This window comes from Squalius cephalus (genome assembly GCF_949319135.1).
Source record: "Squalius cephalus genome assembly, chromosome: 20".
Lineage (NCBI taxonomy): Eukaryota > Metazoa > Chordata > Actinopteri > Cypriniformes > Leuciscidae > Squalius > Squalius cephalus.
This window is the reverse complement of record NC_137141.1, coordinates 7,875,882-8,020,060: the sequence shown is the minus strand read 5'-3', so window position 1 is coordinate 8,020,060 and position 144,179 is coordinate 7,875,882. Positions and strand designations below refer to the sequence as shown.

Genomic DNA, 144,179 nt, shown 5'->3' with positions numbered 1-144,179 from the left:
CCTTCGGGCAGGATGTGGCTCCGCAGCGTCCTTTCCCAAGAGTTCAAGAGTTCCACTGTGTGGGGTATAATGGAACAGCAGTTGAGTTGGAGTTACTCCAGCAGCCATATCACCCTGTAGCCCAAGACTGGTTGCCCACTGAAGCTAAGCAGGGCTGAGCCTGGTTAGTACCTGGATGGGAGACCTCCTGAGAAAAACCAGGTTGCTGCTGGAGGAGGTGTTACTGAGGCCAGCAGGGGGTGCTCACCCTGTGGTCTGTGTGGGTCCTAATGCCCCAGTGTAGTGACGGGGACACTATACTGCCAAAAGAGCACCGTCCTTCGGATGAGACGTTAAACCGAGGTCCTGACTCTCTGTGGTCATTAAAAATCCCAGGATGTCCTTCGAAAAAGAGTAGGGGTGTAACCCCGGCATCCTGGCCAAATTTGCCCCTTGGCCTCTGTCCATCATGGCCTCCTAATCATCCCCATATACTGATTGGCTTCATCACTGTCTCCTCTCCACCAGTAAGCTGGTGTGTGGTGGGCGTTCTGGCGCAATATGGCTGCCGTCGCATCATCCAAGTGGATGCTGCACATTGGTGGTGGTTGAGGAGATTCCCCCATCTATGTAAAGCGCTTTGAGGTCTCAGAAAAAGCGCTATATAAAAAAAAAAAGAAAAAAAAAAAAACTCCCTCTACGCAGGTCTTCCGCCCCAGCAGTTGGGGGTCTGAGAGTCTTGCGTAGGGCGCTGGATGTGGCAGCAACCGTGGCGTTTTCCATGGGATCCCAATTACGTCGCCACGTCGACGTTACGTCGAACGTGAGCGACTGAAAGGGAACGTCTCGGTTACTAATGTAACCCTCGTTCCCTGAAGGAGGGAACGGGAGACGTAACGTACTCTTTTTTTAATTTAATAAACAAACAAATTATATTGACTCGTATTTAATTGGACTGCAATAGCCTATCTGCAGTAATGTCTGGCAACTAATATATTTAACAAACAAATGACGTTAATTAACGTTATGGCACAAATGCTGTGAACTGAGTTCAAATTTCATGAAGCGAGCATATTTGAAAAAAAAAATAAAAAAAAAAAGCTGCAGTTCGGGAAGTGTGTCAATGCAGTCCATCATGTGCAGAGGTGGGTAGTAACGAATTACATTTACTTTGTAACGAAGTACAGAAGTACATGACATTTACTTCGTTACATTTACTTGAGTACTTTTTTGGAAAAATTTTACTTTTAAGAGTAGATTTAAATGTGGGTACTTTTACTTTAACTCGAGTACATTTCTAATGAAAAAACTGTACTTTTACTTTGTTACGTTGGGCGACGTTCCTCTCGTTACTTTATTTTAATGCAATGTGTTGTTAAATGCGTAGTTTATTCCAGGGGCGTTTCTATGTTTTAAAAACATCAGGGGCTGAGCCCGAAACATCAGGGGCTGGGGTGGGTAATAAGATAACATGATTCGATACAGAGAATAATGTATATTGTAGGCCTATATACACTCACCTAAAGGATTATTAGGAACACCTGTTCAATTTCTCATTAATGCAATTATCTAATCAACCAATCACATGGCAGTTGCTTCAATGCATTTAGGGGTGTGGTCCTGGTCAAGACAATCTCCTGAACTCCAAACTGAATGTCAGAATGGGAAAGAAGGGTGATTTAAGCAATTTTGAGCGTGGCATGGTTGTTGGTGCCAGACGGGTCGGTCTGAGTATTTCACAATCTGCTCAGTTACTGGGATTTTCACGCACAACCATTTCTAGGGTTTACAAAGAATGGTGTGAAAAGGGAAAAACATCCAGTATGTTCTGTAGGCGAAAATGCCTTGTTGATGCTAGAGGTCAGAGGAGAATGGGCCGACTGATTCAAGCTGATAGAAGAGCAACTTTGACTGAAATAACCACTTGTTACAACCGAGGTATGCAGCAAAGCATTTGTGAAGCCACAACACGCACAACCTTGAGGCGGATAGGCTACAACAGCAGAAGACCCCACCGGGTACCACTCATCTCCACTACAAATAGGAAAAAGAGGCTATAATTTGCACGAGCTCACCAAAATTGGACAGTTGAAGACTGGAAAAATGTTGCCTGGTCTGATGAGTCTCGATTTCTGTTGAGACATTCAGATGGTAGAGTCAGAATTTGGCGTAAACAGAATGAGAACATGGATCCATCATGCCTTGTGGTAACTGTGCAGGCTGGTGGTGGTGGTGTAATGGTGTGGGGGATGTTTTCTTGGCACACTTTAGGCCCCTTAGTGCCAATTGGGCATCGTTTAAATGCCACGGCCTACCTGAGCATTGTTTCTGACCATGTCCATCCCTTTATGACCACCATGTGCCCATCCTCTGATGGCTACTTCCAGCAGGATAATGCACCATGTCACAAAGCTCGAATCATTTCAAATTGGTTTCTTGAACATGACAATGAGTTCACTGTACTAAAATGGCCCCCACAGTCACCAGATCTCAACCCAATAGAGCATCTTTGGGATGTAGTGGAACGGGAGCTTTGTGCCCTGGATGTGCATCCCACAAATCTCCATCAACTGCAAGATGCTATCCTATCAATATGGGCCAACATTTCTAAAGAATGCTTTCAGCACCTTGTTGAATCAATGCCACGTAGAATTAAGGCAGTTCTGAAGGCAAAAGGGGGTCAAACACAGTATTAGTATGGTGTTCCTAATAATCCTTTAGGTGAGTGTACAGGGGGCAGACTGGTTAAAAAATTCAGTCCTGGCACTGTTGCCACACCAGCCCATATTACCACACAGACACACACATTCAAATGTGAGGTAGTTAAGGGGGTTCGGGGGCATTCACCCCCGAGAAAATTTGGATTTCTCGGACCTACATATGTGCATTTTAAGGTGTTTGAAGGCCAAATTTTTTTGATAACAATAGCTTGAAAAGCATGTCAGTGGGCAGTAGCATAAATTATTTGTCAAACAGATAACAGATTCTTAAACATGAGAATGAGGATAAATGTTGAAATGAATGATCCACACTAGAAAATGGAAATGCAAAATGTTTCTGCTTATTGTTGACAATACACAATCACATATTCCAAACAGGAATGGCCTTAAATGAAAAATCTTTCAAGGATTATTTTGCATAGATGTAAACTTTTTAGCATTAAAGATTGGTTTCAGCAACTTGTTTCTTTCTTGAGTTAATCAATGTTTTTGGCACTATTAAATCAGTTCAATTAAATTTCAATTGTTCACTCATAAAGACAGTCACTTGTCAACACCTACTGGCTTAATGATGCAAGTTGCGCAAACACAGACAAGCGGAGTGATACAAACTGTGAAAAGGCTGATGCTGGTGAAATATTCGAACACATTCGAGGACCTTATATATAGGCTATAGGCTACATATCAGAGTCAAATAGGAATACATTGTAATAATGTTAATCAAGCTGACTAAATCACACGACTGCGCAGCAATATTTAAGCTCATTATACAAAGGAAATAATACAGATCAAGACAAATTGGGTTGCTTATAGTTAAAAGAATGTCATGAATGATCATTTAGGCTAGATCTAGGCCTATTTTTCACATTTTTGGTCACAAAATATTTAGTCAGTTTTGATGACTTTGCAATATTGATAAAATGTTAGAATGTTAATAATGAAAAATGAGTAGGGCTACGCCAAAATGTGTAACATTTATGTAGCCTACAAAGGAATACAAAAGCCCCGACATAGAGTTTTGACACAGCTTTAATCTCCCTTTTGGTTATTTCAATACTTAATTGACAGAACACGACGTTACATGCTAGTAGTTTATTTTGCGTGATACAGGGCGCGCCGCATTTGCGCGTGATTGAAGAGTGCGCGCCGCGAGCAAATGGCTGACACGACAGTAAGTTAGTTTTTCTGAGTTTTACTGACATATAGCCTGACAACATCTGGTCTGACAGAAGACTGTGCAACGGTGCTGACTGCATTATTATAATTGTTTTTTTTTTAATTGCTGTGAGATTGTTTGCTGTTGCGCGCAAATCCTGGAGATGAACTTGGATAGGCTTAAATCGCTCACGTGGTGCGTCTCTGTGTGAGAGACAGATTTCAACAATCACCAGTCAGAGACAGCAGCAAAGCCATAGCACAATGAAATTAGGCAACATATGATTTCGGGGGTTTACTATTGTCCGGTTTCATATTTGTGACCCCGCCTGTGCAACCGCAATAAAGTCGCAGAATCGAATTATGAGTTAACGAGCGTCAAAGTAGTCATAGCCATAAAAATGACTAAAATAGTCCATGTGTGTTTATTGCTGTAAATTATAGATTATACCATTGGTTTTGAGATGCAATACTTACATTTTCATTTATAACATGATAAATACTGAAATTAATGATTTTATTGACACTACGTTATACTTTTGCGCAAAAAAAACCCGGACGTGGCCTTCCTAAACATTGATTTAAGTCGTCTCTGGGTTTATTTCGCGCAACAACACTGCTGATTCGTATATCAATCGGTTCAGGAACTTCTTTTCTGTGTATTTTCTATTAGAAAGAGTAAAAACAGACTTTAATATCAATCCGCGAGCGCCGGTAATCAGGTCAACACAATGCAAAAAAGAGAGAGATTTAAGCCGCGGGTTTAGATGTCTGTGGTGATTTTTTCTTGTCATAGCCAATATTTTAAGAACTGCTTATTTGTTTTGTTGCTTAGTATTCTGCCAATAATATTAAACTTATTTTAAGGACTTTTTGGCCTGCTACGTGTTATTTGCTGGATGATGGTAACGTAATGCGTTGTTTTGACATCTGACATGGCCATGGCTTTGCCGGCGACACCGAAGTATGAGCAGGAACGGAAAATAGCTGCTTGCTTAAACAGCTTGCTTGATATTAATCTCGGTGGAATTGAACCCAAATTATAATTTAACCGGTTTTATTGCGGATTATTTTCTGGAGGATGATTGTGATGATGAACAGGACTCTTCTTTGACGAAACTGACGAGGAATTTGACGGTAAGTTTTTGTTATTATTTTTTTATGCTAAATATGTATACTGTCAGTGTCCAGCCAATGTAATGCTAACACATATCTGTGATGCAAAAATAGTGGATTTAAATGTTTATTACATTTGTTGATTGGGATTTAGTCAGTTTAAATTAATTACGTTTATGGCATGATGTTTATTTGTTTCATTACACTCTGAATTGAAGTCTGCTTGTTCCTATGCCCTCCCCTCAATTAATCAGATCCAGTCTGACTAAACTGAAAAAATATTTTCTGATATTTTTATATAAAATGCTTCATTATCCATTTTAAATGTGGAATTAAACCCACTTCCCATTCTTGCATGTTACACAATCATGTTTTTAGGTATCTTGCTTTGAATTGAAAAAAAATGATCTGTGCTTTTTCAGGCAGTGACCAACATGATGAGGAGGACAAGCCAGTTTTGGTGATTGAACCCCAAGCTATTTGTCTGGCGAACATGAAGAGGGAACACCAGCAAGAAGAATTTGCTTCGAATGCTGGAAGTCCAGATGTGAAACTGAAAATCAGTTTCTCTTGCAACTGCAAGTATTTCAATGGGGAAAAGTGTTCTTTATTTTTCAAGGAGGGAGAGTTGCTGTCACTCAGGATTTTATTTTGCATCTAGACAATTTTAGAATGTGTACAAAGTTTGAGACTGACCTGTTAAAGGGATAGTTCACCCAAAAATGATTTACTCATACTCATCCTCACCCTCATGTTATTCCAATCCTGTATAAGTTTATTGCTTCTGTTTAACAAAAAAATAAGATATTTTAAAGAATGTTGGTAACCAGACAGTTGGCGGCACCTATGGAAGTCAATGGGTGCCGTCAACTGTCTGGTTACAAACATTCTTTAAAATATCTTATTTTTTGTTCAGCAGAAGAAAGAAACTCATACAGGTTTGGAACAACATCAGAGTGAGTAAATTATGACAGAATTGTAGTTTTTGGGTAAACTATCCCTTGAAATTTTATTTATTTATTTATTTATTTTTTACTCCAGATTTACTCAATGTTACACCGTGGGCCAGTAAGAGAATGATAATTTCAGAGAATGAGAAATGGTATGTTATTTAATTGATATATTATTGAAATTTCACTGATATTTCATTTTACTAATAAAGTTATACAAATCATTCCACTGAATTGACATGGTAATTGTTGCTATGATCAAGCTCTTGTGGTACCCCCATTCATTTTCAATGTTTTTATGCTTTTAGCTTTTTGGACATGTACATCATAATAAATAGACGTGTTTTACAAAACTTTAAGAATTTTTCCACTGATGTGTCATATATCACTAAAAAGGGGAGAATCTCAGCTTTAATGTGTTATAAGGCACATATGCAGGATAACTATGGATCAAATGTGTTGCAGTTTTAAAAAATAACTTATCTTTAAATTGGAATTTCTCAAAAATATGATTTTCTGAGGCCGAATTTTAGCAAATCTTTGACATGGCCTTACTCAGTCAATTTTAAAGATATCAAGGTTATATTTTCACAGAATGTTCTTTACATTGTGTAGGATGATTTTATGTAAAAAACACTGAATCACAAAAAAATGACTTTAGCTGGGTTTTCACAGGCAAGGTCACATTTGTCAGTCAACTTTTCAAAACACATTTGGGGCTACACTCAAAACATTCGGGGCTGAAGCCCCGGCAAAATCGACTGACGCCGCCTCTGGTCATGTGTAGGGGTGCTGCTGCTGCTGCTGCTGGTGTCCTTTAAATATCTCTCAGTGCCGAAGTAATGACGTCACTTTGTAGGCCAACCCGGAAGTTAGCGGCGCATGGGTTCCCTCGATCAAAAAGCAATGCATTTTCCCCATAGACTTTTGGAAAATCGCAAAAAATAAGATCTGTGTTCAACAAAGAGTTGTGACCCTTACACGTTTTGTCTATCAAGATAATCTTTACAAGTTAATCCAAAATGTATACATTTTGAAGCCTAAATAAAGCCGTCGGATATAAAATGCTAACGGTAGGCTATCAACGGACTACAGCACACCATGGTCGCGGATCAACGTCATCATCAAGCTTCCTCAAACTCACTCGCTCGCTCATTATGATCTGCGCTGTGTATGAACCTATTTTTTACAGTCTATGGTATGAACCTATTTTTACAGTCTATGGTATGAACACTTATCCAATTTTTCATGAGAAATATTGCCCATTCTGTTTTTCAAAAAATGTTAGAAACTAATTTTGTTTATGCGTGCCTTTCTGAGATTTTTTTAATCTTTTGTTAATGTTTTATTTATTCGTTTATTATTTTGTTAGTTTATATAAACCTTAATATTATTTTCTTTGTGATTAAGATTATTATGCCTGATCATTGTGCCCCAAATAAACTTTAAAGATTATCTTTCACTGTATTATGTTTGATTGTATGTTTGCATACCATTTGCTAATTCGCCAGGAAAAAAAACGCGCTTTAACCATCTCAGAAGCACTAACGTTAGCTATGGCCGTATCAATTTCCATGTCCTTTTTCTTAGACGATAGAAAAACCATAGATCGAAGAGAGAACAACTATAAATCTGGACATGAACAGTGCAGCTTAGATGCTGGTTTACTTGCCGGTATTGTAAGGGCCAGCATGAGCTACAAGGTTAATCGAGTAAGTAAAACTAGGGAGAGATAGAGAAGTTATAATAGTGTTCTATGTATTTAAGATAACTATACAAATAATCTCTGAACAAGCATAACACAGTTCAATTCCAAACATTTAATATAATAGTTGTATATAATTATATATGTTGAATTTAAAGAGAATTGTCAATAGCAAATGCTTATTATAATATATTATAATTAAACCATATATATGTTCCCTAAATAACACATATATACTCATTTTGTTAACATTTTCTATTTTTACCTGGTAATCCACAAGCCCCAATGTGAGAGCCTGTGTAGTAAATTTTATCTCACATTCACATTACTGTGAGCTGACTGGAGTGTAGTTACAATAGTATACAAGTAGTATGCAATAGTTTAACATTTAATTTGTGTATTTGTCAGACAGGCAACTTACAGTGCATTAAGGCTATACATATCAGCGTGTTCTCTGGGAATTGTCCACGTTTATATAGCACATTAAATATAGTTAACATTTACTACTAAAATAACAAAGATTAATATCATTGCCTGCTTTAACTACCGGCAATGCTGTTTACAAATACAATCATATTATTATAGGTGGGTAAAAGCCAAGTTCACAAGGTGCAGGACCCACCCTTTCTATAATTATATCCAAACAAGTTACAATAAAAGTCAATAAACCAGGTATTATTTTGAATATTTTAATTAAACACATTTCTCAACGTAACGTTAGCCTTTAATAAAACTGCAGCGGATCTAATCTATTAAACAGTGGCAAAGTAAACAAGCTTTTAGATATTTTAAGAGAAAGACAAAAGGTATTTTAGCTGTTGATTTGGTTATGAAAAACGTTTATTCTTGCTACTGCTAGCCTTTTTTACTCCATCTGGCACGAACCCAGAGTCTCCGCTGGATAACATCGGACGGAAAACAAACGAGATTTCATTCGATGACTTGTGGTTGCATCTCGGGACAAAACAAAAATAACGTTATGTTTATTAACTGAAAGGTAAACTTCTAAGAACGTGAGGCTGAAATGCGGGCTAGTGAGAGCTTTCATGTTTGTCATGATGACGTCTAAAGTCCCCGCCAAAGGATGTAGTCCCTTTTAGCAACTTGTTAGCAACCACCATTTTTAAGACACAATAAAGTTTTAAAAAATCACAAGCAGGTTATAACTGGTGTGTTTTATGTCATAGATCAAAACGTGAAAATATTTAGAGGCTTTGTTAACCACAGACCTTATTTCAGGCGATTTAGCAAAAACCCATTCAAAAAACCCATAGACTTTAGGGCGAGGGAACCCGTAGTGCTAAAATGCTAACTCACTTCCGCGTTTTGGCCTACAAAGTGACGTCATAACTTCGGCACTCTATTGCCTGAGACTCTCGCTTACGGCCATACCACCCTGAACAGCGCTATTGAGCTAAACAGGAAGTGAGTGAATTCAGTGCGGAAAACAGACGGAAAGTTTGGTTGAAGGAATATTTTGTTTATTTCTTTTGTTTCTGGTTTTAAATCTGGGAGATAAACCGAGAAGTCTATAAGTTGGTGTAAGTCTTCTCCCCAAACAGCGCTCTGCTGTTTGGGGTGCTACTGGGAGTGGGGTTACTCACGGCGAGCTACGAGCAGGATGGAGACTAACAAGGATAAAGACAAGGAGTCGTTGAGGAGAATGGGAGATGGAAATGCAGCAAAGGATGGAGTTATGAGAAGAAACAAACAGTGTTGGTAGAAATTGTTGGAAATGAAAGAATTACGATGATGGAATTATTGCGGAAAGTAAAAGAAGAGTGCGGTGAGGTCTTTGGCTGTAGATACAAGAATCCAAGGGAATACGAACTGACCATGCATGAGGAGAAAGGGAAAAAGAAGATATTAGACAGAATAAAAATCAGAAACGGGAGCATATTGGCGAAGGAGATCAATAACAGTGAGACTGTGGTCTCTTTCCTGAACCTGCCAACCTATATAACTGATGAGGAAATAATAAAGAAACTAACAGACAGGGGAGTGGCAGCGGCTTCTACAGTGAAAAGGAGAATGTGGCCAGGGACTGGAATCGCTGACGGGACGAGGTTCCTAAAGGTCAAGTTTACTGAAAAGGTGAAATCCCTCCCATACTCAACGAAGTTTGAGATTGTGGGGGGAACTGAGCACTTTCGGGTGTTGCACGACAGACAAGTGAAGGTATGTCGCCTGTGCATACAGCCAGGACATATTGTTAAAGACTGCCCGAACTTCACATGTTTTAAGTGTGGCGGGCAAGGACATTATGCACGGGAGTGCAGCGAAGGGAGCTGCACCGTGCTGGAAGAGAAATGAACTGTATGTATGTAACGTAGCAGAAAAGGACGACGACAAAGAGGAGATGGGGGACTCCGTAGACCTGTATGGTGAGGTGGAAGAGACCCAACTATTGAATGGCGAAGAAGGAGGTGAGGAATGGAGCGAGCTGGAAAGCATAATGGAGGCAGGAGGGTCTGGGAAAAGCAGTAGAAGGCAGAATAATGCGAGCGGAGGGATGGACAATGAAGTGACAACCAACGGTGATGGGAGAAATAAGAGGGATGATAACAAAAACCAACAAGAAATGGGAGTGGGAAAAGTAGGAGAACCGACGAGAATACAAGAAGGAAAAGGAGAAGAGGAAGAAGAAGAGGGGATGGTTGTACAAGAGACTAATGTTACCTTGATAAACTTTATGGACGAAACTGGGAAAAATGAAGCTGTCTCAAAGCAACTTAAGAGGAAAATGAAAAAGGGTGGAGAAGGCAGCGCCAAAAAGTAAGATGCAAAATCTACTAATGAGATACATTAATGTTTATGTTATTTTATTTTTTTTTTTTAATTTTCATTATGGATGAGGTATTGAGCATTGCTTGTTTGAATTGTAATGGCCTGAGGGACATGGACAAATTTAAACAGGTGATAAGTGGGCTTAATGCTCAAGTAATATGTCTGCAAGAGACAAATTGGACAGATGACTTAATGGAAGGAATAAAAAATGTTTGGGATGAGGAGATATATGTAAACCACGGCACCCAAAAAGCTTGTGGAGTAGCAATTTTGTTTAGAGAGTGGAGGATGTATAATATAAAACAAATACAAAATGATGGTAAGGGGAGGGTATTATGGATAGATTTTACACTTCAAAAAGATAATTAGTTAATATGTATGCTCCAAACGTGGAAACTGAAAGAAAAGAGGTTTTTATGATGCTGAAATCTTTATGTATTGAGAATTGTATAGTGGTGGGAGATTTTAATGTGAAATGCACAAGACTAGACATAGCTAAAAATATGGTGTATAAAGAGGACACTTCTAGAAAATGTTTAAAAATGTTAATGCAGAGTAAGGATATGGCAGATGCCTGGAGGGAGGAAAACCCTTACAAGAGAGAATTTTCAAGGAGGCAAATGGTGATGGGTGACCTTAAACAAAGTAGAATAGATCTATGTCTGGTTAAAAGAGATATTTTACAACATATACAGAATGTGAGCTATAACTTCACAAGTATAAGTGATCATGCTGTAATGACAGTGAAATTAGGGGGAAACACTAAAGAGAAAGGTGGTGGTACGTGGTGTCTAAATTCTGCTTTATTAAAGGAAGATGCGTATAGAAGAAGTATAGAGAAGTGTATTAAATACGAAATGGAAAACTCCTTATATGAAGAAAATATATGTAAATGGTGGGGTATATTAAAAAAGAAAATTAAAAGGTTGAGTATTAGATACTCGAAACAGAGAAATCATATGGAAAAATGCAAATTAGATACTATGCACAGGTTATTGGAAGAAGAAGTCGGGAAAATTGAAAATAACCCTGAATACACGAAAGAACCGTATTGTCAGATAAAAGCAGCCAAAACGTGTGCGAAAAAGAAAAATGTGAAGGTGCAAAAATAAGGAGCAGGGCACAATATGTTTTAGAAGGGGAAAGATGTAAGAGAGAGAGAGTATAGAGGGACCCAATGTGTCACTTTTGAGTGATTTATGGCCCTCTAAGCCCCGCCCCTTTTGACCATGGGGAATATTCCCATGTTAGCTCCTCCCACTTATGGGCTGTACAGTACAGCGTGGGAAAATCGGACTTGTGCCATGCCTTCTTATGGGTTGAACATTTGAAGCGTGGGAAAATTTCCCACGCGCAGAAGTTCTAAACGATGTATATTAAAACTTTTTAAGAAATGTACAATAAAGACATAGTCAGAGTGTGAGATCAGTGTTTTTATTTATTAAAGAAGACATATGTACATTCATCACTTTTAAAACAACAGTGAAATAAGTTAAAATTGCATTTTTCTCTAAAAAGAGTTATTAAAAAAATGAGTTAGTGTTATTTTAAGATGTTAAAACATTAAAAATGTCAATGTTCAGTCATTTACAGAAAAGTAAAACAAGTTAAGAGAGTTTTTTCATTTACAAAAAGATCATTTTTTAAAAAATGTTGATTTGTAAGCATTTGTAAAAACTGTTACATAAAACACAAACTGGTTTAAAAAGCCTTGCGTTTTTACATACCCAATTGTTAAAGACTCGGAGTTTAAAAGATATATAAGTGTTTCCTTGTGCTGGAGCAGTGTAAAAGAATGTCCACTCACTCCGGAGATTTGTCAGGATTGACACTCTGTGAAGCCAGTACAGAGACCCATGCAAACCCCGCCCCTACCCCCTCCCACAACAGGTGTTCCGTGGGAAACCCCAGCAGCTCCTTTTCACTTCCCAGATAGAAAAACCCGACCGGTCAGTTCGCTGTCCGAACTTAAATTACTACTGAATCAGTGTGTAATGGGTCAAAGAGACCACACCCCCTAACACACCCCTCTCAAAGCTGAGAGGCCAATTTTGATTTAAGGGAGTCCCTAAAATGACATCACTCACGGGGGAACCCCCTCCATAACTTCCCCCTCCCTTCCTTCCTCCCTTCCTTCGGGGTGAGAGTCAGATGGGTTGTTTTAAAAAGGAGCGCAAAACGTTAAATAATACTCGTGATTTTTTGTACATCTTTTTGTAAAGCACTTTGAACATCCATATGAAATGTGTTAAATAGTCTTGCTTTTTCCAATGTCTAAATGTCACAAAGTTATCCTATATTTTAAAGTTTAGACCATAAAGTTTTTAAGGTTATACAGCACACACACACACACACACACACACACACAAACGTTTGGCTCCATAAGGTCTGCAGTTGTGCGGACATCATGTTGTTTTATTACAGGTTGTATCTTGTATCTACAGGAAAGACTATCCGACTATGTCAACAAAACACACGTTTTTCTAGTTGTAGGCTAGAAACCACGACACTGATTTCACGTTGTGATATTGTGCTTTTCTTTTTTTTTTTTTTTAAATAAGCGGGTTTATTTAAGCGGGAAAGATGTGTTTTTTATATCTCTCGAACAATCTTTAAAAGGAAGCAAACTAAACCAATCATTCGCGCACCAAACCGTTGAGGGAGTCAGAACATCGAATCGCGAATCCTACATTATGTCTGCAAATCATCATGGAGCAGAAGAAGCAGCTTTACCTGACCAATTTTTTGATGCTGAATTAGCGGAAATTTTGAACGAGATATGTGAGTATTTTCATCATAAATTATAAATTTATACAAAATTGAAAAGATATTTCAATAAATGCTTTTATTCGCAGATGATGTATCATTTCCAGAAGGGGTATCGCCAGATGATTTTTTACAAGGTACGGATACTGCTACGGATACAAGGTACATATATTTTGTTATGTCTTCTAATTATTTAATATTTTTAAAGAAAAAACCAACTCATATGTGTATATTTCAACAGAAATAACTGGGGACGTGCTGACTCATAGCACCGCCCATCAGGCAGAGCCATCAACACAACCATTGGTTTTTGTTTCAAGTCCGTCCATCCAGATGTACGAAGACGTCACTCCACACTCTACACCTCGGCTTCAAGCCCCCAGAGAGGCAGAGAGCATCGAACGCCAAGTTTCACCAGCAGCCGAAGAGAATTCTCCTACCCGTTTGATCAACAGAGGAGCTGCTAACATCATTGGTGGTTCACGAGGGGTGAAATGTCTTAGGGAGGTTTATGGAGAAGAATTAATCTATCCGGACAACGGTAAGGGAAAAACTATTTTTGTCTAATCATAATATTTTTATTCGTTGATTTTTTAAACAATATAATGTTGTTTTTTAGAAGAAAACACTGAATCTGTTTCATCCACAACTGGAGGGAAGAAGCGATTCGAGAAATATTCTCACGAGAGTCCGACTTCTTCGCAAGACGGTAAGATTTCTTGTTTCATTATATTTTATCTATATTAAATAACTCATATAGTCCAATATATATATATATATATATATATATATATTTTTTTTTTTTTTTTTTTTTTTTCTCTATTAGAAATCTCAGACGAAAGAGGCGCAGGCCTCTTTTTTGAATCTCAAGATGCCGTTCTGAACACCATCAATTCTGAACGGGAAGTGATGATGAAGGTGATGAAGGAGCCTTCACACCAGTATTCAACGCGCGCGACCTTCGAGGTTTGAGTTATGCCACTTTACGCACGGCAAACAGAAGCTTCCAGCGTGTTCTGGAAATCGCCACATTACCTCTAACTTACCACCAGACAGCGGATATAGTTTCAGGAGCCCAGAGCAGTATTGTGGACCTTCTACATAGACTCATTGATGGACAGAATCAGCAGACCACCGATTTAAGAAGCGCGGTGGAATTTTTCGGCGTTTGCCAAGACCGCGTCTTGGAAGAAAACAGACAATTACGCAATCTGGTTGTACGTAATGAATCATCATTTCTCACCTCCGCAAGCTCTTGTTGGAGTGATAACACTGTGCTATCTTTGATTTCTGAAAGATTGAACATTATTCAAAGACAGTGGGTCGGTTCACAAAATCTAAGAAGATGACTTTTACAAAATATTATCATGTGTGTGATTTTATATTTCATTATATACATCTGTGTTTAGTTTTAACCCTCTGAGGTCTAAGGTGTTTTTGGGGTCCTTGAGATGTTCTGACATGCCCTGACATTTTTGCTTTTTTCAGTTGCTTACAGGTGCTGGTCATAAAATTAGAATATCATCAAAAAGTTGATTTATTTCAGTAATTCCGTTAAAAATGTGAAACTTGTATATTATATAGACTCATTACATGCAAAGTGAGATATCTCAAGCCTTTATTTGTTATAATTTTGATGATTATGGCTTACAGCTTGTGAAAACCACAAAATCAAAATCTCAGAAAATTAGAATATTACATGAAATCACACAGTAATTACACAGTGATACCATGGTCATTGAACCAGGTTTTGGTTATTTTGGCAGTGTGGGCAGGTGCAAATCCTGCTGGAAAATGAAGGAAGAATCTCCATAAAGCTTGTCTGCTGAAGGAAGCATGAAGTGCTCTGGAAATGTCCTGGTAGACGGCTGCGTTGAGTGGACAGCACAGTGGACCAACACCAGCCGATGACATGGCTCCCCAAACCAACACAGACTGTGGAAACTTCACACTGGACTTCAAGCATCTTGTATTGTGTGCCTCTCCATTCTTCCTCCAGACTCTGGGACCTTGGTTTCCAAATGAGATGCAAAATTTGCTCTCATTAGAAAAGAGGACTTTGGTCCACTGTGCTTTATTAAATCCAGAGTCAACGCAGCCGTCTGCCAGGACATTTTGAGAGCACTTCATGCTTCCTTCATTTTTCAGCAGGATTTGCACCGGCCCACACTGCCAAAATAACCAAAACCTGGTTCAACGACCATGGTATCACTGTGTAATTACTGTGTGATTTCATGTAATATTCTAATTTCCTGAGATTTTGATTTTGTGGTTTTCACAAGCTGTAAGCCATAATCATCAAAATTATAACAAATAAAGGCTTGAGATATCTCACTTTGCATGTAATGAGTCTATATAATATACAAGTTTCACTTTTTTAACGGAATTACTGAAATAAATCAACTTTTTGATGATATTCTAATTTTATGACCAGCACCTGTATAAACATATTAATGGCAAAGGTGTAAATTCACTCTATATAGCACAAACAGGGCTACCATCATATGTGAGCACCATGCATGTACATGTTTGTATTTTTGAGAGAATAATGTTTATGCATGGTTATTGAAAAAACTAAAAACTAAAGTTTCTGAAATAAGGCCATAAAACACATTCTAAATATGTGTCAATAAGACTTTTGACTAATGGATGTCATCGCCTAGAGTTTTTTCTTCAAAATGGTAACATTTGATCATACATTGGTTGCCAGGATGTATAAACATAGACAAAATTGTCAAACTTTACAGAACACATTTTCTCTGAATTATACATTAGAGTCTTCACAAAAAAAGTTTTCCCACTATTACTTGGACCGGCGACAACAGCCGAGAAAGGATGGTGCATTGTTTCACACATTTTTAAACCCATTGACCCATTACACACTGATTCAGTTGTCATTTAAGTTCGGACAGCGAACTGACCGGTCGGGTTTTTCTATCTGGGAAGTGAAAAGGAGCTGCTGGGGTTTCCCACGGAACACCTGTTGTGGGAGGGGGTAGGGGCGGGGTTTGCGTGGGTCTCTGTACTGGTTTCACAGAGTGTCAATCCTGACAAATCTCCGGAGTGAGTGGACATTCTTTTACACTGCTCCAGCACAAGGAAACACTTATATATCTTTTAAACTCAGAGTCTTTAACAATTGGGTATGTAAAAACGTAAGGCTTTTTAAATCAGAGTGTTTTATGTAACAGTTTTTACAAAACGCTGTGTGAAAGTTAAATGCTTACAAATCAACATTTTTTAAAAAATGATCTTTTTGTAAATGAAAAAACTCTCTTAACTTGTTTTACTTTTCTGTAAATGACTGAACATTGAATTTTTAATGTTTTAACATCTTAAAATAACACTAACTCATTTTTTAATAACTCTTTTTAGAGAAAAAATGCAATTTTAACTTATTTCACTGTTGTTTTAAAAGTGATGAATGTACATATGTCTTCTTTAATAAATAAAAACACTGATCTCACACTCTGACTATGTCTTTATTGTACATTTCTTTATCAAGAACATTTCTTCTCAAGTTTTAATATACATCGTTTAGAACTTCTGCGCGTGGGAAATTTTCCCACGCTTCAAATGTTCAACCCATAAGAAGGCATGGCACAAGTCCGATTTTCCCATGCTGTACTGTACAGCCCATAAGTGGGAGGAGCTAACGTGGGAATATACCCATGGTCAAAAGGGGCGGGGCTTAGAGGGCCATAAATCACTCAAAAGTGACACATTGGGTCCCTCTATACTCTCTCTGATGTACAAAATATTTTTTGAATTTAGAGAAGAAAAAACAGGGAAAGAAATGTATTACGGAGTTGGAAAACGAAGATGGGGGGAAAGTTACAGACTATGTAGAAATAATAGAAAGGGTAGATACGTTCTATAGGAATTTATATAAGAAAGGGAATATAAAACAAGAAGATGTACACTGTAAAAACTAAAGGAGCCTTAAATATCCTGTTGGATACTCAAGGAACTTCAAAATGTAATTGAAGTGCCTCAAAGCTCTTTCTCCTATAGTAGGGTTACTGGAGGAGCATTGACAATCTTTGAGGTTCTTGCTGGAACTTATGGGATCCTTTAAGCACTTTGTATTTAGTTCAGAGGTTCTGGAGTCACCTTTTCATTACCATGAGACCTCGAAGTGCTTTGGGGGAAAATAGAGGAACTTGAATGCGATAAAAGGGTTATTGGAAGATCTTTGAACATTTAAGTGGTTCCTGGAAGATCTCTTATGTTAAAGCCAGCATCTGGAGGAACCCAATGGTTCAGTGAGGCCAGAATAAGATTATTATTATCCTATTATTATTATTATAAGCTACTTAAGTTTGATTCAGTATACATACCCAGGTGAAAAAGACGTACTATTAAATGTATTAAAAATGTACTTGAGTGTGTTTTTAGTAGGCCTATAATACAAATATACTTTAATGCATTTTTAATACATCTAACAGTAGCCTACGTCTTTTTCACCTGGGTAGCTTACATTTATTTAGTATAGTATATACTAAATATAGTATATATTTAGTATATATTTAGTATATTTAGTATATATATTTAGTATATTTTATTGATTAATTTAAACCTTAAACAACAACACTAAATAATAATAATATTAATAATATGAAGAAGAAGAACCAGGAGGGGAAAAGTTTTATTCTGTCACGAAACTGCTGCTATTCCTCTGCTGTCGTCACCAGTGATGCTCGCGCTGCTCGCGCGCATCAAAGCTCAGCTGATCGTCATCGGGTTTGAAAGTAACGGCTCCTCTCATCAAAGCTTCCGCCGTTTGTTCGGCTCTCCGTTACAAGGTTTGTAAACTCGCCAAATAAATATAAATACAGAGTCTACTCACTATATATTCAAAGGCACATATATATAAACTAAATTTATTATACATTACTACGTTTTTACAGTGTTTACCACTCGTTTATTGCACAGTATCTGTTATGAAGGTTTTAGCCGCATGCTAACTTGATATAATGAACAAATGGAAATTATTGACTTATTGTCTTAGATTGATTTAGTCATTCAATTCAACATATACTGTACAACTGTGTCTTCAAATTGCTGATATAGCCTAACTAATTTATTTTGTCATTGGCGTTTGTTATGAATAACAAAAGCAGCTTAATATAGGCTAGTTTGGTCTGTTTTTGTTTACCCTAACTTTACTTACTACAGGTACCCTCATTCTCTCAAATACCATTTTAAAGCCATTTACTGGTCAATAAATATTATGTTGTGAATAATCAGCTTTGTTCTTTTGTTTCCCCAGAACTACCAGTACATTTCTTAAATAATCTGAACATTTCAGTGGCAACATTGAATTACAGTAAGTTACCTGCATCACATGCAAGTACTTTATTACTATGAACTTTCTCTGTGTATTGTTTGACTTGTGTTTTTTAATCAGTTATTCTCTGAAAATCTTCCCTCATGCTCTCAAATCTATGGAAGCCCGTTTCTATGGAAGCCCGTTTCCGCCACGTTGAGTAAAAAAAAAAAAGATTCTTTAAGTCATAATAATGAGAAACTTTCTCATAATAATGACTTAACATCTCGTAATAATGAGAAACTTTCTCATAATAATGACTTAACATCTCGTAATAATGAGAAACTTTCTCATAATAATGACTTAACATCTCATAATAATGAGAAACTTTCTCGTAATTATGACTTAAACATCTCGTAATAATGAGAAACTTTCTCATAATAATGACTTAACATCTCGTAATAATGAGAAACTTTCTCATAATAATGACTTAACATCTCGTAATAATGAGAAACTTTCTCGAAATAATGACTTAACATCTCGTAATAATGAGAAACTTTCTCATAATAATGACTTAACATCTCGTAATAATGAGAAACTTTCTCGAAATAATGACTTAACATCTCGTAATAATGAGAAACTTTCTCGTAATAATGAGAAACTTTCTCGTAATAATGACTTAAAGGGGGGGTACAATGGTGTTTCATGTATTCAGAGTTGTTTACAGTGTTAAAGAGATAGATTCTCATGCTAAACATGGGCAAAGTTTTAAAAAAATATTTTGGACGAATAATGGAGAATTTCTATGCTGAAAATCTTACTTCCGGGTTGGTACAAGTTTCGGCTGGTTTTTTTTAGATCGTGGATCTAATGACGTAGATCAGAGTGCAACTCCTTATATGAGCATTTCTCCCGGAAAAGCTCGCCCGCGAGCACGTCGACCAGAGGAGAGCGAGACCGCGCACATCAACGCGCTTCAACAGGAAATCATCGGCAGCGCTGCATAGGATTTGTTCAAGAATGTCTCCAAAAAAGTGTGTATTTGGATGTGAGGGAAAGCTTACCGTGTTCAGTTTTCCAAAGAACCCAGTGTTACAGGAACAGTGGATGCCGTTTGTTTTTCCGGGGCAGCAACGGAGTGTAGGAAGTGCGGTTGTGTGTTCTGGTCGTTTCAGTGACGAATGTTTTATTAACAAGGCTCAGGTCGACGCTGGATTTGCAAATCGTTTGCTATTAAAACGTGGAGCGGTCCCAGTGATAAAAGCCCCCATTCATGTAAGTACAAATTGATCAGATTTCTGTCTTTTGCTGGAAATCAAGGCAGTGTTCGAATTGTGTCAAAGCTCTTGGGGGGTCCCTCTAGGGGGGTCCGGGGGCATGCCCCCCCGGAAGAAAATTTTGTACATTTTAAAGATAAATTCATTAATCTGGTGCACTTTGAGTCCCCCGAATCTGCTGTTAAAAATAAATAATCCACCCGCCAACCTCCCGAACCTATATGATATTCTCTGATTTAGATATTTGCATCTGATCATCACATTTCAATTATTCAAATTCTCAGTGTTAAGCATGATAATATGATAAAATATCACACTGAAGTAGGCTGATTTAAAATTAAGATTTATTTAAAATAAAAGTTCTTCTTTTGTCAAAATTACATTTCCAGCCTAAACAGAGGCTTTACTCCCATCAAACTTAAATTGTCAATGTTTCATTACATCACTGTTGGAAAACACTCCTATCAGAATATTTTTTTTAGCTTTATAAAGGGCATTTCTTTCCCTAATTTGTACTCTCTATACTCTTTCCCTACTCTCAGGGAACTGAGGTTACGTTAGTAACCGAGTAGGCTACGTTATTTCTTATTTTATTTTTTTGATATTGAAAATTGTTTTAATCAGGGCATTTGTCCGGTTGGGAAAGTGCAATTCTCTTTCACTTGTCCCTTAAAAAACACACGCACGTGTCCCGGACAAGCGTTAATGTCGATTCTATTCAGATCAGTAAATTACCAAACAATCATAAAAGAAAGAAATATTATCTTACCGTCATTGTGAGGTGAAAATGAGGATCCACTCTGCCAGACTCTCGTGAAAGTGCTTATCTATAGCACGAAATGTATTTCTCGTACACATTTATTCGCCAAAAATAGTTTTTGCGTGCATATGATACGCACTTTATGGCGTGTAATACACACATACTCCACACCCCTAATCCTACCCAAGGGGTTTGCAGTGCGTATCACGGAAAAAAAAAAAAAAAAAAAACTATTTTTGGCGTATAAATGGCACGATACATAAAATGTGTCTGTTTATAAATTCAACAGTCTGTAAATTCCTTCAGAAAACAGCGTGTGGCGCACTTGAGCGACGCAAATCTAATTTGAATTACTTTCTATGGGAGCGGCAGCGCAATACTTTGATTAATATATATATATATAGGTAATATATATTACCTAATAAATTATGTTTCTATAGTTTTAATGAAAAACCAGGGGACCCCCCAAGGTAATTGTTTTGGGCCTTATGGGGGTCCCTTGATGCTTATGGTCCCGGACCCCCCCAGCCCCCCCTCAATTCGAACACTGAATCAAGGACTACCGCTTGACTCTATAGCTCCGCCTCCAGGACCTCGGCTTTTTCCGGAGAGAATCGGAAAGCTGTATTTTTCTTTTCGAAATATAATAAAACTAAACACTTTTTTGAGATATTAAGGATGCACTACTACTCTATAGGTACTCAAGATTAACATGAGATTAGGTGAAACTGTGCATGTTATGTACCCTTTAACATCTCGTAATAATGAGAAACTTTCTCATAATAATGACTTAACATCTCGTAATAATGAGAAACTTTCTCGAAATAATGACTTAACATCTCGTAATAATGAGAAACTTTCTCGTAATAATGACTTAACATCTCGTAATAATGAGAAACTTTCTCGTAATAATGACTTATTTTCTCGCACTTCTACGCATGCGCAAAGCAGCGGAGCAGAAGGGCGTGCCACACTAGCGACATCCGCTGGTCAAAGCCGTGTAAATGCATCACAGCAAACTTGGCACGCTCTGCAAAACAGTTGTTTTCATTAAGGTCAGTTTGATCTACTAAGTGCAATCTGTAGTATCATTAAATAACATCATCAGTAGGCCTATATCTTCCATACTTTTCCATGCGCACGATAAGGTGTGAAAGTGGAATGCAGAAGGAGGACGGTTACCATGGTAACGAAGGACGCCTGCTTGTGCACACCGATGGAAATTGTTACATGAATTTACAAAACTATCAGATTAAAGTTGGAATATTACATTTATTCGTCAAGTTTAAGTGTAACACATATGTGTGTTAATATAACACGTATTTTGCAGATGCTTCTAGGATATTTGATGTGCAGGTTCATCTGGAAGATATCAATACAGAAATCACCTTTAAGATGTTTATGACTTTGGGGACATTTAAACATAAGTGGGCAGTGGAATGGTGGAAAACGCAAGGTCGAGACGTGTTTTTAAAAGCTGAACTTATTTTCAATTTAGAACGCCGTGTCATGCGCAAGACGCTGCAGAAGAGCGAGCGCAACGTCCGTCTAGTGCGCGTTTGCCTAGAAAAGCAATGCAAAAGCGCGTTCTGTATGAACGGACCCTTACACAGATTTCCAGATGAAGTGTTCTTAAACAGATTTGGAAAGGTGTGCTGTCTTATCATTCCTCCGTCTATTTGAAATCCATGGATCACCCTTGTGTTGCTGCTTGTTCATACACAAAAATACAAATGAATATTACAAATGAATAAAAGACTATCTAGTATGGAAGCCTGTCTCATATACTGATCATTTATCTTTAATGTTATTCACTGCAGAGCGTTCCAAGTTTGCTGTGATGCATTTACACGGCTTTGACCAGCGGATGTCGCTAGTGTGGCACGCCCTTCTGCTCCGCTGCTTTGCGCATGCGTAGAAGTGCGAGAAAATAAGTCATTATTATGAGAAAGTTTCTCATTATTACGAGAAAGTTTCTCATTATTATGAGAAAGTTTCTCATTATTACGAGAAAGTTTCTCATTATTACGAGATGTTAAGTCATTATTATGAGAAAGTTTCTCATTATTACGAGATGTTAAGTCATTATTACGAGAAAGTTTCTCATTATTACGAGATGTTAAGTCATAATTATGAGAAAGTTTCTCATTATTACGAGATGTTAAGTCATTATTACGAGAAAGTTTCTCATTATTACGAGAAAGTTTCTCATTATTACGAGAAAGTTTCTCATTATTACGAGATGTTAAGTCATTATTATGAGAAAGTTTCTCATTATTATGACTTAAAGAATCTTTATTTTTTTACTCAATGTGGCGGAAACGGGCTTCCATACAAATCTCATTCATGTTACTCAGAAAAATAATATCACAGGTTCGGCGCCAATAATGCTATGCATTTTTTCTTATATGTTTATCATTTGCATTTGAATATATAAGACATTTTAACTCTGAATTATAACTTCAAGTTTAGTCTTTTTCGACAAAAAAAAAAAAGGAAAAAGCTATTATATGGCTTCAGAAGACTTACAACACAACCCATAACACATGAGTTGTGAACTCATTGATTATTTTTAGGATATTTTCTAGGACATTTTTGGAGCTTAACCATTTTTACATAAATTGTTGCATTGAATTGAACTAGACAAGAGTACATAAGAATAGTTTCATGAATGATTTACACAATTTTTTTCTGCTGGTGTTTCATGCAGTGAAAGCGAACAGTGACTGGGGTTGCATTATGCCTGAGATCTGCTTTTGGGTTCCACAGACAGAAAGTCAAACAGGTTTGGAACGTCACAAGGCTGAGGAAATTATTTAAATTTCACAACTATCAACCTTACTAACAGTAAATTTTGTACTTTGCAGGGATCTTGGTAAGCTGAAATACAAGTTTGAACAAGAATAAAAATCCTCCTGTAGACCTGAAAATCACTGAAGTGCCTGGACCATCCACAAGAAAAGAGGAAAAACAAACGGAAAACGAATCTGCTGTACCTTTTCACTTTTCTAACTCGTTAAGTACCTCACATGTCCCTTGTGAAGATTTTATTATTGATTGCATTTTATGTTGCAGCGAGTAAATGTGCGGTCACATTTTTGAATTTCGTGAAATTACACAGGCAAAAAAGTCCATTGACCATTGTCAGCAGTGTAGCAATGTAATGTATGAAGCACAGCTCACACTGGAGTCACTTTCACACAGCTTTCTGTTGGTCAAATCCAGCGAATTCCAGTGACCAACTTGGTCCCATAGTGACATTTTTATTAACAATTATTTTTTGTGTACAACATTCCCAAGAACCGCCCAAGATAACAAATATACATATATTTTAAAAGATAAAGGTATGTTCATGTAAGAGAAAAAAAAAAAAACACTCTGGAAAACAATAAATCAAAATCCTTAATATAGCTGTTTTAGTTGTCTGATAGATTAGCAATGAAGTCCATCCAAAACTGTATCGTTTTCCCAGGGGCACCAAGAATCCTTGCAGTAGTACATTCCAGACGAGTAATGTCCAACAGATAAGATCTCCATATGCACCTAACCGGTATGGATGGTTCCATCCATAACTTTAGGATTACTTTTTTAGCCGCAGTAAGGGCAGCGGTCAAAATCCTCCTCTGACTGAGAGACAATGACAACCTCGAATCGTCCAGCAACAGGAAAAGCAATGGTTCCTTCTGAATCTCAGTGTTCATTAAGACCGACAGCTCTGTCTGCACCAGTGACCAAAACGATGTAACCCGAGGACAAAACCAAAACATATGTATATACGTGCCATGATTAGAACTCTCACATGGGTGGCAAAATGGATTTTGCCTTCTTTTCATTTTAAACAATAGGCATGGAGTCGTATATGCCTTATGAATGAGTTTGAAATGAATCATTTGGTGAGCTGGATTTTTAGAGCAGGCAAAACAATTTTTCCAAACAGTGTCCCAATCAATTGTCATGTTGAGTTCCTTTTCCCAGAAGTTCTCAATCGGCATTTTTGAATATTGGTGTACCACAATCTGTTCAATAATCCTACTAACACTTCCTTTAGAGCCCATACTGGAGTCTATCCATTTTAACATAGGATGAGGAGACAATTTAGCCGACCAAGGCACACCAAAGGTTTTCAATGCAGATCTTAAACCTAAGTATAATGAGAATGAGGATCTTGGAACAGAAAACTCATCTTGTAGGACCTGAAAGGACTTAAGCCCATCAGCATTGTATAAATCCTTAAGGGTGAATATGCCGGAATCCGTCCAGGGCTTAAAGATAAATGTCTTTTTTGCCATACAAAGATTAGTATTATGCCAAATAGGGGTGGATTTGCAATATTTAACTGAAGCTCCCATACTCTTTTCTGCTGCTTTCCAAATTTTGATAGATTGCCTAATAATTGGGCCAAATCGTGACATCATTGACCTAGATAATCCTGTAAAGGGTAAATCCTGTAGGCGCAGTGGATATATGATATTATTTTCTATTGCTCGCCAAGGTACATGTGATTCTGTATCCACCCATGTCCTAAGTGGTCTCATCTGATATGCTAAATAATAGGATTGAAAATCTGGTAAAGATAGTCCACCATGTGGTTTTAATCGGTGCATAAATTTCAGTCGAATTCTAGGACGTTTGTTATTCCATATAAATTTTGTCACTATCGAATTAAGTACTTTAAAATAGTCAGTAGGAGGCGCCAGAGGCAAGGTTGAAAATAAAAAGCCTAGTCTTGGGAGTATATTCATTTTAACTGTAGCAATACGGCCATGGACAGCCAAACAAAGAGGGGTCCAACATTGAAGATCCTTTTTTATGTTATCCAGAAGGGACTGATAATTCCATTTAGCAATGCGAGGTAACGATGGAAAGATTTTAATTCCAAGATATGTAAACTGGTCAGCAATTGGAATTAAGGTATCAAGAGTCTGAATCTCTAATTTAGCTGTTGTATTAAGGGGCATAAAGACAGACTTATTCCAATTAATTTTATAGCCGGATAATTTTCCAAAAGTATTGAATAGATGTAGGCATTCCTTGATTGACTCTTTAATATTTGACATATATAGTAAACTATCATCTGCATAAAGTGAAATTTTATGAGAGGTGTTCACACAGGTAATTGGAGATATTAAAGCACATTGTCTGATTGCTTGAGCCAGAGGCTCTAATGATAAATTAAAAAGCAGAGGTGATAATGGACAACCTTGTCGAGTACCTCTACCAAGATAAAACGGAGCGGAGATAAGAGAACCGGTGAGAATTTTAGCTGAACATTCCGAATAGATGGTTTTAACGGCTCGTAGAAAGAAAGGGCCAAAACCGAAATGCTCCAAAACTGACCATAGAAAATTCCACTCAATTCGATCGAAGGCTTTCTCTGCATCCAGAGAAAGGATTGCAGAGGAAGTCGGGTAATTGTCAGATTGTTCAATGACATGAAGCAGTCTACGTATGTTATCTGCTGCAAATCTCCCCATCATAAAACCGGTTTGATCACCCCAATCAAATCTCCAACACACCTGTTTAATCTTAGAGCTAGTACTTTTGCCATCAATTTCGAGTCGGTGGATAGAAGACTAATTGGTCTATAACTGGAACATTCTAGTGGGTCCTTCTCCTTCTTCAGTATTAAAGTTATTAAAGCTGTGGTTTGGTCTCTGTGCAAAGCTCCCTTCTCTAAGGCAAAATTGAATGAGTCAAGAATTAAGGGTGCAACTAAATCCCAAATTGATTTCAATAATTCCGGGGGAATTCCATCTAGTCCCGGAGCCTTATTATTGTTTAAAGAATCTAGAGCGGATTTTAATTCCTCAATTGTCAGAGGACTGTCTAATATTTCCCGCTGAGTGTCATTTAGTTTGGGGAGAGTTATTGAATTAAGGAATGAGTTTATATGTATTGGTGTGGATCTGGATTCTGAAGTATATAGCTGTTTGTAGTATTGTTCAAATACACTGTTCACCTTTTCAGGTTGGGTGTATACCGAGCCTTCTTGTCTAATAGCTGATATGTTGGCCTTAGCTTCGTTCCCTTTCAACCTCCAGGCCAACAATTTTGACGAACGTTCTCCGTGGAAATAATAAGATTGTCTGGTACGGTGTAAGATAAATTCAGCTCTGTGAGAATAAATAGATTGTAATTCCGTTTTGTAAGCTTTAAGTTCTTTAGCTCTAGACTCACAAAACCTTTCCTTTAATTCTTTAATTCTAAATCAGATCAATTTGTTTTTCCAGTTCAGTTTTGCGATTCTCTCTACATTTTTTTATATAGGCAGAAAAGCTTATACATCTACCCCTTATAAAACATTTAGTGGTTTCCCACAGTATTTGAGGATTTGAGGCTGAATCTCTATTTATTTGTAGGAAATTCACCAGGGAGTTACGTAGATCAGTCACAAATGCATCATTTTGTAACAGAGAAGTGTTAAATCTCCATCGATTGTTTGTGGCTCTCAGTGAAATTGGGGTTAGTGATGTCACTAAAGGAGAATGATCTGATATGATAATAGGGAGAATATCAACTTTCGCTATATGAGGTGTAAGAGATGGAGATGTAAGGATATAATCGATTCTAGAATAACTTTTGTGACGTGCTGAGAAAAATGTATAATCCTTGGTGCCATCATTTTGTAGCCGCCAGACATCATTTAAATTAGCCTGAAGCAAAAAGTCCTTAAAGTATTGAGAGATCGGTGCATCGTATTTAGAAAAGTGGGATCTATCCAATTGAGTATCTAGCACAGTATTGAAGTCTCCTCCAATCACCAATTGACATTCTTCCAAACTCATTACCAAACTTAATAGTTCCTGAAAGAAAGAGGTATCCCATTCTGTAGGAGCGTATACAGACATAAAGGCATATTTAACATTGTTTAGGGTCCCAACTGCATAAGCAATTCGGCCTGCAGAGTCTCCTCCCGAGCTTAAAATTTTAAAAGTCGTATTGCGCCTGGAAACAATCAATACCCCTTTAGTTTTATTAGCAGCAGAAGAAGAGGAGATCAGTTTAAAATACTTATTTTGAAAGCGATGTACATCTACTGCTTTTAAATGAGATTCTTGTATTAAAGCGATGGTTATCTTTTTGCCTCTAAGATAGTCTAAACATTTAGTTCGTTTAATGGGGCTATTTAATCCGTTAACATTCCAAGATATAATGTTTATAGCCATATATTTTTTAAAAGATAAATTCCAAATCTAAACTGAGAAGGGATGGGAAGATCATAATATAATCCCCCGGAAAAAATAAAGCAGAAGTTAAAGAAGTTAGCATACATACCTAACTTAAACGGGCATTCTTGGGTATAGAACATAGTAACAAAAACAAGAACATGAACAAAAGTAACATGGGCAGCAAGCAAAGAGTTAGAACATACTCTTCTATCTACCCTCAAGGTCTTTATACTGGGGTATATGACCACCATTGCAAGGACGGTTCGTTCCTCCATGCCCAACCCGAACTAGAAACGGATGTGAAAGAATCAAATATTCCGGATAGGGATCTCCATGAGGTTTGCAGGGACATCCTCCTCAGACTCAGATTCTGGAAGTAAGATTGCTGTAGTTTTCAGAGAAACTCTTTCAGCGGAATACAGTTCAGTGATGAATTTCTCAATCTCCTCTGGCGTCTGAAAGAGGGATGACTTTCCTCCGTGATTAACTTTAACCGTCGCAGGGTAAAGCAGGAAGGATGATATCCCTTTTTGGGTCAGTTTCTTTCTCGCCGAGGTCATTTCTCTTCTTTTAGTCGCCGTGTGTGTACTGTAGTCCGGAAAAAAAAGCAGTGGTGTTCCTTGATGAAGAATTTGACCAACTCCCCGAGCTCCGTTAAGAATAGCATTTCGATCTTGATAACGAAGCATCTTGAAGATGATCGTGCGATGAGATGACTTTGTATGTGTTCCGTTGTAAATACGATGAGCTCTCTCAATCTCCAATTCCTTACCAGCAAGAGAAGGGATCCATTTTGGTAGATGGTTTTGAATGAATCTTACAGGGTCATCTCCTTCCATGCCTTCTTTTAGACCCACCAAGCGGATGTTTGACTGACGATTTTTGTCCTCCAGTTTAGCCAATTTCTCTTGTAAATCGCCGACTGCCATCTTAACCTCACTCGTCTCTTTTTTCGCGTGACGGAGAGCGGTTTGCATGTGGTCAAATTGATTCCTTATTCGACGAACGTCCTCTTCCAAAGTGCCGAGTCTGTCGATAATAGGCGCGAGTTCTTCCTTAAACAACTCTCTGATAAGTCCGAATTGTGTCTTCAATTCCTCGACAACAATGGCGCGGATATCTTCCCCCTGCTCGTCCCTGAGGTCCTTAATTCGCTTTTTCTCAGGAGAAAACTTCGTCATTTGACGTTTTGACATGTTGTATCACTTCAACGTTGATGATTCGGTTAAAATGCGATCAGATATGGAGAATATCTCTGAGAAATTGTTAAATAACGGATGTCGAGTCGGAGAGCAGACGAACTACACCGCCATTACCTTCAGTGGGTCACGTGCCTCTCATCATAGTGACATTTTTGACCACAAACGAAATTGCTGATCGTGTGGATTCTTATTGAAATGACTGGAATTCACCAGTGAACATTCACAGAACAACAGATAATTTTACTGCACCTTAATACTGTTTCCGGGTCGAAGCCTCTACTTCCTCTATCTTGTTTCATGAGAATACTCAACAACCATTTATGAACACTGTTGATTCAAGTCACACATTTAAGCTTTTCAAAAGCCATAGTGTACATTACAGTCTCCAGTCTCACGGCATCCCAGACTTCAACATTTTATGATTCAAAATAGCTGAATAACTAACCATCAGAGATTTCAGTATAGAGATAAAGGTTAGGATCATAATTTTCAGGAATATTACAGCATAATGAGTGCATATTAGCACTGTTTGTTTGTTTTTGGCATCTGATTGAGCTTTTGGACTTGGAAACAGTGATTTCAGACTTACCATCGGACTGAAACACAAATGTTTTAAAGTTAAGTGAAGATGGACATTTTTAATTAGTCAATTTAATTTTTCTACATTGATTTATTTCGTGGAACATATGTTTCCATGCATTTTGTTGAGATGTCTTTTCTTGTGTAACCTATTGTATATACATGGTTGATTATTCATGTTGCTTATGTATTATACTATTTTTTTTGTGTGTATTCATTGATATTAATATATAGTTAGCTTTTTTTCCCATGTGCATGGAAGTGTATGTATAAAAATGAATATAAAATATGTAATAAACAATTCTTATTTTGTATTTGGTTCAATTTGTTTATTATAATAGAAGTCAAAGGTAACCATAGTAACAACATGAAATTAAATATTTAAAAAAAGGAAATTTGGTCATGGCGGCACCCAAAGTGGTTCCACACAGTGCCTAATATAAGAGTTCCTCAGGAAACTTGTGTGGTTCTTCAGAGAACCACCCCTTTTTAAAGGGTGCCTAGAGGATCTACAGACAGTTCCGCAGGTGTGGCAAAGTGAAGAACCCCTTTAATTTTTACAGTGTAGATAGGGTTTTAAACAATGTAAATATAAGCCTTACCGAAGAAGATAGGTGTGTGAAGGAGACATAACGCTAGGAGAAGTAGAAGAAGCAATTAAACAGACAAAGCCAAATAAAAGCCCAGGAGCAGATGGATTAATACATGAATTTTATAAGAGTTTTGTTAAAATTTTGTCACCGATATTGTTAAAAATGTATAGGAAGATGGAGGAAAAAAAGGAAGTACCAAAATCTATGTGTACGGGGATGATAACGATTCTTTTCAAAAATAAGGGCAGTCCACTCAAATTAGAAAACTACAGACCTCTAAGCTTATTAAATACAGAGTATAAAATTTTAACCAAAATTTTAGCGAATAGACTCAAAAAGGTCATAGGGATGCGTAATTGCGCCAAACCAAGCTTATAGTATCCCAGGAAGAGATATAACGGACACAATTTGCACAATAAGAGATGTTGTGGGCAGTATGGGGGAGGACCGAGAAGGTGGAATAATTTTATGTATAGATTTAAATAAGGCTTTTGATAGAGTAGAACATGATTACTTGGAGCAAACAATGAGGAAATTTGGTTTCGGGAATAGAATGCTGGAATGGATACATCTGCTATACAGTAAAGCGGAAAGTTGTGTTAAAGTAAATGGGGTTTTGACAGACCCTTTTCCTCTTGAAAGGTCAGTGAAACAAGGGTGTCCGATGTCTGCCTTATTATATTCAATCTCGGTTGAACCACTAGCCATAATGGTTAGAGCAGACAAAAGGATAAAGGGTATCCAAATACCAAATAGTGTTGAGAGTATAATACATCAATATGCGGACGATACAACATTCACGATTAAGGATGCAGAAAGCATAAAAAAGGTAATGAAGCACATAGAAATATAGTAAAGAATCGGGGGCAAAAATAAACATTGAAAAATCTGAAATAATGAGTATAGGAGGTGTGGATTTGAGAGGGTGCGATATACCTTTTAAAACTGTGAAAGACTATGTTAATATTTTAGGAGTTCAAATTGGAGAAAATGCGAAGGATGCAAGGGATGGCACATGGACGGGGATTCTAAATAAAATAAAACAAGTACTCCAATTCTGGAAATTAAGAGAACTAATGTTAAGAGGGAAAGTTATGGTTGTGAACTCTCTGTTGCTCTCCAAGTGCAATTATATTTTAGGTGCAGTCGATTTACCACAATGGGTAATTAATGAGATGACTGAGATAACAAATGATTTTATGTGGGGAGGGAAAGGAGTTAAAATAGCAAGGAAAACATTAATTGCAAGTTATAAAGAAGGAGGATTAGGATTGATCGACTTAGAGGTTAAAAAGAAGGCCATAAGGGTAAAAACGATGAAAAAGTATTTATGTGATAAAGTGGAGTATGGATGGAAAGGTTATATGAAGAATGTGCTGGACAAATGTAGTGGATGTGGGGAAGAGGGGCTTTTTATGGGATTGAAAAAGCCGATGTATGACAAAATGCCGCTGTTTTATCAGGAAGTGCTTAGTGTGTGGGCAGAGGTCATAGGAAATGTACAGTATGAGTGTGAAAATATAAATCAAGTTTTAAAACAACCGATATTTTTAAATCCAAAAATTAGAATGAAAGAGAGAGTGTTTTATGACAAATTGTATATGAAAGCAGGAGTGAGACAAGTTAAAGATATAGCATATGAATATGTAAGAGGGTTCTTACCTAACAGAGCCATATATGATTGTGTTTCGGAGTGGGATGATGAAATCGAAATGTCAAAAGTGGACTCGATGTGTGAAAATATTAAGACGAGTCTGCCCAGAGCCTGGGTAGAGAGTATTGAAAATGAAACTGTTAAACCTGGGGAATGGGGATTGCCAGATTTGTATTTTGACGGAGGTGATGGGAAAAGATTACTAGAAGGAGTATCCACTAGTATGATGTACAAATTTATTTTGAAAAAAGAGATCAAATTACCGGCATCAGAAAATGTGTGGCCTAAGGTGCTCCCTGGCTTAAAGGTTAAGGAAATTTGGAAAAACCTATGTGTAAAGTACAATGGAATAGAATGTGAAAACCTGGATTTTAAATTAAGACACAACAGAATCTACACGAAAGTGGTACTTCACCAGATAAACAAGAACATAAATAGGGATTGTGATGTGTGTAGATCTGCTCCAGAAACGTTGATGCATGTTTTTTTAGAGTGCAGAGAACTTGAGGGTTTTCATGAAAAGCTTAAAGAGCTAATCAAAGAAAACTGGGGGAAAAATGTTAAACAAGATGAATGGAAGAAACTGTTTTTATTTGGAGATTGTGTAGACTATAAAGATAAGAAAGTAAATCTCTGCAATTATGTACATGAGTCATGCAAGATACGCAGTATGGGCAAGGAGGAACTTAGCGTTTTATGAAGGGAAAAATGTAGAAATCTGTACAATGTTCAAAAAAGTACTGAGAAAAAATGCTTGTCTTATGTGGAAATATTTGGATAAAGATGTGTTTGAAAAAGCTTTTTTAACGGATTGCAATCTTATAAATGTAGATGATGGAAAGAAAATGTATTTAAACTTTTGAGCAGTTATCTATGTACTTAATATAACATGCTTGTAATGATATAGTTTGTTTGTGAAATGTAAAATTTTTATATTTTTGATAATAAAAAAAATAAAAAAATAAAAAAACGCGTCCGATCTCGGAAGCTAAGCAGGGTCGGGCCTGGTTAGTACTTGGATGGGAGACCGCCTGGGAATACCAGGTGCTGTAAGCTTTTGCTTCATCTTCACTACTCAGATAATTCACTTCAACAAGGCTTTTTCCTTTATCCTTTCAAATTTGATTTATTTTCTTACATTTTGCTTTCTCTCTGGCTTTTGTCAGCTATTAGTGCGGCAAAGGAAAAGCACAGATCAGCCTCGTCATTCTTCCTTTCTCCTCCAGGAGGCGATCGAGTTTCTTTCTTTCTCTCTCTCAGCAACACTAAGCGCTACACTTTCTTCTTTTGGAACCATAAAATAGATGAAATATAGATTTTTTCATTAAGTGTTTTATTTTAATTGTTTTTATTTTTAAATTACTTATATACAATATAATTAGTTTCAACTCACAAACCACCAGTTCCCCAACATTTGGAAAACCTGTGAAGAAAATCTTACAGGAAATGGCTAATATGAGCTAATATGACCCATGATTACATCATTAAATGTCAGGGCCGGTTCTAGACATTTGGAGGCCCTAGGCAAAATGTATGTTGGAGGCCCCCCTGCCACACCCTCCACCCCCTCCACCTTTTAGAATTCACGAGTTCACACTTACTCATCAAATTAAATAGAGTAAAGATTATGCGTATTTGGCGAGCTGTCAGGGGGAGGGCTCCGGGCTCTGAATTTTGGCCCGAACCAAGAGTATTACCCCGTGTTTGTGATAGAAATAATCTAGAACTAGATTGCATTGTATTTTGGATTGTGTTGTTTACATCCAATAAGAGATTATTAAAATCAAAGTGAGGAGATGGGGTGGTGGAGGGATGCTGATAAACTGTCAGTGAGCAGAGGTAAGTCTGCAGTATATGTATATAAGTCTGCAGTATATACCTCTTATCTCGTTGACTGGGTTGATTAACTGAATGTGCTCCACTCGCATTTAATAAGGTTTAATTATCTGAACGTGCTCCTCCCGAACTTTATTAATAAAACATCATTAAATAAAAAGCACTTGAAACAAATATGATTCCTAACCATTTTATTTATACAAAACCTATTTTTATATTTTTTGGATTTAAAAATATCGGTTGTTTTAAAACTTGATTTATATTTTCACACTCATACTGTACATTTCCTATGACCTCTGCCCACACACTAAATATGTCATATTATGTTTTCTAGAGAAATACATTTAATATGAATAGAGCCTACACAAATCTAAAATAAACTACTAAATAAAAAGTCTAGTTCATTTATTCAACTGTAATCATGTGCTTATTCATATGCTTAATATTTTCAATAAATATTGCATCAGTATTTATGACTGGAAAACGAAAAAAATGGAGTAGGCCCTAGGTATATTATGATCGAGCAGTAAATGTAGGCTAAACATCTGCGTTTTAGAAGATATACAGACAGTTGAGGTAGCCTACTGTTTTGAAACATAATAAACAATGCTCTAGTATAGTGTGCTTGCTCTTTGACTGACAAACTTCTTTACTTTTTCTTTAGTATTTTGACAGTAAGCTCCTAACTAGGGCTGGAAATCGATTCCAAAGGAAAGGAATCGATTCCTTGATTCAGAGGCGTAAGGAATCAAGATTCGATTCCACAGATTGTAATCCGATTCCATCGAGGAGAATCGACTCCTTTGTAAGATTCAGATCAACAGTTCATCATGAATTCTCCTCAGTGAAACAGTGACTGTGGAATTACGATTCATTTCCGCGAAAAGATTCTTTCGGACGGTTCGTTTAGAATGTATTTCTGTTTTCTAACAAAATTCTGCATTGTACGCTCAGATTCAATTAAGTGTCAGAAGCGAATTGTCCATTGTTGATTGCGCAAATGGCAAATTAAATTACATTGTAACCCACAAAGTGCAAATAATGTTGAGGACATGTAAATCTCTGTGCACAGGTAATTCTGACTAACCCACACCATGTCTAAACCAGGACCAAATTAGGTAAGTACAACTGGGATTAAACCAGGTCTAAATCATGTCCAAACTATGGCAAAATCTAAACTAGGTCTAATCCAGGTCTGAACCAGGTCCAAACCATACCCCAGAAATCTGCTATTGTGATTTGGGGGATGTAGTTGCAGATGTAGTTGGCTCTCTAGTTGTTATTTTTTTTCTTTTTTAGTTCCTCATCTACTACACTTTTGAAGTGTTCAAAACTGTTGAACACAACACCTTCAAAACCTGAAGTGGTGGACTTCCTAGTTGCTGGGCAATAGGTAAATATTTTTTGGCTACTTTCAGCAGCCTTGTCTTTGGAGGGCGTGTACCTCTTACGCTGCCCACCACACTGGGGTACTTGGCAGGTCCCACAAGGCTTCATGGATTTATGAGGCTTGATTGGTCTGGATGTCATCACAGGAGGCGGTGCGAAAGGTATGAACCCTTGACTGCTGGATGCCCCACAGAGCATCATGGATGGTCCCTGTGGCTGTGCAGGAACCACTACCAGGACAGGTGCTGCTAACGCTCTGGGTGGGATGTACGTGGCCACAGGGGGTTTAGGTTGAATGGGCCGGTTCCCAAGCATTTCCACATCTACCCTGCAAAAATAAATCATACATGCAATGATGAGTATAATTCATGAGAAATAATGTGTATGACTATCAATTCACATGGTTTGTTGTGTTTGTTTAAACCATTCAGCTGATAAATTCAGATATGTTCACATATTGTAATAAAGTAGTAAAGTCACATACTTGTGAAATGAAGAACTGAACAACTTGCGCTTCTGACCATGCCTTTTCCCAGCTGCGTGACGTAGGCTCTGGTACTGAACCTGAGGTCAATCTGGAGCTGGAAGGGATTCTGGCAGAGTAGGAGCTGCTGGCATTGGTTCTTCTGACAGCACTCTTTGGTGGGGTTTCACCTTTGGCATTACTGTTGCCCTGTAGTTAGCCTTCTTCTCTTCCCGTGCCATGAATGTAGAGATGGACTTGGCATTCGGATTGGGCAGAGGAATGGAGAGACCGTTGAGGATGGGATCGTCTCTGACTCGGTCTACAATCCTTTTATACTGGCCCTTGATTGCATTGGTGATTTTAGTGGGGGAGGTGAGACGACTGGCTGGTGGCTGGTTTTTCAGCATCTTAATAATGAGGTACAACAGACGACTATCCTCAGTCACCTGGGCTGCCTGAGGGTACCTCATCCAGGAAAACTTTGTCTTCTGTGCTGCTCTGGTCTCAGGTGTGTCAGCTCCCAAGCATCTGCCAAACAGGGTGTAACCCCACCTTGACCTTTTTACAAGTTGGCTGCAGACCTGTCATGCTCATGCAGAGCACCAACTGCAGTGCCAATCTTCAGCCTTAGGTCAGCTGGCACTAGGTGACGGTCACTATTGTCTGCCAGTTCTAAAATGAGCAGGGCCAAGGCTTCCACTTCCTCCAGCCCAGGAAGATGCAGATGGCTCTGGGTCATCAGCACATCCTGCAGAGCAGGACTGTCCTCCTCCTCCACCTGTTCTGATTGAGTGAGGATGACATGTTTGTCACTGACAGTGTCCATAGGATCCTCCTCTGATTCTGCACCCACGTCCACACCCTCATCTGCCAGCTTATCCTCACTTTATTCAGCCGTCTCCTCTACTTCACGGGACTGCTCTTCCTCAACTGCAAATATGTAATGTACTAATCACCTGTGTGTCTAGGCAGTAGGGTTGGGTATTGGTTGGGTTTTATATCCGATACCAGTACCTACTCGGTATTTTTCAAACGGTTCCGGTGCTCAAACGGTTCTTGAAACGGTACTGAAAACTAAACCACACACACTTTATCAAAAAATAATAATACCTCTCTGTGTGTGTGTGTGTGTGTGTGTGTGATTTTCTGATTTCTGATTAAATTAAAAATTGTGCCGTTTAAAAGGCTACTGATGTAGCCGAAAACACTTGAGTTAAGATCAAAATTTTGTCTTCTCATATTATGACTTTTACAAAACAGAGAAATATCTGACACTGAGCAGAAATATTTAACACACAGTATAGCCTCATATAAATATACTTGATATTGATATACTTCATACTTGATATGCAAGATTTGCAGTTGGCATTAAAATACTAGATTAACCCGAAGAGGAACACTGGCAGCTGAACTTGAACTTTTTTTTTTTTTAAACCGATTATGTTATGTGGAAGCAGGAGAGAACCCAAACGCAGACAGTGTGCAGACATTAACACGGTTTTATTAAGACAAAAAAGGGAAAACCCACGATGGGGCAAAACAAGGCTGGTGGGCAAAAACAAAGACAAACTACACTAGACTAAGATTAAACTGATAACTAGACAATAAACTAACAACAGCTACAAGATCAGGACTTTACAAGACAGAGTTCTTCACAGGGTACTCACAGGAAGGTTTACACACACTGAGAATCACAATGATTAACAATGAACCGGCACAGGACAGCAAACACAAGGGGATTAAATAGGGAGAAACTAATGAGGGAAACAGGTGACGGCGATGATACAATAATGATAACAAGATGAGATAACAAGGGGGCGGGGTTACATGACGAGACAACGCAAGCACACAGCCAAACAAATGGCCATGTGCTTACACACAAAACATGGGCCTGTCATGATCCTGCCTCAAGACCAGGGAAAATCAGAGACAAGGCAGAATCATGACAGAACCCCTCCCTTAAGGAGCGGCTTCCAGACGCTCCCTAAGGGAACACTAAACACGTGACATGACGGACTGAGACATGGACACAAACCAACAACGGCAAACATGAATAAACAATAGCAGGGTTGGGGTGAAAAAATCAAAAACAGACAAGGCAGAGGAGGTGGAGACAACACAGTTCATGGGGGAATGTCCAGGGTGGGTGGATGGGACTGTGGTCTTGGGTGGACAGGATGATGGCTGAGGGCGAGGGGTCCGGGCAGACTTGGATGGGGACACACGAGGAACAGTCTTGGGGGAAACAGTCCGGGGTGAAGTGGTGACAGAGGGAACAGCTACAGCCGGCAGCGGAGCGAAGATAATGGGTGAGGCAGGTGGTAAGGGAGTGGAGAAAGATGTAGACTGTGAAGCTGGGACAGGGCTGGACACAATATTAGGGACAGGGCTGGACACAACTGCTGGGACAGGGCTGGACACATTAGCTGGGACAGGACTGGACACAGACATCCTCCAGTCAGCTGGGACAGGACTGGACACATTAGCTGGGACAGGACTGGAAGTTGCGGGCTCTGGAACAGCGCTTACTGCTGCAGCGGCCTCTGGGACAGCGCTTACTGTAGCTGACTCTGGGATGACGCTCTCGGTAGCCAGCTTAGCAACTGCGCGCTCTGTGGCTGGATTAGGAACAGCGCACTGAGTGGCTGGCTTCAGATCAACACTGGCTGCAGCTGACTCAGGAACCGTATCTCTTGCAGCTGTGGATTCAGGACTAGAGGACTTGACAGGACTGACAGGGACATCAAGGATCTTGACAAGACGTGACAGATAGTTAGATAAGGTCTTTGCCGCGACAACAACAGGTAAGTCTTGATGGGCTGAAACGGCTTGAAGAACTGCTTCAGCAGCTGAATCGACCGCAGCTTTCTCCTCAGCACTCACGGCAGTGGGCTGAAGAACAGCGCTTGCAGTGGCGGGCTCTGGAACAGCGCTTGCAGTAGCGGGCTCTGGAACAGCGCTTGCAGTAGCGGGCTCTGGAACAGCGCCTGGGACAGCGCTTGCAGTAGCGGGCTCTGGAACAGCGCTTGCAGTAGCGGGCTCTGGAACAGCGCTTGCAGTTGCGGGCTCTGGAACAGCGCTTGCAGTTGCGGGCTCTGGAACAGCGCCTGGGACAGCGCTTGCAGTAGCGGGCTCTGGAACAGCACCTGGGACAGCGCTTGCAGTAGCGGGCTCTGGAACAGCTAGAGATGAAGAGCGAGAGGCTCCCTTTCTCCTTGAACGCGAAGCCGAATCTGTAGCTGGACTAGCGACCAGTTGGAGATGTTCAGCTGGAACCGTAACAGGAGCAGGGATGGCGTTCTCGGGCAGCGCTGACTCGGTCGAGGAAGACTCAGACGGGGAATCCCAGGAAACTCGTCTCCCTCGTTTACCATGGAGAACAATGGGAGCAGAAGGGGCCTCAGGAGAAGAAGTGGAACCAGCCTTATCACCAAGGGCAATAACGGCCAGGACGCGACCCTCTGGGATCACAGGAAGCTTGGCAGAAGGTGGAGAGGACAACCACCATTGTTCCCGGAGCTCCGACTGCCACTTGAGAAGAGACACACTGTCTGCTGGGTTCAATGTTGGCCGGTTCATTCTGTTATGTGGAAGCAGGAGAGAACCCAAACGCAGACAGTGTGCAGACATTAACACGGTTTTATTAAGACAAAAAAGGGAAAACAAAACCCACGATGGGGCAAAACAAGGCTGGTGGGCAAAAACAAAGACAAACTACACTAGACTAAGATTAAACTGATAACTAGACAATAAACTAACAACAGCTACAAGATCAGGACTTTACAAGACAGAGTTCTTCACAGGGTACTCACAGGAAGGTTTACACACACTGAGAATCACAATGATTAACAATGAACCGGCACAGGACAGCAAACACAAGGGGATTAAATAGGGAGAAACTAATGAGGGAAACAGGTGACGGCGATGATACAATAATGATAACAAGATGAGATAACAAGGGGGCGGGGTTACATGACGAGACAACGCAAGCACACAGCCAAACAAATGGCCATGTGCTTACACACAAAACATGGGCCTGTCATGATCCTGCCTCAAGACCAGGGAAAATCAGAGACAAGAAGGCAGAATCATGACAGATTATGCTCATCAGTGGTTGTATATTATTAAGCAGGGACACTTTGTGTCCATTATATTTTGTGATTTCACCAGAATGAATAGATATGAGGCGCCGTCTAGGGCTTAAATCAAACTTCATTCACGCACATATGAAACCCTTGCATACACATATACTAAGTAAGTAGTCACTGTCACACATACATGTATACTGCTGAATGCTCAAACTAATACATATGAAATGCACAACTTCACATCTAAAGTCGCTCACGCACACACACGCAAACTCTACACACACGAGACCCGCGGAACTCTCCGCGCACATACTCATTTTAAATTCTCATTCCCGGGGCGTAATATACTTACGCTTTTGACACGTCAGGCCAGTGCGAACGCAAACAGCAAAACCAAGTTTGGGGGAGAGTAGTTCATAGAACTGTTTAGAAGTGGACAGTTCCTAGAACTAAGTTCCTGTAACTACTTGGTCGGAAAGCGGCTTATGATGTCATTGACACTTTAAAAGACTTTTTAAAGCAAATAAGTGACTCTAAAAAATCTAACACCCAGCAATGTGTAATTTCTTTGCATCTCCTTTCGAATACAACATTCAAATTACTAGAAAAAAAATTATATCATGAGAAAAGTGGATTTTGATGGGTATAGCGTCATAGATCTCCATTCATTCTGCACTCGCCTGCGAGCGCCCCCGCATGGACAGAGACGTGTTACTGCAGCCAGTCCAGAAACCAGAAGTAACCAGAGAGTGCCAATTCTCTTCATATTAGATTATTAACTGACCGGAAATAACTGGCGTCAGTCTTCCTTACTCCTCCAAGAGGCGATCGAGTTTCTTTCTTTCTCTCTCTCAGCAACACTAAGCGCTACACTTTCTTTTGGAACCGCTCCTCTCCTCCACTTCAACTAGACCAGAGCTTCATAAACTCTTTTTTGTTAGCCGAACCTCTTACACGTAAATGATTTACACGAAGTAGGCCTACCACTTGCGCTTTAAGTTCATATTTCAATATAGACCTATAGGGCTGTGTGAATAGGGCCTAGTAGTAGTAGTATTCTTATTCTTATTATTTATATTAAAACTAATTATGGGCCTAATAATTATTTGATTTCACACTGCAAGTCACAATACTTAGGCTTTGTCTAAAACTCTTCACTGTCAAACCTTCAAATCTTCAAGCTTATATTTTGGCGAATGCTGGGTAAAATGCTATTATCTTCAACAGAAATGTTGAAAATTGTGTGATGTAAATAAAGTGAAACCAGTGCCCGTTGCGTTCCCAAAATGCATGTAAAACTCACTGCTCATACAGAGATGAAGTTGATGAGAAGCAGCATTTACTGTCAACAGAGGCGCTCTGACACTGTAAACTGTCACGGTTCATGAATTCATTGTTTCCTTCTCGTCTCGTGTCATTGTTGTTATGTGTGTGTGTGTGGGCGTGACCGAGTCATTACCGCTGATCAGCGACACAGCTGATTCTCTCTAGCGACGCCAGCTGCAGCTTATCAACAACTCATCAACACACCTTCAAATACTCACCGTTTTCTCCTCTCCATTGTCAGATCGTTTGTTGATGTCTTCGGTGTGCTGTTTCCTGTGTCCTGTTGGCGTTCCTGGTCCTTGCTGCAGTCTAGTGTTCGTGAGTCGGTGTTCCTGTTTGGTGTTCAGTGTTTATCGTTCTGTGTCTGGATTCTTCACCCTATCACCAGCGGACTTCATCACTTCTCCTGTGTTGTCCGTTGAGGTCCCTGCGCCACTCATCGCCATCCTGTTGCTGCTTTATTCTTCACTCATTGTTTCACTCGCAGATTTGCTTCCTTGTATTTCACCATGACCAAACAATATAAACTGCAGGCGTTTAACACAGTGCTGCCCTTCGCTCTGAAACACGCAGCGCAACAGACAATAAACTAACTGTATTAAATTACAGACTTTAACAGGGCTCTCAAGTTTTGAAGACAGGCAAGAGTGACCCCCCCCCCCCCCCCCCCGTCAAAGGGGGGGCGGGTTGTTTGGTTATTAGTGTTTTTGTTGTTGTCATTAATAATTGCTCAGATACCAAATACAAAGTATTTATTCAATTTCCGTGTGTGTGTGTGTGAGAGAGAGATTATGACTGGTGTTGATTATTGTAAGTGTTTGTTGCCTTTTTGGACTTGTTGCCTTCCACCAGCACTGTCTCTTCCTCTGTCTCCTCCTCTAATGGGCTTCCCTTTTCACCACCTTCTCTGGGCCAGCATCCTCTAACCTGGCCTTTTTAGGGGACTCTCCTCTCAGGGCGAATGAGAGGAAGCTTAATTGCTTTTTACCTGACATCTTTGAATGACAGATGCAATGATTAATGCATCCATGGCCTGTGTATAATTATAAAATATGACATGATTTTAAAAGTGACCTATAACATCGACTATGCAATACACTTGAATTTATTTAGTGCTAATAAAATTATTAAGCCTATTTTGGAGAGAGAGATGTTTATAATGTGACAATATGTCAGTCATTGTGTGATAACGAAAATATGACAACTCAGGGACGTCGTTAGGCCTATTTTAGGGGGGCTGAAGCTACCCCAAAATGTTCCTAAGCCCCCCTAAATGATAAGAACAACAATAACAATTCGATTTATCAATAACCGTATCCTCATTCATATTTAGACGTAACAAATGATATATATCCAGCTACAAAAAATAGCCGAAAAGTCGGAAGTTGGACCTGCCAACTCTTACGCATTCACCGTGAGACACACGCAATTGACACTTTTCACACGCTCTCACGCCACACATCCATTTTCTCAAGCACAGAAAAATCGCGAAGCAAAGAGGACGCGGAGACCGACAGACTAGACAGAGCAGGTTACTTATGATATAAATCTCAACTCTCAGATTCTGTAAATTTTATTACGAATTTCAAACAATAAATACAGTTTTGGCGCTTGTAAATGTGATGTGACAGATCCCTAGCGCACGTGAACCGATCATCTCTAGGCTAGCTAATAGTAAAAAAAACACGAACACTGTTGAAAGATACAGCAGTAGGCTACAACTTACCGAAATGTATATTCCTCATACATAATATCGATCAATCAGTGTTTTTTATCAGTGTGAAGAGGTCAATAACATAGCTGGAGAACAATTATGTCACATTTACCTCAGGAAAGCCATTTAATGAACATAATATAGGCTATAGCATGTAGTTGGCAAGAAAAAAAGAGCTATAGAGAGTATTTAGCTAAATATGTGTTCTATATTACATATTTATTATATTTTTACTTATATCATTAAATAAAGTTGTTTTTATTATAATAAAAAAACGCATTATATTTAATTTTTTTATTAATTTTTAACCTTAAATAATACTACCAGCTGATATAGGGCTGTCTGTATGTTTACAGAATTGGATGAGTTTTTATCTTGAGAAAAATGTATGCCTATCTTGAGTAGGCCTACCTAATATTTATCCAAATGAGTCAATATTAAATCAAATTACAATAATTGAATTGAATTGAAATAATACAAAAGCGTAGCTTACCAGAAATTGTACCATGCACCATAAAATTTACGTATTATTTTATACACTTATGCTATAAAGCCTGAAATGGGCACTTTTTGTGACAGCAACCCTATCATTTTTGATCAAAGATATGGCTTAAATTCAGAATTTGAACTAAAATCAGTATTCTTAAAAAAATTACGGGGTTGTGACGGGGTTGAGACTAGGGTAACAGGGTTGAAGATGGTAACGGGGTTGAAGAGACAAATACAGCTAAACATATACAGTTGTTTTTTACTCAAATTCACTGTAAGATTTTCTATAAACGCAAGTCACAAATACCCTGGGGGCTAAGCCCCCCCTGTCTTCCAATCGTAGTGACGCCACTTGTTCTGACCAGGTGTTGTCAGTGAACAGGCTTTAAAACTGTAGGCTAAGTTACAGACACTCATGAAAAACTGATGAGCTGGGAAACATTCTCTAACAGCAGTCAAGTTGTCACTGTTTGTGTCAAACAAGTTGTGAATTTGTTGTAACATTAAAACAGGAGATCATGACTTACTCTGTGCTCAGTAATGCTCGGAGCTCGGAGTGGTTTCCACTTCCAGTCTGTGGGTTAACGAAATTTTCGGAAGACGTTGTCCCAGAATCATGTGAACAGTTCCAGCATATGCTTTTTTTTTCATTGGTTGTTGCGTTAAATCTTACCCAGATACAATAGTGCTATTTTCTGATTGGCTATTGTGTAGCCCCTTTCTTTTTTTGATTGGCTGATAAGACGCGCTTGATTCTTGCCGGTTCCACAGTGAGAGCGGCACGGCCAGAGAAATTTTGTGCGCTGCGGCATATTAAATATATTATAAATAGTTTTTCCGCGTGAGAAATACAATGTGTGGCGGGAGTGCGTGACAAAAGATGTCACGCACGTGCGTGACACTTGAGAGCCCTGCTTTAATTTGATAATTGCAATTAGCTATAGCCTTTATATGATGAACAGCTTTAATTTAGGCTTTTATCCACATTTACAGTTTTTATGATCGAAATGATCATTTTTTCAATACTTTTAACAATTTTACCTATACTCTTAATGCACCAACACACCTACAACACACAATTGGCAAAACGGTTAATTTCATGCTCAAAATCACACATTGTGAGAAACTCCAACACTCATTTTCAAAATACAATAATACACTAACACCAGTAGCGGAGATAGCGTGAGTGCTTGGGTGCGGCCGCCCCAGGGCCCCGTGCCAATTAGGGGCCCCTCAAACGGCGCCGATCTTGCATCACTGGACAGGAACGGGGCCCTCGCCAGGTGACACATTGCACGGGGCCCTGGCAAAGTAACATATTGCAGATTATTAGCTGAAAAAAGCTAATTACTGCATTAGCTAACGTTGAGATAATCCAGCTCCTGTTATGAAACATAACAGTCAGGCGTGAGGTGCGAATGTATAATGTAGAGAATAGTTACGAATAGTTACGGAAATGGAGAGAAAATATAAATCGGGCGCATTAAAAAGAAAACGAGATAGTAGGAAAAGTGTGGTAGCATCGTGTGCTCCTCTCACATCGTACTTATCATCATCATCATCCACAACTCAACACTGTTAGATTTATTTGTTCTGGAGGATCGTTAAGCAGACAACAAAATGGTAAGAAAAAAATCATCTTTAAAAATGTATATTTTAGTTATGAATAAGTCACTCAGTCAGAATGTTATAAATCAGTTGTTTTTCATCAAATTTTTCATCTTAAGTTTTCATGTAGTAGCAACTGTAGCCTACCTATGGAGTTGTAAACAAACTTTGTGTTCAATATATAATAGTGCCATGTCAATTATATAATGTGGCACTGATTGAGCGCACTTGGCCTGTTCAGCACCATCGCTGTCAATCAGATGTCGCTGTCCGCTGAAACATTTTTACTTGACTGGCAAACTGTTTTCTTTGTTCGTCAATACAAACTTGTCAAAAAATGATGTTTTATTTAACATATAAGCTTACTTGGCTCAACAAGTGACACATTATTACATATGCATTCATCAGATATTTTACGTTTTTTTTAACGGTTTTAATTTTAAAATGACTTGGTAGCAGAGGGCCCCATGATGAAGCTCCGCCCCCACTGTACTGAGAGTCTTGCTCCGCCCCTGACTAACACAATACACTGTCTACCAAAACATTAACACATGTTCTCTTCCAACAGGAACATTTAGTCAATCATTAGCACAATGTCATAAAAACACTAACATCAGATGGATAACATCTAACATCACATCAGATAAACTGCATTAGTTTATATGTGTCAGGTCTGGCTTTAATAGACAGTATATTGTATTTATCATAGATTGTGTTTGCACTGCAGTTTATTTTGAAGTCTCTCTACATTTTTGTTTTGTTTGTAATGTAAATGCATGCATTTTTTTTTTTTTTTTTTTGCAGCAGCAGAAATTCAATACAACAAAATAAATTACCCTTCTTAGCTTTATAGAATGTATGGTTTAAGAAAAAAAGAAGACAGAGACAGATTTGCTGCAGTAAAGGCTTTATTTGTAACAGGAGATTTCTGCAAGATAACAAAAAAAATGCAATATAGCTGTCATTTACAGTATGTGAAAATATAAAATATACAAACAGAAAAAAGCCATCTTCTAATCTGCCCGGTCTTCTGCACTTGGCCACTCGTTCTCATCCACATCACACCTGATATCTTCCCTGGCAAGGCATCTTGGGAAGAATCTTTTGGCATGCCTTATCCACCCCTGGCAGTGTTCAGCTGTGATGTCTTGGTATGCAGCATCTATTGCATACAGGAGGGACATGTGGTCCTGTGGACGATGGTCAAAAACCTTTCATCTCCAGGCTGAGAAAACTCCTTGATGGGGTTGAGGAAAGGGGAGTAAGGAGCAAGGAAAAGGGACATCATCCTCTGATGGGCATCAATGTCAGGAGTCAAGTTTGATGTGTGTGTGTGTTAGTCAGACAAGAGATATCATCTGTTATCCTGTGTCATTTGACATTTATCTGATCCTCAATAAACCTCTGCAACCAGCTTTCACTTTTGGGTCCTTTTTGCACTGTGACAGTCAAACCAGGCTGTGACTGCACGGGAATGGTGTAATGCCACATTGTCCCATATTTGCATAACTTCAATCAGCTGTTTCTCGTTAGCAATGGAATAAAATACAGGGGATATATTTGTGTTCCAGTTTGCAATATGAAAAGCTGTTCAGTTTGACTTTAGCATGTAAGTTAGGTTTAGAACATGATATTATCTGTTCTACAGTGTAAAAGCATTTGTAAATTTGCCAGTAAAAATCCATTGTTTTGATCTTGGTTGAGGCTTGTGTGTAAAAGAAGTTCAAGCATTTTTAAATTTGTGTTCACTGTATGCATTTTGTGTCAAAGTAACAAGTAATGTCTTAATTGTATTGCATACACAGACGGATGTAGTGTTAACTGTGTTAACAGTTTAGGAAAATTGTCAAAAGTATTGAATAAATTGTTATAGCTATCATAAAAAACTGTAATGCCGTTGAAATTCTACAGCAGAGCGAGGACATCTCAGATCATTATCTAGTTTCGTGTATACTCCCATTTAGCCAAGGTTGCAAAGCCATCCATTATCCATGTTACAAATATGTTAGAACAGGGTTTCTCAAACTCGGTCCTGGAGGGCCACTGTCCTGTACAGTTTAGCTCTGTGGTGGATTTTAATTAATCAACTTTAATTAATCAACTAACATTTGTTTTTCTTGCAGGAATAACATTCATATACTTTTAATGTGTCAAAACTCTTTGGGGAAAAACTTGTGATTTTGAGTATGTGTCTATGGGTAAAAATAACATAGTTATGGGAAGTGAAACTAGACAAGTCTGTTAGAACAAATTAAGTCATCTTTAAAACCTTGTGATAAGTAATCACAAGATCAGAGTTTGCTTTACCTAGTAACAGAGGGGTTTGCATATGAAGAACCAATCAAATAGTGGGGAAATTATGTAATGCAGCATGAAATTTATGCCATACCCTGATTCTATAAAAACTGTTGTATATGTATTTTTCGGTGGGATTCTCAATGGAATTTGTCTGAGATCCTCCGGCCTTGTTTCTTGGGAGAGATTCCCTGAGAACTGCTCGGGAAGATCTCCTGGCCGTGATTAAAGCATTTAAAGAACATTTGCAGGTCTGTTTGTCAATTTATTCCTGCGCAGGAAGCTAGTTTAGGTAGGAAGCTAGTTTAGAAAACTAATTAGTTAGAGGAACAAGTTAGACTAGGTAAGTGAGGACGTCGCCAGGAGACGAGACTCAGATATCAGGTGGGGACGTCGCCAGGAGACGAGACCCAGGTACCCAAGTGGGGACGTCGCCAGGAGACGAGACCCAGGTACAGATAGTTAGTTTAGGGAATAATCTACCCGAGTGGGGACGTCGCCAGTAGACGAGACCCAGGTAGTTAGGTTTAGGGAAAATATCCACGACAGCTCCAACCCTGATCAAACACACCTAGCTGTGAGTTTCTAGTGATCCTGAAGACATTGATTAGCTTGCTCAGGTGTGTTTGAACAGGGTTGGAGCTAAACTGTGCAGGACAGTGGCCCTCCAGGACCGAGTTTGAGAAACCCTGTGTTAGAACTATCAGTTCTGCAAGATTGCTTTATTAATAATATTCCTGATCAGTTTCATCTCCTCAGCATACCAGATAGCTTAGAAGAACTTGATATTTCGACAAACTTTTCAACCGGAACTGGGAACACTTCTTATAACACCCGATGTACTCGTTACATAGTCTTTCTGCTTATTCCAAGATTTACTGTAGTCAGCTGGATCCGGGCCGTATCCAGATCAGATGGAGGACCTGCACCTAGACACGACCACAACATATGATGTAGTCAGCCGGGGATCCGGATCGTATCTAGATCAGATGGTGGACCTGCACCAGACACGACCACAGCGCATCCCTGAAGTGTCAGCAGAGGTTGTGTCAACTAGACTCTCCCCTATGAAGGCCTCATCGACACGACAGCCATCAGCACTGATCCTCAACAAACCCGTCTCCACAACGGCGTGACTCCGATCTTCAACCAGATGGAACTGGAAATATTCTGATTGTTCCAATCCAATCTGACTATGACCTGTAATGCTGCCTGAATCATAATCATACACTGTTCTTTGTTGGCCAGAGGAGAACCTGAGCCTGGTTTCTCCCAAGGTTTTTTTCTCCATTCTGCCGCTGATGGAGTTTTGGTTCCTATTTATACTGTATATATATACATATATATATATATATATATATATATATATATATATATATATATATATATATATATATATATATATATATATCCAGAGGGGATATATAGAGGGGATATATATATATATAATATATATGAACTAAATTAATAACTTTTTTACAACAAAAATAAAACATCACTGAACTTAAGCTGGACTGTGATGCTATTTTCTTCTGGTAACAAACATTGTTGCATTATTTTCCTGTTATCTCTGTAAAGCTGCTTTGAAACTGCTTTGTAAAAAAGCGCTATATAAATAAATGTCACTTGACTTGACTTGACAAATCCTCGTCTAGCCATCCCATCTTTGAATAGAGAGAAGAAAGATTTATAGAGCCAGTAAATTTTTGTTTATGGCTATGTGAAATTTAGCTAGTAGGAAACACAAATTAATAAAATAATATTTCCCTATATTATCTTTTTAGTAATCAAACAATCCGAAGAAAGCATCTATAAAACATAAAGAAAAGTCTTCTTCTTCTTCTTCTTCTTCTTTTTCTTTCGGCTGCTCCCATTAGGGGTCGCCACAGCGGATCATCCGTCTCCATACCACCCTGTCCTCTACATCTGCCTCTTTTACACCAACTACCTGCATGTCTTCCCTCACCACATCCATGAACCTTCTCCTTGGTCTTCCTCTTTTCCTCCTTCCTGGTGGCTCCATCCTCAGCATTCTCCTACCAATATAATTCATGTCCCTCCTCTGCACATGTCCAAACCATCTCAATCTCGCCTCCCTCACCTTGTCACCAAAACGTCCAACATGCGCTGTCCCTCTAATAAACTCATTTCTAATCTTGTCCATCCTCGTCACTCCCAACGAAAACCTTAACATCTTCAGCTCTGCTACCTCCAGCTCCGCCTCCTGCCTTTTACTCAATGCCACTGTCTCTAATCCATACAACATCGCAGGTCTCACCACAGTCCTATAAACTTTTCCTTTCATTCTTGCAGATACTCTACTATCACAAATCACTCCTGTCACTCTTCTCCACCCACTCCACCCTGCCTGCACTCTTTTCTTCACTTCCCTACCACACTCTCCATTACTTTGCACTGTTGACCCCAGGTACCTGAACTCCTCCACCTTCTTCACCTCTTCACCTTGTAACCGCACCACTCCACTGCCCTCCCTCTCATTTACGCACATGTACTCTGTCTTACTCCTACTGACTTTCATTCCCCTCCTCTCCAGCACGTACCTCCACCTCTCCAGGCTCTTCTCAACCTGCTCACTACTCTCACCACAAATCACAATAGCATCCGCAAACATCATAGTCCAGGGAGACTCTTGTCTGACCTCGTCCGTCAACCTGTCCATCACCACTGCAAACAGGAAAGGGCTCAGGGCCGATCCTTGATGCAGTCCAACCTTCACCTTGAACCAGTCTGTCGTTCCTACTGCACACTTCACTGCAGTCACACTGTCCTCATACATGTCCTGCACCACCCTCACATACTTCTCTGACACACCTGACTTCCTCATACAATACCACAACTCCTCTCTTGGCACTCTGTCGTACGCTTTCTCTAAATCCACAAATACACAATGCAGCTCCTTCTGTCCTTCTCTATACTTCTCCATCAACGTTCTCAAAGCAAATATGGCATCTGTGGTGCTCTTTCTCGGCATGAAACCATACTGTTGTTCACAGATGGTCACCTCTTCTCTCAGCCTGGCTTCCACTACTCTTTCCCATAACTTCATGGTGTGACTGATCAACTTAATTCCCCTGTAGTTACTGCAGTTCTGCACATCTCCCTTATGCTTAAAGATCGGTACCAGCACACTCCTTCTCCATTCCTCAGGCATCCTCTCACCTTCCAAAATCTTGTTAAACAATCTGGTTAAAAACTCCACTGCCATCTCTCCTAAACATCTCCATGCTTCTACCAGTATGTCATCTGGTCCAACCGACTTTCCACTCTTCATCCTCTTAATCGCTGCTCTCACTTCCTCCTTACTAATCCTATCTACTTCCTGCTTTACTAACACCACATCATCCAACCTTCTCTCTCTCTCATTTTCCTCGTTCATCAGCTGCTCAAAATACTCCCTCCATCTTCTCAACAAACTCTCCTCACTAGTCAACACATTTCCATCTCCATCCTTTATTGCTCTAACTTGCAACACATCCTTCCCAGCTCGATCTCTCTGCCTGGCCAATCGGTACAAATCCTTTTCTCCTTCCTTAGTGTTCAACCTCTCATACAGCTCCTCGTATGCCTTTTCCTTGGCTTTCGCCACATCCCTCTTTACCTGTTGCCGCATCTCCTTGTACTCCTGCCTACTTTTCTCATCACCCTGTCGATCCCACTTCTGTTTTGTTAACCTCTTTCCCCTTATGCTCCCCTGCACTTCCTCATTCCACCACCACGTCTCCTTGTCTTCCTTTCTATTTCCAGATGTCACACCAAGTACCTTTCTAGCTGCCTCCCTCATCACTCCTGCGGTAGTTTCCCAATCATCCAGCACCTCTTCACCACCACCGAGCCTCTGACTGACCTCTTCCCTGAACCTCACACTACAGTCTTCCTCCTTCAGTTTCCACCATCTTATTCTTCTTTCAGTCCTTACTCTCCTCCTCTTCTTCTTCGTCTCCAAAACCATCCTACAGACCACCATCCGATGCTGTCTAGCTACACTGTCCCCTGCCAACACCTTACAGTCTCCAATCTCCTTCAGGTTGCATCTCCTACATAGAACATAGTCCACCTGTGTGCACCTTCCTCCACTCTTATAGGTCACCCTATGATCCTCCTTCTTCTTAAAATACGTATTCACCACTGCCATTTCCATCCTTTTAGCAAAATCTACCACCATCTGCCCTTCCACATTTCTCTCCTTTAGGCCATACCTACCCATAACCTTCTCATCACCTCTGTTCCCCTCACCTACATGTCCATTAAAGTCTGCCCCAATCACCAATCGTTCATTTCTAGGTACACCATCTACCACTTCATCTAATTCACTCCAGAATCTTTCCTTCTCCTCCATCTCACAGCCGACTTGTGGAGCATAGGCACTGATGACATTTATCATCATCCCTTCAACTTCCACCTTCACGATCATCACCCTATCAGAAACTCTCTTCACCTCCACTACACTCTTACTCTTCCTTCAGAATCACCCCTACACAATATCTCTTTCCATCCACACCATGATAGAACAGTTTAAACCCACCTCCAATGTTTCTGGCCTTACTCCCTTTCCACTTGGTCTCCTGAACACACAACATATCTACCCTTCTCCTCTCCATCATATCAGCTAACTCTCTCCCTTTACCAGTCATAGTGCCAACATTTAAAGTACCAACCCGAACCTCCACTCTCCTACACTTCTCCTTTCCCTGTCGCCTCTGTAGACGTCTTCCTCCTCTCCTCCTCCTCCTTCGGCCAACAGTAGCCCAATTTCCACCGGTACCCTGTTGGCTAACGATACCTGAGGCGGTCGTTGTTAACCCGGGCCTCGACCGATCCGGTATGAAATTCTTATTCGTGACCCGCATATTTGATTTGGCACATGTTTTACGCTGGATGCCCTTCCTAACGCAACCCTCCCCATTTATCCGGGCTTGGGACCGGCACTAAGAGTGCACTGGCTTGTGCCTCCCTAATGGCTGGGTTACATAAAGAAAAGTCTGGATTACATAAAATTGGATAACATTAACAGATCTGACCAAAATTTCTCTCTGTGAATGACATCTTCATCAAAACAACAATTCACTTCAGTGACTTACATTTCCTTAGAAAGGTTTTGGTCGGGTAAAATTTGTGAATTAATTTAAATGTTCTTTCTTTAACTTTATTGATAACTTTTGAGGCAAAGACCATTTCTCCCAAGGTAAATTCTCTACAATATTATTCAAATACGCTATGGCATTACATAAGGAATGATTATTATCTCTGGAAGAGAGCTCTGAATTATAATTTTTTGTTGTTGCTCTATCAGAAAAGCATATATTTCCGATCATTGTATCAGTTAGATTCAAAGAGTAAGTACATGGCATGGAAATGTAGTCCCTTGCAACCGTAAATACACGCAGAGGGAATGGTATATTCAGCAGGAATTTCTGTAAAAAATCTGAATATTTTCAAAAACAATATGCATAGCAGACTTTAGAACTATAGTTTTTGAAACAGTTGAAGCAGAAAAGTGATTTACTCTTGTTCCAAGTAATATCTGTGCGAAGAAAAGTTGTGTTTGTATATGAGAGGCCAGGCCAAAAGCATCTGCTTATTAGAAAGTTTGATAGTGATCTTTGTAACATTATAGCCTAGTTACAAAGTTGGAGAAAATTCAGGCCACCAACTTTAAAGAGAAAATATAATTAGGGATAAAATATATTAATATTCAAAAGTGAAGAGGGATTATTAAGGACATTTTTAAGCCAATTCATTTGAAAAGTACCTTAAAGTGTTTAAGGTAGTAAAATCTACAGTAAAAATCAAATCCTCCCTGTTTTATTGGATTCTACTGTCTATAGCCTAATAAAGTGGGTTTTATTTTTTCCAAACAAAATTACTTAACATGCTTTCAACCTTTTTTAATGTTCCTTTATCAACCTCCAGGGAGAGAGCTGCATACGTTATACGTCTCGACAATCCTTCAGCTGACTAAAATTTCTTCCTCTTAAATCTCTTTGCAGCCAAGAATCGAGTTTCCTTTGGGTTTTATTATTAGAGGATCAAAATGTAGTTTACATCTTGTTTTTGGTCTTTATTAATTACAATTCATAAGTAGGCCTATATAACTTGATTTTTCACAGGAATATTGCATATAGAGAGTGTAAGGGCACCTCTGAGATCATTTACAGGGCATTGTTCATTTCCCCAACCCACTGAATCGTGAGTCTCTCTGGGGGAGTCGACTCCGGGATGACTCGGTCTGTGTTTGTCTCGCGTTGTCAGCCATATTAGCGCCCTCCTCCATCTCGACCACCGCTAACTTCAGGACATGCGTGCATCAGGCCGGTTATAAGGACGAAGAGGCATAACGGTTTTTATCTGTTTGAAAGAACACTTTCAAATCTGTACAATGGAGGCCGTCAAGGCGTTTAACGGCGAGGTCTGTATGAAATTTATTTGTATGAATGTAGACACGATAAACTCGAGTGTAGGCCTCTGTTGTCATCAAGCCGGTTTCATGGTGCAGGCCATATATATCTTACATAATTTCAACATTTAATCTTTAAAAATCTGATAGGTCTGTGTGAATCTTTGCGTGCATTTTGAAAACCGAAAGAGTAACGTTAAATGCAATAAATTCAGATTAGTGCAGTTTTTTCCCGTCATCTTAGTGGAAAACATGTTGACCAATAATTTTAAACAAAAAAATAGTCCGGCAGCTAAAAGTAATCTTTATGCATTTTCTTAATTATAGTCTTTTTTGCTTTAGTATATTTTATCTTATTTAGGAAGTGCTGGTAATATGAGCGCTGATGTTTCCGCTTCGTGTAAGTGCTGGTGAGCAGCTGAGCTAATGTAGACAACAGGGCATCATAGGCCGCTCAAACTTAACTGCTTTTTACGGCATAACAAACATGTTTCAAATCAGTACGAAAATGCTGCAACCCTGGGAAAGTCATGTGATGCCCAAAGATATTGTAGATTGTCTCAATGAGTTTTGAGATACTGCCTTTGTTTTTAAAACTGAAATGCTAACAGTTAGCAGCAGACGATTAGCTGTGCTAGTGAACATCTAAACCTGTCTCAATGTAATAGACTTCACTTTTCTCTGAACTAGTTCAGTGAGGTCATATCTTTATCAATTAGTTAGTGTTTCAGTGTGAATTTTCATTCTCGTGGGCTACTTTATTTGAATTAAGGAATTATAATCAACCAACGAGTTGTATATTTTTATGGTTTAGGAGTGTAAATCATATACGTTTAGAGAAAAAGCGAAAAGAGTCCCAAAAAAGGAGCCTTGTGTAAAAGGACAATGTGATTTTATTGCAAATATATATTTGCAGTATCCCTGTAATACACCTTGTAGTTACAACATAATAGCAACAAACCAAAATGAATCATATATGTCTTTTGTTCTTGTTAGATGTTGTTTTATAAAAATAAAATAAAAAAAACAGTGAATTACTGAATACAAATATAGTACAAATATGTTAGGGTTATGTGATATATCGGCCGTTAAATGTTCATTTTTAATGTTATCCTTATCAGCCCGATAAGAAAATTTGGCCTATATATTAAAGCCTATAAAAAATTGATTATTTCCATCACCTACATTTCAGATGCACACTGTTCGCCATGATGGTTTTGAATTGCTTGAAATATGATTGGTATAACTTCAAAAAGGAAAATACAGTTAAGTGCAACATGCAAGTCTGTCATATAGGCTACATAAAATTATAATGAGAACATCATTATAATTGTGTCCTTGGGACATGGCTTTTAATTGTGAGACTTTTGTTCTTGTAATCCAGCTCTCAAAAATTATATAAAAAATTAGATTTATCGACTAATATACCAGTTATCGCCTTTCAAATATAAAGAATTATTGGTTATCGATTCGGTATCGGCCAAAATGTTCATATTGGTGCATCCCTAATATACATGTAATGCATATACGTGCATCCAGCAGATCACATTAGACTAAATTAATAACTTGCATTAAAAAGAAAGAATGTTAAGTCACAAATTCACCATATTTTTGTTTTTGTTTTTCAGCTGTACTCACTGAATGAATACAAACCACCTATATCCAAAGCAAAGATGACCCAGATTACAAAATCAGCAATTAAAGCTATAAAGGTAAGTTTAATAACAAGGTAACATAACATTAAGGCCAAGTTCTTATGGAGTCCCCCAACTGATTACTCTATTCCCATCTTGGATTTATCCCAAAGAACACGTTTATTCATGACCATTAAAGCATCATGTGTTAATACCCCCTAACCCCCTTCAGGGCTCCAGACTGCGACCAAATGGTCGCATTTTGCGACCAAATTTTGAGAGTGTGCGACTGAATTTTACATCCAGTTGCACATGTGCGAACGGGAAATGTTTTTTTTTTTTTTTTTCACTAAACGTGGAAGGGGCGCGTCAATGAATCCGGAATTTGTGGCAGGCAAATGAGTGTGAGAAGAATAGGGAATGGCCACTGTAACTGGCTAATGTGTGGAGGGGGAGGGTCCTAGAGATAATCGAGCGCGCGTAAACATCCGTGGGAAGGAGACGGAGACAAATATCAATGTCACAGACAGACACAGTCGGATGATGATGATTCAGAGTCAGAGGTTTGTAAGGTGATAAAGGCCTGAACCCACTATTTTCGGGAAGACTGTCTGCGAGAATTCAGCTGGTTGAGAGGTAGCCTACTGTAAGGAGACGAACTCCATGAGCTGCGAATGTTGCAGTTTAAACACAATACGCTAGTTAGACACATTCTCAGCCTCAAGCATAGAGTATGCCGTGACATGTTAATAAATAAAAACTAAATGAAAGTGGAAAGTGCTTCACAGACCGTTTAATAGTTCGAACCAATAATAGACAGCGCAGAGCTTCTCTCGCCAGTCGCGGGCCGATCGCGAACACGCGAAACAGTTACATCGTGGAGATCCAGTGAAGAAATCCATTGAGTTCGCGACAGAATTAATAACATTGCTGCGAGTTGCGTTTAGTGAGAAACGTTCAGATTTGACGCAGAATTCTCTGTTATAAACCATATCATATCAAACAGCGCTGACGTGGAAAACAGGAGAAACATCGTGCCATGAACGAACAAGTTATAGAAGGCTTTAGGTCCACAGATCAGCAACATTCACGATGGATTTAATGTAGTAACACTTACTGTAACTATGGTATATTGTGGTTATAACAGTACATCTTTTTCTAGCACTTCAAAACTATAATATCATATTTAAATGTTATTTTTAATGTGTTGACAAAACATTTTTGTTCATCCTTTAAAGATTGTCCCTATTTATAAAACTAAAAGTTTCAAGAAGTAGGAAAACTCACACTTATTTAAAAAAAAAGATAAAGATTAAATTACTATTGTAAACATAGCTGTAGAGGACGCTTATTGGCTATTTTCACTCCCTAATATCTGTTTTGTCACTCATTTTGCTTTTGAATTAATATTAAGACATTATGAATGATAATAATTAAAGTTAACTTTATCTATACACCTCAAATTAAGCTCAGTGCTTTGTCATCCCACAGTGCTACCAAATACTTTCTGTAGAACTTAGTGCTGCTGCCTTTAAATGTTAGTCTGGAGCCCTGTGAACTTAAAATAAAACTGCACATTGTAATTTCTGTACGTTAAGGCTATTTATTATCAAAGCATTTGTCAGTAATACAGTTATTTTGGGGGAAAATGTGAATAATTGCATTGCAAGGTGATTTAAGGTGTGCCCCTAAATTTTCTGCTTGCGCTCCTAAAATTTTAAGTCAGGGGCTACAGCGTTCCTAATAAAAAAAGTTAGTCTGGAGCCCTGCCCTTCCCAGATAACTCCCGTTTAAGTTGCATTTTTCTATTACATTTAATGTAAAATACAGGTAAATAAAGCTAAATGTTTATAACACTATTAACATAGCTATAGGCTATTTTAGTTCCCTTTACTCCTCAACAAATCCATTCAATTTAACGGTATTCAGAACAGAACAAGAATGAAATCAAGACAAAGACATCAAGACAAAAAAAATGTAATTTAAAGTGAAACTGAAACAAACTGGTGTTGGGCTCATGGAGACAACCTCGCTCATTCAGCACAAATCCAAATGTTTCCATATGCATGATGCATTTGGACGCTAACTATTATTTATTATGTATGCTAGGCTTTGTACTTCACTTGTGTTCCAATATCCATGTAAAACATAATCCTTTGCACGCGCAAAAATGAGCTTGGCACACAGGATGCGCTTTTAGCTGGTTTGGTTTCCTTTCCCAGGGTTCGTACGGTCATGAAAAACCTGGGAAAGTCATGGAATTTTACAATAGCAATTTCCAGGCCTGGAAAAGTTTTGGAAAAATAAATAAGCCCAGAAAGTTTGGAAAAGTCATGGAAATTAGCTTCAAAATATTTATGTAAGAGAATGTTTAGCCTTTGTGATAATATTGGTTAAATAAACTATAATACATAACGTTCATTCGATCCATCCGACTCCAGCATTGCATCAGATTTCGTTTTGCAGTGTTGAGCATTATAACCAGTCGCACACGTTTCTGTTGAGCTTATGAATGTGATGGTCAATCAGAGGTGTTCAGATTAGTCATCGCTGAAACAGTGTTTTGTTCAGTGGCAGTGCGTGCGCTCTCTGACTGAATTCTCCCATCATAAACAATAAAGTGCAGATTCAATGTAAAGAGCTTCATGTCGCAGTGTAGTGCGTTCCCGTGATTTTAACGGGAGTGTTTGTGAGAGCTTAAAGTCGCGCTAAGACCCAAGTTATGGACCGCTTCACGATCGGTCACGTTCTCTGCTCCCTTTGTGTACAGTTTATTCCAGTTAATATCATTTATTCATCATGCTGATAAGATTGTCTTCATTTTCTAATACGTAAAAATCATTAAAATAATTCATAAATGGTTCTTAGATTTTATCCGTTTAGCCAGAATATGACGTGCAGTTTCCCCAAACGCGAAAACATTTTTATTCATTTTATTAATAAAGATTAATAATCATTATTACAATATCAAGAGCATTAATTGACAATTATGACCTGTTAAGAGTTCTTGTTAATTTTATAATTTATGAGTAACATTATACAGTCTGTGTAAATAAACATTTATGCAGTATCAGTCTATATAGTATTATGATTGATTTAAGTAATTAAATGTAAATGTAAGTATTTGACAAGACAACACAGGTGATCATAAAAAATACCCCTGGAAATTAATGGCAAGCGGCTCCTTAATGGAAAAGTGAATTTCTGACTCTGAGATGGGGTAACGTCTGGCAGTTGCAGTTTGTACTTTGGTCTAAATAGCAGAAAAAATAAACTTGACTGTGTTTGGGGAATTCAAATTTGGACTTTATCTTGATGATAGATGGTTATCCAATGAGATTAATCGTAAATAGGAGCCAGAGCTGTTTTAAAGTATTCTTGGTTACCAAATTTTGTGTTCCAAAAGTTTGTCTCTCACTGCCACCTTGTAAAGTTACTGTCAGTGTTACTGGACAGTGGACACTTTTATTTATTTATTTATTTAACATTGTTGCTACTCCAATGCTATACAGTTGGGCTGAACGATTAATTGCATTATAATATCCCGATATGATAGAACGAGATTTAACCACAAAGGCTGCGATTACACTCTGGTCTTGGACACGCGAGAGTAAAGCAGTCTGCAGAGGAAGCATCAACTTGACACGCTACGCATATAGGCCTGGCATACAGGAAAGATCAGTTCATGTTTAGTCTATCTAATGTTGTATTGGTCAATACTATACAATAGGGGTGGGAGAAAAGATTCACTCCAACGTTTCTGGATCGATTCTGAGCTTAGTTTTTAACCACAGATGCATGATGACGCTGTGTGTGCTTTAGAAACACCCATATTCTGCTTGCTGCCAATTCCTACCCAACACACACACCACGCAAACCCTCAGTAAAATCTTTCATTAAGTTCGAAAAGGTTGAAGCGAATTACAAGGACATTCAGGATATGCGCATAGAAACGTGAGCTTTGCTTGATGTTACGCGTAGGGATGCACCGATACCATTTTCTCAGAACCGATCCGATCCAATACCTAAACATCTGAGTATCGGCCGATACCGATCCGATATCAGCAATTTTTTTTTTTTTTTTTAATCAATGTAGAATTTCTACACCTGAGTTTGTTGAACTGATAATTACTCTTTTGTGTGTTAAACATCATTATAAAGAAAAACAACAATTGAAAAAATTACATGATCATAATCTGACAAAATACTATTATAAACTAGATTAGTTGAAAATTCAGCAGCAAAAGTTACTCTAGAAAAATCATGAGCGCATAATAATTTAGTGAAAAAAACATTATTTAGTGGAGATGGAACAAACAAAAGTGAATAAGTGTAGCACTAAATTTGTTAAAATGTTACTCATTGCTCTTTGTTTTGTTGTAAAATACATTCATGAAGAACAGGTAAATATATTTATAATATATAATACTATAAAATGAAAAGACATTTCTTTTAAATGTAGAGCTCAGCTGTTTTAATGAGGCAGCAACATATTATAGATAGGCTATTAATTATCTTTCATTGCCCAAAAGTGTTATAACATGAAAGGCTCCAATACAGAACGGCACAAAGCGCTAATGCGGATCCTGTGCGCAGAACAATGTGTTTAAAGAGATATTTGATGCGTAGTTCCGGTGTATTATCAATGCAATAGTTTATTGAGCCTTTTCTTTTTAACAGTTTAAAAATGTCAGTTACTGTGCGCGTGAAGAACAATTATAGCGTTCTCTACTCCAGTGTTGTGATCTAAAAGACACCCCGGGAGAAAGTTACATGAACAGCAATAAACTCCAGCAAGATAAAGTCATTTTATGCGAAACCACAGACCTTTATCTACAGATCAATTAAAATAATAGTAACATTGAATCATCTTGGAGAGTTTCATCGTTGTTGTCAAACTTGTCGTCACCGAACGCGACATGCTGTTTGAGTGCTGAATGACTGACAGTTGCATCTGAGGGAAGCACTTAGGCTACTTGAATTTAACGACTTCAGTATTCATTTCTACGTCACATTAAACTATGGAATGGCTTTAGAACACTTATTATATAGTGCACGAAAAGTTGATGGTTCTTTATAATGTTTTTGTGCCTTTTGTGAGACTTAACAATAACACACAATAGTATATGCACAATATCGGATTTGGATCGGTCTCGTCTGACCGATACCCGATCCGTCAAAGAATGGCAGTATCGGATTCAATACCGATACTGAGTTACTCTACCAATACTGGTACAGTTACTACCAATACTGGGAACTGTCATCGCCAGTGGATATCGACTGTCACTAAAAATCAGTGGTAAAACGTAAGGAAATGCTAGATTTTTTTATAGCTGGCAAAGTTAAAGTCTAATGAAATACACTGACACCTTATGTTTGTCCTTTCAAAAGTAACTGAATGCCCTGCTACATATATTAGCCTACAGTAATCATAATTGTATTTAAATGGTAAATGGACTGCATTTATATAGCGCTTTCACAGACCCAATGGCCACCAAAGCGCTTTACAATATTGCCTCACATTCACCCATTCACTCACTCATTCATACACCGACGGCGGTGTCAGCCATGCAAGGCGATCCAGCTCGTCGGGAGCAGCTGGGGTTAGGTGTCTTGCTCAAGGACACCTCGACACTTGGTCAGGTGGAACCGGGGATTGAACCACCAACCTTTCGGTTTGTAGACAACCTACATGAACCACTGAACCACTGCCGCCCAAAACATATAAATGTACATGTATATGTATAATGATGTCATTATAAAATATATATTTGTTTATATACACACTATAAATGCATATATTTGAAAGTAATACATTTTCTGCTTAAAAAAAAAAAAACGTTCCGTACACAGCCTAGATGTACGCGCCCCCTGAACCCACATAATAAAGATGGACAGTGACATAGAAATTTGCACAAATTAAGCATACGTTCCATACAATTGAGGTATTATCGAAATATCTCAATTTTAATAATGAGTGATTATTTAACAAAAGGCATGTAAAACGGTCAGGGTTACATTTTAGACAGACACACACACACACACACACACCTCTGAAGCGATAGAAAAGTCCTCGGGACCGCATCACTCGCAAGATGAAACCTGCATTGGTGTACAAGGCTTAAGTCCACCATTCTCCAGTTGAGTGGTTGCTACACACACATAGTTTAGATGTGTCCGTGGTTGATGGCCAGAGTCTAGCCCGGGCAGCATCGCGGGGAAAGATGCACTGGAACTTTTGCACCTCGAAAACAAACGCGCGTCCCATCATTGCCTCTCTCATCTACTACGCGATATCACAGTTTGACATGTCTGTCATTGGAAAGTTCCACGTGGTGTCATGAATAATTAAGAGAAAGCGTCTTCTTATTGGATAAGAAAACTCAGTACATGAATAATTATGAGACACCGATGAGTTATCAGAGTACTATAGTGCTCTGCCACGTCACTGCCTATGACGTGGACACGATGAAGATTTTAAACCCGGAAGACGAAAATAGCGGAATTTTTTTTTAACCATTTTCCCCCTACTATTAAATCTAACAGATGCTAACATTGTCTTCAATGGTGTTCAACACACATACCTCTGTTAAAATCTCAGAAAACTTGGTTTAGGGTTTCATGACCCTTTAAGGACTGCTCCACACAGTTGCATGTGCAATAATAGTTTGTTTTTCATCCTAGTTCAATTAACCATATTGTTTAAAGGTGCTGTATGTATTTTTTTGACTCTACTAATGCATAAAAAATACCATAATATGTTTTGTTTTTTTTATTATACCATATATGGTATTTTTATTATACCATAATAAAAATACCATTTTTGACTACTAATGCATAAAAATACCATAATATGTTTGCAGACATTTAAGAGAATATGTGATGTTTAAGTTCACATACTTTGTTTCTCAGAAAAGGCAAAATAATTGAAAATATTCAAATCGGTAATGTCATAATCAGAATGTATTAGTTTGTGCAAGAAAAATGTCTGTCAAAATATAACGCACAACTTCCTGTTTCTGTCAGGAACCAGCACTTGACTTTTTAATTGGATTGGCTTCTATTCTTTTAAGCATGCAGTGTGAAATATTTCACTCAGTTCCCTGATCATTCTGATTTAATGTCAATGAGTAAAGATCGAATGTGTACTTTCGTGTGTTATGTATTCTGGTGTACATCTGTCTCTGAAAGACAGCATGTTTAAGCTGCTCAGGCTGCCATTTTCTCCTTCTCGCAAAGCAATGACGTAGTCAAAATATCCAGTAGTGTGGGTTTTCCAGGAGATGTATTTATGTCCCTGGACCTCTGCTTCTCGTAAATACTACTATGTATTTTGCACATTATTTGGGATGTGCGAAACAACGCTTTCCAATATTTTGAATTTGGACTGCAGTACTCATTTCAACCAGTAGCTGTCAGTATTACATATTGCACTTTTAAACCCTTCCTAATGAAAATCTCTAAAACTTATTTGGATTGTACCAAATTATCTGTGTACAATCCAATCAGGTTTTGTTGGTACTAGGGCTGTCGCGGTGAAGGAATTTCCCTTGTGGTGATTTTGAGTGGCTAAATAGCGCAATATGCCATTTATTTATTTTGATTTATTTGTTGCTATATAAATAAGTGTTACGCTGTGGTCAGCAGGCACAAAAATTAGGACATATTCAGTAACCGAAACCAAACAGCATTTACATTATCCTTTTACAATATTTACTTCTTATTAGGGTTTAAAGCGAGTTACAGTAATACACACTGGTGTCAAAAGGGACCACTTTCTTCCAAAGGAAAACACTATCTCTTACTATTAAAGTGAAAGAAGGAAAAAAAACCTTTGTAAGAATTTTTTACTGTCATAAGATATGTGATCATAACATATCTGGTTTATCTGGAATCATGTTAAACATTTAAATCAACACTTTGTAAGTCCATAAGTAGTTGTCCTTTAGTTTTTATTAATTTTATTATTATATGAGGTGTTTTTATACCTTTTAAAAGTGTGTGTTTGTATGAACTATTGTGTAAATTTTTTGTAGAACTGAAAATACAACTAAATAAACACTTTAATAAATTTATTGTCTTAAAAAAAGGGATGCACCAATACCACTTTTTCCAGAATGAGTACGAGACTAGGCTGGGTATTGGCAAGGGCCTCACAATTCGATACGTATCGCGATGCATGTCTCACAATTATTTTTTATTTTTTTTTAAATGTAAAAAAATAATAGAGCTGAAAATAAAACTTGCTGTGTACCATCTGAGGTATTCTGGTTTGTGTATCACATTATATTGATAACTCAGCAGAAAAATAAAAACTTTCATTCCGATTTATTAGATAATAATTATTAAATGTATTTATTTTTATAAGTTGTTGTCAGTGAACACACTGAAATGTATGAATTGCATATTGTCACTGAACACTTTTAACCTGTTAAGCTGCAACCCCACTTTTGAAAAATCCCCAGAAATGGCATACCCAAACTGAAACAGATACAGTTCATGAACCCTTTGCACTAAAAGCACAAGTATGATCTCATTTGAAAGCTGACACCTGGCAGTTTATTGTAAAGGTAGAATTAATTATTGTCATAATGACAAAAATTGTTATAAATAGCTTCAAAGTTTTGTAAAGTTATTAGAAATTAATTTTTATGAAGCATCCTCATGAAAATAAAATAGAAGTTGGCACTGGAGCAATCTAGAAATGCACTACAGCTAAAGCCACATGTCTAAACATTTTATGTTTAAAATCTGAAGATAATAAGTCCAAAACTCTGTATTTAGTTAAATGTTTTTCAAGACCATGTCAATGACTTTATTTTGATTTGACACTAAAATGCTGTTTATTGTCAACTTCTAACCATCTATGCAGTATATTGTCTCTATTGTTTTGTGGTGCAAACGATTCCCATTCAGTCTCAGTCTCCCCCTGCACACATTCACACCTCTCCAGCCTGGTTATGGCTCTAAATATGCATTTCTTTTGTCTGCATTATAGTTACTAACGACTGGCTATTCACATGCTATTCATAGGGTTTCAGTCCCTAATTTCTTTTCTCAAAGTTAACCTCACATTTTATCCTGTATCAAATGCATTTCTTGAATAAAGAAACAGTTCAGTAAGCATTCAAAAAATTATAAAAGTATAACTGCTAGTGGCAGGTGCACCTAGGGCTAGCTAGCATGTTAGCTTAGCACACCATCAATACACGACAATTTATGAGATTAAAACCATGTTTGTGCTCCAAACTTACTTTTATAACGCAAGTGAGTATTTTAAATAATCTTCTGTGATCTAATTTGGCTTCAGATAAAAAAACTAGACAGAAAATATACTATTGTATGGTATTCTGCACAATGACAGTCTATATAGATTAGCATTACATTAGAAGTATAATCTATTATTATGGAAATACCTGGCATGGCTTGAAAAACACAGGTAACTCAAATATCATTGCAATCATGTTTATTATCTTCAAAACATCTAACTGCATGTAACAGCGCGATCTCTGTAGCTTTGTGTGTATCAGTGACGTCCTGGAATGTCACATGATCATGGCTCTTCTTCATGTTCCATATATGGACTATTATTGTGCATAATAGCGCCCTCAGGCTATTGGTATGAATTTATAACACAGTATCAGAGTACCAAACGCTCATAAAGATTACATCGACGCATTTGGGTATAAATTCAATAAATATTATTCCTGTCTATAGAAATATGATGTGCATCTATGAGAATCTATCAATATTTCTCCAAATCTGAACATTTTTTAGCTAAAAGCCCTGAAGGATGTTGTTTTGTGTATCGCTGTCATGACGACAGCACGGGAGTTTTTTATGAATGAAAGCGGCTGACGCGCATAATTCATATTAAAGGTATCGACTCATTTTTTCATTTCATAACTCCTGACACAAATTAAGAAATAACTGTCACTATGAGTTTCTCAGAATACAATAGTGGTCAAATACTGAAACTTGAGTATTATATCTTTTTAATTATGTATAGTTTGTCAAGGTATAACATTAAATCTGATAGTAATTTTGAATTAAATAAATAAAAAACGCTTCAGTGCGCGGGCGCACTGGCAACGGTTAACAGGTTAAATAAAAATGTAGATGCCACAAAATTTATAAAACTGAAATAGTATGTTGTAAATAAATTAAGTGCATTAAAGGAGAAGTTCACTTTTAAAATGAAAATTCTGTCATCATATACTCACCCTCATGTTGTTTCAAACCTGTATGTATTTCTTTCTTATGCTGAACAGAAAGGAAGATAATTAGAAGATTATCAGTAACCAGACAGTTTTTGGGTCCCAATGACTTCCATAGTATTTTTTTTCCTACTATGGAAGTCATTGGGACCCAAAAACTGTCTGGTTACTGATAATCTTCTAATTATCTTCCTTTCTGTTCAGCAGAAGAAAGAAATTCATACAGGTTTGAAACAACATGAGGGTGAGTATATGATGACAGAATTTTCATTTTAAAAGTGAACTTCTCCTTTAAATGAAACATTCATACAACTGAAATAGTCAGTATGCTTAATATTCAACAATATTATTGATCTGCCTGCGTTGACACCATTGTATTAGAACTGAACTGGACGATGACTTCACTGTTTTCTCCAGAGCTGCTATCTCGATAAATTAACTAAATTATGTACTAATGATTTTTACAACCTAAATTAATCAAGTACTGAACTTACTTAATATGGACTATGATACTATTTTCTTCTAATGTAAAATTCTGTCAGTAATCACTCACCCTCATGTTGTTCCAACCCCGTAAGATTTTCTTTCATCTTCAGAACACAAATTAAGATATTTTGATGAAATCTGAGAGCTGGCTCATTCCTTCATAGGCTGCTAGGTAATTGCATCTGCCAGCCCAGAAAAGTTAGTTAAGACATTTATTTTCTTCAGTGTGGGCCTCTGAGTGAGTTCACAAGAACACCACGACGCATGCGCGAGAGCTGAGAAGATGACGCAGATGGGTCTCGATGTTGTTTAAAATGGTTCTAATGTGTGCATTTACTGAATGTCCGAATCGTGAGAAACCAACGAGAAAACGTAAAAGTGCCTTTCCAATGCCGCAAAATTGAATGGCTTACCTTTCACACTTTCCCATCAAATGATCGTGAGCGTCATCTTCTCAGTTCTCGTTCTCAGTGCGTCGTGGCGCTCTCCTGAACTCGCAACAGAGGCCCACACAGAAGAGAACGAATGTCTTTACTAACTTTTATGGGCCGGCAGATGCAATTACCTAGCAGCCTATGAGGGAGTGAGCCAGCTCTCAGATTTCATCAAAAATATCTTGATTTGTGTTCCGAAGATGAACGAAAGTCTTACGGGGTCAGAACAACATGAAGGTGAGTAATTACTTTCACAGAATTTTCATTTTTGGGTGAACTAACCCTTTAAGCCGGAGTTTTCAACCACACTACACGGCCGCAAATCCTTACAAATGAAATGCACCACTGACTCCGTTATCTTCTTTGCACAAGTTGAGGTAGACGGAAGCTTGTTGGTGTATCCTTTGTATCCAGATTTTGGCTGAGGTTGCAGTGCTGCCATTTCATCTGCGTGGTGTCTTAAGTGATAACGCAAGTTGGTTGTTTCTTGAATATTTTAGTGTAGCCTGGCAAAGCTTAAAAACAGCAATTGTTTTATCTAATTACCGGTATTATTATTTACTACTCCCTGACTTTTAAACCAAAGTGCACCCACATGTCGGCTCTGCAAGCTGGAGGCGCTTATATTTTCCGCCATGCTCTCTCCCGCTTACTTCTGAGACATTGGCCGCATGAATGTAAATTACGGGCAACTGTTAGCTTTGTAGACCGCGAGACAGCGATCTAGAGGATCTGAGGAGGTCGTTTGACACACAGAAGGGATTTGATGAAATGTTGACGTAATTTTAAACCAGTTTAAAGCATGATTTAAATTAAAAAAAGTATTGATGCTAGAGGTTGGAATATCGATATTTTGCACAGCCCTATACGAGACGATGCTTTCATTATTGTACTCTTTGGTACAAATTACCGATACCATTTTTTAAATTGCATTAGTAATAATAAAAAAAAGTATAGAACCCAAAGCAATATGAATCATATTAGTTGATTTAATTTGTTTACCAAATAAATGTTTTCTTTCATTATCTTATTTTTAGTTTAGTTATATATTGTATAGATATTATGATATGTTGTGAAACTAGAGGACTTTCTTCTTTTTCCCCAAGAACAGGCGAATAAGTTTAGTCTCCAGCAAACACAGATTTAGCAACAATCCTTCATATCTGGTGATTCTAAAATTTAGAGGATAAATGTGCAGTATGCACAACTTGGGATAAAGAGGTTTCTCTTTACTAATAATTTGAAAATGTCCTTTCATAAGATGAGGGCAGTGTGGTATGTTATGCTTTATTCATTCTGTGATCATTAAGGCTGATATCTTTTTCGAGTCATAGTCAGTATAGCACTACAATGATGAGGACTGGAGAACACACAGACTGCAGATTAACACATTTTTTTTCTTCTTTTTTTTTAAACCCTACTGAAATCAGAAATCTGTCCTCTTCACTAATTCTCATAGTTGAGAAACATATGTTTACTGATAACTAGCTAATTATGCTAAGATACTTTGTATGGAAAGTAGCCGTTCAGATAATTATTTAGTGCTGTTGTCTCAGTCTTGGCTGTGAGTGCACATTTTATTTATGGTTTGTTGATAAGGCGATTTTAAATGGTTAATGATGCTGGTTAATTGCTTAAAAGAATTTGACATGTTCATCCTTATTAAGAACCAAGATTAACTTTTGAAGTTGTTTTGTCTTTTGGGATATAAATAATATTAAAAAAATACTTTTTTTTTTTTTTCTTGTAACAAGGTGGCGCGTATAAGAGCATTTATAGCTGTTTTAGCTGAACCTGATTTATAAAGTGGTGATTTGAAGACAGATCATGTGAAGTAGTTTTTCAAGTTTTTGTTTGTAGAGTTTCATACGTTGTGGCAACACAGTAGTTGAGTGTATTGTGACAGGACATGAAATAATGAAAGTATGGGTTTAGTGCAAATAAAAAGTCAAAGGCCTCGTTTCTACCTGGTAAGATCTTTGATGGTTCAATCACAAGTGGTCAGCGCTCCATAAGTGGAAACCTTTTGTGATCACATCACTGAAACCCATACAAATTAATTGAAGGCACAATATGTAGGATTTTTGGATTGAAACCACTCGTTATATATTTTATATTAGTATATATGTTATATATTAGTTTTATGTTTTGTTGACTTGCATTATCCCAAATGTTTCCAACAATGTTTTAATCCAGAGAAATCCACAATTTTACATGCATTGCGTCGCCTGACAATGACATCATATCCGCGCTATCCTTGAGTTCAGGTTTTTCTTCCGTAGAAACCATGGAACCCCAAAGATGCTTTAATATATTATGTGTTTTATTAGACCGATGAGCAACTATTTGGAGACATTTATCGACAGAAAATGAATCATTGTTATTCAACACGGTTAGTCTTATTGTTATAATCTCTTGTTTTCTTGATTTACAGCGAGTATATAACATGTTTGTACCATGCCTCAGAGACAATGCTATTTTGTCAAGTGGCTAACATAGCCACAGTAACAGCATTTTCTCCATCATAATATATTTTAAATTAATTGCATGCTATTTAGCAGCACAAGTCATCCAGCTTTTGTTAGTATGATATTCTAGCATTGGCCTAACTTACTGCAGTGTGCAACAAGTCTCATACCAGCCCCCGAGCAAACGCACAGAGTTACGTTATAACATAACTTGCAACACACTTTTTAGTATGATTGTTTGACCAAGTAAAACAGCACTGAGTTACCCCACAATATTAATTCAAGTAAAGTTACCTGTATGAGTAGTAATTCAGCATGTGCTTCTATTTCATTAGAAAGAAATAATGTTAATTTAAGTGATCAAACATAACTGTAACAATGTTCAAGTTCAGGGAAGGAGGCGGCAGACATTAAACGTAACTTTAATCATAACTTTAATCGTAAAAGAAAAACAACAAAACGAAAGGACCGGCATCTGCTGACTGCGGCATAAGCACAATAAATGTAAAATATCCCAGGCTCTCGACCCTTCCCTGCTTCATACCACAGTAACATTAATAAAACTTAAATACATTAGCTCATCCATGAACATGATTTTGGATTGCTTTCCATCGGCTGTGGAGGTGAAGACGACACTTTCCATGACTCCACACTCAGTTGCGGCATCAAGCTACGTCTTTGTTTTGAATAAGCGACCTCTAGCAAAATTACATATTGTGCCTTTAAAAAACTGTGATTGCATCACCTTTGTATTGTAAATACTAATCTGTCAGGAATGCAAAGAGCAGTGAAGCACCACCTACTCACCCCACTCAACTAATGTAATCATTATGGGATGTGTTATGAGGACGTGTACCATACCAAAATATGCATTGAAATTGATGTCTGTGGCAAATAAGAGATAGAGATGAAAAGCCTAGTCTTGTGTTTGTGTCCATTCGTGTGACACTTGGCCCTAGGGGTGGGCAATATGAAAAATCTTATATCACGAAAATGTTTAGTAATTTTATTTCACGCTGAAGATATATATCACAATATAAAACATTGGGTATATGCCACAAGCGGAGGCAAGCATGAGTAATAAAAACCATCAGCTTGGAACAGTTCCGGTATTATTCAGGTATTCTGGTCCTGGAGGACCCCCAACACTGCACGTTTTGAGGGCGTCTTTACACTGGCAGGTTAGTTCAGAACGGGGCACGGTTCGTATGAGAAATTGCTAATGTGAAAGCTGTCATGTGGACCTGGGAGCGCACCGAGGTACCGAACCCAAGACTACCTGTGCCTGTGACTAAACTGTGCCGCGATTCGCATGAATGTGAAAGCAACACTAAGTCGGGTGCGCGCTTGTTCAGGAAGTAAAGTAACCTGCGCATGCGTTTTAGCCGATTACAATGTATTTAGTTCCATAAAAAACATGTAAGGGATGATAGTAATACAATAAAACACATGTAAGGGATGATAGTAATTTAATAAAACATATGTGAGGGATGAGTGTTGATGATTTACCTTACGAGCGAGAGTGAGCCTGCAGTGTATTCGCGCATAGCGTGTGCAATCAGGGAAACAAATTAATAGCAATCCACTGTTTCCTCAAAAGAGCCTTTGCAAACAGCCGAAAGCCACCTTCATGTGACACACATACAGTAAACCCAAGTTTCGTTTACTTTGCTGCGCATAATAGCACCAAATTAATAAAAAATCAATTGACCCACGTTCTGTTTTGTGTGAAACCAGACCAACGCTGCGGGGGGGCCCAGTGTAAAAACGCCCTGAAAGTCCCCTCTTTCTGACACATTTCAGCTCCTGCAGTTTCTTCTAATGAGCTGATGAGTTGAATGAGGTGTGTTTGATTGGGGAGACAAAGAAAATGTGCAGTGTTGGGGGTCCTTCAGGAACAGGGTGGAGAAACACTGCACTAGAGTTACTGATTTGGAGCACACAAGATACAACATAGAATTAACCACTCAAGTACTTTATTTAAATGTTCTCTTTACATTTTCCTCTCATTCTTTGTATAAATCATGGCACAAGCTCAGGCCATTTACAGGTTATCTGTATCAGTTTTCTAACTGAGTTTTTTTTTTTTTTTTTTGGTGTTTCTGGGACATTGCAGTTGTTGCATACTTGGTATATTGAACTCCTAATGTATTGTTTGTTTTTCTGTGAATAACACATCTTTCCCCTTCCCTCAGCAGCTCTCCCAGCTCCCCCAAAGCACTGAAAGTCAAGCAGGAGGATGGGGCGAGAGAGAGTTTCAAAGAGATAAGGGAACCCCTAACCAGCTTAGGTAGGAGATGGGCTGTTTCAAAAGGAGGATGGAAGAAGCCACATGAGAAATAACTCAAAATGCTCTTTAATATAGGCAGGAGTGTTAGGGGGCCCTTATGGTTCCCAGGGTTCACTGCTTCAGTGATGTCATCACACCTGTATTTATGTATTGCGCGTGTAGACCAATGCCGTTTGAAGAGTGTTTTTAATGGAAGTGCTAAGTTTTGTGCCTGCAGGTGTTAGTCTTAGTCTCTTCTTGGTGTTGTGACAACTTCTGTGTAACAAGTTTGTCTGGTAAGGTCTTAACTTGAGTTTATTTAGAGATTTGACGCTTTCATTTAAGATAGTTTAGGCTACTATTTTGTTTGACGTAGTGAGATGTAGTTCTTGAGTGTTGGATGTCCGAGGAAGATGTGTTGGTTGTCATAATGAACATCAAGCTCACTAGACGAAATGATGCTTGATATTGGGTTCACGAGAACAAGACGAGACTATATTTTAATGCTGTTTTTAAGAAATCTTTAATGACAAAATGACTTTAATGACTGGAAAAATACTGAAAGTTACAAAATGCAAAACGGTGAAGATGCATTTTGAAATGTATGGCTGTTACTAACAATTATTTTGGTAATCGAGTAACCAGTCGATTATTTTGATGAATATTAAAGTATACAGGAATTTTTTTTATGGTAATAAAAATAGACCTGAGTGGCTTTTTAAAATAGCATAAAATGCATATATAATAACAATTAGGGATGCACAATATATCGGCCACCATATCGGTATCATCCGATATATGATCAATTTTAATGTCATCGATACCGACCCGTTAAGAAAATGTGGCCGTAAGTCTGTCATATAGGCTACACAAAATTAGAATGAAAATGCTACTGTAAAAGAACGTTGTGAATTCTCTGTACACCCATGTTTCAGTGCACATTGTTGCAGGATAATCGCATCCACAGCAGAGTTACACCTTCATGACTTTAAGTTTGCGTGACTTCTGTTTACACAGCCTTTTGTTTTGTGCAAATGTAAGTTGTATTATTGTTTATTTTGTGTGTCTGTGTATATATATATATATATATATATAATATATATATATATATGATGCATTTGTTTAAGAATTAACATGGTAGTAAAACGTGCTGTTGTTGTTACGAGAAGAGCGCATCCATAACAGGAGTGACACATTCTGAATAGCACTTAACTTAGTTCGTTTACTTGTGCATTTGCATCATTTTGTGCAGATACAAGATGTAATATTATGTTTATGTTGCATAAATGTCTGATTAATTTCATATAGGGTGCGTTTTGTTGACTTAATTAAACGGCTAAAGTTCATTACAGGAGTAGTTCACTTTATAAGGAAAATCAGCCCATGATTTACTCACCCTCAAGCCATCTTAGGTGTATATGACTTTCTTCTTTCAGAGGAATACAATCGGAGTTATATAAAAAAAATCTTGGCTCTTCCAAGCTTGATAATGGCAGTGAATTGCAACCATTAGATTGAAGCTCAAAAAAGAGCATCCATCCATCATAAACGAACTCCACGCGGCTCCGGGGGGTTAATAAAGGCCTTCTGAGTCAAAGTATAAAGTTTTAAATATGAATATTTTTCATACACAAACTCATCAAAGTAAAATAACTAGCTTCCGGCCAAACGAACATACGGATTAAAGTCTAAGAGCAACTTGCGCGAGTAATGCGACATACATCTGATATTTACGCTACGCCATGATGCACTACGCTACTTCCGACGTCATAAGTTGCGTAAGTTGTGCTTTGGACGCAAGTAGACTGCGTATGGCCATTTGACCGGAAGCTAGAATTTTACTTTGTGTAAGAAAAATAATCATATTTAACGCGTTACAAACTCATCGCTTGATTCAGAAGGCCTTTGTTAACCCCCCAGAGCCGTGTGGAATTCGTTTATGATGGATGGATGCACTTTTTTGCAATTGCAATTCACTGCCATTATAAAGCTTGGAAGAGCCAGGATATATTTTTTTTTAACATAACTCAGATTGTATTCATCTGAAAGAAGTCATATACACCTAGGATGGCTTGAGGGTGAGTAAATCATGGGGTAATTTTCATTTGAAAGTGAACTACTCCTTTAAGCTCTACAGCTTCAGTGCAGCTCAAACAGCAATGCTGTTATTTGGAACAGTAATAATAAATTTAGATGTTTCTTTTTCAAAAACATTGATGCACTTTTATTTTCATCTGCAATATGGCTTAGTTAAAATCATTTTGTTAGGCCTATTGTCTGTGCAGAGGCCATTTTATTTATCCATGGCATTTGCATTTTGGTTCTTTAAGTGATGTTGTCCAAAGACTTGTTTGCATTATTGGCACTATTTATTTGTAAGGTAATAGTTTTTATTTTATTTTTTTGATAAAGAAAGTTGGCCATAGGAGTGTACAATTAATTTTAAAACTTTCACTGGTTCAAGCTATGCTACAGTAGGTCTACTGTATATGTTTGATTTATGTTGAAGTATTTGGGACATGGCTTTTAATGATGAGACTTTTGTTTTTGTAATCAGGCTCTTAAAAATTATATAAATTTAGATTTAGATCTATTGGCCAATATATCAGTTATTGGCTTTCAAATATAAATTATTATAAAATATAATTATCGGTATCTGCCAAATTTTTCAATAATAAAACTTTTTATTCAATGGATTATATAGGCTTAAGTCTGCTCCCTTTACAATCACTAAAAAGCTGTCACTCATCTCAGTTCGCGATCTCACAAAGTTCCATTAAAATCATTAAAGTTGTCTACACTGCATAATCTCTTACTTACATCGGTTCTTTGTTTGTTAATGAGAGGATTCACGAGTGTTCAGAACTCACCACTGAACGAAACCTCCAGCGTTTTGATCGCTTAGTGGATTGTGACTAAATGAAACTCTAAATGAATCTCTGATTGGCCATTGTGTTCAAGCAATCAACAAACATGTCTGTGACTGGTTACATTTCTCACAGCTGGATAAACGTGTTGTAAATTGGATCATTTGACGTTCTCCAGAGCACAAACACAAATTCACACTGGGCCGATTGCCAAATCTTTTTCACCAATATGATATTACAGTATTAACCGAGGATGCTCTTGCTTTCGTTTGAGGGTGCTTATATTGAAATTTGACACTTCAATATAATTCTTTACTATAGAAATGCTGAAGCCACTGTAATTTCTTGAACAAGAATATGTGGACATTAAAACATGTAACCTCAGAACGAGGGTTTAAACTTTTATTTTGAAATCGTGATGAACAACAATTAGCCTAGCATATTTAGAAACACATTGATGTATTCTCCTCTGTTGGTGTAGGTTTATAAATGATTTGTTACAAATCTGGTGGAATGGTGATGGTTCCCAGATAAAATGTTACCCAAATTCACAGCATATGCAGAGATGGAGTTTAACCAAGCTGCTGAGACGTGCTTCACACATGTAAATGATAACAGTGCAACACTTCACTATGAAATACAGTGCATCTGACTTTATATGCGTTCCCAAATGAACTTTATTGGAAACCCCAAAAAACAACACATGCAGAGACTGAGTTCGCATAGAGGAGCATTTACTGTGAATAGAGCTTCTGGAAGAAACAAAAGCATCACGCTTCACTCTGAAACCCACAGCTAGCACAAATATTTATTTAATTGAATCGCAGTGTTTGTGATTTCATAATATAGCACTATGCTCTATATTATGATTTTTAAATGGTTGTAATATATTGTGCGGCCTTAGAAAAGGAGGAAATGTGTCAGTGCTACACTCATTTTCAGTTCTACTTTGAGTATGAATTATCATATGCAGTAAAAGACAGAACAATATAGTGCAAGCAAGCACAGTAAAAGGTTTTGCCATAAACTCAATTCTGTCATGCTGATATCATGAGACAGCTTTTCAAACAAACAACTATTGCCAATTCTGAAACCAATATTTGTCACTTGCTCACTTTTTAACTTTTGTCATTTGATTAGCCTTTTGTTTAGATCATGTTAAAAATTAGCAGTTCAAAAACATGCTTTAAGGGATGCTAGCTAGTTTGTTGAATTTTTTTACTTTGTCCATTTTTTTTCTGAAGAAAGACTAGATGAAAGACAAAATATTAAAGGAGCTGTATGTAAGAAATGTATTTCAATTAATCATAAAATGGCCCTGATATGTCACTAGACATTAAGAAATTATGTTCATTTCAAATACTTATATCACTGACAAAAGTAGTACGGCCAGGATATTGTCATTTAAAAAGTGAAGTTGCAGCCCTCAACTGATGTTGATGTTGTCATCTTGTGTTTTGGCCTGAAGCGCCGCCCTCCATCTATCTACCAATCACGAAGTCAGTAGTGTTTCTGCATCCGGGTTGCCAGCTCTGCTCTAGTTACCACAGCTGCAGCTACAAACTGCAGCCTATGTTCCTGCTGGATCCTGCAGCCTATCTGGCAACCTCGAGTCAGGGGGAGGGGGAGGGGATACACCGCTCTATATAGTAATTTGAAAGTGATTGCAGTACCAGTTTTGGCCACAATCTTACATACAGCTCCTTTAAATGTCATTTTTACCCCCTGTAATTTGGCTTCAAATCTCAGTTGAAGATTATCATTGTCAACCTGCTCAATGAATATTTACGGAATAATCCAATATTTTGTAAAGTAAAAGAGTACAAAATTGTGCGTTATAGCTTGAGCTGCTAGTTTTCTTTTAATAAAGTTGCACATATGTACAGCTGGCTAATCGGAGGTCTGTAATCTGGGTCTGTCTTAAAGGGGTTTATTGTGTTTTAGGGCTGGAACTAATGATTATTTTTTCAATCGATTAATCTATCGATTCGTTTTTTTTTTTATTAATCCATTAATCTAACGATTATTTTTAATGGTTAATCAATTGTTTATTTTCTGAATAGTCAATTAATAAATTATTTACCAATTATTTACCAAAAAAAAACCATAACTAATTTATGCATGAACTTTTAGTCTTTTACCTAATGATATTATTTATCAGAAAAGATGAGGTTTATGCAGTGTAGGACTAATTAGGAAAGGTGTTTACTACGGCTGCTGCGTTCAGTATTTTTGGGGGATTTACTGCAGCAATTGCTTACAAGTGTGAATCCTGCAGGGGTGCAAACAGCGCGCTTTTCGGCGCCTCCCGCTTTTTTCACGTCAGTTTGGGTGACTTGTGTGAATCGTGCAGATCCGAAGAGTTTTTTTTAAGGGAGGGGTGGGGGGGGGGGGGGGGGGTTGAGAGGGTCTTATTATAATTTAACCAACAGTAATTCTGGATTGTACGGAGCCCGGGAAGTCACCTGTGGGAAAAAAAAACAATCCATGGCGACGGTATTATTATTATACCGACGGTATTTATTATTATTGTCTAACCTGTATTATGACTGAAATTTGTCAAATTGCTTTGTTCCTTTATTTGTAAGTTTCGGAAGCGTCTTCTAAATATGTAGCCTAAAATGTAATAATAATAATAATAATAATAATAATAATTATTATTATTATTATTAGTAGTAGTAGTATTAGCCTATTATTATTTGAGTTTATAACTATAAATAAGTTCACTTAAGACAGTAATAAGACAGACATTTATCATGAAATAATTTATGAATGCTTTATTTTTAAGCAAAAATTATGCAAAAAATGTAGGCCTATTTTATCCAAAACTGTAAAAGGTTAGTTTATAGCCTATAGGCCTACAAATAAAGCATTGATAAATTATTTTATGAAAAACATATTACTGTATTACTAAGTTAACTCATTTATAGTTATAAACTCAAATAATAATAATAATAATAATAATTATATTATTATTATTATTATTTTTAATTATGCCTACATTTTAGGCTACATATTTAGAAGACGCTTTTGTCCAAAACTTACAAAATAGGAACAAAGCGCAATTCGTCAAATATCAGTCATAATACTGGTTAGACAATAATAATGAAGTGCTAAGATTATCACAAATAAAAGATTTTGATGCACGTCATTCATATTAAATAGTAGCCTATATTCCACCCCATACCCGCTACAATTGCGAATCACTTTAAACATGCAGACGCAAGACAATTTGATGTGTTCCACTTCATATTTAATAAAACAATATAACATATGATTCGTTAACAACAGTCTCCTGGTGTTCTTCTAAAATGAGGGCGAGCCACAAATCCGTGAGTAGGCTACAGTTTACAAACCCGTGGGAACGGATTGCGAAAGCGTGGGCACGGTTTATGAATTTGTGGGTACAGATTGCAAAAACTGAAGGCACGGTTTACAAATCTGAGAGCGCGGATTAGAAACTCGTGGGTACGGTTTATTAACCCGTGAGCACGATTTGTTAAACCGAGGGAACAGTTTGAGAATTCGTGAATACGGTTTATAAACTGAGCGGACGGATTGCAAAACCGTCGCCACGGATTGTTTTTTTTTCTCCCACAGGTGACTTCCCGGGCTCCGTAGTATTGCGTCCACCAACAAGTAAATAGAAAATAAGCGAATCAGAACACTGCGCGCCAAACCAGCAGTATGTGCGCAAGCGTGAACCACTAGTGTTTCTGTCTCACTCTGGATCTGCCACTGCATCACATTTCTCTCTGCGTGGCGTGGAGTGTCCGTTTTTATGTCGGCTCTCATGTTAACTGGTTAGAGCTTGTGTTAGAGCACAATGCCTGCGTGACACACACACTTCTCGAGCCGCGCCGAAACCGCGTGCTAGAAATAGAACCGCAACCGACGCCTATTTTTCACGCTAGTGTTGGAAGTTTTCAGACAAAATAGAAGGCGCAAATGCATATTAATAAATTACATTTTGATGCTTGAAAGTCTCTCGGTTTTGACAAATGCATATATAATTGTAATTTAAAAAATAGGCCTAATTATCGATTTTCAAATATTGCCCGTCAATAGGCCTACAGAACGAAATATTCTGTAGCCTATTTTGCCGTCAATACTGCCGACGTTGTCTTTGCTGTATCAGGCTATATATATTATGTTTAACATCCAAATGTAGATGGTCTGTCGGCGCACAGAGCCACGCAGTCGCATACAGCACGTGAAGTTCGTGAACACCGAATTCCCTTTTCTTTCTTATCTATTTGTGTTTGAACAGACATGTGCACGAAAAAATAAGCCAGTGTCCGTCTCAACGAGTTTCCCCGTAAACGCAGTCAAAATAAAACGGATGCGTGTCATTACCGGTATTAGATACGTGCATTCGTCTTAAAGGGACAGCACCCAATATACCTGCAGCTGTTTGTGTCACCAAAGTTAATCAAACAACAAAAGAGAAAGAGAAAAATCACGTTTTGTCAAAAGATTCATGTATTAATACTTAATACAGTTAATTTACCTGAAAAACATAAAGCACTGCTTTATTTCTCGTGTATTTGTGTTTTATTGTATTTATATTTGTATTATGTTTATTAGTTTCTATGCAGATGCACTAGGCCTACCCTACACAATTACCCCAATCATCCAAGAATTATTAATTCTTTACAAAAAGAGCTATTCAAATCATCAGGTGAAATTGTTTTTAGGAAGTAGCAGTAAAGCAAGAAGAAGAAGTGCAAGATAGTTTTTCTAAATTTCATTTGACTCTGCCACCATCCCCAACCCACCCCTATAGACACAATGTAGTATCTGGATATTTGCCGCGGGACGAGGACTTCGATTACCTCTCTTTTTTGACCATACATGTGTTTGCACCCCTGATCCTGAAATGATTTGTTCATTCAGGAGATTACAGTAGCTGCTTGAATATGTTCATACAGCTGTATGATCAAACAGATGGAAGTCACAACCACAGAGTGGTAACCATAGCAGCAGTGTAATCCAATCGAGGCATGAGTTCATCCATCAGATGTTTTAAATAACCAACAACAGCGTTAAATGCTTTAACCGGTGTCAGAGTATAGGTTTCGGATGCATGGCATCTCATAATATCAGAATGCTGAATGAACGCAGCCGTATTAACCACAAAATATGAGACTGACGACCGTATTCTATTGCTGTGTAAAACTTCACTGTAATAGTCCAAATACTTTATGGCTGCAACTAAAGATTATTTTGATAATCAATTAGGTGGCCAATTATTTCTTCTATTAATCAAAAAAAAAAATTTTTATTGACAAAACATACTATTCCACATCCTGCCTAATGCTGTCCTTCATACAGACGTGCCAACTGAAGGCTATGATATGAAGGTAAAACAGTAGCAAAACTCGAGAGCATGTAAATGTGAATTTGAGAACTTGTACAATAAATATTCGTACTTGTACATGAACATTTACATTCACAGCTCCAATGTGAAAACCTGTAAAATAAAAATCTGAAGTTGAATGTTGAAATTTGCACTCGCAAACAATAGTCACAAACCTGTATTCTGAATCTGAAGCTGCAGACAAGTAGACACAAATGTGTAAAATGCCATTCACAGAACTACAACGACAGACACAAACTTGTAATATATATTTTGCGTTTAATCTTACGTTCACATTCGCGGTACTTCCTCAATTAGGCACTTGCAGCTTCTCAAATCTGTCACTGCAATTTCAAATTTCGCGCCTTGACTTTTGCTACTCTTTTTGCGATATATCAGGTGCAAAACTAACTTGTGCACTTGAAACTCAGAGGCGGTGAGAGGGAAAGGGGGGCGGGAAAGGGGGGCGGGAGGAGGGGGGTCAAAGGAGCCGTTTTATTGGTTGGCACCTAGCCAATGAAATGGGAGTTTGATGATGTCACGAAACCCGCGTGCACTGAAACACTAACATGGCTTAATGCATTAGACTGATATTAAAATAAATAAACGAAATTATCAAACTCAGTAGACACAATGCTAATGCATACTACAGAAAAGCAGATGAGCACAGAATATGACGTAAAACATATGACGTATGCCATATATATATGCCCTATATATATATATGGTATATATACCATAGACTGTAAAAGACACACACACACACACACACACGTACGTATATATATATTAGAGCCCGACCGATATGGATTTTTGGGCGCCGATGCCGATACCGATAAAAAAAGCCAGATACCGATATATCGGCCGATATTATTTATGTGTATATTATAATACAGTAGCAATATTATTTATGTGTATTATAGTACAGTAAGTTTGGACACACTTTACAATTGGTGTGTACAAACTTTTGATGGGTACTAGAGCCCGACCGATAAAGGATTTTGAAGGCCGATACCGGTACAAATATTTGTTGGTTTTAAAATCCGATATTCCGATATATCGGACGATATTATTATTTTTTTTTTCAGAAACGCGCAACAAAACATTAACAAATTTCCCTAACATTAGTTATTTGTAGTTATTTATGAGTTTTAACTAAAATAATATGATAATGCATTTTAAAAAGAAACTTGTTTCTTTTATTGTCACAACAGAACAGAAGAACATCAAAATATATTAAAGTTCTGATAAATAAAATGTATAAAAATACAAACTTAAGATTTTTTTTTAAGACTAAACGTTTAGTCCTTTGAACAAAAACAACAATTTCACATTAAAATTGACAACAAATTCAAATAGTCATAATTTACTCTCTCAAATTGTTTTTTTCTTCCGTTGAAAATAAGTTATTTGGATGAATGTGGGTAACCAAACAGTTGATGTACCCCAGTGACTTCCATAGTATATTTTTCTCCTTTGGAAGTCAATGGGGACCAGCTACTGTTTGGTTACCCACATTCTTCAAACTATTAATATTAGAAAAATATTAGAAGGAAATTAATACAGTTGGAACAACATTAGAGTGCCTGTAAATAATGAGATCATTTTTATTATTGGGTGAACTATCCCTTTAAGGACAAGAGGCAATGTGTTTACAATTGCTACTGTCTCTTTAAGAGCTGAGCACGACACGTCTAATGTACACGCATTTGACAAACAGATTTTCTCTCAATTTTGCCTTCACTTTAGACAACCGACTTTGTTTATGTAAATATTGTGTGTATTTAACAGTATTAGCACAATAATACTCGAAAGATAACTTAGTCCAGTATCCAGGCGCTGGTAGAAAGGCTTTTAGTGCATGTGAGCTTCACATGTACGCGCTGAGAAACGCACACGTTAGAACAGCGCATCAGCATTTAAAATTAAATGTTTAACCGACAAAGCATTAAAGCACATGCACATTATGAACTTTTGTGAACTGCAGTGTTAACATTTTATGTGAATATAGCCTACGTCGCGTTGTTCCGCTTCACTCTCGGCTTATTTAACCGCAGCAAAACTGGACATGAGTCACGAATTTTGTCATCCTTATTTGAGTTAAGAGAACTGATAGGGATGTTCTTTTAATTGTTATTCAAGCAATGTATGTCTCGTGAGTCGTTACCAACTCACCATGAACACACTTCACCGATGATCTCACTCGCGGTTCTCTCTGCCCGACTCTGGCTGGATCAGCAGGTTGCAGAATGTGTGGCGCGTTATACACGAGTGTTGCCAACAGGGACGGTGTAGAGTGCCCTCTGGTGGACTAACTATACAACGCCAACACTCATAACATGGTTGAAGGGTGTTTCGTCCGTTTTTATTTTATTTTTGAAATATTTATTTATCGGCCGTTATAAATGCCGATACCGATAGTTTTGAAAATGCCTAATATCGGCCGATAATATCGGCCTGCCGATATATCGGTCGGGCTCTAATATATATATATATATATATATATATATATATATATATATATATATATATATATATATATATATATATATATATATATAATTTAATTATGTTTTGTTTGTTTTTGTGTGTCCAACAGTTAGGCTAGGGTGAATATTTAAAACATTTACATTTTTCCAAAGCGACTTACATTGCATATTAAGGTATACATTTTACATTCTTATCAGATAATTTAGGTGCATTTTCATATTGCAATGGAATTGGCACATATATATATATATATATATATATATGAAGAGTTCAGATGCAAAAGCCTCTAAATGCCATTTGAAATTTTCTTATAGAATGATCATTTTTATCAAGCTTGTATATTTAAGTTCAGTAATTTCACTTAAATGATAATTAATAGGTAATCTTCACTGCCATTTAAGTGAAATTATTGAATTTAAATATACGAGCATCTGAACTCTTCATATATATATATATAAGCAAATGTGTGTTCAGTGCAAATAAACTTGCTGCCTATGTTTTATTAATAAAGTAACAAATTATGTGTTTTTTTTATTGTTTTTAATTTTAATTTTATAACTGTTGGTCCATTAAGCCTCATTAAGCGTTTTCTTGGGTTTCGAGGAAAACGTACAATTAAACGCGTTGCGTTCATATTCTGTGCTCAATTTTTTTCTGTATAGGCTATGTTTTATGGTGTTTCCTGTTTGGTCTTTTAATACCACTGTCTCAATTAAACGCGTTGCGTTCATATTCTGTAAAACTATTCCAGTAAAACTAATGATATTTCATACAAATATTTTCCAAGCGTTTTAAAAAATAGCTGATACATATGCATACAAATGTTTGCATTGTGGCTGGCGTTGTTCATTGGTGAGGCATCGACCAATAAAATGACTTCATTCCGACCCCAGCCCCGCCCCCGACTCTGCTCTCTCAAGTCTGCATTTACAAGTGCACGAGTGAGTTTTGCTACAGGCATATCGCAAAAAGAGTAGCAAAAGTCAAAGCGCTAGGATTTGAAGTTGTACTGCCAGATATGAGAGGTTGTGAGTGCCGACTTGTGGTTGTACAACGAAACTGAACTAAAGCACAAAGATAAATGTGTAGTACACAATTGTGCCTGTCATTTTGTTTATGTAAATGACACTTTACACATTTGTAACTATTAATCTGCAACTTCGAATTCAAAACACAGGTGTTCTGAGTATTGTCTGTGTGTGCAAATCGATAGATGCAGCTTTTCACATCAGAGCTGCAAGTATAAATTTCAACTTACAAATACAAATATTAATTTTACAAGTTCTCACATTCAAATTAGCAAGCTCTCGAGTTTTGCTACTGTTTTACCTTCATACTATGAAAACATAAATAGGAAATATAGTATCTATGCTATATGCAAAAGAGCTATAAAGCAAAAGGACTGTTTAAATCCCTACATTAAAAATGAAGAAAATAGTAAATATAATATAAATAGAAACACAAAATCAGTGTTAACAGATAAGATGAATGTTCTGCAGGAATACACACATTCACTCTGGACGCAGTAACCTGTTACTGTCATTTCTTTAACCTGTAATCACAATTACACACTGTTATCTCTTTACAGTTACTACTCTGATAAGATACTTGAATTACATGTTGACCCGTTTGTTTGACGTGTATGCGCTTGCTGTCTCAAAGCAGGAAAGCACAGGTTGTGTGGAAAGCCCTTATATGGACATTATTTGGCTGTGTTTTATGCAAATTACTCACCTTGGGCTCACGGTCGCTCTTTTAGAATACTCCAAATTCGTTCGACTGAGATGAAGAATAAGTCCATGTGCATAATATGCACATTCTGAAATTTAGGCGGACATTTTTTGTAAGTTCTCGTGTGCGTATAAATTAGAGAAAGATGTTATTTTTTTTAAGTTTAAGTTTTTTTATTAAATCTTGTCACCATTTCTGAACAAGCTTTTGATTGGGCAATATACACAAGCTTACAAACACAACAAGCTTATACCTTAAGGTTTTCTTTTAGTTGAAAACCTTAAACAATATGTGTAAACAAAAAATATAAAGCATTTAAGTTCAGTGAATGAAAAAAAAAACGCTAATAAAGCAGACTGTGCCAATTATCGTACAGAATATACATATAGCCTACACTCGAGTCAGCAAATGGTTATCGTGTTTATATTGTTTCACATTCATGTTGAGAAAAAACAATATCCACATGCTCGAGTGAGAAAATGTTGCAGAGACACAGATAACTGTGCTAAGCGAAGTTTCTAACAGCACTTTATATTTTCTGTTCTTAAACCTGTCTCCCTCAACGAAACTTAAAGCAAGCATATGTCTAATTTTGTTATCAGATAAGTTATCATTTCGGCTCACTCGGGGTACATCGCTTACCCGCAGTCGTTGTGAATTCAGTGATGGACAGCTGTCTTACCTCATTCGACTGGCTCTTGGATTGGATGTTTCTCCTTGTGGTGGTGATATCATGATAACTCAAGTTTTATTAATTAATTTGATTAAAAGTAATTAATTTTTGTAATATAATTTAGTAAGATCATTTCATCTAAGTAATTCCAAACTTCGCGAGGCAGACAACGATATTGTGATCAAATACAATCAACTTGCGCCAGGGACAATCACAGTGCCACCCAGTGCATTTACTTATAACTGCGAGTTAGTGCTTGGGATTTATCAGGGATTTACTGCATTAACGGCCAGCAAAGGAATGTAAAATTCAAATAGTATTATATTTTTAGAAATAATAATTACAGATCGAATATTCATGCACACCCCTAGTATAAATTTGAATAATCCATGCAATTATTAGTACAAGACCTATTCTTGGGATTCATATTGGCATTTTAATTAATCAACATCTGAATACATTTTTTTGTGAATGACTAACAACTGCAAGTTGGGAGAAATAGGTGTTCTGTCTATTCATTCTTTGAGTTGAGGAACGAATGTGCAATGCTGGGTAGATTTCTTACAAATTATGTTTGGATTTAAATACGCAAATGCTTTAGTCTTTGATTGGATCATTATTGCAGTGATTATGATGTTTCTAGCGTGTTATATGTTTGGCAACAGTTCTTCTAACCCTAATTGATGGAGTGTGTAGCTTTTCATTTCTTAAACAACCATGTAGGAAGACACATCATGGCCGTATTCCAGGATGACAAAGCCAGGATTCATCAGGCTCAAATTGTGAACAAATGGTTGTGAGGAGCATGAAGTATAATTTCCACACATGAATTGGCACCTCTGAGTCCAGACCTTAAATTCATCGAAAGTCTTTGGGATGTGCTGGAGGAGACTTAACAGAGTGCTGGCCTCTTGCATTGTCAGTACAAGATCTTGACCAAAAATTGATGCACCTTTTGATGGAAATAACATCACACACATTTATTTCCCATCAAGAGGTGCATATGTTTTTGGTCAAGATCTTGTCTCACACACATATAAAACTATTTTACGTCTGCTGCCATCATAATTTCATTTATTGCATAGAACGATTTTCCATAGTGTGACATGTCACTCTGTTTATTATGTGGCAGTGGCACCAAGTAGGGCTTAACAAAAACTTCACTCAAGCATACATTAGAGATGTGACGGTGATAATATTCTCCCACCGGTTAATCGACTTGTGACAACACCGGTATTACCGGTTTCATCGTGGGGGTGGGGGGTGTTAGAGTGATGTATTATTATTTTTTTACATGGCGTCAATTCATCATTCGTATTGAGTTTGATTGACATGCGATCTGACCAATCAAATTCCACCATTTTTGTGCGATAAAGCAGTCAGAAGAGTTATTGATAAACTTCGGTGGATTTGAACTTGGCTTTAACTGAGGCAATCTGTCACGACACATTAAAGAGCCAAAAAACGGTAGGCCTATTTTATTTTTGTTTGACTGACCAAATTTGAAAGTTGAGAATTTGTTTCATATTAAATATTACCTGCTCGGTCCTGTCTTTCAGCGCGTTGTCCGTGTCCTCTATTTTTCACTGCTTGAGATTATGTTGAGAACAATAACGCCCTATTTGAGTGTATAGGGCGCGATTTCGGATTCAACCACAATGTTTGAATGGTGGGTTTGTTATTATTCATGAAAAACGCATGTTATTATTTCAGCACTTCGCGAATGGACAGCGACTCTTAAGTATCACGAATGCGTTCTCGCGCATTCATGTTAAGTGCATTTTTGGGAAACGCGCGTGGAATTGCGGCGTGTGACGAGTGTAACCTTGCACATAGAGAACGCTCTTAAGATCCAAGATACATCGTTATCGGGAAACCCGGCCCTGGTCTCCGCACTAGCCTAACTGAAAGCTATGAAAGCCGTGTGGCCAACCGGTAAAAAAAAAAACTAAAAGAAAAAAATACATTAAAGAAACTATTCCCTCTGATTTTGTTTAATTAATAAAGTTTGACTAATCGCAGCAGTCTCACATTCGTTTAGAGCTCGTGTGAATTGCACGTATAAAATGAAGTTAACGAACAACCTCGTTCCATCAGGAAACGCCACATGAATTTCACTGCGCTTTATGAAGAGTTTTTATTTTGCGTGAAGAAGCCGTTCGCCGGAGATGTGTTAAAAGATTCATTCATGCACACAAGAGAGTGTATTCATGATTATTAGGCTACCGGTATACTAATTCTCCTGGCGCCGGGTCTGAGTGAGTAATTTACTCTCTTACCTTTGTTCTTTGATTAACATTAATGACACTCCATCTGACACGCGTCCCATTTTCTCACAAATCTCTACATTCATTTATGATAGGCTATTATTTAAATCATTTGCTCTTATGAGAACACTCGACAAATCGGACATTCTGGCATAATTTGTGTGTGTTATGTTTTGTTCAAGGCCGAAAATAGAACTCGATACTGACGCGCGTCTTTTCCGTGTGTGCGTGTGTGTGTAATAGGCAGGACTTACAGCGCGGTCTCTTGTTTTGTCGCGCTTGAATGGTTGAGCGTGATCATACAACGCTAGTCAACTGGTGACAGAAAATACGGATACTGCGTAATTGCTTTAAAAAAAAATTTTTTTTTTTTTGCGGTGCTGCGGTGGGCAAGTGATGCAACCGGTGTTGCGACTGAACACCGTGTAACACCGGTAACACCGACTATCGCGCCAAGCCTAGCATACATATGTACATGAAACACATGCATATGTACAAGTAGTCACACATACGTGTATACTATGAAATGCTTAAAAAAATGTGAAATTCTGACCGATACATCTAATGTCACTCGAGCGTACATACAAACTCTGTGCATATACATCTATTAAGCCTTTGAATTGCCTCCACATGCACACGCCTATGACATTATGAAACAAAGGGTAGACCGTTTATAGATCTAGATGTATTTACACAGTTTAATTCAACTCAGAAGTGGCATGAATTCTTTGATACTATAATTACAATTGCTTAATTTTATGAGATTAATGGTTGAGGTAAACTAAGTCTGAAATGTGTCATTGAATCACTTATTCAAGTGATTAATTCAAAATCACTATTCATTCAGTAACAAAACACCACTGTGATGTTTGAAGATGCACTGTGGCTTGTATGAATGGTTGTATGAATGTGCAAGTAACATTAGATGTTTTGGTCTGCATTTCACATTACTGTGTAAGCATTTCATCTGTTTAAGTATTCAGTACTATACAAGTATGAGTAAATAACAGGTGTGCGTGCAAGTGTTTTATGTATTTGTGAGTGAAGTTTTATTTAAACACCTCACAGTACAGCCCTGTCACTTAGGGTTATCGTGGTACCAAAAGCAAAAACTGTTGGATTTTTTAAAATAAAAATATGAAGTTAAATGAAGTCATTTCGTATGCTAAAAATTGGAAGTAAATAATACACTTAAACTGCATGTAGCCTTAACATTTTTATAAGTAAACATTGTTTATATAAAGATGAAGTGCAATATTTGTAAAAAAAATAAATGACAAGGAAACGTATACACATTACAAAGAATAAGCGTCAGGTCTATTAGTTTGCATTTACACTCTAAGACTTAATGCACAGATCTACTTTGACAGTCAAAATGCGCATTTTAATACTGCTGAAAACAATACTTTTATACAAATTGTATATGTGAAATAATGAAATGATTCGCGAGCATGCAGAACTCTAAAGCACATGTTTTCTCACTCTAGTGTTTTAAGTGGTGTCCAGTGGATTCTGACTAAATCAAAACACCTCTGATTGGCCATTGCGTTCATATGCTCAACAGATATAGCATGTCTGTGATTGACTACAATGATCAATGCTTCAAAAACACATTGTGAATAAAAATCTTTGACGCTCTTCGCAGAGCACTTACACAGCTGAACACGGGAGCATTTGAAAGCAGTCGCCTATCAGCGGGTACCACCAAATATACAGAATACTGCAGAAATGCTGGTATCGTCACTTTTTGAAAAAAATCTTTACCTGAAGTACCGGTATTTTTGGCAACCCTACAGTTTCTGTATGTGAATCATTACATATCAGAAATCACAGATTAGGCATTAGAGTTAACACTGTTTTAGGGCTAGAATGATGCAAATCATTCTATGCCAATTCCGATGAATTGACACATTCGACTAATTTAAGTAAAGGGAACATTCTTTGATAGCTTTCTGTAGACCTACATAATTTAATCACAATTTCAATAATAGATTTTCATGCTACCAAGTGATTAGATGCTGTTAATACCTCCAATGGAAATTGCACCTGAATCACAGTCACAATATAAATTCATCTGACTAAAGATTATTAATAATACGCAATCTTTCACTATCAGTGCGATAAAATGCTCCCTAGGAAGTGTCAGTTATTTATCAGAACTGTATCATAATGTCTTTAGTAGGGATTCTCTGATCGGTATCGGCCGATAATCTATGACTCGATCAGGAGTCACTAAAATAGGCCAATCGCACCAAACGTTCGCAAATTGGTGAAGTCAGGACTTTAGCGCCGCGGTCATGTCATCTCCAGTGTGCAGTTATTACAGTCTCAAGAAACAATGCGTTTTTAAGCCTTGCGATTTAAGAACAAATGATCTGAAAGCACTCACGCACAGTAAGCAGCGAAACGGTGGGCTTGGAACGGTCACATACACACACTTATGCGTGAAAATGTCCGTCTTTGCGAGTATCTTCGTAAAAAGTCATTTTTCTTAAAGTCCACTGTAGTCAATCATTTTATCCCTTAAAACTCATCTTTGATCACCAAAATGACACATTTAAATGTTTTATTTTCCTGTGAAAAAAATCTATTAGTGCCTTAAAATTAGGGCTGCAGCAATCGATTCTTTTTGTAATCGATTAATCTAGCACTTAATCGATCGATTAATCAATTAATCGGATATATTTTTTTTGTGTGTATTTTTAAACAACCAAAACAAATAATGCATAACGAAAATGATGTGGCTGTAAAATGATCAAGCATTTGGCTTTTATTTCTCAAAAAAAAAAAAAACAGAGGTATTTATTCCAACTCCAACATTTGGCTCCAAAACTAAGCCTATTTATTGCAATTTTTACCCATTTAGTGTTTATAAGTGCCAGTGCCAACAATTATATAACAATACAGTTAAGTCAACTTACTGTAAAACATGTATAACATGTAAAACTATGAATACAAACTTAAATAGTAAAGGCCATTTGGCCTTAGTTTTGTCTTCATACAACATTACAAAAAAAGGATTGCACCTTCTGCAAATTACCCACCTGAGAACAAAAATAAATGAATATAAAATATCAAGCCAAACAGGTACACAATGTATACAATTTATAAAAAAATAAATGTAAATAAAACAATTATAAATAAGAATCAGACTTTTTCAGCTGTAATCCCAAAACAAACATCAAAATGTACTTTTATAAACTTAAAATCAATATAATATATAATGACAATGTATATCACAATGAATGAACACATCCAAAATAAAATCTTTAACATATACAGTGCAATGCAATAATGAGTACACCCTCTTTGAAAAGTAACATTTCACACAATGACAAGGAACACAAAGATATATTTCCAAAATCTGTTGTGCCTTTGAACTCAAAACAAAGGCTAATAATATAACTTAAATTATTTTTATTTCAGTTTTAGTGAAAGTGGGGTGGAACAAAAGTGAGTACACCCCAGTACATTTAGTACTTTGTATGGCCTCCATTATTTGCAATGACAGCCCCAAGTCTCCTTGGCATGGAGTGCACAAGTTGACAACATTTGGCTACATCAATCTTTTTCCATTCTTCAAGGATGACATCTTTCAGAGCCTGGATGTTGGATGGAGAATGATGCTCAACCTGCCTCTTCAGTATTCCCCAAAGATGCTCTATAGGGTTCAGATCAGGTGACATACTTGGCCATGGAATCACTCTCACCCTGTTCCTCTTCAGAAAGTCAGCAGTGGCCTTAGATGTGTGTTTTGGGTCATTGTCATGTTGAAAAATGGCACGACGACCAACGGCCCGAAGTGATGGAAGCATTTTAGCTTTCAGTATAGAGCAGTACATTTGAGAATTCATGATGCCATCAATGAAATGCAGTTCTCCAACACCCGCAGCACTCATGCAACCCCACATAAGAACACTACCCCCTCCATGTTTCACTGTGGGCACCATGCATTTTTCCTTATACTCCTCACCCTTGCGACGCCAGACTGTTTTGAAGCCATCAGTTCCAAAAAGATTGATTTTGGACTCATCACTCCAGAGTATAGAGTCCCAGTAGCCTTCATCCTTTTCAGCATGTGCCCTGGCGAACTCTAGACGGGCTTTTTTGTGACTGGGCTTTAGGAGAGGCTTCCTTCGGGGACGACACCCATGCATGCCATTCCGCTGCACTGTACGGCATATTGTGTCACGTGACACATTCACTCCAATTTCAGTCTTTACTTCCTTAGATACCTGTTGTGCACTTGCATGCCGATTTTCCTCAACTTTTCTCATTACAAGCCGCTCCTGCCTGGGTGTTAATTTTCTTGGCCGGCCTGTACGTCTCTGTACTTTGGCTGCAGTTCCATCTGTCTTGAATTTTTGGATCACTTTTGCAACCGTGTTCTTACTGATAAGTAAGGCTTTACTGATCTTCTTGTAGCCCTCACCTCTCTTGTGTAAAGCAATAATCCGCTTTCTCAGATCCAGAGACATTTCCTTGCCATGAGGTGCCATTGCTGACAGCAGGAAATGGGAAAGGGTGGTTTGCTTTAGGTAACAGCCTTTTGTAGGCAACTGCCTAATTAACACCTGTGTACTTACTAATTAGACTCACCTGTGGTTAATTGTTTGTTCAGGTCCACATTGGTAGCCTAAAACGTTGCTTTACTCAGAGCCCTTCAGTGGGGTGTACTCATTTCTGCACCACCCCACTTTCACTAAAACTGAAATAAAAATAATTTAAGTTATATTATTAGCCTTTGTTTTGAGTTCAAAAGCACAACAGAACCTGTGTTTAACTTAGTCTGGGAACATTTTGGAAATATATCTGTGTTCCTCGTCATATTGTGTGAAATGTTACTTTTCAAAGAGGGTGTACTCATTATTGCATTGCACTGTATATAACAACTGCATAGCGTCTAATTTGTAAACAAAATGATTTACGCACTAAATCCAATTGCTGAGAGTTTAAAAATATGCAAATTGTGCTGGAGTTTATGCTGGATTTAATGCGTAAATCATTTTGTTTACAAATTAGACGCTTTGCAGTTGTTATATAAATGTTAAAGATTTTATTTTGGATGTGTTTATTTTGGATGTGTTCATTTTGATTATATTGGCTGGGTTTTATAAAAGTTTATAAAATTGATCTTTGCTTGGTGCATTTGGAAACAAAGCTTGTCTATTTCTAAATGTAATTGCGTGCATCGCTGATGATTATACTGTCCGTGTGTTAGATTAAACACACTCGCAACATACACACCCCAAAGCGGAGATGTTACAGCGTTGCCAGCGGCACTGAGCGGAGTTTTGCCGCTGTAGTGGACACGCACCGCTATGGTGCGTTCACACCAAACGCGAATAGAGCGTCTGGCACGAGTGATTTCAATGTTAAGGTAATGCAAAGACACGTTTACTCCTGCCATCGCGCCAACTAAATTCAAAATATATCACGCGCTATGGTGTGCTTCCTGAACATTGAACAACGGTCCGTGTGAAACAATCAGATCCCTGCGCGTACAGTGCGCGTCATAGGAATTTAACGAGGCTTCGAGGCAGAGTTTTTGCCTCGAGGAATTTTCGTAATCGAGTTAATCGAGTAACTCGATGAATCGTTTCAGCCCTACTTAAAATAGCTTGAATGTAACTCTAAACCCTTGCTTCATTTAATTAAAGCTCCAATATGTAACAATTTTGTAATAAAATTTCCGAAAATAACTTGCACAGTGTGATATATTTCCTCCAGTTGTGTACTTACAATATCTCAAAAGTCTCCAAAGATTTTTTATTTCAGAGAAATTCCGATTTTAAATAACTGTCCGTCCCGGAAAAGAAATGTCGCCTCTTAGTGACGCAATGTCCGCTCTATCCTTTTTTTCCGGTGTGGACCATGTGATCAGAGCCCGTCAAATGCGGAAGTGGTGGTTATAGCGTTATCCATAGACTGTATGGTTATAGCTGTTATGGATCACGATTACTCTTTGGCGAGTATTGAAGTGCCAACAAAACGAAAGCGTCCATATTCATTAATTCCATTTAGATACATTGCTAGATGGTGAAAACGCATTAAAAACGACATCTCCCATCGTCACCTCCTTCATAGCGTCATCAAGCTTCGCCTTTGTTATTGTTGGAAACTGCGCCCTCTTGTGGTCAAAAATATTTACATAGTGGACCTTTAATGGATTCATGAATATGCCTCCACTCACTCACACCAGTTTAGGTATAGACACAAAGGTATAGCTCTTTGCATCGTCGGACACATAACGGTAATTAATGAATAGCGTTTTGCTTGACTACGTTATCAAACAGCTAATGATGTGCTGCTAATGTTACACAAATCATGTTCCCGTTCCCGATCTCAGTCTGCCTTCTAAAGTTCAGTATCCTTAAAGCTTTGAACAATTTAGAATGTCAGTGGAGAAAGGCATATTGTTCATCATGACATCGTAATATACATCATATACACAAGACAATTATGTTCAGTTTGACATTAAGTCTTCTAGGCTCTTTAATAAGCCAGAGTATTCTAATATGGATAGTGTTTTGCATAAGCCCTGTTTTTAAAGGCCTATTAAAATGTTCATTGTAAAATTAATATTTGTTGTGCTTATTTATTTGATTGTCAATTAAAACAACAATCTTTAGCATTACTATAACATCTGGTATTACTTATCTGGAAAAAAAAACACTGACATTAAACAGTTTAATTATTACTTATATAAAGCTTGAATGATTGGTACATGTTACATGATACATGTGCATTGAATGTTAAATAAGTTAATAATGATAAGACAGTGTTTATCATGGTGATTTGTACAGCGGCTCCGTGGATTGCACTTAAGCCTAAACAGACGGTGAGTGAGAGAGATCGACTTAGCGCTTGCGATTACCCGTGTCTGTCCATTGTCAAGTCGTCATTTTCATAAAAAGAAATACGTTTGCCATGTCCAAGGAAAGTGAAATCTTTGCCGTATCATCCTTTTAATGTTTAATGCCGAGTTCACACTGCACGATTTTCAAACTCGTCAGATCACTGTTCTTTTCACAGTGCTCGACTATCTGGAGTAGCATTCAGTTGCTGCTGTGTGCTCACTGCACGTTACAATAGGAAGAATCGCTGGCAACTCTGTCTGGTCCGCAAACTACGTTTCACAACCAAACACACGCGAGAAGTGATAAGGAAATAACACAAGATCACAAGACCAGAATTATTCAAATTGGTAGCCCGCAAGAAGCTTGCGATCCAAATTGTCTGTGCGCTGATTTGCAGTGAAAAGGAGAAAAAGAAAAAAAGATTATGGAGGAGGAAATTGTTGGGGAGCAAGGATTGTGTGTTCTGCAAAGACAGTTGGAGGTTAATAAATATTTTTGCAATGTGCTGCTGTTGCGGCTGGTCAAGCAAATGTTTGTGCTTTGATTCTGTTTGATATAAAGCTGATCTTCTGGTCTATTACTCCTCCCTGAATTTCCCGCCATCCTGTATCTTGCTCTCTCATTGGCTGTAGGTCACTGCCAATGTAATTTTCAGTCAGAACACATTCACACAGCAGGATTTTGAATCGCTTGCAGGTCCAGATATTTAGCATGCCAAATATCTCACGGGCGTCGGCGACGCATTGTCGATTCTCTCAGATCGCATCTTTGATAATGCACACTTTGTGATTGTCACTTGTGGGAACGGTGCCAATTTGAAGTGAAGCATCAGTTTCAGCATTGCCGATGCGGCGCATGGCTGCTCAGCCGAGCCTCGTAAAGTGGCGCTCAGTTAAAATAATTTCAGCACCTTGTTTCATTACATTAATCTTTGAATGAATCTGCATTTTTGAACTTGTTAGTTGAATGAACGGTTTAAAGTTGAATAGTTGAATGACTCGCTCAAAGACAGTCCCTTGCTGCCACCTTGACAGCTCAGGCAGTTACGGTGAACGTACCTATTAAGCTCACCAAAATCTACATTGAAATAATAATGTTTCATATAATCTAGATTTAGATATGGAATAAATAGCATTCAATACAAAATTAATATGTCTCATATATTGAAATCAAGTTTTTATGTGATAAAAGATTTGCTTTGTTGTGCATTAGAACCACACCAGGCATTTAGTCATATTACAAAATAATTTGAGGCCAAACATAGAAAATAACATAAACTGAAAAGCGGGCAGGTCCCCGTTTATCACGTCACTTCACCACGTGACATCAGCAAGCAGGCTCCTGATTGGTTAACGTGGCGCGAACAGATGCCAAAGTTCAGATTTTTCAACTCTGGCGTCAGATGCGAATTCGCTTCAAACGCGTGAATGCACAAAAAGCACCAAATAAAATTACTTGCGCGTATTGCGGCAGACACTTAATTCGCCTCTTTTGCGCAAACGAGGAGAAATCGCACCCACCGCGCCGCAGGACCTCCAGACGCATGTCAACGTGTCTTTACATTAACTTAAAATGGAAATCACTCGCTCCAGACGCTCAATTCGCGTTCGGTGTGAACGCAGCATAAGTCAGTCTACTGCAGTATTTCCTCTCTCACTCAGTGGAAATGTGGTTAACACCCAGTCAAAAATAATCCCGTCATATACGTGATATGGATATTTGGTCATACCGCCCACTAGTTCACGGTATGTTTGTAGGGCTGTCAGATAAAAATTAGAATTTCGAATATTCGTAGAATTGAAAAAACTGCACATTTGAATGCAAAAACTGTGCATTCGAATTTTTGATGTCAAGAGGCGTGCGAGATGTGATGACGTAACTTAAGTGTTTTTTTTTTGTTGTTTTTTTGTTAGCTTATCCATTATACAGCGTGGTGTGGCTGCGTTGTTAATTTGAAAAACCTGCTGACGAAAACCCTCTCAGTTGATGGCAAAAATCGTGCAACGACATACTTGACCGTACCAAGCACATCGGTCAGAGCTGAGTGTGTTTTCATCTGAAAACATTGTCAACAAAAAGCATTGATGTTATGGCAGTCCACTCTGCTTATTGTTTTTCGAGAATGTTGCACTCCTGTTTTAGCCTGGTTCTACCAGACTCTTGTACATTTCATTTGTACAGAGAGTCTGACCTCTCTCCATTGACAAGCGTTAACTTCCTTGTAGGCGGGTACTCTGTTGAAGTTTAAAACTATTGGATCTGCCATAACCAATCGCTAACCTCTGGTCGTGACGTAACCCTACAACTCAGACTAGCACACAACCTCAACGTCATCGTTCTCAGCCACTCCCTCTGTTCGCTGATTGGACCGCCAAAAAAATGATCGGAGAAAACCAAAGAATACACCACAATCCCAGACGTTGTACTGAAGGGAAATAAAATTGAGCGGAAGTACGCAGGAGGGCGGAGCCAGGCTAATCCTGTTTGTCATTGTGCACGAAACTTCACGTCAATAAATCATCAGAAATATTGCTGGCTTGTGCGCTTCTCAAGCGCCCTTTTTACGTTCGTCCTAATGCCTTGTTAGTTGTCCGTGGATTTGCCTATATTTGGCGTTTAAAATGGAAACGTCTTTAGACATGGAAAATCGATTTTACAATCGATCCAATTAACACTTTTGTCTCAAAAATCGAACAGGATTTTTTCACAAAAGTGACAGCCCTAATTGTAACTAGAGTTGTCAAAAAGTACCGAAGTCTGTAGTACTGAAATTTAAAAAATGTGACTCTTTGAGCACTGTTGAGTGGACTTGTAAACACCTCTGATTGCCCATTGTACTCACGCGCTCATCGAATACGTCTGTGATTGGCTACAATGATCAGCGCTTTAACCTGTTAAGCCTCACCAGTGCGTCGGCGCACTGAAGCGGTTTTTTTTATATATAGCTCAAAGTTACTATCAGATTTAATGTTATACTTCGACAAACTATACATCATTAAAAAGATACAAGACTCAAGTTTCAGTATTTGACCACTATTGTATTCTGAGAAACTTATAGCGACAGTTATTTCTTAATTTGTGTCAGGAGTTATGAAATGAAAAAATGAGTCGATACCTTTAATATGAATTATGCGCGTCAGCCGCTTTCATTCATAAAAAACTCCGTGCTGTCGTCATGACAGCGATACACAAAACAATGTCCCTCAAGGCTTTAGCTCAAAAATGTGCAGATTTGGAGAAATATTGATATATTCTCATAGATTCACATCATATTTCTATAGACAGGAATAATATTTATTGAATTTATACCAAATGCGTCGATGTAATCATTATGAGCGCTTGCATACTCTGATACTGTGTTTTCAATCCATACCAACAGCCTGAGGGCGCTATTATGCACAATAATAGTCCATATATAGAACATGAAGAAGAGCCATGATCATGTGACATTCCAGGACGTCACTGATACACACAAAGCTACAGAGTTCGCGCTGTAAAATGCAGATACAGATGTTTTGAAGATAATAAACATGATTGCAATGATATTTGAGTTACCTGTGTTTTTCAAGACATGCCAGGTATTTTCATAATAATAGATTATATTTATAATGTAATGCTAATCTATATAGACTATCATTGTGCAGAACAGTATACAATAGTATATTTTCTGTCTGATTTTTTTATCTGAAGCCAAATTAGATCACAGAAGGTTATTTAAAACACTCATCTTGCGTTTTAAAGTAAGTTTGGAGCACAAACATGGTTTTAATCTCATAAATTGTCGTGTATTGATGGTGTGCTAAGCTAACATGCTAGCTAGCCCTAGGTGCACCTGCAACCTAGAAGTTATACTTTTATGTTTTTTTGAATGCTTACTGAAAGTTTCTTTATTCAAGAATGTTCTTTATTCTTTATTTAAAATGTGAGGTGAACTTTGAGAAAAGAAATTAGGGATTGAAACCCTATGAATAGCATGTGAATAGCCAGTCGTTAGTAACTATAATGCAGACAAAAGAAATGCATATTTCGAGCCATAACCAGGCTGGAGAGGTGTGAATGTGTGCAGGGGGAGACTGAGACTGAATGGGGCTCGTTTGCACCACAAAACAATAGAGACAATATACTGGATAGATGGTTAGAAGTTGACAATAAACATCAGCAGCATTTTAGTGTCAAATCAAAATAAAGTAATTTGACATGGTCTTGAAAAACATGTAACTAAATACAGAGTTTTGTACTTATTATCTTCAGATTTTAAACATAAAATGTTTAGACATGTGGCTTTAGCTGTAGTGCATTTCTAGATTGCTCCAGTGCCAACTTCAATTTTATTTTCATGAGGATGTTTCATTAAAATTAATTTCTAATAACTTTACAAAACTTTGAAGCTATTTATAAAATTTTTTTGTCATTATGACAATAATTAATTCTACATTTACAATAAACTGCCAGGTGTCAGCTTTCAAATGAGACCATACTTGTGCTTTTAGTACAAAGGGTTCATGAACTGTATCTGTTTCAGTTTGGGTATGTCATTTCTGGGGATTTTTCAAAAGTGGGGTTGCAGCTTAACAGGTTAAAAACATGTTGTAAATATACATCAAAATGACGCTCTTCACCGAGCGCTTACACAGATACAGACGGGAGAGTTTGTTCAAAAGTTAATGCACTTTTATGACAAAAATTGACAAATTTGACAAAATTAATGTCATTTCATTTCAATAAAAGATGTGATGTTTGATATGGTTTATATTTGCGTATTGTGCTCGCTTGTGCCATCTTGTGGGCATAGTACTTTTTTCCTCTAACATTAGCCGCGTTTCCACTGTCGGGCCAGTGCGAGCCAGGGCTTTAAACGGGCCGTGCCGGGCTAATAGCCTCGGGCTAATAGCACCGGGCCTGCTTTTCCACTGTCGGGCCAGAAGCTCCACAGCGCTTCACTAAAACACGCCCGTAACACGCCTCTCTGGAACAACGTCACACTAACCCATCATTTCACCAACAAATGGAAGTTTTATCAGAAAACTAATCAGAAATCACTGGAAACAGCGTTGAAAACAAACATGATAAAAGCGGCCGTTTGCTGGCATTTTTGTTGTTTACTTGAATATTTAAAACCCAAGCATCGATGTTTTACCTCAGGTTTACAATAAAACGTGATACATTGATCATAATGAATTAATTTGTCAAAACTGCACATTAGTCACTCAGAAATAAATTACTGTTAGGTCTATTTCACAAAAGAAAGAGGACACACTTACTACTTCAGTCGCGTCTGTTTCTGTTTATTTGGTAGTTACTAGGGATGGGCATTTTTCAAAAATATTGCATTCGAATATTCGGGCTCATAAAATTCGAATATTCGAATATTCGTTTATTTAAATGAGTTTAACGAAAAAGGTGTTATTTTTTTAAGGTAATTTTTTTTTGGTCACCACTGAAGAAGCTTACCATTAGGCAATATACACAACAAGCTCGCAATATACACAACAATCTTATAATATATGTTAAAGTTTTCTTTTAATTGAAAACATTAAACAGTAGGCCTATGTGTAAACAAAAAAATATAAAGAACAAAAGGATATAAGCTCAGTGCGAACGGAAAAAACGCCTAATAAAGCAGAGTAGCAGATTGCGCCAGTTATCTACAGAACGTTACACATACTCGAGTCGGCATATGATTATCGTGTTTATATTGTTTCACGTTTATGTTGAGAAAAACAATAATATCCACATGCAGGGGCGCCGCCAGCAATTATGCTCGAGAAAACGCGCTGCGCTGACAGACGTTTCAGTGAAACAAAGATAAGGTGTTCTAGTTCTAAGTTTCTAACAGCACTTTGCGTTTTCTGTTCTTAAACCTCTCTCAAAGAAAACGTAAAGGAAGAATATGTCTCAAAATCATTTTGCTAAATAAGTTATCATCTCGGATCACTCGCACTACAGCTGCGCTTACCTGCAGTCGTGATGCAGTGATGAACAGCTGTCTTTCCTCAGTCGACTGCTGTTTGGATTTCATGTGATTTCTCATTGTGGTGATGATATTATAACTCCAGATTAATTAATTAATTTGATCAAAAGTAATTCCATTTTGTAAAATCATTTAGTAACCTCATTTTCGACTAGTAATTCCAAACTTCGCGAGGCAGACGACAACATTATGATCAAATACAAACAACTTGTTAAACACGCGCCACAGTGCCACCCAGTGCATTTAATTATAACTGCGAGTTAGTGCTTGGGATTCATCAGGGATTCACTGCATTTACGACCCGCAAATTATTTACGGCTTCATAAATTCGATAAAATTCGAATAGTATTTTATTATTCGAATAATAATTACAGATCGAATATTCGAAAATTCGAATATTCGTGCACATCCCTAGTAGTTACAGGACATAATACATCACATTTAGAAAGAATGATAATTTCTACAAATATATGGCACCAAAAATACAACCTGAGGAGCTTTAGCACTCTCTCAACTCCCATACAGATATTTTCAGTCAGAGAAACAGAGGAAGCTCCCGAAAAAAAAGTTGCTTTATTTTATGATAGTCCGGTATAAAGAGACGAGATGTAGGCTACTGACAGATAAAATAAAAACATGATAGCCTTTATGATTGGTCTGATTTCTTCAAGCGTTCACTGTTTTTTTACTATGCGTATCTTCAAGCGTTTACTATGTTTACTATGGTAATGTTAGCGCGCATAGTCTTTTGCATCACAAACAGAAGGCATTCAAACATGAACGCGAGTTAAATTATTTTAAAAGTCTTTAATGCTGACAGAATCATCCGGCGCTGCCGTCTCTAGACTCAGGTAAACTCAGCCTCTGTTCGTAACCACTCCTCTAGCTGTTCGTAACCACTCCGAGCTGGCCCGCTTTGGCCCAAGGTATTCGACGGGCCAGAAATCCTGGCCGTTGGCCCTGAGCAAGCCCCGATCAAGCCCCGGAAGTGACAGTGGAAACGCGACTGGCCCTGGCATGCACTAGCACGGCCCAGCCCTGGCCCGACAGTGGAAACGCGGCTATTAAGTATTGTCTTTAGAATTCGAATGTAATTCGAATTTTGCTAATATTTAAGAAAGAAATTAGAATTTAGCTTTTTAGCCATTTTGACAGCACAAGGAAGTTTTAAACTGAATGTAATAAAAAAAAGACAAGTAAAGAGTCAATAATAAAACAAGAAAAAAAAAAAAGCGCAAATAAAACAATAGAATAAAGATACAAATTAAACCAATGCTGTATTTTTTTCAGGTAGGTCTAACAGTAGTATTCAAGTAAAAATACCACAGAAATTGAGTCAAACATAAAATAACTCTGCATAGTCATAACTTTATAAGTTAACTATAGATTAATCCTTGTGGGGCCTCGCCACAATATCAACATTGACCGCCACAAATAGATTTCAGTGCTTCCCATTTATTAACTTGACTGTGGCGGCCCAAAAATGTATTTAAACTTCCTAAAATAACATAAACGGTCTTAACCCTCTGGGGTCTAAGGTGTTTTTGGGGTCCTTGAGATTAGTGATCGACCGATATTGATTTTTTATAACCGATACCGATTATTTGCATGTTTATGTGCCCGATTACCGATATGCAGAACCGATATTTATTTACTGTTATACTTCTGTTTTTGACACAATTATTACAACACAAATGAACTCAACAAACCATTTTATTTATAACAAACACTCCCTCCTTGCATAAAAAAACTTTATATTTATACACAAATAAATAGAGGGGTCTGAGTCCAAAAAATAAAGTGCACTGTTACTAAGTGTCTTTGTTTAAAAATAAAAGCTTTGATGAGGTAAAAAATAAAGCACAAAAATTATTCTAACATATATTCAAAGATAGTTGAGTAGGGATGGGTACCGAAACCCGGTATTAAACGGGCCCCGGTGCTGAATTTTGAAATACCGCTGGATCGATAAGCTCGGACGTTATCGGTTCTGCTGTCGGTACTGGAGAAATTAAGAAAGTGCTATTGCTATTAAGAAATTATTATCTTGCAAATTTAATCTCGCCAGCCACTTCTATATATAGCCTAATAATATTGAACTATTTGACTGATGCAGTTTTGCTAGAGAGAGAGAGAGAGAGAGCGCGATCTTTCACGTGGAGCGACGGCGCGCACAACACAACAGCCCTGCTTAATGACTGACGATGAGGACAGAACTAAACATTCAAACGGTTAGGCTACACTTTAGATCTTTGATATTAAACTAATTTTATTTTAATTTAGATTTTGGCTTCCAATGATTATAAAAAAGATATTTGATGTATAACCATTAAAAACTAAAGCCGCATTCTCTCCAGCGCAGCTTCCTTCCCTTCACAGCGGTGCGCTGTCATTTCTCCCTAAATCCCAAACGTAACTTCAGAATCTGCATGATCGGTGATTATTGTAAAATGTAGTCTATACTGTTGCTAAACTGCGGGACGCGTTTGATAATAAAAGGCTATTAAAAGTACCAAAATTGAGCAATAGACGCTGTTCCAAATGCGGCGCGTGCTCCGAAACACACCGCAACGAGACAAGCAACGTATATTTTGGTCTTCGTGTGCGCATCTAAACGATCAAATATACACAAAAATATGTCAAAATGGCCGTCTTGGAGATTCACTTAAACAGTTTATTCACTTAAATACAGTTTATGTCTTAAATGAGCGTAAATAGTTGGGAGAAAATATGAGGCTTAATGATTAGATCTGCATTTGGTCTTAAAGAGGCAGCAGTCTAATAAACCTGCTGACGATTGCTCCATTAATGTGAATCAAACAACAAAAGGCAAAGAGAAAATCAGTCACAGCTCTTGAATGAATAATTTTGGCTTTTATAAGCTTTAATCTATCTATGATAAACTATGCAGTGTTATTTTACATCTGACTTTATTAGATGTCTTTTTAGCCCATATTACTCCTGAACAGTAATGTCAGTAGACATTACTGAAATTAAAGTACTGGGTATATAATTTGTTTTATTGTATACTTTTTTTTTGTTTGACCATGTGTTTGTAGTTTGTTTTTGGTGTCCTATGTCTTCTGTATATAAAGCACAAAAGCCTGCACCCTTCTGCATAACATACATGTTCTATTTGTTTTGTTAAAGCATTGCTTTTTCTTTTGCTATAGATATTTATTTTACATTTAAAAATTTAAAGCAATATTAAGTATGTTCTAAATTATTTTTTTCCTTTTTTTTAATATAACAAAAAGAACCGATAAGAATACCGTTAAAGTACCGGATCGATAAGGAGTATCGGTAAGAGTAGTAATACCGTTAAAACCTTAACGATACCCATCCCTATAGTTGAGTGATGTATTTTTAAGTGGTTCCACATGTTGGAGGTATTTTTTGTATTATATTTTGTATTGAAATGTAATTCATTTTAAACAGTTTTAGAAGGTTTATGTGCTGTTTAATAGGTTTAAAGAGTGAGGAATAATTCACTGGGTAATATTAATTCACTGAATAATATTAGCTGGAATATAACATTGTCAGGAAAGTAACAAACAAAACAGCATATTTGCATTTTCCAACTAGTATGTTATTAATTATTAATAATGTTTTTGTCTGTCTAGATCATGAAATCCTTTCTGACAAAGTGCTTTTTATTTATGCATTTACACAGAACTATAACTTAGGCTACTCAACCGCGATCGCGCGTGGAGATAATAAATAATTAATTTCCACAGAGCGGTATTTATTTAGATTTGTATTAGCGAAATAATGGTTATGTAGTAAATGATAATATAATTTAGGGTGTTTAAACGAGATAATCTTGTCAAAAGTTTCATTCAGTGGCCGTACTTGAGCATTCCTGTCATCAACCCAGTGAGTGCTCAGTATGAACGAACTTTTTTTTCCGAGACTAATGGTGATCAAATACAACAGATAGAGAATTAAATTCAGCGCTTTTATTTTCAACATGCACTCATTCATGTCTGTTTTATTTAATTCATGTAAAGTTTACTTTATTGGGGCAGAACATGACGGATTACGCTACGTGACTCCATGAGTTCGTCACAATTTTTTAGAGCCAAGCTGCATAACTAAACTATATCAGGCATTTATGTCTCAAATCTCATTTCTGCGTGTCTGTTATGTTAAATAAAGTTGAATAATTAAAGCAAAGCAAGTAGGGCTTTCGCGATAACCGCAATATTGCAGTACCGCGCTACTGACAAGCCAACCGCAGAGGAATTCAAGTAACCGCAGCAACCGCGATATTCGCGTGTTTTCTTTTTTCATAAGGCTATACCCTTCTTGTTTTGAACTTCGTGCATGTGTATTAAATGTTTAAATGTTAAATAAGTTAATAATGATAATAAGACATGGCGATCATGATTTTATCATGGTGATTTGTACAGAGGCTTCGTGGATTTGCACTTGCCTAAACAGACAGTGAAGAGAATGATCGACTGAGCGCGTGCGATTACCTGCGTCTGTCTTTGAGGTCAAGTCATATTCGTGAAAAGGTTGCCGTGTCCAAGGAAAGTTAAATATTTGTCCTGTCATCCTTTTAACGTTTAAAATAAAGGGTATTTACCATGAATGGCATCAGCGACAGCGCTGGTCAGCATCCACAGCGCGAGGAACTCGCAGTCGCGGGAAACAAAACTCACTGAGTAACGCATTGCTGGTTAGCTGAGCCTTGAAAAATGGAGCTCAAAGTTAAAAATAATTAACCTTGTTTCATTACTATCTTTTAATGAGTCAATCAGCGTTTTTGAACGTGTTGTTGAATGAATGGTTTAATGACTCACTCAAAGACAGTCAGTTGCCGTAACAACTGCTCGCTGAGTGACAGGCTTTCAATGTGGAGAGACGCTGTTTAGTTTCGGTTTATTGGTTACTGAAAATGTACTTGTTTTTGTGCATGCTAACCACATCGTGACACTTATTTATATAGCAACAAATATAAATAAATCAAAATAAATTAATAAATGCGGTAAAACCGCATATCGCGCTATTGAGCCACTCAAAATTACCTCAAGGGAAAATCCTTCACCGCGACAGCCCTAAAAGCAAGCAGAACATATGCTTTACCTGTGCACAGAGTTGTTGTTGACTGATCTCCTCAGACGCGGACTGCAATGGCGGAGTTCTCAAAACGGCCACAAGATGGCGCCGTTTATCGGCAAATCCGATATTACAAAACCGATACCCGATTATGGGAAAATGCTTAAATATCGGGAAAAATATCGGTAAACCGATACATCGGTCGATCACTACTTGAGATGTTCTGACATGCCCTGACATTTGTGCTTTTTTCAGTTGCTTATAAACATATTAATGGCAAAGGTATAATTACATACATAATGAGCCATTCATTCAGGTGTGTCACTGAGCCACAAGAAAGAATGCAAGAGCAATATATATATTTTTCACAAATTGTGCTTGCAAATTGTATAATATCCAAGGAAAACATGTCTAGTAATTGTGCAGTTAATTCTCATACTGTATTTTCAGTTTTGGAATATGTATCCTCTCCCCAAATTTGTCACTAATAAAACACAATAAAAATTATTTAAAGAAAAGGCTTATATTTACCTTTTAATAGTTTGTTTACATATACCTTGTAAATATATTTTTTTATTAAAAAGGTTACAATTACGACAATTCAAGTGTAATCTTTCTTTGTAAAAACTAAAGTATACATTTTATCATACTACATATTTCAATGTTAAGGATTCATTACTTTGAATATAGCCTAGGCTACATTGGAACAAACACATAATAACATATTATTTGATTACTTTATTTTTGACAAAACATACTATATTTAACATATGAGCAAAAATTGGCAAACAAAAGCTTATTTGAGGTGGCAGATATTTTACAGTAAAAATGTATAATCTATCCAAAACTAGTCAACGAAATGTCTTTCATATGTCTGTAACGGTCTTTCGTTTATATAAGAAATATAAATGTTAATTTGTAGTTTAATACATTGCTTATACAAATACATTTTATTTCAACATATTTCAGTCAATTTTTACACATCTCAGTATAGCAAAATAGTTTGCTAAAAGCGGATCGATCATTCACACTAGGGCTGGGCGATATGGGCCAAAAGTCATATCCCAATATATTTAGGCTGAATAATGATATACGATATATATCCCGATATTTTTTCCGCAAAGTGAGAGCAAACGTTCAGTCAAAGTCAAAGCCAAATATGACATGTCACAAGTAGTTTTATTGAAACCAGCTATTTCAATGAACAAATGAATAAATAATAAACAGGTTTCTTCACCTAGGGCTGCACGATTATGACAAAAATCATAATTGCCGATTATTCCCTTCAAATTGTAATTGCGATTTATTAATTATGATTATCAAAGTTTACATTGAATATATAAACAAATTTTGTGTAAACATGTTATAATTTGCCTATATATACATACATATATATATATATATATATATATATAAGCAAATTATAACACGTTTACACAAAATTTAACAACACACACAAGTACTTTTCCCCTTTACTTAACATAAATTGTAATAATATGACTAATAGTAAAGACTAGTACTAATAAATAAACATTAGGCACAATATTAACAATAACTGTTAATGAAACATGGAAACTGCTCCTCGTGAATAGAATGAAAATCATACCTGCATTACTTTTATTTCGTGTAATTTACAACGTAACGGCGTTGCATGCTCGTAGTTTCTTTTGCACTTTATATATACAGTGAGGCGATACAGCGCGCGCCGCCGCATTTGCGCGTGCAATAGAGCATCACAGTCCCGCCCACAGCCGGTGCCGGAAGTAAAAATTCAATACAATTTCTCCATTGACAGTTGGGGTATAAGCCATAAAAACGTAACCATACATGGTAGACTTAAAACCAGCTACGGCAGTACTAAGCGATTGTATATGCTCATATAAGCGCCAAAAGTTCATGGGGCACTAACCTTGTTTTGAGATAAATGCCTTTTATTCGCGATGTCTTGGAGAAGTACTTCATTACCCACAATCCTAAACAATCCCACAATCCCACAGTGATGCATCTGATTGGTGGAGCTCGTGTAAACCCCGCGAAAGTTCGTGAAGACTCAAGATAAATAGAAAAAAAAAAAAAAACTGTTGCGTTTTTTTGCACGGTATCACTGATGTGACATTTGAACCGAGGAGTCTTCATATATGGTATGAGTCATATCAAGCATTTTATGATGCCACTGTCAAAACAATATTTAGCTTAGGCATACCCAGAGCCATAGAGAGCTCTTCATGCATTTACTGAACATTTGTGTAATAATTCATGGCAAGTTAATAAACTGAATATGATGCACTTTCTGGTTTGCTGACCTTCACTTTTTAATTTTCACTTGTTGTTATTAAGAAAATACATTAAATGTTATTAAAATTAAGGATGAACTATAACTTCATGAATAAAATGAGCATGGACCACAAGTGGGAAATTGTTGAGGCATTTGTCAGCAACCTGCCCGCGTGGGCCGCTGAAACTGATGAGCAGAACGCCGCGCGGACCGCCAGATCTGCACCCGTGAGCCGCGGACCGCCAGCCATGCTTTCCAGTCTATTTACACAATTACTACTGAAAGAACTGCTATAAACGGCACAAGAAAAAGTTCGCGTGGCTGTCGTCAGATTTGAAAGTCGCTTTAAAGGCTCTTTCGCGGTTGTGGCTTCAGTCGACTTCAGTGAGGCGCGGTGGTTTATGGGATGAGTAGTTCCTTCGCTCGGAAATGAAAATATGTACACAGTCTTGTACCTTTGACTTTTTTTGGATTTTCTCGCCGTTTTTTCACTCGAAATGATATGTTGTATGCCTATGAGTTCAGCCGTAGCTGGTTATCCTCAGACATGCTCTAAAACTCTTTAGATACGGATTTTCGAAAACGTCAATGGGAAAAATGAATGGGAAATTTACTTCCGGCACCGAAGCGCTCTCGGGCTGTGGGCGGGACTGTGATGCTCTATAGAAGAGTGCGCTACGAGTACAGGATAACGGCTGACAGGACAAGAAAGTCCGTTTTTCTGAGGTGAAAGACTTTATTTCAGCGTACACTTGTCACTGCCTGGTAGTTCCTATTGTGCTGGGTTTTCTGAAGTAGTCATGATTCGCCTCTTATAATATAACATGCTCTAAACACGCACGCAAAGTGGAAAAGGAGGGGCGGGGGCGCGGGGAGCAAGGATCACAGCGCAAATTTGAAGTATATCGATATATGCGATATGGTCTAATTCCATATCGCATTTCAAAAATATATCGATATATTTTTTATATCGATATATCGCCCAGCCCTAATTCACACACAGAAACACGATTCAAATTTAAACCGTCTTTTTGCGAGTTGTGGTAAACAGCGCGCATCTCTGCCGTTCACTCATTCACACACAGAAACGCGATTCACTTGAGAATGAAAAAACTTACTACAGTATTCCTCAGCTCAGCGGCATCCGTTGCTCCTCGAAATACCCGCACTTCTGAGGTACATTTTCCATTATTATTAATACGATAGTATTGTTCCTCATAGCACCGCGAGACGGTGTAAACAAGTACAATGATCTGAATAAACTTGATGTGTTTTCTCGAGCTGATATGGGGGCGTTCACAGTTTGCATGGATTGCCCATGGGATTGCCTCAGTCATTTGCGTTTGAATAGCGTGCGCTAGGGGTGGGCGATATGACCTAAAATTAATATCACGGTATTTTTCATCTTTTGAACGGTGACGGTATAATATCACGGTATAACTTTTTTTTGGTACATTTTGGGAGGAGTAGCCTGTCCTGTCTCTCTTTAGTATGTGAATAAAGTTAATATTTTTATAATATAATAAGTAAATGGTAGGTATCCTTATCAAAAAGAGACATGGGAGAGTATTATGCATTCTCAACATTTATTTTGCAAAAAACCTAAAGATCTTACTTAACAGTGTACAACAAAACAAAAATTAGCAGTGTAATAACTAGGGCTGTTTTCGACTAAGGATTTTCATAGTCGAATCTGATTCGTTAGATTTTGCCGTAGTCGACTGATAGTCGAACCTTTTTTTTTTCTTTTTTTTTAGATAGCAGCTAGATTTTTTCCATTTCAAACAAAAGAGCTAAAACACATATATCACACATATATTATAATATTTCATAAACATGAGGAGCAATATGAGAGAGAAATTTGGTGATCGTTGTTTAGGTACATTAAACCACGTAAAGCTTTTTAACGCACATGAGAACCGCGTGGAGTCAACTCACAGCCGCTCCGCAGCCCTGCTGAAAATGTGAAGCAGAAACGCTTAATATCAGATAACGTCCATAATAATTGGACTCCGGGTTCGATTTTTTTTTACCATTTTCAGTGGTTATGAGGAGCAATATGAGAGGGAAATTTGGTAATCGTTGTTTACATTAAACCACGTAAAGCTTTTTAACGCACATGAGAACCGTGTGGAGTCAACCCACAGCCGCTCCGCAGCCCTGCTGAAAATGTGAAGCAGATTTTTGAATACATTTTTATTTATTTACATTAGTAAGCTACAGGACATCGTCTTTCAAAACATGACCTGCGCGAAAGCGAAAAAATAAATAAAAATGTACCCAGCCCTTCTGAAAATGCGAATGCGTCTCTGTCCCCAGCACATTTCAAACCAAACTGACGCCCATGTATTCGACTATGAGGTTCATAGTCGAATCAGACCTCTCCGAATCGAATCGTCGAATCCATTAGAAGTCAGCCCTATTATTTAGAATTAGATATTATTGATGTAAATGCAGCCGTTCAAGGAACATAATTGATTTATTACGGTATTGACGGTATTAGAAAATCCATGTCGTGGCGCAATGTCACACCGGTGATGACTATGACACCGGTGTACCGCCCACCCCTAGCGTGCGCTCTCCGTGGGCGGGGTCACATTAAAACTTAGTGAGCTGAGATGAGAACGACTGACATCTCTCTTTTCATACAGATTACATAAACTGAGAATATTTGTTTTTTATAAAAATTACTTCATTTAAAAGAAGAGAATTCAAGCTTCATGCCTGTGTGTCTGTATGCCTGTTTGACTGAGTATTCACTGAGTTATTGTTCATTTTCGGACGCGTTTCAGAATTGACTTCACTGACAGAGAGAAAGCAGAACTCGCATCATGTTTATTTTTCTTTATTTGGCAAAAAGCACAACACTTTGTTTTTATTGTGAGTATACACAAAAATAATACACACTTAACAGGATCGATTGATGTATGAAACTGGTTTGTAAGATCAAAGTCAACAGAGTATTTGGAGTCCCGTTTGAACTGATAAGAAAAAAAGCGAGCAAATCACGCCGGCGTGATTGTCGACCCCAGGGGGTTAAATGTCGTGTTTTGTGCCATTGCTGTCAAACAAACTGAAATCGAAAGCATGCTTTGTGTCCTCATCAAAAGACTGTCTGTTTGGTCTGCGCAAAGAGAAGTGGGCACTTCGCTCACGCGATCAGCACGTGATCAGCACGTGATCAGCTCGGTGTCTTAGACCCCAGTGAATGAATGCAGTGAACTCCATCTGTGCATGTGCTGAGTTTAGCGTGCATTTGGGACCGTAGTGGGCACCAGTTACGCATTATTTTCACATTGGCGTAGTTGACAATTACAGCATTTCACTAGATTTGTAATGAGACGCGTTTGTAAACTTGTTTTCCAACAAAATAAAAGCTCGACTGCAGTTTCCGTCAAAATAAAAGCTCAAGGGTTTATCTCTTACATGTATAGAAATTTGGACAAAGCGAATTATGAAACTTTCATTTGGCTATTATATTATTAATATATGACTATTACTGTCATAGGAATAATATTTTAACATTATTATTCAGTGTTTCCCCTAGAAATTTTTCCAGCAGCGGTGCTGTTACCAAGCCGCACGCGGGGCATGCACCTCCAGAAGAATAACCCCTTAAACCATGACTTCTGGCAAGTTTTGTGGATAGAAATGGACATTTTGAGACATACAAATATGACATACCATCAACAGATTCAAGGCATGATTATTGCAGTCAGAATGTGAGTCTGATACTGGTCCATTGAGCTTTGATTATGAGGCCTGTTTCAACCGAACCAGGAAAGAAAATGCCTCTGCACTCAATTGGATAGACCTACAACCAATCAGAACAACGGAGTAAGTTTTCATTCATGTTTCCGATCGACAAATGCCTTGATCGCGGTTCTCTTTTCCTCTTTTAAAATTAATGCGCTGTCGATATCTTCTATAACAGACGCGATGGCGGAATTTACACATGATGTTTCATAAACAAAGTTCGGCAGGAGCACGTTCACATAATCAATCCAATCAACTTGTCATCAAACACAATGTCTACACTATCAGCATGAGAGGAAGCATATTATTCACTCTGTCAACTCACCTAACATTCCTTGACAGTTTTCAGCATCAGCATTTTTAATTAGAATTTTGGTTTACTGGTACTCGCATCAGACAATGAGAGTTAGATAGGGGAATGTAACATCTGCTCTCTTCCAAGTGACCAATGGTGTTCGCCAGGGTGGAATTCTGTCATCTTTTCTTTTTAATATGTATATGAATGATTTGTCTGATTTTAAATGCTTGCGGTACAGGTTGTAGGATTGGTGACTCACTAATTAATCACCTTATGTACGCTGATGATTTGGTCATTTTTAGCCCATATAGTGCTGGTCTATAACAGCTTCTGATAATATGCACACAGTATGGTGCTGATTTTGATATAAAATACAATGCAAAAAAGAGTAAGATCATGATTATCAGAAGTAGAGAAGATAGACAGTCAAACTTCCCTGACTTATATCTGTCTGGCACTGCACTTGGGGTGTGCAGAGAGATTACATATTTGGGCCATATTATTGCAAATGACCTGTCTGATGATAAGGATATCTATAGGCAGCGTCGGAAGCTGTATGCTCAAGCGAACATGCTGTGTCGTAAGTTTAGCATGTGCTCTGTTCCTGTGAAGATCTCACTTTTTAGAGCATATTGTACACCTTATACTGCCTACCTGTGGTGTCGTTATAAGCAAGGCAGCATTAGAAAACTCATAGTGGCTTATAATGACAGCATGAGGCTACTGCTGAGAGCTCCAAGAAGCTCCTGTGCAAGCCATATGTTTGTCAGTGTCGGGGTACCTACCTGCTCTGCAGTTTTACGTAACCTGATGTATAGATTTGTGTAGGGTATCTGAGACAGAAAATGACTGAATTGCTGTTTTGGCTAACCCTATAGACCCTTTTACAGTTGGTAAACATGGTGACGTATTTGTGTGGGCGGGGCTTAGCTGGAGGCAGAAAGAACCCTCTGGTCGCTTCACTAACGCTAGTTTGCAAGTTTTGTTAGCTGTTTTTTTTTAACAATGACTGGAGAAAATTCGATTTTGTCTTAATGTGCGAGGTCACTCACTGTCCAGGACCGCGATTGTTATTTGCAAAAGTTAATTTTAACGGACGGAACCAGATGACCGTACACGCTCAGTCAATGGACGATCTGACAGGATTAACATTAACGCTACCTCCGGTTGAGTGGCCTGACTTCTACACCTACCCGATAGAGAAACCGAAGGTAAAGAGAAACTGAGGGCATATATTTAGATGCCTATAACTATGTGCTGAATGGTCATGTAAAGATTTGTGTGTATGATCCGCAGTTCTGCCTAACCAGCGCCAAGAAGAGTGACACTACGGTGCAATTTTAATGATATGAATATTTTCTAGAAATAAAAAATCCAGATACAGCATACTCATTTTTCATCGATTCTTGTACCCAACAACACAACAAGATGACATTTAATAATAAAAATAATAATTTAAGCTCCTTATTATGTAGCCGAATCTGTGCTGGTTTGTATTGACCGCCTCCAGTTTTCCGTTTGTTTTGCCTCCAGCTAGCGCCGTGACGTAACTGTGACGTCCGCGCAAAAGGGGTCTATACGAAGTTCTGTCAGATTTTCTTTTAGACTGTGGAACCATTGGCAAACATGTCTGTATGTTAGACACTGAACATTGTGGAAGGCTTTGTATTCTTTGTATTTTTATGATTTTACTCTGTGTTTTTTATTCTGTTATGGATCCCCCTGGGTCTGAAATAAAAAAGTTTATCTTTCAAAATGCGCACATTGCTTCACATCACCACATCGTCTGTACAAGCCAGCTGAACGCTGCGATACAAGACTTTCTCTCATGTTTCGAGACAGAATTGCCTATTTGGGCCAGTCTTGCAGTGTTACTAAAGTTTATCATATGCATGACTATAATCCATGAAAATACTCAGTTTGGTACTCGTACACTCTCTGAGAGACACTCATACCAGAGCGCACACACATAAAGCCGCCTCTAACAGCTTGTGAGTACCAAACTGAGTGCTTTTTCATGGATTATTGCACTTAAACGGTCAGAAACGTGCACAATTGTCAAAAATTTAATTCAGGCCATGAGAGTGTCAGATCTTATATGTTGGAAACATTATCTTAATACCTTGAAATTAGGGGTGTGCGATATCACGGTGTTTGATTGTGGATGATTAAAATGCCTCCACGATCTGCTTTTGAAGAAATATTGTATTGTGCTACAGTGCATTCTATCAGTTGCAGTTGTGGCGCCTCCATCTCAACATACTCAACGTGACGTACATTCACACATCACATGTTAACGCAGCGGTAGAGTTACACTCACGGGACGGGACACTGCAGTTCATAAAAGTTTATAGCCTGTGCATTAAAGATTTGCCGGTTAAACATTTAATTCGCGTGCTGTTGCGCGGTTCTAACTAACATTAAAACATGGCGCATAAACGCCAAACAGCGCCTGATTACTGGACTAACTTATCTTTGGAGTCTTATTGCGCTAATACTGTCAAATACACACAACGTTTACATAAACACAGCTGGTTAACTTGTGTCTAAAGTGAAAGCACACATATGAGAGAAAATAGGGTGCGTGTCCATTAGATGCGCCGGTCTTAAAGAGACAGTAGCTCAATAGTAAACATGCTGCTGCTTGTCCTTAAAGGGATAGTTCACCCAAAAAAAAAAGTTTACTCACTCTAATGATGTTCCAAACCTGTATTAATTTCTCTCTTGTGCTGAACAAAAAAAGAAAATAATATTTTGAAGAATGTGGCTATCCAAACTGTTGCTGGTCGCCATCGACCTCCATAGGAAAATATACTATAGAAGTCACTGCGGGCCAGCAACTGGTTGGTTACCCACATTCTTCAAAATAACTTTTTTCAACAGAAGAAAGAAACTTATTCAGGTTTAAAGCAACTTGAGAGAGTAAATGATGACAATTTTCATTTTGGGGGGAACTAATCCTTAAATGTTAATATAACAACAAAACACAAAGAGAAAATCACTCACTGCTCTTGACTGAGAACTTTAAAAGTAGCTTTAATAAGAATCAATGTATAATTTATACAGTGATGTCTATGTAGTGTTTTATTTTTATATTTGTTCATTTTATTTCTTTCTTGAATGCTACTGTTAAAGCTGGGGTAGGTAAGAATGGTCTAAAAAACTTATTTTTCAAATTTGTTTAAACTTTATGTATATATCAATACATAATTAAAATGTAAGTATTCTGAAAAAGAACGTATAAAAATCGAGTGTATGTAGACCTCTAACGACTGTTTTAAAGACAGCTCATTTCCATTCAGTCCACCCTCTCCCTTCTGGGGTCCTTCCAAAGCCACGCCCCCAAAACACATGAACGCGCGACTCCGACAGCTGAGCTGGAAGACGCATTATTTACCTGAGACGAGCGGAGAGGAAGGAGCGCAGTGCATGTAGCATCAGTAAATGATGACAATTTTCATTTTGGGGGGAACTAATCCTTAAATGTTAATATAACAACAAAACACAAAGAGAAAATCACTCACTGCTCTTGACTGAGAACTTTAAAAGTAGCTTTAATAAGAATCAATGTATAATTTATACAGTGATGTCTATGTAGTGTTTTATTTTTATATTTGTTCATTTTATTTCTTTCTTGAATGCTACTGTTAAAGCTGGGGTAGGTAAGAATGGTCTAAAAAACTTATTTTTCAAATTTGTTTAAACTTTATGTATATATCAATACATAATTAAAATGTAAGTATTCTGAAAAAGAACGTATAAAAATCGAGTGTATGTAGACCTCTAACGACTGTTTTAAAGACAGCTCATTTCCATTCAGTCCACCCTCTCCCTTCTGGGGTCCTTCCAAAGCCACGCCCCCAAAACACATGAACGCGCGACTCCGACAGCTGAGCTGGAAGACGCATTATTTACCTGAGACGAGCGGAGAGGAAGGAGCGCAGTGCATGTAGCATCATGTCAGAATCACATGTAATAAAAAAATCTAACTTTATCATTATGAATATAAACAAATAAGATTTATTTTAGTAGCCTACTCACTATCAAGCTATCATATCGATATTGGTAAAGTTTAAAATATATATTTTTTGATTCGCTAACGAGCTAGTTATAACTATAAGGCAAAGCTAAAAACAGGTTGCATTGATACACGTTTTTCCATTTCCATTAGTTGCACTGTGATGAAGATGAATTTCGTGTAAGATTCATAACATATAACGTTAGGCCTACTAGCTGTTAAACATGTATTTTGTTATGTAAAGTTCCCCCCACAGCGGAGCCTGCCGTGAACGCGCAAGCTAGTAAACATGCAGGGTCACCGATGACGACGGATAAACAGTTATGGCACATTCACTGGTAGGGACGAAATGCTTTACATTGACTGGCCTGCCCATACTTTGACTACAAACTTGGTCCTCAAATCATTACGTATTATGCAATACATGTAATGTAACTTTATAACGTTGCACTCTTTCTATGAGTTATAAATAGCTAGTAAGATAATATAACGGTAACTAACGTTGCAGTAGGCTATGTAAATAATTATTCTAGCGATATGTAATGCTAAATAAGGTTTGCTAGTACATTATTTTAGCAACATGACAAGCCAGTGAATTAGCAGGTTTCAATTGTTGCTTTGCACAGTGCGTGACATTTTATCTGTATGTTATGCGGCTAGAGTTTTAACACTGAGTCAATGGGCTCCGACGGGCTTGTTTATCATCATCGGTCTTTTTCCGTTTACCTGTCTTTGTTGTATGAGCAGGTTCCACTCGAGAAATTGGCAGTTTTGGTTGTTTGTCCGCCATTAGCACAACTGCTCGGCACACCGGCAATCTTGATTTTGAATGACGGTATGCGCTAGGGCTGCACGATATTGGGAAAAAATGACATTGCGATATTTTATTTTTCTGCTATATATATTGCGATATGAAATCTAATCTAATTTTTTCTTACAAACAAAAATGGGGTGAGCACACTTACATTCTCATTTTAAATGATTTAAACATCAGAGTATTATTTAAATTAGAGTAAATTATTTGTTTGTAACTTTAGGATATGGTTTGAATTGTTAACATATTAACTAACATGAACTTACCATGAGCAATACTTCTGTTACTATATTTATTAATCTTTGTTTATCTTAGTTTATAAAAACACAGCTGTTCATTGTTTGGTAATGTTACTTCACAGTGCATTAACTATGTTAACAAATACTGTACAACTTTTGATTTCAATAATGTAGGCTATAGCCTAAATGTTGAAATTGTTGTAGAAGTGCAGTTTAGTAATAGTAAACTAATGTAGTTAAATAATTTAATAAATAGAACATTATTGTAAAGTGTTACAGATTTTTTTATACACCAATTCAGACGTCTCGTGAGTTCAGTGTTGGACAGGTCAGTTGTTTAAACCATTCATTAAATTGAATCGGTTCAAAGGAATCATTAGTTCGCGAATCGGACGTGTACGGCACGCGTTGTGTAATTATCTCGGCAGTTTAGGATATCGCACAAGATTTGACAACACAAACATTTCATCACTGGATAGTTTTTTTTTCTTTTTCTTTTGTTCGACACCATCGTGTCAATTTATTTAGATTAATGTGCGCGAGGGAGAGAGAGCAAGACAGCGCTCGTGTTGTTTGAAGACGGTGAAGGTGAGCGCGCGAGCGGCCGGGGCGCGCTCGCTCTCTCTCTCTCTCTCTCTCTCTCTCTCTCTCTCTCTCTCTCTCTCTCTCTCTCTCTCTCTCTCTCTCTCTCTCTCTCTGCTCGTTCTTATATGCGCCCTGTTAAACTGACAGGACTTAAAAACACATGCAAATGATAAACTTTCACTCTATGATGGTTAAGCTGTGCAATTAATCCGCGAATCACATTCGTCCAAGGGCCTGTGAGCAGCTGGCCCGTACGGTAATGAATAACGGATCAACTACGACAGCCTACATCGCACATCCTGCGATGTGACTATCGTGGATTCGTACATCGCGATATCGATGCTTAAACGACACATCGTGCAGCCCTAGTATGCGCTGTGCAAGAGAGGGGCGATCAGCACGTACGCGAACTTGATTGACACTGCTAAGACACTCCTCCTGGCTCTGAAGGCATCTGATTGGTTCTTTACACTCGGACCGAGTGGCAGTGATTGGTCAGAGTTTTTACTGTCCTGCAGCTGCTACAGAGGTCTGATTGTTTTCATTCCTTTTTCTGAACACATAATGTATTGACTACTCTCAGGATGGAATGACTAGGGATGCAACGGTACACGGTAAAATCCCGGACCGTTCGGTCAGCCCTGCACGGGACAATCTACCCTCGTGTCCCGCGGGACTTCGGTTTTGCCATTGAGTTCGCGCTGATCCTTTTAGTTTTTGCTTTAGGCGCCGTTCACATATCGCGCCTAAAAACGCGTAGAAAACGCTAGGCGCGCCGCGTTCTCCTTTTTCCAAAGCGCTAGGGCGGTTGCGCTCCGGAGGCGTCTGTCGTTGCTAAAGCAACCATCAGCTGCGCTCTGGTTGGTTCTTGTCACGTGACCTACGGTGCGCTTGCGGCATTCTGAAAAGTTGAGAATTTTCTCCACTGCTGGGGACATCGTTAGTGCCAACCGGTCTCGCCTTGCACCAGACAGTGTTGATAGACTCATCTTTTTGCACAAGAATCTCTCAATAGTGGATGAGTAAATAACATTGCACTTTGTATCCTGAATGCAGTATTTTTTTTATTATATTATTTTGCTCTGCTTTTTTTAGTCAAAGCACACGAAGTGAAATTTCTTTCACTTCATATACCAGTTATCAAGGTTTGGAATTGGGATCCACTTGAATATTTTGAAGTGTGTTTGTTTACATTTTGTATTTCATATAAGTGATAGTTGAAGAGGTTGTATTACTTGGTTGAAGAGGTTGTATGATGTTGTTCAGTACAGACTAGAGTGTTAATTTATTCCATACATTGATGTTCTTCCTACTGTGACATTCTGTTTATGCTCATAAGAAAAATAAAACATATTTTTGGGATGAAATAGCAGTCTCTTTCTGCACAAAACATGTCCCGAAACCGAACCGAGACCGTGGCCCAAAAACCGAGGTACGGACCGTACCGTGGGCTATCTGTACCGTTGCACCCCTAGGAATGACCATTTCACCCAGTATAAAAAAGTGTTTCTGAACAGGATTACCTACCCTAGCTTTAAATACATCTACTGTAGCTGAAAAAATAAAGCACTGTTTATTTCATTTGTATATTATGTTGTGTAGCCTATTCTTATTTGCACCACTTTGGCCTAATTGTCTGCCATTCTTTTTTTTTATTTCATATTTTGTTACCTTGTAAGGCTTTGTTTTTAAAATAGGGAAGTTAGTTTGGCTCAATGCAAAATAGTAAAACCAACATGGAAGAGAATCGTGATAAAATCGTGAATTGTGATTTTCCTGAAAAAAAAACATATCGCTCACCCCTATTTGAAATGTCTTGCGTTAAATGCTAAAATTAAACTAAAAACTACTTTTATATAGCATTTATCAAATTGTATTTGAATAGTATTCATTACCTATTAATTGAGAATAAATGGAACATTTGCTCTTTTTAAAAAATATATATTTATCATGAACTAATGATATCAAAATGTTGCATAAAAGCATCTAAAACATGTTTTCCCTGAAGCATATAGCTATACATAGAAAAAACAATCTTCACGCTCCACTTATGTATGTCAGCTAACCCAGCTATACAATGGCGAGTTATGGAAATGTGACAGTCACAGAGATACTGAAGAACAAGTTTGTTATTGTCCTTTCTCACATGTCCAGCTCTGGGTCTTGATTTAATTGTTTGTGAAGTGATGTGAATAATTGCATGAATTGGAGATGGACATTCAATTTATATAATGTAAATATGTCTCTTAATCTTCACATTAAAGGGTTAAGCTTCTTTTTTTTGTGATCTCTTTCAGTTCTACAAACATGTGGTCCAAAGTGTGGAGAAATTTGTTCAAAAGGTTAGTTCTATTTGTCTTGCAAATGTAAAATAAATGAATAGATATTCAGAGTTTCTACAGAGTTTGTAAAATGCTCAAGTGTGCCTAAAATATTTATGAAAATACAAAATGAAATGTCCTACATGGAAAATAAAGATTATTAATAGCATTAACACTTTAACCCTCTAATGCATACATTTATTTAATCATACATGAACATTTTATTTGTGCAATGTTCAAGTATTATTTGTGCAGAAAACTTGTCACCATTTGGTGAAATGTACTCTTTTGAATCCAGAATATCTCTATATCTTACTAAAAGTATCTTACAAAAGAGATTAACTTGCCAACAAAAGAGCACCAAAGACTTCTAGCATTAAACAAGATATTTATAAATCCATGTATATGTCATCCTTATGTGAAAATGCTTTTGCGCATCCAGTTTCTTACTTGCAACAGTTCACCCACAAAAAGAGCTTCCAAACCCAGAGCTTGGTGTGGTTTACGCTTGCTGTGCATAAAGCTAATGGTTGTAATACATATTGCATGGGAAATCGCTGGCTGTAAAAATGATGAAAATGATGTATTTTGAGCCTGGACCCTTTGCACCCTTTTTCATTATTTATTACTTTTCACTTTTGTGTGTGTAGTGCAAGCCAGAGTACAAAGTTCCTGGTCTGTATGTCATCGACTCCATTGTACGGCAGTCTCGTCACCAGTTTGGTCAAGAGAAAGATGTTTTCGCTCCACGCTTTAGTAAGAACATCATTAGCACATTTCAAAGCCTCTACCGCTGCCCAACAGATGACAAGGTGTGTTTTTTGTCGCATCACTATAATCAAATGGTAAAGCTCTTGTCTAGACTATTTGTCTTATTTGCCAGTTTAAATGTTTGCATTGCAGAGCAAGATTGTCCGTGTGCTCAATCTATGGCAGAAAAACAGTGTCTTTAAGAGTGACATCATCCAGCCTCTCCTGGACATGGCAGCAGGACTCCCTCCCCCCAGTGTCACGCCCGTCTCTGCCAGCAGTGCTGTACCCGTCAACAGCACTACTCCCGGTAAGTTATAAACCAGGGCTATTCAATTAGTTTCATTCGAGGGCCGCATTATCAAATCGAAAAGTTGAGGTGGGCCGGTGGGTTGGTTTGGGGGTTTAGCTTATTTATTGAAACATAACAGTTTCAATAAATAAGTTAAAGTAACCCTAAAAAAGTGTGGTATTTACTTGGAAATGTGGTACCCAACAGTATGCAAATATATAAAACCATAATAAATAAAAAACTTGATAATTTACAGCTGTGTACAACTATTTTCCTTGGAAAAAATATAAATAATTTATACAAACTTATAGCTGTTGGTGAGAAATCATTATTTTATTTGTAATTGTTATGCTTAAATGAAAATATTCTGACAGTGAGACTTGTTAACCACAGGCTACTCGCTCCCACTGTATAAAAAATGCCTAAACACAAGTTAAAAACTATACGCACCTTTACAAAGAAACTGACATAATTTCATAACAAGCATTAATTATATATTCCTCTACCCACCTAATAAAACTAATGCAATATAAATCACTATATTTACTATTATACTATATAATAATATATAGTATTCAATATAAATATTGCACATTTCTGCCCAACCATGGTAAATTACTACAGTACATTCATGGTAAATGTTTGTAAGGGTGATTAGGGGATTTAAAGTCTTTATTTCGTTCATGCCTCAGTGTTTCTCTGCTTTCCTCATCAGTCTTGTTGGGAATGTTGAGGCTGTTTCATCCGATTTAATGCTAATTAAATCATTGAGTGATTTGTGGTTTGTAACAGAGAGGTTTCTGTCGAACTGAAACGCTTCCCACTGGTTTGTCGCAACGCTGTTTAATATAGTGTCCGGGACCGGGAGTAAACGCAACTCCGTGCTGGGCCGTGTTGAAACAACTAGTGAAACAACTGAAAACAGCGCTATTTGTTGTTACTGTACTGGCCGAGAAACCGCTTCAGACGATTCAGTGACTGAGCGGTCCGAATGAATCCGAATAGTTTTAGACCGTTATGCAAGCGCGTTTAGAATCGAACCAAAAGAATGATTCATTCACGAATGATTGGTAGCCTATCGCTGGTTCAGTCGACATAAATTCGGGACACATATAATAACTGCTGAAATATTCGCACGTAAAACGTTTCTCAGGTCAAACGGAGCGAGTATCAAACTGAATTAGCCACACCGCCAGGAAAAGAGGAGGAGGGAGGTTGGTGCCGTCGGGCCGCATGGAGATGATTGGCGGGCCGCCAATTGAATAGCCCTGTTATACACTATGCATACTTTTCACTAATGCATCCTCTCCTCTGTGGAACAATGCACTGTTGTGGCAACAGGTTTTACATTCAGAGAATTCGTTTGCACAGACTAGAGTCCAAATATGCAGGGACTCTTTGGTGTACTTATAATGCCCCCCTCCCTACTCATTTACCCACCCTTCTACCCTAAATAATTAGTCTGAGAATGGTTGCAAAAAATACACAAAAAAATAAAAATTCTGGCAATCTTGAATATACTCTTTTAGGGTGGGCTATATGACCAAAATCTTATATTATGATATGATTACTTTTATTTCATGATAATATCACATTATAGTTATTTTTGCTTTAAATAAGGTTTTAATATCATCAAAAACTCAAGCTGACTGAAGTAAACAGTATGTGATGAAATAAGAACAAATAAACTAATTACAAGTAATACAAAACTACAGCAGAATGGGCCTGTCCAAATACCCAGACTTGCGGTCTTGGCCACTTGAGAGCGCGTGCACGCAACAGGAAGACTGTCCCAGTTCTTAAAAACACCAAATCTCAGTGCCCTTAATGCACCCTAAACCTACACTATCTCAAATAACGCTTCAGAGTGGTTTTCGAGGCTAAGCGTATCCGTTCAGGAACTCAGAACTCCTTTTTCAGTATGTCAATCACACAAGGTTGCCCTATCACTCAAAATTCTGATTGAATTGTTAGCATCTAATGCTGACACCTTGAGGTGAAAATGTATCATGACAACTGGTTTAAAAGTCTGTTCCATCCATTTTCTCTCGTTTCTGTCATGTCGTTCCATGTTCACCAGGTCTACCTCACCTAAAAATGTAAGTATTCCTAAAAATTTGAAAGCATTCTTAAATCTGTATATTTTCTCCTGCTTTGTGAAGGAACTCCTGCAACTCCAGCCACTCCAGCCAACATAGTGCAACATAGTCTCCCCGACTGGGCGTCTCAGATCTCCAACACGGACACAGTGGCAGCGGTTGCCCAGATCCTACAGAGTCCTCAGGGCCAGCAGGTCAGATTTATCATCCACTGACCTCACTGTGTTCTCTGCACAGCTGTTTTTCTGACCCGTGTGTGTGTGTGTGCCCTTGTTTATATTACATTGTGGGGACCAGCCAGCGGTCCCCACTTTTCAAAAGGCTTATAAATCACACAGGATGAGTTGTTTTGAGAAAGTAAAAATGCAGAATGTTTCCTGTGATGGGTAGGTTTAGGGGCAGGGGCAGTGTAAGGGGATAGCATGTACAGTTTGTACGGTATAAAAACCATTACGTCTATGGAGAGTCCCCACAAAGATAGTGAACCAGACATGTGTGTTTGTGTGTGTGTGTGTGTGTGTGTGTGTGTGTGTGTGTGTGTGTAGTTGCAGCAGCTGGTCCAGAGCCTGCAGATGCAGCAGCAGAAGCCTCAGCCCTCTCTGCTACAGGCGCTGGATGCAGGTTTGGTAGTTCAGCTCCAGGCCCTCACCGCACAGCTCACCGCAGCCGCAGCAGCAAACACACTCAACCCGCTGGAGCAGAGAGTCTCCTCCTTTAACAAGGTCAGGGACTTTTAGGAGCACTACTGGCTGAAAAGGTGTAATCCTTGCATTAAACTATCAATTGTGAAGTTGAACTCTTTTCTTATTGGCCATTCTGTGGTGTTGTAGAAGCTGTTGGGTCAGTTCGATTTCGGGAATGATTCGGAACACAGCGAGGATACTAAGAAAGATGCTACATCATCTCAGTTGTATGTTTTGTTTGTTTTTTTTATGCCATTTTCAAGAAAAAGCTGTTCCCTGTTTTGTTTATTTTTTTGTTTATAAGTCGTGTTCTCACTGTCTCTCTCAGACCTGTGGTGTCAGATTCCATCAATAATTCGATATTTCATCAGCTGGCCGAGCATCTTCAGCAGCAAAACCTTGAGCAGTTTCAGAAACAGCTAATGGAGCACCAGCAGCATCAACAGAAGGTACTTAAAAACATGATTCTTTCTTGACATAATGTGTTATTACTAGGCGTGTTTCCATTACAGGTTTGCACAAAAATTTTGCGATTTTTTTTTTTTTTTCTAAATGTCGATAAACTATTGCGAAAAGACAGCGTTTCCATTAACCGATGTTATGCGACTAAAACATTTTTTCCTCTCGCGATAAGTCATTCCAAAAATCATGGCGTCGGATGTTGCCACGTAGCCTACCGCACTAGCCATTATTGTTAACCCCCTGAGGTCGGCTATCGCGCCGGCGCGATAGGCTCGTTTTTTTCCGTATGAGTGCAAAAAAATAATAAAAAAAAATATTAATTTTTATCTTATATGCTTGTGTTATACATCAATCGATCCTGTTTAGTGTGTATTTTTTTTGTGTATGCTCATAATAAAAACAAAGTGTTGTGCTTTTCGCCAAATAAAGAAAAATAAACATGATGCGAGTTCTGCCTACTCTCCGTCAGTGAAGTCAATTCTGAAACGCGTCCGAAAATGAACTGTAACTCAGCGAATACTCAGTCAAACAGGCATACAGTCACACAGGCATGAAGCTTGAATTCTCTTCTTTCAAATGAAGTAATTTTTATAAAAAACAAATATTCACAGTTTATATAATATGTATGTAAAGAGAGAGATGTCAGTCGTTCTCATCTCAGCTAATTAAGTTTTAATGTGACTCCGCAGGGCTCGCAAAATTTCAAAATCGCTGGTAGCCCTTCGGGCAGGCACTCTTCAGATTTTGGTAGCCCGAAATGAATTTTACTAGCCCATATAAAAAGACTACAATTTTTAATGTAGAATATTTATGAGTCAAAACAATGAATCAAAAACTTTTTCAAAACACAAATATCAACAAATATGCATCTGGTAATAACTGAACTGAAATTTGTGTGACCAGTATGGAACATGAATCAGTCTGTGTCTGTGGCTCAGCCCCCAATGAGGGTATGATAAAATAAAATAAAAGTAACTCTTTAGTTTAGGGTCTAATACTCACTATTAACTAGTTTCATTAACATGGAGATGGCAGGGCTTTTTCATCACTGAGGTCCTGAATGTGAGATATGCTAGTTAGGGGGGTTCGGGGGCTCCCCCGAGAAAATTTTGATTCCTCTGATCTACATATGTGCATTTTAAGATGTTTTGAAGGGCAAAAAAAATTGGATAACAATAGCTTTAAAACCATGTAAGTGGGCAGCTGATTATTTTTCTCTCCTTATTTTTCGCATCACACTCCTATTCTCTTTGTTTTTCTCTTGCTCTGTCTCTTCCCCTCCTAAAGCTGAGCTTTGACTGATATAGGCTTTTCATTTTTGTCTGTCAGTGAAGAAAGTTAACAAAGGGTCAACTGACAGGTTGATTTATGAATCATTTTCTCAGACACGTTAATTTACTGAAAGCTTCTAGGAAAGCTAGGTAGCCTAACTAAGTTTATTAAATTCATTCACAATATGTACACATTCATTATTGATCTTATTCTTAATACAGGGCCGTAGACAGGGCTTTATAATCAAAGAGGTCCTACATTTAAAGTTATTAGGGGGTTCAAATTTTTTATTTCTCTGATATGTCCATTTCAAGATGTTTGAAGGCCCAAAAAGGATAAGAAATAGCTTTAAAACCATGTCAGCGGGCAGTAGATGATACCTGCTCTCACTTCTTATCCATCACTCTTTCTTTTTCTCTCAGTCTCCTCATCTTGCCCTGGTTCTTCCCCACCTAAAGCTGAACTTTTTTTAATTTACTGAAGGCTACAAATTGTATATTAATTCTCAACATGTACACATTCATTATTATTCTTGTGCCTATGATGAAAATGGCTTTGTTAATGCTAATGTCCCCTCACAATGACAGTAAACTAATTATTAGTCACATTACAGGCCTATTTTCAGTTCAAAATGGCGAAATTAGACAAAAGTATATTCATTTGCCTGATTATTTTTGTCATTTGTTTCACATTTATGACCTAAAAAAGCTGTTAAATATGAAATGTTTAGTTTAGCTACTTACATCTTATCTCGCACTTGACCGTAAACTGAAGCGAGTCGCTCTGCTCAAATTTGCGCTCACCAGCTTCTTGTGAACATAAAGCCCGCCTACTTTGATTTGATTGGTCATCTCAAATATTCTGACATTGACGAGCACCACCGACCAATGAGTGACAGACCAATGAGACTCAGATGAACACACGCACACCCTGTTCTCTCTCTTTCTGACGTGCGCGCCGCTGCGGATTGAAGATAAATAACGCGCTGAATCTGATTATAACAAGACTGAAGCGAACACTATTTCAGATAGCCCGTCGGGCAGGCCGGTTATGCATTTTGGTAGCCCGACTGGAAAACACAACGCCCCGGGACGTCGGGCAGGCGATTTTGCGAGCGCTGCTCCGCCTACGGAGACCGCACTATTCAAACGCAAATGTGAGGCGATCCATACAAACCTGTGAAACGCCCACATCCGCTGGATAAGGCCGGTGAAACACTGGATGCGTGGCGTTGTCTCAGCTGCGTGGCGTGTCCGTTTTTATTTCGGCTCCCATGTTAACAGTTTAGAGTTTGCACACTGCCTGTGTGAGACGCGCGTCTCAGGCGCGGCACGAGCCGCGTGGAAAACGCGTGCATTCTAGAAATAGAACCGACGCCTATTTTTCACGCGACACGCAAGCGTCTTGGAAGCGTTTCCATGCAAAATTGAATAGGAAAATCTGTTTATTTGTCATTTTGACACGAATACATATTAACAAATGTCCTTTTGATGTTTAAAAGTGTCTAGGTTTTGACATAAATGCAAATATAAATGTAATTTTACAAAATATGATCGATTTTCAAATACTGCTGTATTGAATGAACAGCTTTTAGCAAACTCTATTGCTATACTGAGATGAGGAATATATACTGTATGTGTTTTGTCAAAAATAAAGTCATCAACTAACTAATGAATCCTTTACTTTGAAATACGTATGATAAAATGTATACTTTAGTTTTGAAAGACGTTGACTAGTTTTGAAAAGATTATAAAGTATGTATGTGCATGCATATATATATGTGTGTGTGTGTGTGTGTATATATGAAGAGTTCAGATGCAAAAGCCTCTAAATGCCATCTGAAATTTTCTCCTAGAATGATCATTTTTATGAAGCTTGTATATTTAAGTTAGCTATAGGTGACACGTCACCTGAATGAATGGCTCATTAAGTATGCAGGGACGTAGTCTCACCAGGTGTGAACTACTAAATATGCATGATGCTGTTGGAGCGTTTACGCCCCATCCGCATATTGGCTTTCCAAACTAAGTGTTTCACAAAACTAAAATCAATGTATCGTTTTTTTGTGGATGATTAGGCAGGATGATTTTCATATCATTTTGAAGAAAAAACACTAGGCGATGACATCCATTAGTCAAAAGTCTTATTGCCACATATTTAGTATGTGTTTTGTGGCCTTATTTCAGAAACTTTCATTTTTAGTTTTTTCGATAACCATGCATAAACATTATTCTCTCAAAAATGAAAACATGTACATACATGTGGCTCACATATTATGGAAGTCCTGTTTGTGCTATATAGAGTGAATTTACACCTTTGCCATTAATATGTTTATAAGCAACTGAAAAAAGCACAAATGTCAGGGCATGTCAGAACATCTCAAGGACCCCAAAAACACCCCAGACCCCAGAGGGTTAATAGAAGGAGATGTAGGCGTGTTATCCAAGCATTAATGGTAAGGAAAGCCCCTTATACTTGCGAGTGGCACAAATGAGGTGTTTCTCCCTCCTATCTGCTTTAAGCTCTTGATTGTGGCATTTCTTTGAGGTTTAGAATCCAGTATTCCTGTAATTCTTTTGTCTTTTATGAATTTAATAAATAACTCAGTCTCTTCTTCTGCCCAAACATACCACACCATCTATGTCAGGTGACCTGTAAATGCGCAAAAACTGTTTTCATTGCAGTTTTGCGGAATATTCCTTTTTCAAATTGCCTGAAAAATCACCTCATGCGAGCGTAAAAACTTTTTTTGCAATAAATGGGAGTTTTTGCAAAATTTAAGTGTTTCAATTTGCGGAATTTGAAGGGTAATGGAAACGCAGCTACTATAACTCAGTTTTTCTTACCTTATTACTTAATGCACTTTACTTCTGACAGTCCATGTCCATGGAGGCCCAGGATGCCATCTTTGGTCCTGAAAGTTCTGCCCCTCCTGGCCAAAGCAGTGCCCCACCACAGCTCCCAGAACAAGAAGCAAAAATGGATGACTCCATTGATAACCAACAACAGGCAAGATCAGATATTAAATCGTAGTTGGGAGGAAAAGTCAATGTTAGTCATGTATTGACAGTAGTTTAAAGGCGATGTCTCACTAGATGACTTAGAAATAGCCTCTTCTGTTGGATGTTTGTCACGCTTACTGATTAATTAATGATGGAAGAGAGGTGACAAACAGATAGTTGGAACACCATTTTCATGTGTGTATTTTGCAGGACATGGATCTTGATGAGGGACAGGATACTATAGATGAGGAGCTCTTTGAGGCTGAGGAGAAGAAAACCAGCAGCACGCGTTCAAGGACACGCTCAAGATCTCGGTCCAGGTTGGTCTAGCATTGTTGTTAAATAGCTCTTGCCTCATTTCCATTTTTTAGTCACAGGTAAAGAGTTCTCTCGTGAAAACCTCTTTATTCCCAGGTCACCTAAGAGAAGGAGGTCAAGATCTCGTTCAGGGTCTCGGAAGCGCAAACACCGGAAGCGATCACGGTCTCGTTCGAGGGAGCGAAAGAGGAAGTCCTCCCGTTCTTATTCTAGTGAGCGACGAGCGCGGGAAAGAGAAAAGGAACGGCAGAAAAAAGGGCTTCCTACTATCCGCTCAAGGGTACTCAGTGGTAAGTTTACAGAGGTCCACCTTATGCTTTCTGAATTTATAAGGGTCGTTTTTTAGAGGTTTAGTCTGTCAGGTTTCATGCAAATAAGTTGAAACTTTCTGTACAAACTAACTTGTTGATGGTAAGCATGTTGTATGAAACTTGTCATTTACTCAACCTCAAGTTGTTCCAAACCTGTATGAATTTCATTCTTCTGCAAAACAAAAAAGAAGATATTTTAAATAATGTCGGTAACCAAACAGTTGATGACCCCCATGGACTTCTATAGTAATTCTTTCCCATACTTTTGGAAATCAACTGTTTGTTTACCCATATTCTTCAAAATATCTTCTTTTGTGTTTTGCAAAATAAAGAAATTCATACAGGTTTTGAATTTTTGGGTGAACTATTCTTGTAATCGTCTCTTCCATAACACATAATTAAGTTAAAGGATGCTTTGTGAATAAAATCATGTTCATATCATCATAGGAAATTCATAAACCTCCGTGTTTACTGACTACTGCTTTGGTCTGTGAGAGAAAGCTTAAAGAGATGGTTCACCCAAAAATTATGAAGATTTACATGGTATAAGTTGTTCTGTCTGGCCAGTTGACAGAACTGTTACTTGCACTTTCAGGCCAGTGATGTATTGGCACTGAAAATTTTACATTTATTAATCCACAAATGTTAGATAGCCATACACCTGCTAGAACACTCAATTCATTCACTAAACAGACTTACAGATTTCTTGCAAATGTCTTCTACCATAAAATCACATCTGTAACTCATGTTAATTTCCCTCTTTCAGTTTGCAGCACTACTCTATGGGTTGGCCAAGTGGACAAGAAGGCCACCCAACAAGATCTTACTAACCTTTTCGAAGAGTTTGGCCAGATTGAATCTATCAATGTGAGTTGAGTTTCTGTAACTATGAGCACTTGAGAGTATCTTAGATTAGTTAAAATTTTAGTTAGAGTTGTGCCATCTAGCCAAGAGGCCTTTTTTGGGTCTATAAATATTTTTTGCTGAAGTGTAATTAGAAATACCCTAAACTTGAAGTACGCTTTTGAAAATAAAGGTTCTTTATTGGCATCTGTGGCTCCATGAACAGCCTTTAACATCCATTTTAACCAACATTTCTGTTACACAAAAAAAGAAAAGAAAATATTGTTATATTAAGAACTGTTCATTGAAAGGTTCTTTGGGGAAACAGAAATTGTTGTTTTGTGGCATCGCTGCAAAAACACCTTTATTTTTAAGAGTGTATATTAGGGAAGCTTGTAGGTCCTCAGGCTTTGTTTTATTATTATTGTTATTAATACTTTATTTTTATTTTCTCCCAGATGATTCCTCCCAGAGGCTGTGCTTATATCTGTATGGTCCATCGTCAGGATGCATACCGTGCCCTTCAGAAACTGAGCACAGGCTCCTACAAAATTGGTTCAAAGGTCATTAAAGTATGTGTGAAGAATGTTCGCTGACTTATAATTTTTGTAATGTCTATAATTTCTTATGGGAATACGTCTTAAACATGTTGCATTGCTTCCAGATCGCTTGGGCCCTCAACAAAGGGGTGAAACAGGAGTATAAGCAGTTCTGGGATGTGGACCTTGGGGTCACTTGTATTCCTTGGGAGAAGGTCAAACTGGATGACCTGGATGACTTTGGAGAGGGAGGCATGATTGACCAGGAGACTGTCAACAATGGTAAGAAGAATTTCCTTGTTTAGGAGCTGAAAATTGTAGATTTATGCAACTTTTATATATGTAACTTCTACTCAGAACTTAACCTCATTTTTCTGTTGCAGAATGGGAATCACAGAGGAATACCGAGACAGTCAAAGAGACTCCGAGTCAGGCTGTTACAACTGAAACCAGTACATCCAGCAGCACACCTAGTGAGGCCTTTACACAGCCTGTCACGATGATGCCCATGCAGGTATGATTTTAGCACTTACTCAGGCCTGAAAATACCCTGACAAATGGAACAACACACATTTCGGTTTCTTAATCTTTACATCTGATTAAATTGGTAGATTTTAGGGATGGTGTGGTGCGGCCATTAAAGATTTAAGCTGGTTACTGAAGTTTGTTGGTTCAAACCCCACTTAAAGTAATATAAATGTGCATTTTTGCATTCTTGGTTTTATTTTGCACCTTGGGGTGTGGAGACAGCTGAATTAATAATGCGTTACCTTTTACTTCTCCATGGATGGCTTTGTTCGGTTTAGATTCCAGTGGCGCAGACTGTCTCTGCTGTTGGCCTTGTGCCTCCATCCTTCCCTGTCACCATGTCAGTGCCCCCGCCAGGCTTTGGTCCTCCTCCACCCTTTCTGAGGGCAGGGTTCAACACCTCACAGCCTCCCCCAGGTACATGGTTCAAACCTGAACATTCAGTAATTAGGCTTTTAACTGTATGATAGATTTTTAAAAATATTTCCATTTGTTAGAATTAGTTAACTGCATTAGTTATCATGAACTAACAATGAAACATGCCCAAAGCATTTATGAACCTTTGTTAAAGGAGTAGTTCACTTTAAAATGAAAATTACCCCATGATTTACTCACCCTCAAGCCATCCTAGGTGTATATAACTTTCTTCTTTCAGACTAATACAATCGGAGTTATATTAATAAACACCATTACGCTTCCGAGCTTGGAAGTGAGTAATGGCAGTGAATTGCAACCATCAGTATGAAGCTCAAAAAAGTGCATCCATCTATCATAAAAGTGCTCCACACGGCTCCAGGGAGGTTATAAATATAAAAGGCCTTCTGAATCAAAGCGATGAGTTTGTGTAAGAAAAATATTCATATTTAACACGTTACACAGTAAAATTCTAGCTTCTGGCCAAACGGCCATATGCAGTCTACTTGTGTCCAAAGCGCAACTTATAGCTTATAGCAACTTATATATATAAAGTAAAATAACTTGCTTCCAGCCAACTGAACATACCGATTCGACTTAAGTCTAAAGCGCAACTTATGCGAGTAATGTGACGTACTGCTGATATTTACCTACTTACGACGTCATAAGTTGCGTAAGTTGCGCTTTGGACGCAAGTAGACTGCATATGGCCGTTTGGCCAGAAGCTAGAATTTTACTGTGTAACGTGTTAAATATGAATATCTTTCTTACACAAACTCATTGCTTTGCTTCAGAAAGCCTTTATTAAGCCCCCGGAGCCGTGTGGAGTTCGTTTATGATGGATGGATGTTAATGTTAATTTCAACATTTACTAATACATTATTAAAGTCAAAAGTTTAAATATGATTTAATGGACTTGAGATAACATGACCTATCAATAAATAGTTCGATTTTTATGATTCAAGAGACCTTTATTTATATAGCACTATACAAAACAGATTGTTTCAAAGCAGCTTTACCAGTGTTGATTCAGTTCCAGTGTAAAGATCATCAGTTATTAAATTAGTTCATTTCATCTATAAAGCAGCTCTGCAAAAAAAAAAAAAAATTTAATCGTCCAGCTCAGTTCAGTTCTCACACAACAGAGTCAGTACAGTCAGATCAGTAATAGTGTTGAATATTAAGTGAATAATGTTTACAATGAATAATTAAAAATGAACAAAAATATGTTTTTTGTTAATGAAGGTTAATGTTAGTTAATGCATTAACATAAACCAATGGAACCTTATTGTAAAGTGTTACCAAATATTTATATATCTGTAAATTTCTCTTTCACAGGTTTTATGGCCACGCCAGGAGTAGGACCGTCAGCAGTTGGAACCAGTCTTGCTTCGGCTCAGACATGTATGTTAAACTGCCTCTGAAATAAGCAATCCTTATTTCGTATGATGTTTCTTGTGAAAGCGCTGTCCTTAAGGTTGAAATTTCAAGCTCCTAAACAGGCCTTTTACCCCACTCTCACCTTTATAGCTCTAGTGCAGCCTTCGTTGCAAACCACTCAAGAAAACAGCAAGGATTCTCTGTTTGGAGCCATGATTCCTCCCACCGGTACTATTCCTGGGAGTTTTATTCCATCAGCAATGCCTGGGGCAGGAGTCTTTAACCCTGTGGGAGTACAGCATCAGCAGAGCAGCACAGACAAAACTCCTCAGTCTGCAGAAACTATGGAGGCCGAGCTAACACTACAAGGTAAATGGGTTTATAAGCACATTTTACATAATGTGAATACAAGTCATATGCAGCTACTAGCACATGGTATGCTGTTATTTTATTCTATAGAACAAAAAAAGAGGATCTTGTTGAATCTTGCAGCAGTACAATGACAGTTCATAGGGCTTGCGTGCTGTATTACAAACCTGCTGAGATGCTTCTGCATGCAGTTTTTGAATCTAAATGATATTTTAGAGATTGTGGAGATTATGTAACTACCAAAAATCAGCTTACTGAAGCATTTACTAGACAATCTGGTAAAACAAAAATCTGGTAAATCTTCTGTACTGTTGTCACCTCATATCACCCGTGTATCCGGCTCAAGTGTTTCATTTGTTATGTGAGTTATGTTGAATAAAGCTTTAAAAAACCCAATTAATTCCAAAATGTTGCTGGATGCTCTTAAATCTGCAGTAATGAAGCTTTCCTATCACATATGCACTTCAAAAAACAGACAGAACACAGGATAAGGTTTTTACATACCAGGTAAAACAGCGTAGTTTGGAACAACATAGCTGTGTCAATCCCTTTATGCTTAAGCTGGTTATAACCTTACGCCGATTAAAGAAAACGGTTTAACATGACCAGACCTGTTGTCGTCTTAAGCATCTTCTGTTTGAGAGTGTGGATGTAAACGTTCTCAGTGAATAACAACTTTGCTCTGTCTCACACAAATCTGTTATAAAGCTTCTGTCATGGAATATAACCACAAGTTGACTGTTGTTGTTGTTTTTTTTTTTTGTACTTTTCAAGAATCATTTTGTTTTTATTCTTGTACTCTTGGTAAAACATTACTTGTTTCTTTGTCAGGAATGCAGAATGCCGTGCGCAGTGGAATGGGTCTGCTGGGAATGCACCCGTCTGCATCTCTAACACACCCTCTCTCCGGTCAGAGGATGGCAGGGCTACTTCCCCTGGAACTGCGACCCAACCTGCTCCAGGGCCCCGGGGGCCGCTTCCCCCTGCTCATGCAGCCCGGTCTCGCACATCAGGCCAACAACATACTGGATGCTTCTCTTCAAGCCCAAGCCCGGGTCCGTGTCCCATTTCCTCATATGGAGCAATTCAACCACGCCGAGGGCACTTTTGCAAGAGCGCCTAACCCCTCATCTGCTGGGCCTGACAGTCTGGCCAAGGCTAATAACGAGACCCCACCCAGATCAGATGTAGGGGGCCAACAAGAGGGAGATCAGGACTATCGCTTTCCACCACCAGAAAAGCAGAGCACGGGGTTGTTGAAGACCCCTCCTTTGGAGATGCGTACTGAGCCTGTGCCTGCCAGACCACCTTTACTAGAACGACCGCCGAGAGCAGTCGAGGGTCGAGAGGGTAGAAGAGAAAACATGTCAGGAGGTTTCAGAACAGAAAGTCGCTGGGGGCCACCCAGGGGGGACTTTGATGAGCGAGACATGAGAGCGATGTCTGCTGGACCTCCAAAGGGTTTCCAGGAGGAGCGTTCCAACCCTAACTTTCAGACTCGTTTCGATGGCCGCGGTGGAAGTTCATCAGGGCCAGCTTGGAATCGTGGAACCGGGCCTTCTTTTAACCCCAACATGCACCAGGACTACGACGATCGACGCAGACCTTGGGAAAGGCAGAAAGACCGAGACGACAGGGACATGGACTTCAGGGCCGAAATGAACGGCAATCGCCATAACCGGGAGCGAGACAGAGACCGCGAAAGGGAGAGGGACAGGAATCGGGACCGTGAACGAGCCAGAGAGCGGAATCGCGAGAGAGAGCGGGAGCGCGAAAAGGAGAGGGAGAATGAGAAGGACAAAGAGCGGGAACGCTGGACTCCACTTTCTTCACAATCTCAGCCTCAACCGCTGCTTCCTCAACCCAAGTCTCAGCCGCTTCTCCCTCTGCCGACCCCTCTGCTCGCTCAGCCTCAAGCACAAGAACAAGCGCAAATCAACTCGCCGTCTCCGCCAGCGTCCCAACACCAGCCTCAACCAGAACTGCAGCCAACAAAACCAGACGCTGAACTGCAACCAGAGGAGAAACCAGAGCCCAAGTCCCTCAGCCCCCCGAAAGAGACGGCAAGTAGTCAAGAGCAGGAGGAAGCCTCATTTATCAATGGAATGGAAACAGATTCAAAACCTCAATTAAACATTTTGGAGCCTGCGTCCCAGGCTGCTACAGAGCGCTCTCGTAGCCCCTCTCTATCCCGTTCCTCCACACCCACCTGCTTCCAGAATGAGCCCTCGAAAGAAGAGAAGACCCCAGAAATGTGTGTTTCCTCATCTGTGGATGCAGACACTAAACAGACTGGGCCAAAGGTGAACGCTGAGACTGAACCTGAGCTAGAGAAAACTGACACTGAGGAAACATAATCATCACTCAGTAGGTAAAGATCATTTTGTATAGTCATCTCTGTAATCGTTTTGAAAGCTCTCGCAGGACTCACTCAGTTCGCTAGAATATAGCAGACACCTTAATGAATGATTGTTGCCTCTCAAGCTTCAAATGTATGTGCATTCTAGGCGGCTCACACTAGAGGATTTAAATGGTAGGTGGGATTTTAATATTTTATTTTATTCCCTGTTTTTAGGTTTTAATGCAACCCCATTGTTTTAAACTAGGTGTGTGTTTTTTTTTTCTCTCATGACACTTGCTTGCCAAAATATTATGTAGCTTAATTGTAAATACAGGGGGGAAAGAGGTTTGACCTTCCTATGGAAGAGTGTACGGATTCTGGCTGTCTCCTTTGGATTGATTGCAGAATTCTTGAAAACAGCACTGGCTTGTTTCGTCTTTTCTTTTCAACACTGCAGCAGCGAAGTTTGAAATGAATGCTTCTGTGGTGTCCAGTGCTTCTTGTCTCTAAAGCAGAATATACGTACATCAAATACAGTGAGAACAGTACTAAGGTTTAGTTGCTTTAAAAGGAACCCTTACAAAAAAAAAAAAAGAATTAAACTACGATGTATTATCCCAATATTAAATGTCTGTGATTTTTCCTTCATCAAACTTTTATGGAAATACATGTGCTCAAAAAAGGCGTTTAAAGGAAAAATGGATGTTGGGTGCAATCTGTTTTGGTTTTAAATAAACATGCTCTGATTGTTAAAACATTCTTTAGGACTGTGTTTTGTATCGTGGAGAGAAACCATCTGCACACAAAACCATTAAAGCCATGAGCCAAGTGATACTGGCCTCAGTGTCGTGGATGGGATGAAATGTTTTTGGTTGTGAACTGATCTAAAGTTTGGACGTCCACCAGATGTTTGACTGTGTGCTGTGAGGTTTGCATTTAGATCTCTCCTCGTCTTTTACCCAGAAGAGCAGCTTTGCATGCAACATTAAATGGTTAGGTCACCCAAAAATGAAAATCTGTCATTAATTACACTCGTGTCGTTCCAAACCCGTAAGACTTTTGTTCATCTTCAGAACACGTCTTCAGAAGATCTTTCTGATGAAATCTGAGAGCTTTCTGTCCCTCTATTGACCGCTATGCAACCTACCACTTTGACGCATCAAAAAGTTCATATAGAGATTGTAAAACTGATTCATATGAATCAAGCGGTTTGGTCCAAGTTTTCTGAAGAGAGACAATCGCTTTATATGATGAACAGATTGCAAGAACCAATGGGGTTCATTCTCGTGTTACACATCACGTTTTAAGCTTCAGCAAGAACCAATGAAATTCATTCTCGTGTTACGCAGCACTTTTGAGCTTCAACAAGAGAACCAATGAGGTTTGTTCTCACGTGCCAAGCAGGTTCGGTTGAGCTTTTATGTTTTCTGATCAATGTTTATATGTAAATAAAAGCCTAAATTAAATCTGTTCATCATATAAAGCAATCGAGTCTCTTCAGAAAATTAGGACTAAACTGCTCAATTCATATGGATTAGTTGTACAATCAAATTATTAACTTTCTGAAGCATCAAAGTGGTAGTTGTGTAGTTGTCAATGGAGGGACAGAAAACTCAGATATCATCTAAAAGATCTTCATTTGTGTTCGAAAGATGAACGAAAGTCTTACGGGTTTAGAACGACATGAGGGCGAGTAAATGACAATTTTCATTTTGGGTGAACTAACCCTTTATGTCTTGAAAGCATTGGAAATATGTCATGCACACATCAGTTTTGATACAGCTCTGCTTTGGCACACACTCCAAATGTAACAGCTCAGTGTGTAATTGCACCAGGTTTTGCTGCAGAATTCACTGCTAGTGTTTAATCACACAACACTCAGACATAAATGCTGTCCCTGAACTTAATAGAATGTTAACCAGCATTATTTTCTCTAATAGAGTCATTATTTAGGAATAAAAAAAAGTTTTTTTGTTGTTGTTTGTGTAATGGTTTAGGAGAAAGCAGGCATACTTTAAATTAGTTCAAAAGGAAGCTACTTTCACAAGTTTACTGCACTTACGCCCAATTTTATATAAATGTATTAAAGTGTCCAATTCACAAATTTCCTGAAGTTTAATAATCAGATTCACAGTCTTTCATTAAAACCAACCTGCTCATTGAAACAGAAGTCATTTTCATTGTGCAACTTGAAATAATTATTCATTTCATTCGAATATTCAAATTACTGAATGTAGGATAGTGTGTCAGTAATATGGTATTTTAGTAAAGCATGACCATTGTGTGTCAAGCAGACATACATGCTTTATCAAAACAGTGGTAAATTGTAGCCTGGGTTTCCCCATGCTGCCTTGCGCGCAGCGCGATTTTATTCACGTTGCTAGGCAGCCTGGACACCATGGACCAGAATTTCCCCTCAAAAAGGGAACCAATCACACAGCGGGGAGGGAGCAGCAAGACGATGACGACGTCTATGCGACACACCGAAGCAGTTTGTTTATATCTATGGATCCAACATGGCATCAGACGCGAAGTTACCTTTCGATGCAGCCTTAGATAGTGTTCTAAGTAATTTAGAACGCAAGTTTATTTCATCATCTTCCTCGTCGAATTTCTGTCGCTCTACATACGTCATCTGGTATAATTGAAACGATTGGCTATGAGCTACGTACAGGCGCATTTGATAGACATTCGTAGCGCCCAATAAACGTCTCTGGGCATTCGTAAACCACGCCTCAAATACGAGAATATGAACATATGGTTCCCAGACCACGTCTCAATGAGAAAGAGGTTTGACGTTAGCCAGGCTAGGTAAATTGGTGGCCTAAATGCAAATAACATGTTCATTATTTGAAAGGTATAGTTCACCCAAAAATGAAAATTGTCCTTTACTCATCCTAATATCATTCCAAACTCATGAAACTTTGGGTTCTGGAAGAATCTTCGGAGCACAAATCAAGATATTTTTTTTAATATTCTCATCATTTTTGTCAAAGTCTTTGCAACCAATATTTTCATGCTTCAAAAAATAAAAAAGCATTGTAAAACTTACCCATTTGAATCGATCGTTTTAATCTAAGCTGAAGTTAAGACACACCACATTGGTTCTTAAGCATCTACTGTAGTGAGCATGTTTGTGCTTCAAATTATATGTTGATCTTTGGAGTTTAAATGTGAAATAAAAACCTAAATTCAAAAACCTTTTCATCATGTAATACAATTGTGTCTCTTCAGAAAAATCTGATTAAACTGCTTGATTCATATGGATTCATTTTAATGAAGCTTTTGTGTATATATTAACTTTTTAATGTGAGGAAAGCTCTTTAAAACATCAGCTCAGCTGAATTGTTTTTGACAGACCTTTAAAGGTGCTTTGTCTGCCAGATCCAACAGCTGTGATTATGAATACCCACAATTCCTATACAATACATTTGACAAAAAGCAGTGTGTGAAATTAGTATGTGAATTTGTAGAATTCATAAATCATTAAGTGAGAAGTACCCAAATGACCTGTGACTAACACCTGAAGTGTGTGTCCAATGGACATCTAACTATACATGATGCCCTGGAGATGATTAAAAACTGGCGCCAATAGTCACAACAATGCCAACGTATATTGCATATTGCATTCATATCACACGCATACATTGTGACAATTAAAAAAGTATGTTCTATAAAGTAAGTCTTTCATCAAATGTAGTACCTATTATGACTGATTTTGGAAGCAGCAGTAGTATTTGCAGTAGAGGGCGAGTGTTAGCTCTTTCTTGCCAGGCTAAAATGTGTTAATCAGCTGAAATCTTTTTGACTTCATAAAACATAATGCAATGAAATACAATATAACAGTGATTGTGAGGCTATAAATAAATTCCTCAAAAGCCTGATGTATCATTTTAACATAATTTTTCTAAGAAATTATGACAAAGTAAACCTAAGCTGCTTCAGTCCAGTAAGTATTTCACAGCAAAAAGGCACATGTACAATGACCTGAAGGGGGATTTTTTTTTTTCCGAATTATAATAAAAGGCCTTAACAAAAACAACTATCAGTCAGCAGAAGGCACGTAGAAGATTTGTACAAGTTTTGATAATGTTGATATTTTATTAGGCCTTCGTAATTCACGTATCGAATATGATGCATTAGAGCAGGGATAGGAGTCCTGGAGTGCCACTGTTCTACAGAGTTTTGCTCTAACTCTGAAGAAAAAGCTCACCGGCCTGTAGCCTTCGGCTGTATCCGAAATCACCCCTATACTGTTTGAGGGGACAGCCATTTCGTAATGGTGTCCGAAACCATAGTGGATGTTATCGAGTGCACTCATTCAATCCCACAATGCACCACAATAACGAGTGTACAACCGATGTAAGCTCAACATCTAGAAAATACCCATAATGCACTCCGACGGTCACGGTGAATGAATTCCCGCATCTCACCAGAAGATGGCGCCCGCAGCTGAATCATCTATCCATCCATTTTCCAAATCGCTGGTCCAATGTGGCTACAGTGTAATATTATATGTGTATTAATTGGTTTTTAATTGATTATTCAATCGTTTATTTTAGGTTTATACATAAGCTGCGTTCCATTCGACAGGGTCCCTGCGCAGTGTTCACTACTCCCTACTCCCTGACTACGGGAACGGCATATCCGTTGAAGTGGACTTCGCTGACAATAATCACGCATTTGGAATGCATGCAACGTCATCAAATAAAGTTGGACAGATGTGCAATAAAGACACGCAGATTATGATATACATATTGTAATTTATTTTACTTTATAATTTATCATATCATTATCATAATATACATATCCAAAACAAGCATTATGTATCTAATAATTATAGTTAAAACATGTTAGTTACATACACTACTTGTACATTTCATTAACTATTGCAGCAATTAATTTGATTTGAAATAAAAAATGACGGAGCCTCAGCTGCTTCTCAACTCTTTTACTTTGCTTGCATAACTATTCACACAATAGAATATGCAAACGTAAAATTAAACGCCATAACCATTTATAAATATTCTAGTTGGTTAGTTCAGACGCAATGCGCAGTGACAGTTGTGTGATATTCGCTCTCCACTTCCTGTGAAGTGATGCATCGACGTTCCCTGTGCCCTTCGAACTGAACATGTTCGCTCCCTTCGGATTGGAATCTCACATAAGATGGAGGAATACCCAGTGAGGTCCACTTCTTAGTCCACTTACGGTCAAATGGAACACAGCTATAGTTTCCATGACAGAGTTCAAGATAAACATTTTCAATGCTATTTAGCAAACTGGCAGCTCTAGTAGTAAATACAAACTATGCAAAAGCAGGAACCCTTCCGGTGCACTCAGTGTCCGAGTTCACTGTGAACTTTATTAGTGGACTAATGTAGGGAACAGTGAATGATTTCAAACGCAGCCTTACTGATCCTGGAGACACTGATTAGCCTGTTCATGTGTGTTTGATCAGGCTTGGAGTTAAACTCTACAGGACAGTGGCGCTCCAGGACTGGTGTTGTCTATCCCTGCATTAGAGGAATAAGAAGCCTTCAGTGATCCCTACATACAGTGATCAGTTAGAAGCTTTTGGTTTTGAGGACTGGAGAAGTAGAGGGAATGTGTGAAACTCCACAGGCAGTTCTGTAACCTGTTAAGCTCAAGACAGGTTCCTCCGCTCAGACTGTTCTCTGAGGACCAATGCTCTGGTTAGTTTACATATGCTAGTGCGTCAAACTTTTTTTTTAGATCATGCTATACAAAATCTCAATGAAAAAATCCAGAGTTCAGCAATGAACATTCAATTTCACATTCTTCATAGAAACTTTGTATAATTTCTTGTAATACTGCACATGGTTGAATATTTGTTAAATCTTGCAGTATGGTAGGATTCTTTTGACATTGTCTATGAACAAAAACTATCAAATATCAGCATGAATTCAACTGATCCTATTTATTTTCTTGATGCATGTTTCTGGTCTAATGAATGATTCATCCATGCATTTCTTTATAATTATTTTGACCTTGTAATATTTAGTCAAAATGTCAACTTGCTCTCTGCTGACGTATGGAATATGGAGTCGAGCCAGTCACATTCAGATATGCAACTCACTTTTCCTAACCCAACCTAAGGAGAAAATCAAGTCTCTCACTACATTTTTTTTTTTTTTTTTTTTCTGGCTCAATGAGACGTTTCACTCAGTGATGTCAAAACAATAGTTAGGTTATTTGCAACTTCCTCTTTATGCCAACTTTTTGTTTTGTCCAACAGCGAAGACACCTTTTCTCAAATACTGTGTCTCCATTGTCCAAAAACAAAAAACAAAAAAACGGAACAATAGTTTATTGTCCATTCGGGATTTTAAAATGTGATAGCGTCCTCAGTACCCGCATGCGCATTTACTGCTGTTTGTGAAGACGACATTAAGTTTTGTTTGAGTTGTTTCAAATAAAATTTACCTGTAATATGTGTATCTGACGGTTCTGAGACATTTCTAGGCAAGGTTTAAGTAGTCAACACTTTTGAATAGTGCTGTTTTCAGGAAATAAACTGTTAGGGAAACTGGCATCACTTTACTAATATTTCAATAATTCAACAACACATTTGCATGTTCGTGGTTTTCTGATGTTTGTTAACGGTCACATGACATGCAGGTAAACGGATGAAATATTGAATCTTTGTTTAGTACGTTTTATTTTTATTGTTTTTATTTAAAAAATTGTATATGGGCTGCATGTATTATCATTATTATTATTATATTGTTTTAACTAATTATAAAAATGAAGATATCAAATATAAAAAAAATTTTTTTACATGACAGTTGTAATTGGTACAACAACAATATATTTATATTACACTGCAAGTTACAATGCTAATACTTATGTCCAAAATTCTTCAGTTTCAAACGTGCAAATCTTCGAGCTTTACAAATAAAAAAAAGTAATTCACAATAATTCACAATTCCATATTCACTGTTCCCATTAGTAGACATTAGTTAATGCATTGACTAACATTATCAATGAGAAATACATTTGTTCATTGTAAGTTCATGTTAGCTAAGGTCTATTGAATAATATTAACAAGTACAACTCTTTATTTGAATGTGTTACTAAACAAAAACTATTTTTAAAAAAAGTTTTTTACTTAATTCTTTCTTTTGCAAGTTTTAGATTGCAACATATATATTAAACACACACATATAACACGCATATATTTTAGATAAATTTCACATATGGAATTGTGAATTATGCAAAATCTAGTAAAGAAAATAAGAAACTTTAATATGGCACGTTACAGTTTGAGTAATTTCGACTTATTTTAAGTTTACTTTGCAATACTCTTTTTTTAAAGAACATTTTACTTAATATAAAGCTGAATTTAGCCATGTTTTTAAAGTGTATGCTTTACTTAGAGTCAATAATCCAGTAGATATTGTGTAGACAACATGATGGGAACACCAGATTCAGAAACTTGAGTAGGTTTTACTTCATTTTTCTAATGTTGATATTTACGCTTTAATTTTAACAAGCTTAAATTGAGCACTAATATAGAATTTACTTTAAATTTAAATTCTTGCCGGTACTAAATTATTTAGGTAGAAATTACATTTTGTGTTTTTCCTGTAGTATTTACTTCACCACAAAATAATTTTTATCAGTGCATGAACTAAGATTAATAAATGCTTTAGATGTATTTTTCATTGTAAGTTCATGTTAACAAATGGAGCCTTATAAAGTGTTCCAGTTCAGTCCCATGCTGTGAAAACCACCAGCACTTGTGGCGTCATTGACCGCTGTGACGGTGAGTTCAGACCTCGCTATTGGTCAGAACGAGGGACTGTTGTTGGTGGTCCAAAATCAATACGTTTGGTGATCATCTGGATTTAATATCTGTATATGTTTCACTAACACAAAAATAACCTCAGTTATTATCTGAGCTCAATCACTCCTCAGAGTAACAAAATCAATTTCAATCTAGATGAATAAACGTTTCACCATATCAAGGCCCTTTTGTGGTATTTTGTAGCAGATGCGGAGCATAACCAGTAGAGGTCAGACTGACTCCTTCAGGCTTCTTCAGAGATCTTGGAGGTTTTCTGAGGACAGTCCACTAAACCATTAAAGCTGTGTTTTACTTGTCTAATCATGCCGTCAACCACATCTCAGTGGACTCAAAAAGCGTTCTTATATTATAGAAATAAGTGAACTAGCTTTACCTTCTATTCAATGACCTTCCATGATTTGAAGACGGGGTCACCATGATGGAGAGTTTCCATGACACACACCAGTTGGGTGGTTTTATAGGACACCAACTGGTCCAGTCCATCAGACTGACTAATGCAGCGCCTCAGGCTTTGACACCTGGTTTTGTGCTCTGGGACAAAAGTCTTATTGTTTCCTCTTCTGTGTTTGTTTAAAACAGATGTACATGATTTCAGCCCTTGGGCTTCGTTGATTTCCAGTTTGAACCAAAATTCCTTCATCGACAGCCGAATACGCCCCAGACTTGTTTGGCACGTGGTGGTTGAATTGGTATTACTTTACAATAAGGTTCATTAGTTAACATTAGTTAACTACCTAAGTTAACATGAACTAAGAAGGGACAATATTTCAGAATTTATTAATTAATATTAATTTCAACATTTACTAATACGTTATTAAAATCAAAGGTTGTATTTGTTAACATTAGTTAATGCACTGTGAACTAACATGAACAAACAATGAACTGCTGGATTTATTAACTAACATTAACAAAGATTAATAAATAGCCTACTGTAACAAATGTATTGCTCATTGTTAGTTAATACAATAACTAATGTTAACTAATGAACCTTGTTGTGAAGTTACCATTGAATTTGTAAAAATGCATAAGTATGCATAAGATATTCACACAATTGCAAAATGTGATGAACATGTTACACAATATTTATTTCACATTAAACACAATTAACTAAATTTGACAAAAAAAAAAAAAAGTAAGTGAAAACAGAAATTGTCCAATGAGAAGTATCCAGTAGATTAACTTTATTTACTCTAATTTAGTTTTACTCAACATGTGATTTGAGAGTGAGCATCAACAAGTAAAGCCCGACATTTGGACAGTAAGATTCTCGTGACTTTAAATCTTTTTAAACCTCCCATGTGGTTACTCCAATCTGGTCCACCAGTATTCACTCACTTATGGAGATGAATTATTCATGATCATGCTTATTAATGACGGCAAGCATCTGTGCTCCCCTGTGCCCTCCCTCACACTGCGAGCCAAACAAGCGCTCAGATTAGAGATTGAGCTTTGAGCTTCATCCTCGTTTAACAAGGGCCTGGATATGGATTCATCAAAGCGTGAAATAAGGAAACTAAACCGTTTCCTGTTTGATCTCCTTGTGGTCCGGGACCGGATCTTTGTACGGAAATCTGTGACCTGGCATATGACCTTTGGCCTGTTCAGAATTCAGAATAAATGCTCAGTTTTGTGTGAAAATTTTCAACAAAAGTTTGTAGTGTGAAGTAAAGAATCTTAATACAAATTAGCCCTGCACTCTCTTTCATTTAACCACAGTAAAGGCCCTTGCACACTGAGTCCGAAATTCGCGTCCGAAATTTTCGCACGTTAAAAAATAAATACGACCTCACGTATGTCAATCACACTTGTACACTGCCTCCGAAACTTTCGTCCGTCAAAAAAAAAAAAAAAATCGAATCGGGTTCGATTTTCTGCGTTTTTCGCATCCGTAACAAGGGTTTGAATGGTGTTTTGACAGTTTAGAGCCACAGAATGACGGATACGAAAAAACGCATGAGAAAATTTCGGATTCAGCCTGCAAAGACCTTTAGAAAGATCACATTTTATGAGAAGTGTTCTCTTCCTTCTTAGGCCTATTTCATGTTGGAACATAGGAAACAAGAGGAAAGTTCCTATATGAGGCAGACAGGGAGGGCAATATCTAATATTTCCATGTGATTTCTCTAAATTGTTCATTCATGACCTGCACTTGTATTATCTTTCCCACCGTTCACTTCCAAACCATGCAACAGAGACGCAGCTATGCAAACGATGTTAATATTTGTGTTAAATGTGCAAGATAAAATGGAAATTTATAGAGGTTTAATGACAGTATTCAAATATAATATTAAGGACAATGCATATCATATATATTATAATGTATTGAGGAAAATATTTGCACC

The 144,179-nt window shown here is 37.9% G+C and overlaps 1 protein-coding gene across 2 annotated transcripts; it reads left to right on the top strand.

Annotated features, from left to right (window-relative positions):
- Positions 1–53,131: 53,131 nt before the first annotated feature.
- On the top strand, positions 53,132–134,837 carry scaf8 (SR-related CTD-associated factor 8). Of its 2 annotated transcripts, XM_079852420.1 has the most exons (21): positions 53,188–53,319; positions 54,936–55,019; positions 70,742–70,836; positions 118,380–118,424; positions 119,054–119,215; positions 119,307–119,463; positions 121,608–121,738; positions 122,090–122,266; positions 122,375–122,454; positions 122,556–122,676; positions 126,839–126,970; positions 127,174–127,283; positions 127,378–127,571; positions 128,359–128,459; positions 128,894–129,007; positions 129,100–129,256; positions 129,358–129,488; positions 129,781–129,919; positions 131,255–131,320; positions 131,447–131,665; positions 132,497–134,837. In XM_079852420.1, exons 6-21 carry the CDS (start codon positions 119,385–119,387, stop codon positions 134,020–134,022), a joined length of 3,477 nt encoding a protein of 1,158 aa, XP_079708546.1. In that variant the 5' UTR covers positions 53,188–53,319; positions 54,936–55,019; positions 70,742–70,836; positions 118,380–118,424; positions 119,054–119,215; positions 119,307–119,384; the 3' UTR covers positions 134,023–134,837. The 2 variants fall into 2 exon arrangements, with proteins under 2 accessions (XP_079708545.1, XP_079708546.1); XM_079852419.1 differs by lacking the exon at positions 70,742–70,836 and having other exon boundaries at positions 53,132–53,319.
- The last annotated feature ends 9,342 nt before the right edge of the window (positions 134,838–144,179 follow it).

Excerpts from the sequence above, each read along its gene's own strand:
- scaf8 (XM_079852419.1), top strand. The coding sequence starts at position 53,290 with ATGGAGGCCGTCAAGGCGTTTAACGGCGAG. Across the intron at positions 118,425-119,053 it reads TGGAGAAATTTGTTCAAAAG|TGCAAGCCAGAGTACAAAGT; the intron begins GTTAGTTCTATT and ends TTGTGTGTGTAG. Across the intron at positions 129,920-131,254 it reads CACCTCACAGCCTCCCCCAG|GTTTTATGGCCACGCCAGGA; the intron begins GTACATGGTTCA and ends TCTCTTTCACAG.